The sequence below is a fragment of the Alosa alosa genome, chromosome 19 (assembly GCF_017589495.1).
Source record: "Alosa alosa isolate M-15738 ecotype Scorff River chromosome 19, AALO_Geno_1.1, whole genome shotgun sequence".
NCBI classification, from domain to species: Eukaryota; Metazoa; Chordata; class Actinopteri; order Clupeiformes; family Clupeidae; genus Alosa; species Alosa alosa.
Window position 1 is genome coordinate 30,172,943 of NC_063207.1, and position 114,321 is coordinate 30,287,263.

A 114,321-nucleotide genomic window follows, 5' to 3' on the forward strand; every position below is an offset into this window, starting at 1 on the left:
AAGTTGTATGGACTAGACTATGTTTTTTTTTTTTTTTTTTTAAAACGGCAACGAAATTGTGAATTTCCAGAGCGTGTTACTCCACACTCGGCAATTTTACATATGCTTTTTGTAGGTTTTACATTGTCTGACACGGTTATACACTTGGATGGCGAAATTCCTAAACCAAGAAATAATGGACAGAAAATTCTATTTTTTTTTTGTCTTTATTAGGCCCTTTAACAAAATGTAAATAATAATAATTTGCAAGTATGTTTTTTTGTTTGTATCATATTTGATACTTTGGGCATTACATACAATATTTGTTTGTATCATATTTGATACTTTGGGCATTACACACAATTTGGGCAAAAAAAGAACTTGCCATTTGTAAGATCTTTGGACATCCATAACATCCAAATATTTCTTTCTTTAAACAGCTGCCTTTTTCCATCATTTTCTTTCATTTTGCAAGGAGATAACCAGGCAGCACATGAAATTTGAAACAATAATAACAACTTCAAAAACTCTTTCTTTGTATAACATCTGCATCTTTGAACGTTGAAAACAACAGTCTCTTCTTTCTTTTACTTTGCCAAATGGTAAGCAAGGAAACAGTTCCTGTCCTTGTTTAGGCAGAGGTGGACATTGCATTGAGTTTCTTTGCAGTGCTTGCACCTTTGTCGTTCCCAGGTTGGGAAGTGGTCAACCCCATCTCTCCTCACATCAGGAGGAACACTGCATAGTGGCCTTCCCCGTGGTGGGGTATGTGTTTGTGATGGTGAGGAGTGTGGCGAAGGGGAATGTGATGGAGAGGACAGTGTCCTACCGAGCCTGACTTTGCCTTTTCCTGCTCTTATCAGACAAGAGCCAACTGAGGCCTGAAACCTTCTCAGGGGCATGGCGTCTCTCTCCTGGTCTTGTGCCCGCAGGTCTCTTCGGTACAGGATCCAGGCATTGATCAGTGCCATTGTGATACTATGCCACCAAATATACAAGTACCATCTTCTGGTTTTCAAGCTGTATTTGTACAGGGCAGAGAGCATGTTGAAAAGATCTACACCACCCATAAATTTGTTGTAGGTCTCCACAATGGCTGGTCTGGGAACCATAACGTATGTCTTGGTCTTCCGATCCCAGCGTTTCACCTGACCTTGGGGAGTGATGCCAACAAAAGAGGACACCAGGTGAACAGATTTGTTGTCATACCACCGGACAATTATCATGCCGTTTTGGTTCACTCTTCCCTGTTGGACCCTCTTCCCTGTTCCTTCAGGTCTTTTTCCTCCATCATCTGGCAGTTGTGTACCCTGTTCATTCTGATGGTACCAACATAGTGAATCCCTCTCTCCCGCAGGTGTTCCAGCAGTGGGACTGATGTGAAATAGTTGTCTGCGAACACCTTGTAGTTCTTTCCTGCAGGAAGGGATGATGTTAATTTGAGAACCACATCTCTCCACTCCATCAGACCTTTCCTTTTTTTGGATCTTTTGGCCCTTGACAGACGTACAAAGTCATACAGGAACCCACTTTGTCCTGCACGTCCCCACATTTTGAACCCCCATTTGTGGGGTTTTCCTTCTTTCTGCACACTATACAGGTTTGTTTGGTCTGCAACTAGCTGTAACATTTTATTTGTAACAAATTGCTTGAAGTACATATATGGTGTAAAATCAGACCTTTCTTCAATTGCTTCATCTACACTGTCATCAAATTGAACATCTGGAGATTCAAAGTCGGCCTTTCTCCATTTGTACTCCCTCTTCGTCTCTTTCTTTGCAGATTTCTTTGTACTTGTGGCATGTGTTGCTGTTGCACTCTCTTCTTCTGAGCTCGTCTTGTCAACACTTTCAGCTGTGTGTGTCTTTCTCCTCTTCTCTTCACTTTTTTCTGTGCCTCTTCCACACCTCTTTGTTGCCTGTCTAACTGTTGGAACCCCCTCTCCAGTTTCAAGTCTCTGGTCAACACTTTCATCTTCCTCATTGCTACTACTAGAACTTTCATCATCATGCTCTGCATTAGGAGTCCAATTCCTAACTTCCACTTCATTATCTGTCTCTACAAGGCCCTGTATGTCGCTCAAATTGCCATCAATAAAGTTCAGGACATCTTCAGTAGAGAACTGCCTTTTAGTCCTTTTCCTTTTAGCCTTTTCCCTTTTAGCCATCTATAAATTAGCCATAGCATAGGTATTTATGAATTATGAATAAGAATTATTAATTATTTGTTGTAAATATCACATTTCAATCTGTAAATTATGTAATTGATTCCTTAAAACACTGTATTATGGACTATCGAAGACATAATATACATATAAACAGATGAATAACATCCAGAAAAAAATAATCATGACCATTGAAGGATTTACCACTAAATACCTGCTGTATCAATTTTGATACAAACATTTTCTGCTCGATTTTACACCAAACTATATTTTGAAATTTTAAGTAATTTTAAGTTTTTTGAACAAAGTAATTTTTCATGTTAAAATATTGATAAATATGTAAAGGTTCTTACCATAAAATCATCAAATGACCAATATCCTTGACCTTTACCAAAGTCCTTTTAGGCAAGTCCCTCCACTCGGAGGCCATATGGCAACGCTTTTTGGGCACTTGTCGGGCATCCATTTCGGCAGAAATGCGCGTGCGCAAGGCTTCACGACACCAATCTTGCTCCAGAGGCGAGATCACAACACATGATTGGCATATGGCAAGCCGATTGAGCATTTATTCTGATATCTTGATATCAGGCATAATTGTCATGTACATGCAAGCCATTTCTGTCCACTAGTTAACTAGTGAGCCATTTCTGTGTGAACTAGTTAACTAGTGACAGCCAAAATGCTCACTAGTTAGGCCCAAATTCTCTCTAGTTAACTAGTTCATATGTTTCATATCTTACTAGTTAACTAGTAATGCTCAGCATGTTCACTAGTTAACTAGTGGACACTGAAATGTGCACTAGTTAACTAGTTTAAAGACTTCTATATTTTACTAGTCAACTAGTAAGACAAAAATGTTTACTAGCTGACTACTGAATGTCAAATTCCCACTTGTTAACTTCTATGTAATTGGCCAGCCGCTTGAGCATTTATTCTGATATCTTGATATCAGGCCAACATGCAAGCCATTTTTGTCAACTAGTTAACTAGTGAGCCATGTTTGTGCACACTAGTTAACTAGTGACAGCATAAATGCCCACTAGTTAAATAGTGAACACATATTAGCTTCACTAGTTAACTAGTGAGAGCCAGAAATGTCAACTAGTTAACTAGTAAAGGCCAAAATGCATACCAGTCAGCTAGTTGAAGGTTTTTGGGTCTCACTAGTTAACTAGTGACAGCCAAAAATGTGCACATGTTTACTAGTGAAGACAAAACTCCTCACTAGTTAACTAGTTGGAGTAGGTCAATGTCACTAGTTAACTAGTGAACCATAAATGGCTTACTAGCTAGCTAGGTGATGGCAGCAGGCTCACTAGTTAACTAGTTGATACATCCTTTGTCCAAACTAGTTAACTAGTGAGGTCATAAATGTATACTAGTAAACTAGTTGAAGCCTAAATTCACACTAGTCAGCTAGTGGCGCAGAATTAAAATTAGGAGGCGGAGAACTCTGGAAATTGAGGCTTTCTATTGGCTCCCTATGTCCAAATAGAACATGACAACCAATTTGCATGTGGTACACAAGTTTACATGCTGGCCAAAGGAACTTTAACTAGTAAACTAGTGGCTTTAATGTGACACTTACATGTAAACTAGAGAAGGCAGAACTGCTCACTAGTTAACTAGTGAAGACACAAATGCCCACTAGTTAACTAGTGAGGTCTAAAAAGTGTCACTAGTTTACTAGTGTGCACCAAAACACCCACTAGTGAACTAGTGATGGCAATTTCCATTCGACTAGTTAACTAGCGAGGTGCAAAAAGAGGATTTTTTGAGTGCTGTGTCTCCTCATTAGAAAGTCTCTGCCTTTACATAATGAGCAGGGTGCTAATGAGTTTCCGCCATTTTGAATCCTAACAAACCACATGCCAGAATTGTTGTAGTGCAAAAGGTATAAGTATAAGTATATATACTCTTTTGATCCCATGAGGGAAATTTGGTCTCTGCATTTATCCCAATCCGTGAATTAGTGAAACACACTCAGCACACAGTGAGGTGAAGCACACACTAATCCCGGCGCAGTGAGCTGCCTGCATCAACAGCGGCGCTCGGGTAGCAGTGAGGTGCCTTGCTTGCAGTTACAAGTCCGAAGTGCTAACCAGTAGGCCACAGCTGCCCAGGTATACACCAGAGGGCAGAAGACAAGTAACAGATACAACAGGGATTTATGCAAAGTTTATAACTCATGTTGACACAATGGGTCTCAGAAATGCATGTCTCAAATTTGATACGCACGGTAGCAACACCAAAGCACTTTTCCTGTCGCACGCACGCTATTTGTTTATCCAACACCAGCTTTGGAAATAACGATGTCCACAGACTATGTTGCATGATTTTATGAAAGTATGATGTATTGCGACATCAGAAGCAAGTCAATTTGTAGTTTCTTATGTCTCATTCCTTCGAACTACAGATCCGCTACCCGATCTGGCAAACTTCCATAGTGTGGTTATAGCCGATAGAGGGCCGCGAAGCGAATGCAGAAGTGCCGTTCACCCTGTTACGAGTTGATGAACCACTGAAACGATTTTGGAAACATTATTTTAAGGTACAAAAAAGCACAAGGTTGCACATATGCATAGTGTAGATCTTTGGCAAGTGTGATGGAGCATAACTTTATGCAGGTCAGATTTAGAAGCTTTGTTTATTTATCACCATTCCACAGTGGATTCCTGATTTATTGTCATCTCCCAAAGAAATTCCAGCAAAGACCTTGCTTGATATATGGGGACAAAAGGACACACCTCTGCCTTATCCAAAATCTGGATAAATATACATGCCATGAGCAATGGATGGGTCATGTTTGTCAGATGGGTTCTAAAAATGTAATGTTTGCCTGTGATGATCCCTTTTAGAAATCTGAAGAAATATACAATGTCTGAATGGACAAGAAGAGGTGTGTGTGTGTGTGTGTGTGTGTGTGTGTGTGTGTGGGGTGGGGGTGGTTTGGTGTTGGGTGGCAGAGTGTGTGTTTGTGTGTCTGTTAATATACTTTCAATTGAAAACTAGAGCAAAGGCTATTAGTAAAATTGGGCTATGTGAAAGTTAGGTTTGCAGTCTTGAAAATGTGCCTTTAACAGCTATAATGTCTATGATACATTGTCATTGACCACTAAAATCCATTTTAATGCTATTAGTTTAATGTGTATGCAAATAAAAACTGAAATGTACAGAAATGGTTTCATGTTTACATAATGTGCTTATGTGTATGCTGAATGTATACATACAGTATACCACTGTTGGTGGTGTTTAGTGAGGTTCCCTCTTCACTGTGAAGTGCTTTGAGTGTCTAGAAAAGTGCTATATAAATGTAATGTGTATATGCAACTGTATTCCATCGAAAAATGGAAAAGATAATATACTGGCTTTCCACCTCTTAGTTCTGAGTCATGTTTCACTTAAAAAAACACTATTGTCTTTTGCAAGACAATTCCATACAAACACAACTTTATCCGAAACCCAAACCAGATGCTGAAAGCACAGCAGCACAGCCCAGCACAGCCCAGCACAATGACAAGGATCAGGAACTATTCGGTTGGTGCTGGTCTACCCCTGTTTCAACGCATGTCGACACACAAAGCAGAGCATGAGACAAAGTATTCCACAAACAATAGTCAAATCACTGATGATTAATGTGTCTCAGATATCTCTGCACGCAAGTACCCGTAAGCCAGAGGGGGAAATGTTGCGTGTTCAGGCCTGCATCTGGTCAGCGACTCAGCTCTAGGTGCTTCTATGAAAAGGCAGCTTTTGATCAGGCTCCAAAAGCTTTCTTCATTAGTTTGTTCTAAAGAGATGTGGTAGGCTGCAGAGGCTGGGTGCTGAGATCAGCACACACACACACACACACACACACACACAGACAAAATTCACACATCAGTTCCCGTCAGGATCTGCATAACTCAGGGGTAATGACATGCATACACCCTCACACTCTATTTAAAGGAGAAATCCAGCCGATTTTTACATGGATCTTGATCGCTGGATGTCGCCGAGTACTGTCGATAGGGAAAAAAACGACCAAAATTGGTGCTACCGAACTGGAGTAGCTGCAGCTAATGGCCAGTGACCTACAATGCTAGGTCTAGGGGCATCATCTAAACATACTTTTTTGCCTCTTAACAGACTCATTAAATGTCATTATAAGTTCACATGAATAGGGCCCTTATGTGACAAAACGATGCATTTTCAACTCATTAACTGTCAAAAAAATAATTTGAATTCAAAGTTTGTACTGAAGCAAATAGACACTTTTTTTTTCAAACACCTCTGTTGAAACATTGAGACTCAGATCCAAATTTTCAGTTAAGCTTCTCAAGACTTAATTTATAGTTCAAAAAGAGTGGTTAAGTGTTCAGACTTCTTAAGTGTCAATTACTGGCCAAAGCATGGATTTCAATCAATTTCCATCCATCCAAATCCATGATTTATACTCAAGCTATATTGCTTTGTGCACTTGTTTTGTGATGACCACTGACAAAGAAAACCTTTAGTGTGGAACATGAACTGTTAAGGCTTCTCTCAAGACCCTTTTCATAACTGGTAAATAAAAGGTAAAGTTTTAATTTCATTCAAGTGAGTGAGAACTCAAGTGGGAACTGAAATCTCTTTAGCTGCGAGGACCACTGCAGATAAGGAAAAGAGTTCTCTCTCTCTCTCTCTCTCTCTGCTCTGCCTCTCTCTGTGGCTGTGTGCGACCCAGCTCGAGCTCATTAGACTGGAGCGTGGTTGACGTGGTGCTGACTGGCTCCTCAGACTGCTGTTTGGAAAGCCAATCTCGCTCTCACTCAACAGTGCTGTCTGAGGTGCTATTTTTGCAAGGCAGTTTGGAGCAGGAGGGTTGGGGGTGTGGGGTGGAGCGCTGGGGGGTGTAGCTCCGGGAACAGCAGAGGGTCTTTCCAACAGGGCTTCCCTGACGTGGATGGAGACAAGACAAGTGGGGGCCGGGGTGGGGGTAGGGGGGTCCTTACTTACTGACCATGTAAAACAGCTGGAGGCTAGAGGAGCCTCTTTCCAAAAGCTGTAGCCCGTAGTCTGCAGCCTTACCGTAAACACTGAGACAGAGCTGTGAGTTATTAGCACAGGAGACCTCATTTCGGACGATTGATAACAGAGGGACTGAAGAGACAGAGGAAGAGAGAGATGAAGAGAGAGAGACAGACAGACAGATTGAAATAGACAGAGATGGGAAGAGAAAGGGGGTGATTGGGAGGGATTCCCGTCAAATGGTGAAAATTAAATTTCATTGGCCCGGAGAGCAGAAGCCATTTCGTCAAGGGAACAACCGAAAACTATGGAACATTCCATAAATTCCTGTGTGTTCCAGTAAAACTCTCTGGAGGGGTCTAGCTTTTTAGCGTGTTTTAGCATGTTTTAGGGTGCCGATTCGCATGTTTGATTCCAGCAAATTTTGGGGGGCTAAACTTTTTTTCTTTTTCTTTTCTTTTTTCCGGTCTGTATGGTAGTGTACATAAATGTTTTTCAGACAGGCCTCCCCTCACATTACACTTTTAAAGACACAGATCCATGTGTACAACATATGCATGACCTTCCCGTAATCAGGCATCTATAGCCCACAGCCCACACTAAAGAGGCAAACATAACAAACTCATTTAACTTATGCAAATGTTTATTCTGCACTTTAACAAAGAAAAGACGAGGATAAATGACCTACAGTATCCCAGCCAATTAATCTACATGTTTGAATGGTGGTTGTCAATGAAGTGGCTTTTAAAGTCGCAGAGAGCTTGAAACAATCCTAAATAATCAGTAACAAACAATTATATTTATTTTTTTCATCAACTTCAACAACCCTTAGTAGATAAGGTTATGAAATGTATTATTTATTTTACCCAAACCCTGGCTGTGTATGGTAAATTTGTTAAAGATGTATTTCTATAAAGTGTGTCAAAACATGTCACAGTTATAAACTAGATGTACCGCATAGCGGTACAAAATATGACCGCCGCTCAGTCCTGTACATCCGTTCCGCGAAAATAAATCACACTAATCAATTTGTCTCCATCTTTTACTCCATCCCCCACTCTTGAAACTTTTGTGTATGCTTGTTTGGCATGCCTGTGTGTGTGTGCGGCTGCACAGAAAGTAGCCTACTGGCGCTGCAAAGGTGAATAGATTGTAGAATAGCCAAAAAAGTTTTGTTATAAAACCTTTAAAATCTCTAAACAATCACAAGTAGGGCAGTTCATCACAGTTCATCCATTGCAACTGGATTGATGAAAGGTCACTTACACCTGTAGGCTACATTATATTTGGGGAAAGCAGAAGGTATCAGCATATTGTTTATTATTTATTTCTTTATTTCTTTATTAATAAACAAAAACATCTCTGTCAGTTCCATGCAGTTTTCAACAGCTATCAAAAAGAAAGGTCATTTTTGGATGGATGGATTTTTTGTGAATGTTTCTTCTTCTACATAAGATTTTAGTCATATTTAGTTCATGTGATACTTTATTGTCAATGCACAAATTAAGTACTAGTAATCTGAAACGAAATGCAGTTTTACATCTAACCAGTGGTGCAAATAACTGACATGTCCCAATGGGCCTTCATGAAATGCGCCGCTAGACTATTCATAGCCTACACATTTTAACGGGCCAAGTTGAAGAGCTGTTGTCTGTTATTGTTTGTGCAAATATAGGCTGATTTATGTTCCCTTGCATTGTGTAACTGAGGTCCATGTCTAGTCTGGCTTTCACCAGACCAAGCTCAATCTTTTAAGAAATCAAAAAATAAATCGCCGGCAGATCTGGCTGGGTTCACCCAGCCTAGTCCAAGGTAGGCGCCCGATATTGTTTAATTTTCCGATTGACATATCCACGCTCTGGCTATTCTAAATGCAAAAATGCATCAGGGAGTTATGACAAAACCGTGACTGTTAACAAACTAGATCCTAATAGAAAGCTGTTAGCTTACCTAAGCTACAGGTATAAGGTAGCCTATTTACAACATAAATTGTCAATAGGCTATGCTGGCGACACAAATAAAAGCTCCTTTGGAAACCAATGGCTTACGCCTTACAGTATCAGTGGATTTAAGCTGCCACATCGTGGCGAAAAGTTTTAATAAAATTCACGCAGCACCGTAAATCACGGAAAGCGCGAATGAAGTAGCCACTTCTAAATGGGACCCACTGCAGAGTAGGTATAGGTCTGTGCTAAAGCAGCCATAATGAAAGCCATAATGAAGGTGTCATTGATACTTCACACACACGTGCTTTTTAATCTCACAGACTACAACCAAAGTCCTTTTAGGCAAGTCCCTCCACTCGGCGGCCATTTGACAACGCTTTTTGGGCACTCGTCAGGCATCCATTTCGGCAGAAATGCGGCGTCGCAGGCTTCCACGACACCAATCTTGCTCCAGCGGCGAGATCACAACACATGATTGGCACAATATCTTCACAACACACCATATGATTGGCTCAATGTATTCACATCACACCACATGATTGGCTCAATGTATTCACATGTCGACGTTTTTCCGAGGAAGGGGTGGGATATGTGTAGACAACGACCATATTGGCGCGACAAACTAGCCCCATGCATTTCTATGGAGTATTTTTTGAGTGCTGTGTCTCCACTTTAGAAAGTCTCTGCTACAACTACCAAGCTGGAATCAAAGCACATCGATTCCCCTCTCACACCCCGCACGCACTTAAAACAAATAAACAGGCGTCTCAGTCTCACGCATGTATAGCCATAGGCAAAACTGTATCGGACCGGTGTAACGTTGATGATTTTTGTAGCACGTGCAACAAATAATATTACGATTATGTGTACAGCCCTGCCTTGGATACATCTCTCAAAGTGTGCTCTAAAATATTTGGTTTAGATGTAGATCATCAGGGGTGCGTTCATTTTGAAAATAGAGTATTGAAGTAGCCTAGTGGGTGTTTGGGAATGAACGTTAGCTCAGATGCTTTTTGAGACTTTTGTGCAACAGTTTACAAAGCACTGACAGGGCCACCAAGGACTGTGACGAAATCAACAGCAGAAAAAAACCTATTTAGCAAGCAGAAATGTCCCAGGGAACGTTGCGGCTAACTTACTTAGCTTGTTAGTAGGCCAGAATGAGATGACAGTCGAAAGATACAATTACAGTGCTGCTATCAATTTGCTTGGTATAACCGCATTTATAGTTTTCTACAAATGCAATCAAATTGGCCTCCATCACTCAACCAATGCTAACGGTAACATTATTGTACCTAGGTCCTATTGATATTATAAGATTAACGTAGGCCTACCTGCAGTAAAAACCAAGCATGTCCGATAAACATTCTCAGATTTATTTCGGCTTCAAGAAGAAATGGGAATTACATTTCATGTGAAAATCGTCCTATCCTTATTAGACGTTCTCTGCGGTAAACTACAGTCCTTGTAGGAAGCGTCCATTGTTTTTCCAACCCACTTTAGAATAACTTCCAACAAAATTACGTCTCACTGCAACGATGCGCCATCTGGTGGACAAACGACTATACTGGAAATGCAGCTATGATGATGATGATGAATATTTGGTTTTCCTTTAATCCTACTGAATTTGTAATTATGTATTGGTTGTTCTAATTGCCGATACCGATAGTATGTGCGTGCCTGTGTGTGTGTGCGTGTGTATATGTGTGCACCGCCATCTACAGGCCAATGAGTACAGCCAATGTACAGTCACTAAATGTACACATAACTTAAATTTTTTTAGACCCCCCCCCATGGATGAAATTCTACGAAACTTGGCATACCCCCAGAGAATGCCAGGTTAATCATACACATACAATTTGGTGCAGTTCTGAACATCTTAACTGAAGATTGGGGCGATTAAAGCAGAATGATAATGCATTTTCATTTTTACCGGGGTACAAATCACAAATGAGTGATTATGGGCTCTTGATGTTGATGTTGATATAGGTTGATGTGGGCCCTTGAGACCAACATACCATAAAAAATTATTCATCCTCAGTGCCACGGTTCAGGTAGTTATTTAGGAAACTGCCCAGCACGTGGGGGGAGTGGCCCCCGGGGAGCAAACTAAATTTTTCCGTAAAAGTCTAGTGGGGCTACATACCCACCAAATTTCATGTGCCCCGGTGTTTCGGTGTCCCGGGTATTGTTGACCAAAAATTCAGGAAGTAGATGACAGGAAAAAAAAAGAAAAAAACTTTGACAATCCCTATATGACCGCTTCGCTAGCTTCACTAGCGGCGGTCATAATAAATGTGATAGCATTACCTTACATTGATTAGATTCCAATGCTTTGACCACATATTACAGAGACCAGATGATTAAAGAAAAACAGTACATTTTGTACTGCCTTACAATACTGTATATATAAAAGAACTACGTGTGAAAGCTTTAATCAACATTTGTTTCTCCTTTCCTCTTATCATGGGAGAGAGAGAGAGAGAGAGAGAGAGAGAGAGAGAGAGAGAGAGAGAGAGAGAGAGAGAGAGAGAGAGAATTGCACAGTTTTAGGCCTGTAAACATTCCTGCCGAGATTTTAATTAGAAATGCTGGCAAACTGTAAAGTTTATTTTTGAGAGCAATGAGGTTGCCTCGGCAATGGTGGGGTATTTACAGGACATTTTGCTTATAACAGTTGAATTATGAGACTCCATGGCATCATTTCGGTCCAGTCATTAAAAACAACTAGCCATGAGCAAAACTATATGTTTATACTGATAGGACTGCCACCATTCCCGTAATACTCTCACTCGGGTTTCACACACTCTAGACTCAAGCCAACCATGAGCTAGTCGATGACTGGAAGCCACGCTTGATCCCGAACCCAAGTTTTATGGTGACCTTTGTGTCTGTAAACAATAAATCATTGTACCAAAGGGGCCTGGCTAAATGTGTTCTCTTTAAGTGCAATAAGTGATTAAGTCTCTCCTTTGCACACAAGTCAGCAGCCATTTTTAGGACTGCTAAAACAAGCAACAATTAGTCATGAAACTTTTATCAGGTTTTGCAATTGGGTGGATTTTGTTGCTGTTCCCTGGCTATGTGTTGGAAAATGACTTTCTTACTTACAACGGGATTTGTCTGCATTTACAGTACATACAGTAAGAAGACTATTATTAGAGTGTATTAAATTGCATCAGAATCACAGACATATTAACAATGTATTTGGTTTAGATTTGGAAACAAGAAACAAAATCCTTAAAGGAACCATATGTAAGAAATGTATCTCAATTAATCATAAAATGGCCCTGATATGTCACTAGACATTAAGAAATCATGTTCATTTCAAATACTTATATCACTGACAACAGTAATCCGCCAGGATATTGTCATTTAAAAAGTGAAGTTGCAGCCCTCAACTGATGTTGATGTTGTGTTTTGTCATGTCATGTTGTGTTTTGGCCTGATGCGCCACCCTCCACCTATCTACTAATCACAAAGTCAGTAGTGTTTCGGAATCCGGGTTGGCAACCTCAAGTCAGGGGGGAGGGGATACACCTCTCTACAGTAATTTGAAAGTGATTGCAGCACCAGTTTTGACCACAATCTTACATATGGTTCCTTTAATGTTTCAATTCAATTTAATCCAGTGGAATTCAGAAAAGTTTGACTTTGCCATGTTTGAAAAAAAAAAACTGCAAAGGATTTTCTATGAACAACCACAAACATATGCAAAGCCACTTACTAGTATCATATATCGTGTAAGTCTAAAAGCTCCCTCAGAATTCAGCACTACCTGAAGACGTGTTAAACCATCAATGGCATATCTCAAGGGTTTTAGCAGCTATTTCTCTAAGTGCTTAATGGTGAAGGCTGTCAGCTATTTCAGGGTTTATGGACAGTTATTGCCTCATTGATCATAAGTATGGGGCATTAAACATGAATAGACACCAAAAGCAGAGGGTCAAAATCATCATCCTTAGTGTCCTTTATAATGACAGTATATCTCCTGTAAACCACACTAAAGCCAAAACAAACTTGCCTGTAGCTACCCACTGTCTCCATGGCTTTTAACACCTGTCTCTTCCCTTTATTGACTGAGACATAAAGGACAAGATGAGCTTTTGTCAGTGAAGAGTAACATGGGAGTGATGGGTCTTTTAGGTATGTACACTGCATGCCATTCAAAAGTTCGGGGTCACTTAGAAATTTCCATTCCACTCCATTATAGACATAATACCAGCTGAGATCAGTTGCATTGTTTTTTTTAATCAGGACAGCAGTTTTCAGATTACATTATGTGCTTACATACTTGTAATTGCAAAAGGGTTCTCCAATGTTTTCTCAGTTAGCCTTTTAAAATGATATCAGATTAGTAAACAGAATGTGTCTTTGAAACATTGGATGAATGGTTGCTGATAATGGCCAATCAGCCATTTCTTTCTACAACAGTCATTTACAATATTAATGATGAAAACAAGGACATTTCTAAGTGACTCCAAACTTTTGAACGGCAGTGTATGTGTATGCGCAACTCTACTAAACAACTCCGAAAACAACACATCCATTATGCTTAAGGTGATTTCCATTTAGAGGTAGTCATTGAGCCTCATTACTATCAGCATATGTTTTAGTTCCTATCAATGTCACACTTCTCAGATGAAAGATATTGTGAGACTATGGAAAAGTGAGTGACAATGCTAACCAGCTATTATGCCTCAAGCAGTGCTTTGGGCGATGTGTGTGTTTTTGCAGTATCACTATAGTATATTTTCTCTGTCTTTTCTTTCATGGACTTTTCCACTTGCAGTTGGTCTGTTTGTTCAAGAGGAGGGCCTTGCTTCAGTGAACGGCTGAGATTTAGGATTCTCTCGAACCCCATCACCCCCCCCCCCTCCCCCCGATTCTCTCGAACCCCCATCACCCCCCCCCCCCCCCCCCCCCCCCCACACACACAGGTCTGACCCAAGAGAGAGAGAGAGAAGAGAGAGAGAGAAGAGAGAGAGAGGCATATACACAGGACTGGTGAGCTGGGCGCTTTAATAGATTTTCAAGACGAGGTGAAAAGCATGAACACCAGTCAGCACTTCTCTCTCTAAGCACTCTTCAAGCTGTTAGCCTGGGGGCCTAGCCCACTCAGACAGGACTGCTGAAGGCAGGGCCAAGTTTGTTAACCCAGCTTCTGGATCATTCTCTGCAATTAGATTGTTCAGATTTGTTGTGTGAAATCACAGTGTTGTTGATACTGAATGGATAGTGCTCAGCATACACACAGCTTGTATCTGAAACAATACAACTCCAGTAAAGTATAGGAATACTGTAATAGTATGACTGATACAGGCCATATTATAATATGTGGGTGGTTTCCACTTCCAGCGTACCAGGAGGGTCCCTACATTAGCCAAACAGCCAGCCAACTTCAGCAAGATAAAGTAGACTGACTACCTTATCTCTGTTGAAATACAAAATATAAATATTCATGTGTTTATATTTGCCAGGCTTTTAGGAGTTATGGGAAGCAGATAAAACAGATTAAAGGTCCTAATGCTGCGGCTGAGGAAAGGGCATTCGAGTAGCTGGTAGAACTGCTGTCATTAATTTGTGCTTTTTACAACCAGTTTGTCAGATTCCGTTGATAAGGGTCCAGGAATGAATTCTTGGAAAGCTAAGCTGTGACTGTCTCCTAAGAACTCAGTGGCCACTTCTCAGCTTGTGCTAGCAACTTTAGAGAACTAATAAATCTGCTTAATTTCATTTGAGGCTTGGAGAGGATTCCACTCGGAAAGAAAATGTCATCTGCTGATACGCACACACACACAGGCAAAAAAATGTCAGGATGACATTGTGAATAAATGGAAGAGAGAAGGGATTTGGGTTGAATCAATGTGGGGCGCCGTCAGGCCATCTCAAACACTCAAGTCCCTGAATGCTACTGTACATATCATTGTGAACTCAGAGAGACACCTGTCACGACTGAGGAGAAAATATGTGAGCCACTCAGTATAACAGTGGTGAGGTTAATCTACTGGTCGTAAATCAGACGAGATGTACGTGGTAATTGTGGTCAGGCATATGCCAAGTCAATGCCCCTATACTGTGTGTGTTCAAACCACTTTGCACAAACCACTGAATTATACTACTAGCTCATTTGCCATGTATTGCAGTGAGGCAGCCGAGTCTCGACTATAAACTGGGTCAGTTTTTGGCCACAAATCACAGTAATCTTAGAATCCAACCTAACATCTCCTGGGTCGGCAACTATAGAGAGAACTGTTGGCATCATATTAGCATGGAGTCCCCTCAGAAGTCCTGACCCAAATATGAAAGAATGTGCCTGATGTACCAGTACTTGAACAATGTCTGTTCTCACTTTCCAATTACCTGTACATCTATAGACATTTGCTCACTGCTAGCGCACACGCAGTTCATTTGCGTTACTATACAGGGAAGCCCCATTTATGAACACATTCCAGGAATTGTGGCTTGAAACTCTCCAACGTGTCACCTACTGCATATGGACTGAGGAAAATGACACGATGCATGGCCAAACTGATCTCCTTTATGGATGATGGTGTGATCATTTTTTCAATGTCACAATGATTAAGTGAAAAAGAGCTTTTGAAAAACCATGACATGGTCTGTGGTAATTTATAATAGGTGTTGAAAAAATGGTATTGAAGTCATATGGTCCTATGATAAATGTCCAGATGGAAGTCAATGCAAGCATTAAAGGAGTTCAATATGAGTTAAGTAGTGATCCTTTTAATGTATAAACAATGGAAGAAGGGCTGTGATTGTTTTAGTGCCCTCACCTGGAGTAGAAAGGCTTTCCTTCAGCAGCAATAAGTGCAATCCGGGACATAAGTATGTTTTGAAAAGTGACTAGAACATTTCAACATGCATGTATGCAAGGATGCATACACACTCCCCAGAGAACCCCCCAATAATACTATCTAGTATCGGGGGGCCCAGAATTATTGTTTGCCATAGGGCCCAAATGTTTTAGCAGCACCCCTGCCGAGCATCATTCAATACCTCCATGGCCCAGCACCAATCTAGGCACTTACATTCCTGCTCTGTGCTCCTGCAGAAAAGGGCAAACTCACTCAGTCTGTTCAAATATAAAGCCTCTCAAACACACACACACACACACACACACACATAGCTCTCTGTCACAAACACAGACCCACAACATACATACACACACACACACACTCTCTCTCTCTCACACACACAAACACACACACACACACACACACACATACATAAACACACACTGGTCCTGCAGAGCCGAGTAAAAACAGAGTGGAAGTCTTTAAAGTCGCAGGAGCGTTGAGGAGTGAGGGCCCCAGAGGAGCAATCGGCGAAAGCATTAAGGACTTCTGACAGCAGCAGAGCTCCTGCATCAGCAGCGTGGCCCAGTGAGCTCATGGAAGCGATGCACAGCATGTTGGCATGCTGTGAAGCATCCGCTGGTGGAAGATTGGTGCTATAGGGTAAGAGTCTGGATGTAATTCATATACCATATGTAACACATATGACTCATTACTCATTTTGCTTTGCACATTGTTTGGAATTCTGAAACACACTTATTTTGAAACTCTACACACGGTTTCTTACATTAGACACTTGAATAGACACAAAAATGAAATCTCCTGTTATCATTGGGAAAACACTTCTATTCAAAATGCACATCTGGTAATTGGTAATACCTACACATATACCTGAAAACACTAACAGAGAAAACTGAACAGCAATCAGTCTGAGGCTTAGCACTACAAATAGTTATTGTGTACCTGTTACAATGTGTACTTTTACATTGAGTACCCGTTTTTGCCCCTTTACTCCTTATTTCTAAAACCTATCGAAGAATTATTTTCAATGGGCCAATGAAAAGTATTCTGTATAACCACCAGAGGCGGACAGAGTACACAGCTTCATTACTTGAGTAAAAGTACAGATACCCTTTGCTAAATTTTACTCAAGTACAAGTAAAAGTACAACAGTCAGATGTCTACTTAAGTAAAAGTACTGAAGTACTTGTTTTTAAAAGTACTTGAGTATCAAGAGTACAAGAGTAGCCTACATTTTCTAAATATTGCATTACTACTGCCACAGTTTACATTTACAGAAACGTCCTACATGGAGTTATGAAAATTGTTAATGTTAAAGGAGAATGTAAAAGAAATTGAAAGTAAAATCAAGTCATTTTCATCTTTTTACCATTTTGCCAGGGATGGGCAGTATTTCTAATACATGTATTTAAAATACGTATTTCAAATACAAAATACTATTTTGTAATTGAAACACTTGAAGCGAAAACTATCATTAACTTGTTCAGAAAATTGAAATACAGTAGTCTGGCGAGGTGTGGCCACAGGTTGGCACATTCCCGGGATGGACCTGCTGCGTCTTCATCCATTGTTTCGTCCATGGTTTCATCTCGTATCTAAATCTGACCATGGAGTTGACTTTGGCGGAAAGCTGAAAGGTGATTGCTGATAGGCTGTCCCAATCAGTGGCGCCTGCACAATCCAATCACGTTTGAGAGGGAAAAAACAAATTGAGGGTTTTCTTTTTCCCTTTTTTTTAGAAGAAGTAACGGGTACTCATGGTTATGGATAGAAATGTAGTGGAGTAAAGAGTACAATATTTGCCTCTCAAATGTACTTGAGTAAAGTCATGAGTACTCCCCAAAAATGATATTCGAGTAAAGTACATATCCCTCAAAATTGTGCTCAAGTACTGTACTCAAGTAAATGTACTCCGTTACTGTCCGGCTCTGATAACCACCAACCACATACCTGCATTCCTCTTTTGCAAGCAATGGAAGGAAGAGGCTTGCAGAGACATTGAGGTGGGGTCAGTTCAAGGGTGCATATGGCACACAAGGTGATATTTTCCCCATTGCCTAGCCCGAGTGGACATCATCTGTGACGTCGACGAGGATTTGTGGCCAGATCTGAACAGAGGGCAGGATCCATAAAGCCCCCACCTCACCCCCGCCACACACACACACACACAAACACACACACACACACACACACACACACACACACACACACACACACACACACACACACACACACACACACAAAAATATGGGTATTTTTTCAATAGGAATTTCACAGTAATTGTTTTACTTGCTTATGTGTTATTGTTTTGTTGCTACATTTTTTATTTGTTTAGAGTACATTCACTTACAGTATTGCATTGATAAGTGTGATTCTACTTTTCTTTATTTATGTAAGAATGTTTGGTTTTTTGTAAAAAAGAAAATGACAATAAAAATAGAAACACAAAGACTGCGGTAGTAAGAAATAGGCAAATAGGCAAAAACTGTAAAGTACTGTGCGAACATAATTATTGCCACCGCTCAGTTATTGTCTTAACCCAAAAGGACAGAGAAAAAGGAGAATCTGTGATTGTGTGTGTGTGTGTGTGTGTGTGTGTGTGTGTGTGTGTGTGTGTGTGTGTGTGTGTGTGTGTGCAGGTTTATTCTGACATCAGCAAACTGAAATGACACACTTGTTAGTTATGCTTCAATCGCAAACAGACGGAATCTCTGCAATATATAAAGAAAAAAAATCCTGTAAGAAGGTCAAAACAAATCCTACTAAGCATTAGCTCTTGCAATGGAAAACCAAACATCTTATGCAAATGTTCCAAGAAAATATTATGTCTGTCAACGCTGAAAATTCCACTGTGAAGCCATGAAGCCTCGTCATTTAGGGTCTGGAGCCCAATAGACCAATCAGATGAAAGAGGGGAAACTTCCTCTCCTTTGAGCCAAAACTTCCCACGGGATGTGACGCAAGCTTACATCAATGCACAGCGGTGTGAAATATGCGCTATGTTCTGTTACCGCCATTGCCCATAAATAGCAATGACATGAAAAAAAATGTATTATGGAATCAGGGAACTTGTACAATCACTACAATTTGCTGCTATTTTTCATAACACTAAAACACTTTCTTTGTGAAGTCATATTTTGATTTATATTACTCAGTGAGCTCTTTCACAATAAATAATCCACACACCAATTTTCTATCTCTCTTACGCACTCCTTTCTGGAGTTGGAGTATGCAGGATGTCTGTTTAAGCTGATGATTAATGACTTTTTTCAGCTAGTTTTGTTAGCGTGACAGTGATGCTCTCAGCCTGCCTGATAGCTTTCCTGACAGATACTACCTTAATGTGAGTCGGAATTTAGCAGGATCTCACAAGTCACCAATTATCCTCCTGTGTGGCTGTGCTGCTAATGTGTTGCTACGGTGAGGCTCGGCGCACTTTAGCGACGTACCTAAAAGCCCTTACTTTTAAGGTCGACATCCTGTGGAATGCTCGAAATGGAGCATACCTGGCATTCATGGGCGCGCTCAGGCTCTCTCGAGCGTTTCGCCGCCAACATCCATCTCTTCTTTACCTGCTTATGTGAGAAGCAGTCGTCTCAAAGAACCACTTGGCTCTGCTGTCGAGTCAGCTGTCAAGTGAGCTGTCATAAACCAAGCTGGATGTACCCCTGTTGGGGGTGTGTGTATGTGTGTGCCCAGAGTGTTGTGTCTGGCTAACAGTGGCGAGAGTGCCATGGATGACTTGGGTTCAGTGCACGATGTCCAGGTGGAGACAGGCCTCGTAAGGCAGGAGCAGAGCCGTCCAACATCATCAGACACTGACATCAGTTACCGGAATGGCCAGGAGTCAGCTGTCTCCGATTTGTCATCCCTTCTCAGGCATAGAGGCCCGTAGCTCAGTCGTGTCGCCGTGGCTCCGTGACGAGCCCAGCATGCTTTGCTTGGTACACAGAGATGCTTTGCTCCACTTATGGTGTTTAACTCTTTAAACTTAACTCTAAGTTAATCAGCGCAATGAGCAGTCAGAGTGGTTTAACCTTTTGTAACCAGTGTGTGTATGTATGTGTGTGTGTGCATTTGTGTGTGTGTGTGTGTGTATATTATAATCTATAATCTTATTCTTTTTTCTCTCTTCTGTGAATCACAGTGAAGGTTTGCTGCAGGAGGTGTACAGCATGTACTCAGCCCCATGCTATGGAACCTCTACGGTCTAATGGAAAGAGAGGTCACACTGGTCAGTCTGGTCTACACCTCCCTGCTTGTTCTTGCTTTTGCTCAACCATAGCAGAGAAGACAGCAACCAGCTGTTCCTATGCGTTCAGGTTGGCTCTTTGGCTGTGACTCACTAATGATCGGCCCTGTACCAGGACCAACAGTTCAAATCCATTATCTGCACATTGTGGAGATTTTTCGGGGAGGAACAGGGATATGAAGATTCCAGTTCCAGTAATAAAGCCCCAATAAATTAAATTGCTAAGCCATGATGGCTGGTGGTTTCCAAACTGTGAGATTTTTTGGAGGGATTTGAGTTGTATGAACAGTTTCCACATATGGGCTTTCAGAGTTTGTATTGCAATCTTTTCTTGCCGTCTGTGGGAGTGGGAGTATTAGTATGTCAGCATGTCTGTCTGTATGTATGAGAATGTCAGGGTGTCTGTGTGTGTACGAGAGAGAGAGAGAGAGAGGGAGTGTTCGCACAAGAATGTATGGAAGGACTGCAGGAAATGTTTCGCTTGATCCTCTTATTTATGTTCAGAGAACCTCCAAATGTAAGCACTCCTGTTTTTTCCAGGCCTGATCGCTGGAAGTATTTACTTAAAACATTTTTTCCCCTTGGGTCGTCCTGTGACAAGGTGTGTCGTCACGGCAGGCGTAGAAGCACTCTAAGTACAAAGCCATGGCTTTAAGCCCAGAAAGCCAACTCGAAAGAGGAAGCCATAAATTGCACAACCATTCATCAATACACTTTCCCTGTCCTGGGGTGCACATCTACGACAGATGAGCCTGGAGCTCGTCATTTGACTCATAACAGCTCAGAATATGCAAATGTATAGCTGCAGGGCAGCAGGGCACTGTGGCCAAAAAAGTGCTAATGTGCTGTTTACTGACTCATCACACACACACACACACACACACACACACACACTAGCAGTCAAACCTTTTTGAGCCTCAGGGGTAGAGAGTTAGAGTGAAAGAGAGAGGGAGACAGGTTGCCACCTGCTAACGTTCCAGTTCCAAGCTTCTTTATGAGATGCCCTATCAAATCAGTGTCACTCACTTGATGCAGTAAATTCAAGGGCCCTACCCAAACATTTCCCTACATCACTCTTTAGTCCTTGCATACTCACAGAGTAAAGCAAGCTAAGACTACCTACTGAAAGCAATAAATCACTGACTGAGTCAGAGCTGGAGGCCATGGGAGAGTTGTGCATTTAGAGTCATGGCCAACAAGTGACTCACTTTCAGCCCAACTGGATACCATCGTTTCCATCAAAGAAAGGCACATCCGGAGCCCAAAAATGGGTTCTGGGGGCACATTTTCCAAGATTCTATCAGAGGCGGATCCCTAAAGAAACGCATGCACCCACCCCATAAGGGTATCTAAATTATATTTGTACCAAAGATGGCACAGTGACTTGAAGAGCTGTAAACAGTGCTGTACCGCTTGGAGCTCCAGTGGAATTTTATTTTGCCTAACGTTTATTTGTTTCACTCTTGAGTTTTCTCCCCAAAGTTTTATTTATTTATTTATTTATTTATTTATTTATTTATTTATTTATTTATTTATGTTTATTTGACAGGGACAATGCTCAATATATACAGTAATTGGGCCAGGTTATAGCCACAAGGCTAATTTACATCTGTTGTCCCTGGAGTACAGAAGTTTTCTGTAGTTCTCTACTGATCTGAGCTAGTGAGCTGATTATCTAGTGAGGTAGGGGTCTCGGAAGAATAAAAAATGAGTCTGAATGTGGTTTCCAATTCACCACAACATTTTAATGTCCCTCATTGCACCTTGATGGGCCAAGTGAGTGGGCGGAACACACCAGCCCAGTACCAAACTAAGCACAGTAAACAAAATCGGGTATTTTAGGCAATAAATGCTCCAAATAAGATTTTGTTCAAATCTACACACTTCTTGCTACTGAAAAATTTAAGGTTCATCAATCAAATATTATTTATAAGTATTAAAAAATATCCATGTATGCGTATGGGGTCCTTTTGAGTCAAAAAAGCCATTTCTTCAATGAAGAAAGTAGTACCAGGAGTACCATTTCAATATGTCATGCTTTCAAGCCCATACAGATACTGTACATACATATACATATACATATACATATACATATACATATACATATACATATACATATACATATATGCCTATATCATACACATTCACATTAATAATATATGCATTCCTTTAATAACCATTATATTTGAATCAGAATTCAAGTAGTATAAATAAATTCACTTGTGGAGTACCTTGGCTAATCACCTTGTTTTTTGGTTTTAACTTTATGATTGGTCTTTGTTTATAAAAAGGCATATTGTCCTAGTTGGACAAGGTGGGTTTGGCAACCGGTAGAAAAGATCATGATGGGAGAATAACAGAGAAGTCAAATGAGTATCATGTGGGGACTTTTTCTTGTCTCTTTTTTGGTTCTCTTTCTTTTCTTTTTATGATGGACGAGAGGCACATGAACAAGCACTTCCCTGCCATCACAGCACTTCCCAGCCCAAAGACCCTCCTGAGAGGCACGTGTGGAGTCCAGATCTAGCAGAACGCTGTTTTTAAAACCTCCTGTCACAGGACGGTCCCAAGCCCATTTGTCTGACCTAGATGTGTCAAGATTCTAATTAATCAACATCCATGTGCACTCCCTTGGGGTGTTCAAGCCTTCAGGAGGAGTCCTCAAACACTGTCTGAACACACAGACCGGTATATATAAATATGCTGACTCCACATACACGCCTGACTGTTGTTCTCTCAGTAGGACACTTGGGTGAGGCAAACACTGAATTCAAACACTGCGTGAGTAATGCCAGTGGCAATGATTTGTCCACAAGATTAATCAGATAGCCATGGATTTAAGGGTGAAATAGAGAAACCTGCGAAGAGTCCTGTGAGTCTCCTCCCAAGCACTAGTGTACTGTGGTGGTATGGAGAAAATGTGAGGGGAATCTAGGATGATTGCAAGGCCCCTGCACTGACAGGGGGCCCTCATAGAACAGACGTTTAATTGTGAGGGGGTAGAGATTGATAGATAGATAGATAGATAGATAGATAGATAGATAGATAGATAGATAGATAGATAGATAGATAGGTTTCAGTAGCATACAGGCGGGTGCGGGTGGGATTCCATTCTGCATAGGGCCTTAGGAAAAGATTCAGAGTGAGGCACCTGACACTGATATGTCCTTATTCCTTTGGTGATTTGTTCTTTTCCCATGCACAAGATGGCTGAATTGTTCCTCAAAGGGCTACAATTACTGTTGAGATATATGACTAAATATGGTAGATGGAAACAAAGTTTTGAAAGAATGCCTGCCTGACCAAATCTAAAAATGTCAATATCAGAAGTGGCTATGTCAACATTGTGTCTTGTCATGAGTGTACAGTACTGGCTGTTCTTTGACTTGGGACAGTGACTCATGATACATCCTCTTTGACTTGACATTTGCCAGTGGATCATTTTTGGTGGTCACTCACTGCCTCCTGGCAAAGCAGGCTGTTTGGGGTCTTGCCTTCGCCATCCATACACAGCTGAGCAGTTGTGAAAATCCGACTATTTTTGGAACTCTGGTATGTCAGTGCAACATCTGGACTAGTAAAAGTAATTTTTCCGGGAAGACGAAAAAGGGGAGGGGAAAAATTCATAGAGAGAGGGAGCATCTGACCACGTCAGGACGACAGAGCGCAACATGTTTCCCAACATGGAAGTAACATCCATGAATGGCCCCAGGCTATGACTCATCCCAAACCCCCTTTCACCTGGTTACATATATCACACATCACTGCAGCTCAGACAAAGGTCAAAACATTTTTCCAACATTTATACAATTTACTATGCAACAAATGCAACAAAGCATGCAACAAAGTGGTGGTCCCAAATATTTTTTTTTACTATGGCACATTATTAAAAATCAATAAACAAATAAACAAAAAAATACACAGGACACAGGCCTATGTTTTAATGTGTAACTGGCGAAGGATTTCAGAAAGAATTCACAAGACTTATCCCTTTCACTTTAGCTCTTTTAATTAACTCAATTAGACGTTTTGCATATGTTTTGCAGAAGTTTATGCTACTTGAGAGTCTTAGTTCTTATTCAGCCGATCATCCTCATTCACCCAAAGTTATTTTTCAATTCAATCTTACACAAGCTCTGATATTTAAAAACGTTACTGCAATAAAATGAAAGCGAATTGCGACAGTGGGGATCAGACGTTACTTCATAGGCCTACTGAAGCAGAATAAAGAGCTGGGGACTCAAACGAGAAGACCAAACTCACAACGGCTCCCGGTGGACATTTCATGAATAGCAACACATTCCCGGGACATTATTCATTACTATTCACCTTCTGTTAAACAAACAAGAATAAAGACATGACTAAACTAAAAGTTTAGTTTTGACAAACTTACAGACATGCGTATTTCAGCAACTATGGAAACAGAAACATTTGTCAAACATTAAAATAGCTCCTAATTTGCATTTTATTTCATGTTATGTTACCATTGGCAACTTAACCAAATAGCCTACTCTTATTTGAAGTAACATAAATAATCTATAACATGTACAAGTTTCCCCTGATAACTATGGTCTGGTATGCGTGTGTCTATTAAATATTTCTCTGGTGATGGAAATTAATCTCTGGAATGCATTTTTTGTTCTCGGATATTACTCGACGCGCTGTGAGGTAAAAAGATAAGTTCGTCCCTTTCTTTTCCAAGCCTCTGATTGGTGGAGTCAGACTTTAGGAATGTTGTAAGATCGTTTAAATAGAGGGTTGTCCTCAGCATTGATAGTGAAGTTAGAACAGCTCAAAGCTGAAAACATCGAGAAGAACAATCAATAGCTGAATATTTATTATTTCTATATTATTTTGGTGAAGTAATTATATTTATTCGGAGATATCAGGAGAAGGACGGATACTGAAGAGAGCACTGCGCTAACATATTGAAGGATTTTATTTTCATTTCTTACATTTTGATCCGTTGTTTCCAAGTTTAAAGGATTTATCATTGAAGAGGTAAGTATAGCCTACGGGTTATTTTAAGGACATATTATTTAAACTATGTTGCTATGCAGTGGTTTTATGAAGATTTTTTATAAAGAGTTCATACATTGAAATAACTGTGATAATGTTGTTGATGCCCTCAGATCATAAAGGTGTAACGTCTCATAATGATGCTCAGCGCACTCTTTTTATTGTTGATGCTATGGAACTGCGAGGGCGTCAGGTTGCCAGCAGGTAAGAATTGTTTAAAGACATGTTTATTGATTTAGCCTGCCTTAACCTAAAGCAGTGATCCACTTGGTATTACATTACCAGTGTGCGACAGTCTTGATAAGAACGGCGCCTTTTTCCTTTGATTCACAGAAAATCGAGATGACAATAACATCTATGATTTGTTCGAACTTGCCCATGTGCCCAACAAACACCATGGAGTGAGCTTAGTGAAGGGCCCAGATCCAAACAGTCCTGCTTACAAGATTCTGAACCCAAACCTGATCCCCTCAGTTCCCGACATCTCCTTCAGGGACATAATTGATTCCATTCAGACAGAAAAGGGATTTCTTCTTTTGGCTACCTTCAAGCAAGCCAAGAAGACCAGAGGCAGTATATTGGTCGTGGAAAAGAAAGACGGCTCCGGACCCATTTTTGAGATAATCTCAAACGGCAAAGCAAACAGCCTGGATCTGGTATACACTACCATGAACAAGCAACAGGTGGTGTCCATCGACGATGCCTATCTGTCCACCGGGGGCTGGAAGAACATCACCCTTTTCGTGCAGGAAGACCGGGCGCAGTTGTTTGTGGGCTGCGAGGAGGTCAACACTGCGGAGCTGGATGCGTCCATCCACAGAATCCTCGCCCAGGAGATCATTGATATCGCCAGGATGAGAATCGGGAAGGGAGCAGTGAAAGACAGATTTATGGTAGGCTCATGCTCCTTTTTGTTCATTTACTTTCGGTTATTCACAACACACTTCTCATGTCATCCGTTCATTTCTGCCCAGTAAGTTAAGGATGTCATTTGTCACATTACAGGGCGTGCTCCAGAATGTGCGATTCGTTTTCAGAACCAGTCTTGACGCCATCCTGCGCAACATGGGATGCCAGAGTCAGAGTAAGTGTTCATGTGTTCAAGTGTTCATTAGCTCCTAGCTGATTATCACTGAATGATAATAACTGTGATGGAAGCATGTCTTAAACCCCACAGAAGCAAATCAGAGCATCATATTAATCCCAGTGATTCTCCCTGCAGGCACCTTGTCAGAGGTCATAACTTTGGACAATCCAGTGAATGGGTCAAGCCCAGCCATCCGCACTGACTACACTGGCCACAAAACCAAAGGTGAGTTTTCACGCTGCAGTTGCTCTCTTCAAACTAATTTCATTGTGCTTCAGATGGTCTGTAAAGACTTCTTGCAAAAGACTGCTCCTATATTTCCCCAGGATAAAGTACCTATCTATCTGATGAAATCTCTCTCTCTCTCTCACTGTAGAAGTCCAGGGTGTGTGTGGCTTCACTTGTGACGACCTGAACAGCATGTTTAATGAGCTAAAGGGACTCGGCTTGATGGTGAAGAAGCTGACCAATGAGCTCCATGAAGTGGTGAGTAAAGAAACCAACTGCCAGCCTGCATTTCTTTCCCCCACTCTTTTACTGTTCCTTTCTTTCCTCAACCCACCTCCAATCTGTCCCCTCTTACTCTTCCTCTCTCTCTCTCGCTGTCTGTGGTTGTTATAAATTTATGACAGCCCTTTGTCTTTCGATAAAAGGTTTTATGGTCTAATACCATCCACCAAAACTGTCAGCAAAACTCAGGGGAAGAAGAATGTGCTTGGGGTTCTGATGTTTGGCTCCTAGTCTCATTGAGCTATAAGTTAATGTGTCTTGTCCATCATTGTTTTCTCAGACTAAAGACAACGAGGTTATCATGAGCACAATGAAGATCCACAGCGGTGTCTGCCTGCACAACGGCATCGTCTATAATAACCGTGATGAGTGGACAGTGGACGCTTGCACCGAGTGCACGTGTCAGGTAAGCACATGTCCTTCTCTGCTCTCCAGCGCCTGACCGCAAACATCTTTTCTTGATGGCAGCCCATGCCAAACAACCTTTATGAGAAAACCAGTCACTATATTGACAGGCGAGACAGAGAAAGATGGAGAGAGAGAGAGTGAGAAAATGGAAGGAGGGAGGGAGGGAGAGAGAGAGAATGAGGGAGGGTGGGACAGAGGGAGGGCACTTCGGCCCTATGGAACACAAATACTGCAGCTGTAATGAAGTGCAAATGGGGTGGCACATTTAAGAAGCTTCTTGAAGCAACGCAGGGTAACCAAGAGAACCGAGAGTGGATCTGGCCATTCTTTAGCCATTCAGCTTTAATTAGCGGAAAGGCTGAGATTCGACAAAGCAGCAGGGCAGAAATGAGTCACCCAGGGGGAAAAATGGGGAGAGGTAGCTATTGTTTTTGGACGACAAAACACAGGCTTGCTTGTGCAGCGCGTTCTAAGAGACTGGTCTCTTTCTCTCTCTCCCTCTTTCTCATTCTATGCATGGGCTGGCCAGGTGTCAGGCATCTGGCTATTTGAAAGGAGTTTTTATAAGGGAGCCTGTGGTTTTCCGAAAATGTCCATTACCAGCATGACAGTGTGTGTGTGTTTGTGTGTATATGATTCCCACCCTGTCATTTCCTGCGGTATGTCTACTCTCTCTCCTATACGGCATGACCTCTTCTCTTATCTCTCTGGAACGCCCTTCCCTTAACCTGCTCGTCCTGACCTGACACCAGCGGGGTTTACCCTCCACAGTCAGACAGAACAATCAGAGTCTGTCGTCATGGCAATAGGGCACAACAAATTGTTCCAAAATCAGACTGAACAATCTCTCAGTCTCTTTCTGCGGCAATAAGTCATTACAATAGTTCCCAAACATGTCAGTTATGTATAGATTGAACTGCTCTCTGTTGTGTTAAGAATAATGAGTTCTCTCAGTGCTGCTAGTGATAGAGTCAGTTTGTAGCCAGAGATGTTTCCTCTCATACATCACATTCCTGTCTCCCGCCTCTGCAGAACTCTGCCACCTTATGCCGGAGGATCTCCTGTCCACTTGTGCCCTGCCAGAATGCCACCGTGCCCGAGGGACAGTGCTGCCCCCGCTGCGGAGAAAGTGAGCTCACACTTCCTTTCTTCCTTTCACAATCCAAAGCAAAAGTAATGACAGAGAGAAAAAAGTGAACTTAAAATGTGTGTGTAACCCAGCATTAATAGAAAAAACAAATGAGTCTCAATTGTTTATGAAAAAGAGCCAGTGAGAAAAAAGATTCAAACATACATAATGCATCTAATGAAGTGACTTAATACCTACTTGAGGTCACTGATTTGAATCTGTCTACATCTCATGATTAGATGAATTTTCAGGGGGTTTTCATGTGTTGCTGTCTTGTGTTGTTTCACCAGTCGATCATGAAGGAGCAGGCTGGTCCCCATGGTCCGAGTGGACCCAGTGTTCCGTCACCTGCGGAAGGGGCACCCAGACCCGTGGACGCTCCTGCGACCGCATCACCAACAGCTGTGAGGGCTCATCTGTGCAGACCCGTGACTGCTTCCTGCAGGAGTGCGACAAGCGCTGTGAGTAGCACCTCAAACCTCCTCTCCACACGTGTGCAATTCATTCCTTCTAGAGTGGGCATCTTACTGAATAATTCAATTAAAAAAAAAAAACTTTATTTATCCCCGAGGGGCAATTTTCTCTATGAGTAAGGCATGCTTTGTAATATCAATAGGATATCAATTTTGTTTAAAATGTACTTAATGTACAATTTACAGTCATAGTAACAGTAATAACAATGCATTAGTGCTACTAATATTAATTAACCCAGTATAATGCAGGAATAATAGCTATAACCAAGGCATAACTATATCATTATAACATTACGAGTGCCATTGGGGTTGATAGTAACAGCATTTGGTTTTGGTTTTACAGTCCGACAGGATGGGGGCTGGAGCCATTGGTCTCCTTGGTCGTCCTGCTCGGTCACCTGCGGAGAGGGCGTCATCACCCGCATCCGTCTCTGCAACTCCCCCACCCCGCAGATGGGAGGCAAGGAGTGCCAGGGAGAGGGCCGTGAGACCAAGCTCTGCAAGGAAGTGCAGTGTCCGAGTAAGTTATTCAAATATACTGTGTTCCGAAGTGACCTTCGGAAGACTAAGAGAACTTTACTAGAAGAATGGCTCCTACTTGGTATAAAGAAGTGTCTAAAGGTTTGTTTGGAAAGAGGATTAACCTTATCTATCTCTCTTTGTGTCTCTTCCAGTCAATGGAGGCTGGGGCCCCTGGTCCCCATGGGACACCTGCTCAGTCACCTGCGGTGGTGGATCCCAGACCAGACAGCGTCTCTGCACTGACCCTGCTCCCAAGTACGGTGGCAAGGACTGCGTGGGCACACCCAAGGAAGAACAGCTGTGCAACATTGAGCAATGCCCCATCGGTAAATACTTCAAGCCTTACTACATTACAATAATTGATCTGATCTTTTATGTAATAATAACTAATATAATCTTACTATTCCACAACATAACATAGTATAATCATTTTTATACTAGTATCTTCATCTATTGTAGGATAACATTAACTGATGCACTGATTTCTTTATGGTTGCACATAGATGGCTGTCTGTCCAGTCCCTGCTTTGCTGGAACTAAGTGCACCAGTTTTGCTGATGGAAGCTTCAAGTGTGGTGCATGCCCACCAGGCTACTCTGGAGATGGCAGTACCTGCAAGGATATTGATGAGGTACCCTTGGGCTCCAAATTTGTTAACATTATTATCAATCGTTTTCTCAATCATTTAGTGTTTCTGTGGGTTTCCCTTCCTGTTTCATGACCATCTGTCTGTTCCCCTGCAGTGTAAACTGGTTCCTGATGCCTGCTTTGTGCTCAATGGAGTGCACCGTTGTGAGAACACTGAGCCCGGGTACAACTGCCTCCCATGCCCCGCACGCTACTCTGGACCTCATCCCTATGGCAGGGGTGTGGAGGAGGCCACTATCAAGAAGCAGGTATGCGCTCTCCATCCAGACACACACGACCTGGAGCATTCCAGTTTAAACCAGCTATTGCTAGAAAACACGCTGATTCAAAACATTCAATCACAGACACTAATTCAGCATTGGGTAACAAAACAATGTGTTCGCCCAAACCAGCCAGAAGCCCCCTAACCTTTCCTCTGATTGCCTTGACAGGTGTGTCTACCACGCAACCCTTGCAAGGACGGAACCCACGACTGCAACAAGCATGCCAGCTGCATCTACCTGGGCATCTTCTCCGACGCCATGTACCGCTGCGAGTGCAAACCTGGCTATGCCGGCAATGGGCACATCTGCGGCGAGGACTCTGACCTGGATGGCTGGCCCAACCGTGACCTCCTTTGTGTTGCCAACGCCACCTATCATTGCAAAAAGGTAGCTACCACCCGCTTTGGTGTACGATTTCCACAGTGTCTTTTGTCTCATAGTGAGGTGGACGTTTGAGGCGGAGAGACCCATTGATCTAATCATGCCTTGTTTTTAGGACAACTGCCCCAATCTTCCCAACTCGGGCCAAGAAGACTACGACAAAGACGGGATTGGCGATGCTTGCGATGATGATGATGACAATGATGGGATCCCTGATGATAGGGTAAGACAGAAACATATACTTGACTGTGGATGTTCACAGAAAAACAGAAGCCCAAAATATCTCCACCCTCTGGGCTATGTGGGGTTTCCTGTCTACGCATGCTAAACTCTATGAAGATAGGATGAGAAAGAGGAAAACTAAGGGGAGAGAAAGAGAGAGTGAAGAAGGTGTCTGAATGAGCCAGTAGCAGAAACATAACTGTCTTGTTATGAGCACCAGAGGCAATGGGGTTTGGGTTTGTGGTTGTACCTCCATAATTCTTTTGACATGTTGGAAAATTTCTGAAGAAAACACTAAGGCATGCAAGCTCCCACTAGCCCAGAGCCAGATTGTGCATTCCAGTTCAGTGGTAGAAGCTTCATGATTCTGAAACCAGGGGTGAATTTAGAGCTGCATCTGATGTGAGGGAATAGTTTTTCCTACATAAACAGTTCCAGAATGGAAGATGTTGGTGCCAAAAAGATCAAAAGTGCATGTTGTGCCTTACTGGTTATGGTAACCAAATACATATTAACACTAAACAAAACCTCTCTGGATTACAGGACAACTGCCAGTTTGTCTTCAACCCAACACAGTACGATGATGACCGAGATGATGTTGGTAACCTCTGCGACAACTGCCCATATGAACCCAACACAGATCAAATTGACACTGACAACAACGGAGAGGGAGATGCTTGTGCTATTGACATTGATGGCGATGGTGAGATACTACATCAGCTAATACCACACCATTAGGTAGTGAATCTTAGATGGATTAACAAGCACTGGTCAGTTGGTAACAGCTTGCTCATGCTGATATGCAGGTATCCTGAACGAGAAGGACAACTGCCCCTACGTGTACAATGTTGACCAGAGGGACACTGACAGAGATGGTGTTGGTGACCATTGTGACAACTGCCCTCTTGAACACAACCCTGACCAGGTAAGTGTCCTCCATTACCATTGTAAACAAAGAGAATCTAAGACCAAAAGTGTAAGACCAAGCAATTTTGGTGTAATTTTTAGTCATGGGAAAACAATCTCATCATGAATACAGTACAGACAGTGAATGAAAAAAATCTGTGGTAGCCGGAAAGAGTGGGTAGCTCTGAAGCCTTATTGTCATCCTCTGAGAAAACATTGAGTTTCATTCATTTCCCTCCTCCTCCCACAGACTGACTCTGATTCAGACCGTGTTGGGGATAAATGTGACAGCAATGAAGACATTGATGAGGACGGTCACCAGAACAACTTGGACAACTGCCCCTACATTCCCAATGCCAACCAGGCCGACCATGACAAAGATGGCAAGGGAGACGCGTGTGACCATGATGACGACAATGACGGCATTCCAGATGAGAAGGACAACTGCAGACTAGCATTCAACCCTGACCAGATTGATTCTGATGGTGAGTTGACATTTTATTTTTCTCCATAGTTACTTAATATCTCTATTATATTGACATGCTTGTAGAAGTTGTAGAAATCAACCTGTCAAAATAAACTCACGTTATTTCCCTGTGCTTTAAAAACTAGGTGATGGTCGTGGAGATGTTTGTAAGGATGACTTTGACCAAGACAATGTGCTCGACATTGACGATGTGTGCCCTGAGAACTTCGCCATCAGTGAGACAGATTTCCGTAGGTTCCAGATGGTTCCACTGGACCCCACGGGCACCTCTCAGATCGACCCCAACTGGGTGGTTCGCCACCAGGGCAAAGAGCTGGTGCAGACAGTCAATTGTGATCCTGGCATTGCAGTTGGTGAGTGACATATCTATACAGCCTTTCTCCTAAAAGATGAATATATCAATCAACATATAAACATCATTAGTTACCCTCAAAGAGCAACATATTTGAGTATCACACTGTGTTGTAATCAGTCATTTTATTTATCATGTTCTAGGATTTGATGAGTTCAATGCTGTGGACTTCAGTGGCACCTTTTTCATCAACACCGACCGTGATGATGACTATGCCGGCTTCGTCTTCGGCTACCAGTCCAGCTCGCGCTTCTACGTGGTGATGTGGAAACAGATTACGCAGACCTACTGGTCCCACCATCCGACCAAAGCACAGGGATATTCCGGCCTGTCCATCAAGGTGGTCAATTCCACCACTGGACCAGGAGAGCACCTGAGGAACGCCCTGTGGCACACCGGAGACACACCTGGACAGGTGAGTGACTCTTACGAGAAGATGAAACCCCTGCATGAGTCTCTGAAATGACATAGGCCTGAACAAACAGCATATTGGTATGAGGGTTTGGTTCTAATGCTATTTTTGTCTAATGTCTAATGTGCAGGTGCGCACACTGTGGCACGACCCCAAGAACATCGGCTGGAAGGACTACACTGCCTACAGATGGCATCTGACCCACAGACCCAAGACCGGACACATCAGGTATACAGATATAATATGCTTATTTTACCATGATTTTTAGTCTCTCCATATATCCTATATCACGATCCTATTGTGTGCTAGTGGGATAATGTCATACCTTATCTTCTTTATCTTCTCAGAGTGGTCATGTATGAAGGCAAGAAGATCATGGCTGATTCTGGATTCATCAATGACAAGACATATGCTGGTGGAAGACTAGGTCTTTTTGTCTTCTCTCAGGAGATGGTTTACTTCTCAGACCTCAAATACGAATGCAGAGGTAAGCCATTTTGAAATGGTAGAACACACGTATACTGTACTTTCATAAACTGAGATTGAAAATACACTTTGCCTGTACTGAAGAATGTATCACTAAACTCTTTTCCTATATTTTCAGATTCATAATTCAACCAAGATGGCCGCCTCCACATGAATGTGCCTTTATGTACAAATCTAAACATGTAATGTATGTTTTGGACCATATATCTATCACTCCTCCCTTTGGACCAAGAGAGGGGTGAGTGGCTTTGAAGTTACTTGATTAAGAGATGTCTGACGGTTGACTGCTGGATGAAGATACTGAAACCCCTGCATCTTGGCAGGTAGTGCCTTGGGAGGCACAAACTCCCCCCCTCTACTGGAGGGGGTCTTTTTAACCCTGCATTGCACAGAAGGGGGTTCTAAAACATGTCTTTGAACTTCTTTGAACTAGCCAGCCTCCCTCTCCAACCAACCGATACCAAAGGGATGTGTTTTTATTTTGTTTAGGTTATCCTCAGATCTGCTGTGGACTATTTTCAAAAAGACTAACTTGACCCCACCAAACTGAACATATCTACCACAATCAATTGGACTGCTCTAGTCAAATTCCCTCTTTTTAGAGTATTGTAATACATATGAGAGTGAACCAAAACACTTTTTGGCAAGAACAATTAAATTGCAAACCAGAACAAGGATCCTTTCTTAGTTTTACCCTACATGTTGTAGAACCCAAGTACTATCTCAAGGCCACTAAAAACTGAAAAGTGAGTCATGCTAAGATTAGCAAATTGAAAGATTTCTGCAGATAGACCTTGAAAGTGTGTAGCACACACACACACACACACTAACAGAGCAGGAGAGAACGCCCGGAGAGTCTGTGATTCAGATTCGGCCCAAAACAGGGCTTTTCATTTCTAAATGACTTGCTGTCTGGGCATTTTGAATAGAGATAGAGGAGGAAGGAAGAAGACTTAAAGGGAGAAGAGAAGTACAAGTTGAACCTTTCTGCATTTTGTATGTGTAAGAAAAAGGACCACATTTTGTAACGGTGTATATAATTACATATTTATTGTATATGTTGATTGCTGATGTAAAAGGGTTCAGATGTTTTTTGTCATCTAGTATCCTTACTCATCTCATTGTCCTTTGTCAAAGAGGTTAACAAGATGGCATTAACTTTGAAGTTAAACTGGAAAACAGTAGGGAAATCCACCAATCTGCTCAATTAGAATTCAGTATTATCTCCTTCCAATTGCAATAAGGTAATATAATGTGTCTTCTTGTTTTTGCTTACAACAACCATTCTACAGTTTTATACTCATAACTAGTGTGTTTGAGTATGCTCTGCATTTGAGTGAACACCATGTACAAATATTACCTCAGTGATGTATAATTGAAACCAAAAACATATCTTGGAGCTGCAATATATACAGTGGTTGGCTTTGTAATTGCTACTGTAGTAGTCATATTTTTAGCCTGTATATAATACAAAGTATTTTTTGTAGCAGACAGTTTCCAACATAAGAATTGACTAGTTTTTATAAATATATTGTGCTTTATATGTCGGATGATGCCTTTTCTAAAGTAAATAAGTTATTGTAATGAATTATTTTGAGAAGTTATTTGATGTGTGTAGATATATGCTATTTAAATAATTTATCAAGAAACGTTACCTGATGTGGAAGTGTTTCTGTCTGTATAAACTGTTTGCACACTGACATGAGGTTGTTTTTGTTTTGTGTTTTTTTTATGTTTTTTTTCTTCTTTTTGTACTATTAGTGATGCTTATATTTAATTTGTACCAGTTTTACCCACAAAAAAAGATTGATTTGACTCATACCATGTAATTTGTAATGTCAACGGAACAATAAACAACTCCAAGAAAGAAATTCATAACTGTTGTTTTGCTGTCGTTTATATTCAGTTATTCCACAAGACAATGCACACTCAGATGAACTCAGACAATACACTAGGAATATATAATTGGGAACAAAATTTCTCTATGAAAGCTTTACATTACAAACCAAACAAGGGGTTATATCTCATCATAAATCATAATTATGCCTGTGTAAATCACAAGCCTCCATTACAGGGCAGTGCCCTCTGGAACCTATAACTTAAGGGGAAAAAAAAACTAAAATAGGAACATGGAATTAAGCTCAACAAGGACATGGTTCTTTTCCTCTCAATCTCAAAAATATGCACTCATAGCATCTCTGTTGAAACAAAAGAAATGGTCACACAAAACCCTCACCCACAGTCACAAAAATCATAAGAGCTATTATAGGTGAGCCCTGAAAGCTCCCTACCTCTCTTGCCCACCTCCAAATTCACAGTGTTATTCCATTTTCTGTGGGAAGTTTGGGATTAAAACATGGAAAAGTTTCGGGAGCCCTGGATCATTCCACCTTCCTAAGACATTCCTCCCCCACGCAGGCTTTCTCTTTGCACACAGCAAGCCATCACTTAGACATGTTCACAGCGCAAAAGAGACAGAAAAAGAGAGAGAGGCCCCTCTGTTTGAAATAAAAATCATGCCGCTGATTTCTGTTATTCTACAGACCTCCACTTCTTTGCCCAATGAGAGTGCACAACGGAAGAATGTGCCATGTGCAATGGCTCAGTGCACCCTCGCCTCAAAGTTTTGACTTCCGTTCGGGTGAAGCAGTGTCACTGCGTGCTGAGGACTTGGACAACACAACACACATTTCATAAACCAGAGATTCTGCAGGGAATCACAGCACACTGCACCAGACACTGAGAGTGTTGCTCTTACTGACCCTTCATATCTTTTTCAGGAACACAGCTAAAGTATACAATCAATGTATTTTATTATGTATTATTCACAAAGAAGCAATAAACATTTGGTTATATATGTACATGGTCACACATTACTTGAATAATCCATATACAGAAACTTTACAGATGGTATGTTGAAATTCAACAAATACAATTAGGCATACCGAACATCACCTTAACCAATCCCACCCCAACTCTTACTTTAAGCAAATTGGTTAACCAAACCAAATTTGGTTTGTAAATTGTAAAACATTTAATAGTTTGTTTACAATCTGAGCATCTGTAGAATCCATCTACATAAAGTGAGGCCTGAAAGGGTAGGACTAATGCAGTGGTTCTCAAGTGTGTGGCAGGCCCCACTAGTGGGGAATAGAGACATGACAGGTGGGTTTTTTTGTGCCTGTGTTAATTAATGCCTTTCTTTTTTGACAAGGTTATCAAAGATACATTTAACAAAATAGTCACACACAAACATAGGAGTTATAAACAGACCTACATGAATTAAAACATCAGATTCTGCAGACCGACATGGGAAATGTAACATGAAACCAAAATGCGAACATACCATTTTCCTGGGGTGATGGGGTCAGGTGGGGCTTGAAAATCCCCCACCTCCAAAGTGGAGAATGACAGAAAAAGTTTGCGAACCACTGGCCTAATACATGCCACTTTTCTTGGTATAACAATAATGTACATATGTTACTAGTTTGCTTCAGTAGGTTGGGAAGCAGTGTTGCAACTGTAGCTTGCTAAAGTATAAGTGTTCATGAAGTGTTGTTTTGGCCTGCACGGCGCCCTGCAGAGGGGTTGACGGTGGGACTCCACCTCAGCTTGGCCTGAGAGATGTGCAGTTAGACCATTGACTCATCAGTCAAACATCTGCACGAGAAGCTGCTCCACATCAACACAACAGCCCAGTGCAGTATAGACTGCTACTGCTGCCCACCATGAGAGCAACCATCTTTTGAGACAACGTTTTGTGAACAATGGATATGAATGTTAAACGTTTTGTTAAATGTTTGGTGAACAATGGATATGAATGGCTTGGATATGAAACTATTTTGGATAATATTTGCTTTAAAATTATAATTTTATGTACATATTTTTTCAATCCTCACAAATCATTTACCAAACAGAACTGTTTCAAGTGCACCAAGCATGACTGAGTATACTAATAAAACAATCTTGGGAGTAAAAGGAGAATGTCTAACAATCATCTTGGGAGTACTTCAGATCATAATTTAATGCACTTTGATTTCCTGTTTCATTCCTTAACTTATCTTTATGAGTCGTTCAGCTGCAAGACAAATGGTTACAGCTACAAAAAACCAACAGGCTGAGGTCATACTAAATCAGATTTAATGCTGGGTAGAAACATAGACGGTGGTTTCAGTCTAGAGGAGGGAAAAGCCTTTAAACCATTGTCCTATAAAAAGGCCTCAGAAAAGAGAGTGCATTGGAGCAGACCACCCACCACATAATACTCGAGTCGTTATGTGTGTCACAGTTTTAAGTTTCCTTTCAAGTGCAGGAGTCAGCTGACGGGAGCACTACTTAGACAGCCAGACCATAAAGAGGTGTTGAAAATACTTTTTGCTCTTTTTTTGGTTTTGTCTTTAAACATCTAAGATTTAATCTTGTACTAAGCATCTTGTGAGAACAAAGAGTCAAAGAAATAATTTGAGTTTTTACAAAATCATTTTTAATCTAAAAATGACACATTTTTAATCTAAAAGTGACACATTGGAAAGATAAGAAAAAATGACACTAAAACTTGACTTATAATTTAATGGGCTATGGCCGATTTCAGCCGTGCCTTTGGGGCAATGGAACCTGTGGAATGCTCTTTTTCAACAACTGACTCCCTGCTGCAGCTAAGTGTTTCAGCTAGGCCCCCAGATCCCATCACCCTATGCTTGAAGATGTATTCCCTGGAATGTCTCCATCAGTTGCTAATAGTTCCCGATACCATATTTGTAAGGTGTGTAAATATTTGGGTAGCTAAAATCGGATCTTTAAACCTGACCTTAGACATGTTTCTGCAAGAGGTGACAGGTCTGCAGAACACAGTAGCTCAAATGGTGATGTTTTGAAAGTAGTGAATGGTCCACAGAATGTCAATTTGATTTCTGAACGCGTGTATGAAGTTTGTAGGGTCTATCACTTCTCTGTACTTTGTTCTAGTATATTAGTCTTGGTGCATTTTAAACATGCTTTCTTTTCTTCTTCTTTACAGAACTAGTTAAAAGATTTAAGTGTAACATTCGTTCTAACATATCCCAGGCACATTCCAGGGAGCGTCACACACACTGGCTCTCATCTTCCTTCTTCCTCTTCGGTGAGCATAGTGGTGTCCACGGGGGTGTCTGACGCCGAGGTGACCCCAAACTCCCTGAGCAGCTCCGACAGGGCGGCGCTAGAGAGTCGGGGTGTGCAAGGAAGCGAGGGCAACCAGTCACCCACCACCTCCGAGGCGGCGCCGGACGATCCCCGGGACGACGGACGGTGTGTACCCAGACTCTGCGTCCTGCTCAGGGCCAGCTCACATTCCAGCAACAGGCTGTGCAGCTGTTCCTCCGCCAGCCTGGGCAGCTCCATCTGTAAATCAGGCAGAGACCAGCAGAGAAATTCAATAAATCACTTACAATGTACAACATGTAGTCTATCACTTCTGTGGCGTGCATGTGCTAAAATATAAAATGTGGGTCAATTTGTATTTATTTGAATAAGTCTATCACTTCTCTATGTGAACTTTTGGTATCCATTAGCTAGGTAGATTTGGAATTACTGTCGATATGTGGATACATAAATATTTGGTTAGTAACCATTTATGGTCTATGAAACTTAATACAAGTGTGGGGCATCCATCGCCTACTGGTAAGGGAATCGGACTTGTGACCAAAGTGTGGCCGGTTCGATCCCTAACTGGTAGGAAAAATGGGGGTGGGACAAGTGATTGAACAGCGCTCTCCCACATCCACGGATGCTTGAGAAAGGCACCTAACCCCCAACTGCTGGATTAAAGACTGCCCACTGCTGTGTGTGTGTGTTTGTGTACACTACCCCGGATGGGTAAAATGCAGAGTAGAAATTTCCTACAGGATTATTAAAAAAAAAAAAAAAAAAAACTTAACTTAGAACATTCATCACAAAACACGTGGGTCAATGCAGTAATTGAATTCATCATGCTGTGAAGATGTATATCAGCACGTGAGAGATGTGAAAGTTTGGGCTTCTTTAGAAAACTGATGCTGTTTGCTTTGTCCTGTTTACTCGATAGCGGCATACACACTTCTCGCTTGGCAGCGGTACCGCAGCATTCATCACATCAATCTCATTTAGAGTCCCGCTGCTGATGTTTTGTTCCGTGACGCGCTCACCAAACGCAGATGTTCGCTTCAAGAAACAGCCAAGAAACAGCAGGCTGAGCAAACACACACACACACACACACACACAGGGTCTGAAGCAACATTCATTTGTCTAACTTCCCCTTCTAAATGCACTTTGATAAGGCACTCCTTGACCTGAATACCACTGGACAATGAAGAGGTTTATTTTTTCATGTGTTTGTATGGAATTTCCAAATGATGAATCCGGCTGTCATCAAAGTCCCCTCTGCTACTCATGCTGGGCTGCGTCCCACAAGAGACTGATCTGCTGCAGCCAAAAAACAAGTCCTGTTGCTTCCAGTTGGACGGCACTTTGTTTTCTTAACATTCCCAGTCAAAGAGCATCTTGATATCTTGTTTGCAGGGTGGACAGGGAGTAGCGTCAGGCCGAGGGCTCAGCTCGTGGATGGGCCGAGCCCATTTGTCCCGCAGCGCTTCCAGCGCCATGTCCAGTTAATCTGTCTTACCTGTCCACTCTCCGCTGGCCGTTTCTCCTTAAAGACTTACAAGACGATTTATACAGACAGTATCTTCACGAAGTTTAGCGTTTGCAGCCATCTTGAATTTAGTCATCAGTTGCTGCTACAGGAAGAAACTGGAATCCATGCATTTCCACTGAATTATTTTTGGAATCTGATCCCTTATCATACCTGTTCATTCTTACTCGTTGCTCGACTTATCGTGACTAAATTCAAGATGGCTGCAAACGCTAAACTTCGTGAAGATACTGTCTGTATAAATCGTCTTGTAAGTAAACTACCAGTGCTTTTTCAAAGTTCTCAATGTCTCGCTTTTAAATGTCAGGGCCCCTCGAAGTCTACCAATGAAGTGTGGAGATACATTGAGCCTCGTAAAATGGGTGTAAAACAGTGATTTATTTGCATGGCTAGCCCGATGCCGAAGCACCACTATTGAAAAAGCTGTTGGTAGCATCGGCTAACTAGCGCCAGATTTTGGAGTGCAGGGGACAAGCCGAGATGGGCTATGAGACATACGTTCACACTCGGTATCATGTTTCAATACACTTTAGGTCAATATCACACCGGAATTCTCCTTTAATGATGGCAGATGCTGCAGCGTGCTGTACAGGCACCCTGTCGTGAGTCAAAAGTTCAAGTATGTACAGACCCATACATCACTTCCTGAGTCTGCCTTCCTGAGTCTGACCCCAACCTCAGTCCAAGATAAAATACCAGCCATGGCCTAAATGCATGTGACACATATTTTTCTTTCTCATTCCCAAGACTATTTCCTGGCCTGACCTTAGAATCTGGACAGGGTAATTGGTGAGACTTAGCATATGGCAAGGTGTAAATGAGAATGAGCTTCTATGGTTCCATTATGGTTACTTGTACTGAACCTTCATTCAGATAAAAAAATAAATGATTTCAATACAAAGCCTGAAGCTGGATTAATGCTATATAATAATATAATAATAATAATAATAATAATAATAATAATAATAATAAGCTGTAAAAGCTGTTAAAGATGTTTACAGAATTTGCCTGTTTGATGTACAGAGGCAGGGTCCATAGCTTCGGTGCAACGGATAAAAGCAGCTTCTCCGCTTTGTGAAGCATTAGATTAACATTGGAAGATCAGGTTCCTTTGTGGTTGATAAGATATATGAAGGTGCTATGCCATTCAAAGCTTTAAGTAATTAACAGAACCTTAAAATCAATTATATAGGAAGCAGGGAGTCAGTGCAGTTCAGCTAAAATAGGGGTGATGTGCGCTCTTTTCTTGGTCTTAGATAAAACAACACCAAAGAACTTTTTGTTTTTATTTGTTTATCCACCTCCGGCTTTGCAAATAACGATGTCCACAGACAAGGTAGAATATGTTGCATGATTTTATGAAAGTATGATGTATTGCGACATCGTGCAAGTCAAATTTGTAGTTTCTTATGTCTCATTCCATCGAACTACAGATCCGCTACCCGATCTGGCAAACTTAAATAGTGCGGTTATAGCCGATAGAGGGCCGCAAAGCGGAAGTGCCGTTCACCCTGTTACGAGTTGATGAACCACTGAAACAATTTTGGAAACATTATTTTAAGGTACAAAAAACTCTTTAGTGTTGCTTTAAAAGTCTAGCAGCAGAATTCTATATGAGTTCCAATTTCTTTATATGCTTCTTTGGAAGACCAGTAAAAAGTGCATTGCAGTAGTCTAACCTACTAGTGATAAAGGCATGGATTAGTTTCTCTGTATCTGGTTGAGTTAAAAAAAAGGCTTGAAAGGGCTTGAATCTTAATTCTGTATCTAAGATGACACCTAGGCTTGTTACATTTGATTACCAAGAACGGTGTCTCACTTCGATTTTGGTCCAACCAAAAGTAGCAATAATAACTAAGTCACAAGCACAGCTCACAGCTAGGTGGGTGATGTCTGTTTCCCTTCACCCCACCTAGGTCACTGTGGGCCACTGATCACCAGGGTCTTTGTTAAGGCTACTGCAACTTCCCAGCATTCAACATACATGTTTGATACATGTCAGAGGTTTTATACTGTTTATTAAAGTGGAATAGTAAAAGTAAAAGCTATAAGTTAAAAGTATTATTTGTAGTTGAATGTAATATAAAATGTATAATAATAATAATGTATAATAATAATAATGCTGTATTAATTGTTACAGCACACACACACACACAAACACACACACACACACACACACACACACACACACACACACACACACACACACACACACACACACACACACACACCATACCCATATCACCAACACATAGCCCATACCTACACTACATCCATAGAGACCAATCAGGAATTGCTGAAATGCAAGCTCAACTGTCAGAAGTGCCAGTGACTGCAATACAAGCAGAGAGGAGTGGGGAACAGACCCATCCGTCAAGGTGGAGTCCAGGAAATTAGAGCTAATGGATGGGGCGGTGAGAAGTCATTGGGGTGTAGACCTTAAGATGTAATGCAGACCAGAGCAGACAGAGCAGCAGCCTGACAGGTTAGGTTAGAGCTGGGGAGAAAAGGCTGTGGTGATCAGGACACAGCCCCTGGTGCTGAGTGAAATTTAATGGGCTTGACAAAGTGCTTTGACCTTACAAACGGTTTTAACCCCGGCACTGACACACACACACACACACAAAATACACACACACACACAACCGCCCCCACACAGAGAAAAACACGACCCTGGCAAACCCAAGTACACAGACAAAGCTACACTCATACACACACACCTCCCCCTCAAGTCTGGCGGCTGAAGTCTGTCGCCAAGTGATGGATGTGTGTTCCGTCCTGACTGTCTGCCTAGTTACACTGTGCATTTCTACTGGGACTCTGGCTACCTTTTCACCAGGATTCATTAAAAACTACACTGCATATTGCCTTCAGTTCCAATCAGTTAAGGTAAGGTACAGGTGCTTTTCCAGCACAATGGCTACTCAAAGTGCTTCATATAAACACAGACAAAGACAACATGAATGATAAGTCCAGTTTACTGTACAAATACACTACATTTCCCCAACAGGAAAGGATGTTGGACCAAAGCGCAAAGGCCAAGATCAAGTCTGTCTCTTCTGAATGGGAACATGATGCTCCTGAGAAAGTCAAACAGATCTTGGGCTAAAACTGGAGCTATGATTAAAAAAAAATTGTTCTTGCATTGGGTCCTTATTCCTTTGCTCCCTCTAGACGTGTTGCCTGCAGACAAGACTGTGGTTGACTCCCTGACAGCAATATAACATCCTCAAGCACATGGGAAATACAGGAGTTTGGTGTGAAGTCCACAGATCCCCTCTCCATGCTGTCCATGACATAATTAATATAGTTTCCATAGATACAGCATATACTGGTTGTGATTGACTGAATGGCAAGTTATCAAATATGCAACAATTGCACATTTTGCACTGAACAAAGAAAACATCTGCAAGGGTAAAAAAACAAGAAGGTTAGCTAAATAACTAATTTCCCTCCCAACTTCAATGACAGCAAAGTGCAATTTGTTCTTACAACTAAATCATTTCAAATCCGGAGCAGCAACATCCTAATCCTGTAAGTAAGACATTGAGTAAATAAACCTTGACTTACATATTCACTACGTGGGGATCCAAAGTAACATGACTGTGTTAACTCAGGGCTGTGAACAGGAGCGTTTGTTTGGCAGATGCATACCACAGTCCCGAATCATCAGTCAGCACTGCGAGAACAGACTTTCAAAGCACTCTCTTCACAGACTAAAGGCTGCTACATGGATACGCTCAACTCTGATCATAGACTGTAAAAAATAGACTCTGCTTGAAATAGCTTCTGATACAGATTTTCACGTCCAATCAAACAATGACTTTGATACATGTAAGGAGTTCATTTTGGGAATTTGTCATGAGAAAGGGCAATAGAAAGATCCACTCAAATGTCTCCAATAAGGAGTGCATGTGTGTGTGTGTGTGTGTGTGTGTGTGTGTGTGTGTGTGTGTGTGTGTGTGTGAGAGAGAGAGAGAGAGAGAGGGGGAGATTATGTGTGTGTATGTGTGGATTATGCGTGTAACGTATGTGTACGTTTCTGCACGTACACAGAGTACTGAGGCTCCTGGGAAGTAAACAGACCCAGACATTCGGCCCAGCAGCAGCACCAGTAGTGATGGCGCCGTTGTGCACCCAGCGCACGTGACCCCCACACCAACAGCACCTCAACACCCACACACTGCCCTCTGCTCTGTCCCGTACTGAGGTTCCGGCTCTCTGAGGTCATCCCCTCCATCCCCCACCCCACCCCACCCCCTACAGGCACCCAGGTCTCAGTGTCAAGGGCTACTTTACCCTGGAGCATTGCTGCTCGTGTTACAAAGGTCACATAGTTATGTTCTTTTCTTATTATTATTCTCTTTCACTCTTTTCTCTCGATTTGTTCAGCCAGAGTAACCTGGGGGCCACTGGTCGTCGTAATAAAAGCAGGAATCCTTTTGAGCTCCGAGCGCAGATATGCATTTCACAAGGTGGGGGTTGGGTGTGCGTGTTCTGCAAGATGTCAAATAATGCCCCTGTTGACAAGTTGATGTCCTCATGTCAGATTGTCCGCATGTTTTGAAGATGTTGGAAGGGAAAAATGGAGGAAGAAAACCAAACATTCTACCTTATGATCAAACCTATCACTATAGCCTCCTTGTGCTCCATTGTGGCCATTAGGTCATGCGTTAGGGCATGCTCCTCAAGTTCAAGGGTGTGGCAACACTGCTTGCAATGAGATAGGGCAAAAAAAAGAACTTAACATGAGTTACAGACTTACACATGATCTTCCATGCATCCTGTAAAGTTTTTTATGGACTGACAGACATAACGTTTGGTTGACCGTGCTTTCTCAGCGCCATGTCCCGTGTGCCCTACAGTCATGCCCCATAAAGCATGAGGTTAAGTCTGACACACCAGTGTTGCCATTGGCCAGAGTCCACATTCTGGGCAGCCACCAATCAAGCCATCAAAGCTGCAAGGTTGCATGGGTTTCCTTAACTCCCGAAGCCCAAACATCGCCGACTTAAGTGATCCTGCATGACACTACTCTGTCTGTCGCGATTTCCAAAATAATCAGAGCCTCATAAAACCAACATGAGAGAAATTTTAGATTTAATTGTGGTCTGATGTTGTGTATAAAAAGAAATGATGTCAATTTCCCGGGGTTGTGGCTTGCTATATCGGCATCACACTTACAGACTAATAACATATATCAGCTTTGGGTTGAGGCCGGGGAGCTTGTCAGAAATAGTACACACTCTTGTTTTGGGTTTCTTTGGTCATATTGAGATGTGCTGAATGCCATTACGAAGGGGCTTTCATCTTGATTGAGGTGCCAGTCGGCTGGGCGGTCACCAATCTCATGGCAGAACTGAGGCCCAAACTGCCCTCAGAGAGAGAAACAGACAGATGGACAGAAAGAGAGAGAGAGAGAGAGATGGAAAGAGAGTGAGATAGACAGACTGAGACAGTGAGGAAGAGTAACAGAGAGACAGAGAGAGATAGTGAGAGTGAGATGGAGAGAGAGATGGAGTGAGAAAGTTAGAGAGAGTAACAGAGAGAGATGGAGATAGTGAGAGTGAGGGAGAGATGGAGTGAGAGAGTAGGGAGAGTAACAGAGAGAGATGGAGATAGTGAGAATGAGGGAGAGGGAGAGAGTTACACTGAGACAGACAGAGAGGGAGAGAGAGGAAGAAAGACAGAGAGCTCTGTGCTAGACATTTATCAGAGCCATGTGTGCTGCCTGCTTGCCAGCCTGCCTGCCTGTCCTCCATTGGATTCCAGTGCGAGTGGCTGCCTCTGTGTATGAGTGGAAAAAAGGCAACCTAGTGTGAACTCTGGCTATCACATGAAGAATCTGTTATGAAATCACGAGGGCAGGTTGGCAGAGGGTAAAACATACACAGTCATACACACACACACACAAACTCAAAATCTGAATGTGTTATGTGGCTATACGAAAGACCACACACTAACTGAACACACACAAATATTCCCCAAATCCACATACATAACATATGCATATACTCGCAGCACCAACATTCCTCCACAGTCATACATGCATGCATCCACACACCTGCACAGTACACAGTCCATAGCTGCCAACATTGAGCTGTGAAAATACAGGAGATGTCCTGTGTGTCTCACCCAAAATACAGGAACATTTCAACATTCATCCTTCTGTTGCTCTCCCTCTGCTAACAGCAGGAATTCAGACTACAAAACTGCTGCACTAACTAAACGAGGTGTGGAGTTAGGTCTAACGTGATTTTGCTTACAGATTTGCATCAAAATCATGCTCTCACAACAACCATCTTAAAATAGCGTAATATCATTCTCAGGTCGCCTTCAAGCAAGGAAAACAACGCTTTAATAACATCTGTTTTGCTGGAAGGGAAGGGGGTAGAAACAGGACAACAGTACAGACACGGACAGGTCCAGTGGCAGGGCTAATGTTATGAGATTGTTAAAATACAGGATATTTTACAGGAAAATCTAAAAAACGGGAAGACAGTGGGAAAAAAGTTAAAATATGTGAGAAACCCAGAAAAAACGGGACAAGCATGACACAGCCACACACTATGCTCCCTTGCTCTTTCCTTTATACCTCATGCAAACACACACACACACACACATATCACAATGGGCTCCTTATTGCATTACATGCACAGGAGCGGAGTCTCCCCTCTGGTACCAAACTCACTGCTGCATTACCCAAATCTGCTTTCTCATCTGAGAACTCCATTGACAGACTTATGTTTCACTGACAAACAGGAGGTCCTTGCCAAATTCTCTGGATTCTGGGATGTGATGACTTCTCACACACACACACACACACACACACACACACACACACACACACACACACACACACACACACACACACACACACGCACACGCACTCACACAACCACTGTATGAGATTAAAAGATACAGGTTCATGCCTTCTTCCTGGGCCTTAGCTAGCCCCTGTGATATCCATAAAGGTAGAAAAGCATTTTCCAGAGAGAGAGAAAGAGAGCCCTCCAACAGGCAAACCTGTGACAGACCGCAAGAGTAATAGCCTCCTGCCATCAATCTTTGCTTTAGATCAACAGTTTGTTCACAAAACCTTTTAACGTTTTTCCCCACTGAAAATCTGTTGACAGGACTCAGACTAAACAATTCTTGTGGCATGTCTTGAGGCAAGGAAACATTTTCTTATAAACCTATCCATTCTTTTCATTCCTTTGAAAAAGAAAAAAACAGCATAAAAGTGCATAATGCTACATTCTTAGACAATATAAATGGGAATCAGGAATCTCGATGTAAAGAAAGGCCAAAAACCTTTAGCATTAAAGTGCACAATGCAAATGGGAAATATACTTCATATTGGAAACATCTATGAATAGTCTGTGTTAAAACATCTATGAACAGTCTGTGTTAAAACATCTATGAACAGTCTGTGTTAATGTGTTACTGTACAGAGAGCCATAGCGAAAGAGAGGGCTGAACAGAACTGAGTCAGTTAGAGAGACTCGCAGTGGGCTCCGCTGTGGCCTGTGACTCGCTCTGAGACAGTCGTGAGGCATCGACCCACACCTCCAGCAAGGTCAACTCAACCCTCAGCATCCAGACCACATGCGGAAAAAAGTACTGTTACACAATCTCAAACTAATCGCTCACAACACCCCGGACGTGTCTGTGTGTCTTTGTGTGTGTATGTATGTATGTGTGTGTGTGTGTGTGTGTGTGTGGGGGGGGGTTGTGCTTTGTCACCAGAACAATATTTTGGATTGGATGTCTTGCTGATGGCTAAGATTAATCTATCAGTATTGGTAGCTGTTTTTTTGTCTTCAGTAGTCTTTCTTATTGATGGCTTGGTTGTTGTTGTTCTGTCATCCGTTGGTTAACAGTGCTGAGCCAGCGCTAGCACATGGCTCTCCTCTCCTCATAACTCATGGCTGGCTTTTTTGAGGCAGGATATATTGGATTGACCCGGCACACTGCAAAAAGCCCTCTGCCACCCAGGGGTGGGGCAGCGGAGGGTTCTGCCTGGGATGCAGCCCGTCTGAGGTTTCTGAGCCTAGCATTATGGCCTCATTCACTACTAGCCACAGGGGTACAGTCCAGGACTCCCTGTAGTTAAAGCGCTTCGGCGGTCAGACAGTAAAACTAAATTTAACCCCCCGTGTCACTGTGAAGATTTTCGGGAGTTTTTGAAAAAAGCTCAGGCCTCGGCACACACACATACACACAGATACACATGCAGACACACACACACGACATGAGCCGTTTCCATTCATGGAGCAGCGACCCAAAAACCTCGGCGACGGCAGATCCGGCGTCCGCCTTGACAGCCAATGAAAACAAATCCTCCGGGCTCTTCTCGATGCGAATACCTTCACGCGATGACATTGTTCCGTGCAGACGTGTGTTCTGAGGTTGGAAGCGTGCTTTGCATATTCGATTACAAATGATGGGTGCTGCACGGAGAGCCACAGTGGTTTCCACTGCAGTGTTTCATAACTGACAGACACACATTGGGACCAGAGACCAGAAGTCCTCTGGGGCAAAGCAACAGGAAGCCGCGTGTGGAACCGGAGACGGCTGATTGGTCAATGTGTTTTACAATTTAAATTTATGTTATTTGTCTGCTTTAAGAAGGTTAGTGCATGCTGCCAAATAATGAATGGAGGTCAGAACTATCCCAAAGGGTTAATCTTTCAAAGTGGCTGGTGCAGAGCTAAAACACACAATACCACACACCAATAGACACAAACACACACAACTTACATTAACATATATCCATCTAAATAAAAGTCAAAAAAAGGCAAAACTTTTTCGAATCAATCACTATAAGTGACAAGAGACCTTTACTCTCCGTTTCTCCTCTCTCACACTCTCTTTCTGTACAGAGCCCTGGCAGATGCCTGCTGTTTTAATCAGTGGAGAAAGCTGAAGCCATCGATAACAACATCCTTAATCTCCTTGGATGCCCTCCTTTAAGGTGAGACGAGACAAGCCTCACTTTGGGGTTGCAGGGGAACTCTTGGGCCAGAAAGGCCAGTTGTGCAACACCACTCCCCCTTAATCAGTCACCCTCCACCCTGTCAGCGTCCAATATTTGTGCTGCAACGCCATCAGCATTCATAATGCTTCACAGATAAGTAGGCCATGCAACACCAGTCATTTGCCAAAAAAATAAAAATATGAGTACAGATATTATAAGCCACAGTTGATACATGAACACTGTGGTCTATTCGGCTGAAAGGCAGAACAATATTCTACAATGCCATAGTGACTCATATTCACCAGATTGACAACAAGTGCTTTTTGGAAGAGTGAGATGAACTCTTCTTCATCTTTAATGGCAGAGCTTGGCATCACCATCGTCCTGTGCTTGCCACTATCTTAGACATGCAAATCAAACAACAACAGGATGCAGTGGGGATGAGGAATGCTGCCAGAGCTGATTGGCTACCACAGGGCTTCCCATGTCCAGATGGCCAGCAGAGCACCAAGGCCGACAGACACACATCATCTGGAGTCTCTGGGATGCTCAGATCCAGGTCAGTGTCATATGGTAGTGATGTTAGGCTTCTACAGCCAGTTCTCTTCACATACTTCAGTGATTTATGCATGTCCCTCCTTACCACTTTAGTTGTATAAATAGGCATTTTCTGCAAACAACAACCAATAGTCATCTTGCTTTTTTGCTTTTTAAATTCTGCTTTTCGAATTCTTATTCACAAAGTTAAGCTCTATTGAGGTCATACAAGGTCACATCAGAGGACTCCATCAATTCCCCGTCAACTCTGTTTAATAATGTAATACTTAATACTAATGTACTTGCTGTTGGTCAATTCAGATGTTTAAGTACAAGTGTCTGGGGAATATCAATAAAAAAAAGCAAAAATGTGCATTGATGAACTGAACTGAAAAGAATGGGACAATGGTATGTTTTTCTCAAAGGCAGCAAACATTATAGAAAAAGCACACGTGATCATAATCAGTGAGTGTGCACCCTGAGAAATTAACCTTGTGCTCTGCTAACCCAACTCCACCAGCGTGGCTGCAGGAACAGAGAGATTCTCTCAAAATAATGTTACTGTAAAAGTGTTCCCATTACGGCACGCTGAAATAGGTTCACTGAGGTCCACGGGAAGCTTCTTAAATGAGAAGTTGTTGGTGACAGTGCTGAAAATAGTGTTGGATTAAATTAAATTACCCTACTTTTACTGGACAATGTTTCATCGTTATCAGCTTCATATGTGACATCTTTTTCAGTTGGGTTGTCTAGACTTAAATTGAGGCTTTATTTGTGAGTGTGTTGGCTTTATTTGTGTGTGTGTTGGCAACCTCTTTGTTTGTATCAGTGCTGTGGTCTTCATGGTGATCTCAACAACAATATCCCTGCTGAATGAGCATGACTTTATGCTTTAGGGTTGTTAAGAAGACAAGCCAACCTGCAGAGAGAACAGGGATGAACTGTGCATTGTGTCTGAGCTAAGGGAGAGTGAGACTGGAAAACAAAGCCTTTACAACATTTGCAAAATAGAAATGCTGATAAAGAATGCCCATCTTCCCTCCCCAGTGAAAATGTTTTTGTTACAACTGCAAGGGTCTGCAAGGAGACTACACCAGAAATGGCTTCATGGTATAATCAGAGGCTTGACTCTTTTTTGTTTTTTTGAAAGTTGTGGGAGCCACATCTAAAATAAAAATAATGTTCCTTAATGGTCTGCTAAAGAAAGCAGAGAAAATATAGCTTTTTAAATGGGCCTATGCATGATGAAATGGCCCATGGTGTCTGAATGCTTTTGTGTTAGACACTTGGCAACAGGGCTTTCTGTGAGGGTGTAGGCCTACTGATGTCTGCCTTAGTTCCCTTCAGCTGCTTGCGGTCACTGGGTTTGATAGGGCTTAACAGCTGAAGTTCCCAACCTCTACCTCCAGTGTACACACTACATGAGTCCAAAGCAATGCCATTTGGCATGTTATGAAATCAATTCAGCTTTATAGTCCATCCTTGGCATTAAAGGAGAATTCCGGTGTGATATTGACCTAAAGTGTATTGAAACATGATACTGAGTGTGAACGTATGTCTCATAGCCCATCTCGGCTTGTCCCCTGCACTCCAAAATCTGGCGCTAGTTAGCCGATGCTACCAACAGCTTTTTCAATAGTGGTGCTTCGGCATCGGGCTAGCCATGCAAATAAATCACTGTTTTGCACCCATTGGCAGCCGTGGCCCACTGGTTAGCACTCTGGACTTGCAACCGGAGGGTTGCCGGTTCGAGCCCCGACCAGTGGGCCGCGGCTGAAGTGCCCTTGAGCAAGGCACCTAACCCCTCACTGCTCCCCAAGCGCCGCCATTGTAGCAGGCAGCTCACTGCGCCGGGATTAGTGTGTGCTTCACCTCACTGTGTGTTCACTGTGTGCTGTGTTTCACTAATTCACGATTGGGTTAAATGCAGAGACCAAATTTCCCTCACGGGATCAAAAAAGTATATATACTTATACTTACTTATACTTTACGAGGCTCAATGTATCTCCACACTTCATTGGTAGACTTCCGAGGGCCCTGACATTTAAAACGAGACATTGAGAACTTTGAAAAAGCACTGGTAGTTTACTTACAAGACGATTTATACAGACAGTATCTTCACGAAGTTTAGCGTTTGCAGCCATCTTGAATTTAGTCACGATAATGCATTGATTCCAGTTTCTTCCAGTAGCAGCAACTGGAATCCATGCATTTCCACTGAATTATTTTTGGAATCTGATCACTTATCATAGCTGTTCATTCTTACTCGTCGCTCGACTTATCGTGACTAAATTCAAGATGGCTGCAAACGCTAAACTTCGTGAAGATACTGTCTGTATAAATCGTCTTGTAAGTAAACTACCAGTGCTTTTTCAAAGTTCTCAATGTCTCGTTTTAAATGTCAGGGCCCTCGGAAGTCTACCAATGAAGTGTGGAGATACATTTAGCCTCGTAAATGGGTGTAAAACAGTGATTTATTTGCATGGCTAGCCCCGATGCGAAGCACCACTATTGAAAAAGCTGTTGGTAGCATCGGCTAACTAGCGCCAGATTTTGGAGTGCAGGGGACAAGCCGAGATGGGCTATGAGACATACGTTCACACTCGGTATCATGTTTTAATACACTTTAGGTCAATATCACACCGGAATTCTCCTTTAAGCTGACTTTGTGCTCACCAGACATCACACATGCACAACAACATGCAATGTCTAAACAAAATTATATATGAACCCTTAACAAATGCATGTCTGCAATACATGCAGGTCATACACAAACATGGACTTTTCTTTGTATTTTAGTCAGTTTGTGTGTATCTATGCTTGTGTGTGTGTGTGTGTGTGTGTGTGTGTGTGTGTGTGTGTGTGTGGGCTCCACGTGCTGTATATGGCTCCCTTTGGATTACTCGCTCAAGTTCTGGCTCTAGCTGTGGCCCTAGCTAGGTTCCATGCTGACAGCCCAAAACTACACCATAATATATCACAGGATGAGAACAAACGGCACAGAGTTGAACTGCTTTAGGAGGTCATCCAAAAGCGGCCTTTCCAAATACTAGTACTTTTGAAAAGTTCAAAATAGACCCTTTTCAGATCAATTTTCACACATCATTGACCACAGTAGCTTTCCTTCAAGACCCTCTTAGCTACCCAACATAGTCCCCCACTACACACACACACACACACACACACACACACACACACACACACACACACAGACAAACTTGTTCTATGCTTGCATGTTTGATAATTCACATGCTGCGTTTTCATGTGTCTAATGTGACTTGGACAGACCAAGCACTTGACCAAGCTGCCTTTCCAACCAAGCATTGTTATTCATTTTCAGTGTGGAACGATGTCTTAAATGACGTTTAATTAAAATTTGTTTAATTCGTCCCGGTTCTCCCCACTATATGTTTCATAATTTCAGGAGTGTGGACAATCTCTAAGCCACATCATAGCCTCTCATCAGTCTCATACATCCATCCATAAAGGGGGAAGAAATCGAGGATTAAATTATTAAAATCAAAGTTTAAAAGTACCTTGTTCGTCTATCAGCTTCGATCACTTCCACTATCATGTAGTCAAGTTGTTAACGCTAGTATAACATTACTTTACAGCCTATGAAGGTAAACAACTCTTGATTAAAATGGGTCAAAGTATTTATCGGTCTCGTAAGTAGGGCTGGGCGATATGGACCAAAACTGATATCCCAATATTTTGGGGCTGATTGGCGATATACGATATCGATACGATATTGATATTTCAAACAGAAAAAGCGAAGTGCTTCATATATTCACTCAACACAACAATTATGATAACACAGCCGGTTTTAATTATATTCATTTCAGACTGCTCTAACAGAGCTGTGCAAAAAGGTGTAAACAATAACATATACCAATAGGCATACAGTTGCTCTGAGGGCTGTGCAAATAACAATATTCAGTCGACCCTGATTGGCAACACAGGCCTACAGCTTTACAATAAAGGTAACACAAAACATAGGCTACCGTTAAAAGCCAATATAATAAACCAATTGGCATACAGATAGAGCTGTGCAAATAAGAAAAAAGTATGCTACACAGCACATACCTGTTTGTAAATATTTAACTGCACAAGGACTAAGTAGGGCTGGGCGATATGGACCAAAACTGATATCCCAATATATTTTGGAGCTGATTGGCGATATATGATATATATATCGATATTTTAAACAGAAAGAGCTAAGTGTTTCGTATTCACTCAACCAGCTTTAATTATAATGATTTCAGACTGCTCTAACACAGCTGTGCAAAAAAGTGTAAACAATAACATAGGCCTACAATAGGCATAGGCTACAGTTGCTCTGATAAAGCTGTGCAAATAACAAAAGACCAAAAGTTGACCCTGACTGACAACGCAGGCCTACATTGTACTGCACAATGCAATATTTTGGGCACAAAAATATTGAAAAACCTGCAGTTTTGTCACACAATGCAGTTTTTTTACCCGTGAGGGTTTGATAGGGCCTAGATGACAAGCAAATGTAGCCTATGATGGCCTAGACATGTTGCTATCAACAACAAAAATAGTTTTAAACAATTAGGCTACTTAAACAACGTAACTGAGTCACTCATCAAGAGTGTGATAGACGCTACCATCGTTTTGTATGCGTTCATTTTTGCATGTTCCGGTAAGAAAAATCCCTATGCACGATTGAATGGGGTTTCAGGAATCATAAAAAATGATGCCCCTAACTGCTCGCGAGTCGCCATGTGCATATCCTCTTAATAAAATCAGCGTGTAGGTTGTCTCCCTGAGGACTTTAGATCTGCTACTGTATATCGCTAAACTCAAGCATTCATCAGTGTATTTAAATTAGCTAGGCTATGTACCAAACATGACATTTTACCTTGAGTCGAAGAGCTGTAAACAGTGTTAAATCTGCGTGTAAAAAACCGTTTGGAGCTCCAGTGGAATTTTGATTTCACAACGAGAATTCTCGGTCTAGCCGTTGATGTGCCGACGGAATAGGCATCAGCACCAACCTCTGATCAAGGTAAACAAAATCTGACTCAGTGTCCGTCATGTTTGAAAGTTTGTAGTGCTGCAAGGGAGAACGTGCATACGCAGGAGCACATTTGAGCAGAGCTGCGGCTATCTGAATGGTCTGAACACAGAAGAGCAAGTGGCTTTGATAAAATGGCCCATTATTTGACATAATACCGGTATTACGATATTGTCTCAACTACATATCGTTTTCAAAAATATATCGGTCGTAGTCGTAGTAGGGCCCAGCCCTACTCGTAAGGTAAACTAATCCACTCCTCCATTCTCTCGCGTCCCATTCTCCCCCCACCTCGCCTACGCCACTTCTCACGCTCACGTCTGGATGTACGAAGACTGACTTGAACGTGAGAATGTGCGGTCCTCCACGCAAACTTCATGTCTGGCGTACGCACATTTCCAATGTGTATCGTCAGTTGGCGACACTTAGAGGCAATGCAGCGCAACAACATTAGGTGATCGCGAGTCTAGGCCTTTTATTGAGGAGCATCTCGCTGAAGGCGGGGCTTGACATCAAGCCCAGCCCACATCCAAGTCAGCCATGTTTTTTTGTATTACGTCACGCAGTTTAAAACGGGGAGGGAGCCAGGGAGGCAGTCAGCACTCAGCAGAGAGAGAGCCAGGACTCGCAACAAGACTGAGCGAGCTGCTACATTCTACAAACCAGCAACTTACTGCAAAACACGTTTTATTGTGTAATTCAACACGTAAACTGTGGATTCAAACCAGTGCAACAACTCGCAACAGCACCAACAGTTTCCATAAGAACGCCGTTGTCACACTACTTGTTCGTCAGATAGGAACTAGCTAGCTGGCTAGCTAGCCAGCAAAGTTAACCACCCAGATGGCAAGAGGCTGGCGGCGGCCCACCGGTTTCGCTGGCGCCGGCGGACCGCTGAGTTTTTCCACATCGGTTCTACAGCGGTCCGCTGGGCAAACGAGCCGCAGCTTTGACAACCTTTTCTTTATTAATTTATACGGCAGACTGCCGGTGGCCTAACGTTACCATCGCGGGTTGCCGACAAGTAGCTATCTACCGGTGGTCCGATATCTGCTTGCTATCTGGGCAGTAGGCTAGCCATATTTGAGATGAGGATATGTCTACCTTGATCTATCCGGTTAACGTTACACAATACATGCTTCTGGTTCACCTGACCAGCAAAATCGCCCCTTTGTAGGCTACATTTGGTTGTAATGGAGAATTCTTGCTGTTCAGCCGATAGTCCATGATAATGAAACAACACACCATTATACTTTTGCGGGCTAAATTAAATCAAATATGTCTCGTTTTCCATTTGAACACATTCTCATCAATATTTAAAATGACCAATTACAGAAATCAAATGAAGTACACGAACCCAATTACAGTAACTAGCCTAGGCTACATGAAAAATTCACTGTTGTTGCATGAAATGTAATTTGTGCTTAGCCTAAATCATCAGTTTCTATCATCTAATATGAAACAATATACTATATAATTCGCTACCGGGCTGTCGGTAGTAAACAGCCAAAGCGTATGGGGAGTGACGTAGGCAAAGAAAACATGGCTGAGTTGGATGTGGGCGGGGCTTGATGTCAACATTTGTAAAACCGAAAATTTCATTTGTGAAATGTGATTCTGTGGATCACCAGCACACGCATTCTTCGCTTTCCAAAGTTAAGTGTTTTTGAGACGTTCTTCGCATGAAAGTCGCACAAATCCACACGTGAAAAAAATCATATTTGTAACTTGTAAATTTGTTTTCACAATTGTAGATGTGTATTTGTAAATTGTAAAACTGAAAATTGCCTTTGTGAAATCTAATTTTGCATTTGTGGATCACCAGCACACGCAGTTTTCGTTTTCGCATTTGTGGATCAGCACACATGTTTTTGAGACAATCTTTGCGGCAGAGAAGCCACCCAGATCCACAAGTAGCCTGCTGACACTTTCTAATCCAGTAGATGGCAGTGTTGTTCTATGGGACTCATAACACACAGAGCTAGCGAACCTAGTTCTTAAATCTAACAAGTTATGCCTTTTACAACAAGCTTTTTGATGGAAAAGTGGTGTTTAATTTCCATAATCTTTGTTTAGTGAACGCATAAAACCGTCAGTTTGTAAGCGAAATCAAGAATTACGATCTTTGAGTTTTTTGATCTTTGAGAAGTGGCCTTCTAGTTAGCATATTAAAATGAGTGTGACTGAGGGAGGAGAGAGGGTGGAGTGTAATGCTCGTGCATGTACGCTTCATTTCACGTTAATTGGGATGTACAAAGAAAAGCTGCGTGGAATGCTGCCGCTACTTTTCAGGTTTGCACGTACGCAATGTTTTAGAATGAAATCCACACAAGTCTTTGTACATGAGGCCCCTGATGCTTTCACTTTTTGCATGGAATTTTGGAATGATATTATATACATTGTACAATGGAGATTTAGTCCACAATGTACACAAGCTGTATGTATGTATGTATGTATGTAGGTACAGTTATATAATAACACATGCACATAAACTGTGTGCCTCTGTAAAGTCCCGTGTGTGTATGTGTATGTGTGTGTGTGTTGTAGTGTTTCCCATGCTGGGTGACTGCAGACTCACACTCTCAGTCTGGCTGCGCTCCATGGCGTCCAGCTGTTGCTGGATGTCCCTCAGACGCGCCTCCTGCTCTCTGGTCTCCCTCATGGCCCGCAGGGCCCTCTCCCCGAGAGGAGTTTCCTCCGCCGCCAACGACAGCCCCACCTCCATGACCTGACATGGACAAGAGCACTGTGTGTGTGTCAGGAATTCACACAGCTCACACACATACTCACGTGCACACACATAGACACAGCTAACATAAAGAATACACTAAGATATACTGCATACACTTGTACCAATACACACACAGAAAAGCCAACACCACTTTTAAACACACACACACATCCAGACGCAGCCAGACAAAGCAAGCATAAAGCTCACTCAGATACATCCTATACATCCTCTCCAATATTCACAATTACATTTACATTTATTCCTTTAGCATATACGCTTCTATCCAAAGCGACAATTATATTACAAGGGCCATTGTCCCCAGAGCAACTTGGAGTTAAGTGCCTTGCTCAAGGACTCCATCATATGTAAAGAAGCCCTGCATGGTGTAATTATGCCAATTGAATGATGCGAATCCAAACCCCCCCCCCCCCACACACACACACCAATGAAAACAGTCATTAAAGCATCTGCTGACAGCTCCAGCGTCTCTCATCTCATCTGTGTCCCACACATGCCTTGCCGCTGCTCCGTCACATCCTCCCGTTTGGCCTGGTGTGTGTGTGTGTGGGGGGGCACGAGGGGCCTAAAAGCACAGACTCAAGCTGGGCCTCAGATAAATAAGAACTTTATGGTATCCGCATGTACTGTAATGGAGGATGACCTCTGGAAGATGTACCGAGTGGTATGTGTGTGTGTGTGTGTGCACGTGTAGGGGCTGACGTAGTGTCACATAGACTGAGAGAACTGGCCAGTGGCCAGTATCCAAGCCAAATGTTCTGGTGTATGTGGGTCAGGGGGAGAGAGGTGAATCATGTCTGAAGGCACAACTTTCTTACTCTTTTCCAGTATCTTCTGTTTCTTTCTCTCTCACTCACTTTGTTTCCCTCCTTGCTTTCTCCTCTACTGTGTATGTTCTTCTCACTCTCTTGGTCACTCCTATTTTTATCCTCTCTACTCTCTCTCTTAATCCCTACTCACCCTCACTTTTTCACTCCCATCTCTCCCTCCATCTCTCAAGTAGCCCAAAGCCAAAGACAGGAGCCTCTCCTAATTCCATGTAGATCAAAGCCCCAGTCAGACTCTTTGTCTGCTCACCTTCATTTTCTCCCCTCATAACCTGTTTCCACACAAGCCTGGAGGCTACTGATGCTGCAGGCTATGGCAGACAGAGGGAGAGAATGAGTGGGAATGGGAGAGAACGAGAGAGCTTTGTTTTGCCTTCTTTTCATGTGCTTGTTGGCTGACCCCTGTCCATCCAGGTTGTGTGTTTGTCTGTGCTGGAGCCGTGGTGGCCGAAACTGCTCTCTGTTCTTGGCCTAACGCTTTGTGTCGTTTTTTCTTTTTTTTTTTTTAAAGGATTTGCTCATTTTCTGGCAATTCTCCAATAAGGATAAACAGTGTTTTTTTCCTCTTTTTTTGATGTGAGGAGATTGCAGGCTTGCAGGTTGTGGTCTGGATGGCAAATTTATGTTAATGTTCAACCAGTGTCTTGAGTGAGTGGATGATAAAAAAGTTTGGTTGGTTGCTGTCTTAAAACTGCATGCTAACAAACACACACACACACACACAGTCTAAAACAGGTAAAACAATCACTCTGACAACCCAACATAAATGTGAATACACAGAAATCTATGTTCCCTCACCACTGTGCCACCTTGCCCATAAAAGCATTCACATGGCCAGAGGCAGTGTTGACAAGCTACATTTAAAACTTCATTTCAAGTCATGTCAGTCAAGGCCAGATTTCAGTTGCAGTCCAACTTTCCAAAGTCTCACGTAAGATCGTGTTGCAGCGGTTTACTTAAGGGAGAAAGCACAGTGTTAAAAAGAGAGAAAAATAAATGCAGCAGTCTCACTTTACTACCATCTTCACACCACTAATTACATGTCTTTGAAAAATGATAATATTTTTCATATTGAGACTACAGTCCGTTTTAGCTCCTGGTTACAACTTAATTCTGTGGCAGAGTGGAAGACGGTAAACAAACAATCGCTTTCTCATATCATGTCTTCATAACTAAAATGACCTTCACAATGCATCTGTTAAGCATTACCAGGTTGTTCTATGCAGCAGTTCTATTAGTGTGGTTCATGCATTGTCCTAGTTCTTTGAGTGTGAGGATGGCACTTTCATGCTGTTATCTCATACTCTGTGCTGAAATTCTTTGTAGTAGAAGGAGGAAAAGAGATGTCAGGCCTTGAACTAAATAGATTGCAAACCAAGTGATCTCTATTACTCGCTCTACCCCACGGATCCATGGCCTGGTATCTGATTTTTATTAAGTTAGAATTTGAAAGTGTGATAACTGAAACATAAGAGCACTTCAAAATGTGCGGCAAAGGGGGTCTGCCACTCCTGATTGTCTGAACATGAGCCAGCAAACCACTGAATTGCGCCTTCACTCAGCACGCAGTCAAACTCTTTAAAATCATTTCAATACGCAAAAAAGTAGGTCAGCTGATCCAGGAGAGCCAAGACCAACACCAATAACTTTGTTTGAGATGTCAAACGTCAAAACATATTAGTCTCTCTTACACGGGGTACAAAAACACCGGCAAAGATGATCTTGGTACAAACCAGGGCAGCTTCTAAGTGATGTCACAGACACAAATTCTTGGCCTTCTGTTTCCGACACATTTGATGTGCTTTAACGGAGGACTCCCTACCAAGGACAGGCCAATATCCAATCATACAAATCCTTACAACTAGAGCATTTACGTGAAATGCAATTCTGAGCCATTTAACAAGCAGATGTAATGTAATCTTGAAACACCTTTGGGAAACCAGGCAACAAGTTTTTCACCATACAGATGGAATATAATATGAGGTATCGACTGACCATTCCTCTCTTAACATGCAGCTTGTCCAAAAACACCTTTTTCAATTACTTGTACACAGTCTGGTCGGACACTTACCTCACAAGAAATTAGGTTCAGAGTAGGCCTTTAGGTTAACAGCATTCTCTGCTTTGTGCTTTCAGAGTTTTCAGGGTTGGGAATTGCAGTAAGGTTTTTTTTTATTTAATCAAAGAAAAAGAGCGGAAGAAGAAAAATGGACTGATCCAATGTGGGTCCCAGCTGTCTCTCTCTTTGCCAGAAACAACAGCCGGGTCTTTATTGCCTCAGTCACAGCAGCAAATACATTCACCGGACCGAACCAAAAAAAAAAAAGAAAAAACATAATTAGGTCAAATTTGTGCTAGCTCTACTTCATCCTGTCTTCTGAATGCTCTGTCTCATGAAGAGTGCTAGTCTCAAGATAGTCATGATGTAGCAAACTTTTGGTATGCGCTCAGATTTACAAGGCTTCTTCAGCTAGAGGGCTAGCCAGGGGGTACTCAGAATCAGGTTAAAATAACAGTTTACAAGACAAAAAAGAATGGCATCGCACCATACAGCCCCGGTGAAAGTATTACTGAGGACAAATGTTCAGTTTACTGCTGGTCCTCTGTGGGATTTCGCATTGATCACTTCATCAGCTTGCCAGTCGATGACAAGCTAACAGCTAAAACCACACAGCACCAATTTAGGTCAGCCAAAAACTTTCATTAGAATTGAACAGGACACACACACACACACACACACACACACACACACACACACACACACACACACACACACACACACACACACACACACACACACACACGGCAAACTTAGACACAGTATCCCTCTGCATGCTAACACTGTGTAGCCTGGCTTTGCTGTCTACGTACTTTCGTTCAATTTATTTTCGCTTCAGTACTGACGGTGTGTTCATGCGCATGGGAAAAACATTTTTCCCAGAAATAATGTTATCGTTCATTTCACTTCACTTCATGTGGAAATAATAGTGCCTTCATGCCGGCCGTAAACTCGGAGGACCCGACCTCCAAAAAAAGTATGCGTCAGCATAACAATGACATTGAAATCTGTATTTTTTTTAAGATGGTGCTGAGGGGGAGTAATGGAGCATACACTGAAAATAAAAGAGGGCCTAAAATTTAACCTTGGGGGACACCACACTTAATAAGAGCAGAGGATGAAAGTTCTGTCACTCAAATAGGATGAGAACCACTTTAACATTGGGCCCTACAAAGCAACTTCATCATCTTTTTAAAAGGATGACGTGATCGAAGGGGGAGGCAAAGATAATACACACTGCTGAGTATTATTTTTAAAGGTGCTTATTTGTTCTAAAAAGCCTTTCAAAAATGTCAATGACGTCATTCATTAGCAGAATGCTAGCGTGTTATGGGCAACTACGACCCAACCTGCAAGAAATCGAAAAGGACATAAGTACTCGTTCATTCAACTTTCGACCTATAATCCATATTGAACTTGCAGAAACAACAATAAAATCTGCCATTTTTCAACAACAATCAGGTGAAAGAGACAAATTTAGCTGTCTAGCTCCACAGACAGCTAATAGACATTGGGGCAGCCGTGGCCTACTGGTTAGCGCTTCGGACCTGGAACCGGAGGGTTGCCGGTTCCAACCCCGACCAGTAGGCACGGCTGAAGTGCCCTTGAGCAAGGCACCTAACCCCTCACTGCTCCCCGAGCGCCGCTGTTGTTGCAGGCAGCTCACTGCGCCGGGATTAGTGTGTGCTTCACCTCACTGTGTGTTCACTGTGTGCTGAGTGTGTTTCACTAAGTCACGGATTGGGATAAATGCAGAGACCAAATTTCCCTCACGGGATCAAAAGAGTATATATACTTTTACTAGACTTCCATTCATTTTGCTCTCGTCACCCACGATCATCCCTAGTGGAACTCATGCAACCAAAGTGGAATGCAACCAAATTTGCTACAATGGGGCTTAATAGGGAATGAACAGGTTCTCTGTAGACAGGCTCTGATGCTAGCTTGCTTGGTGGTGCAGAGAAACTTCTCTGTATGACGAAAGGCCTGTTGTTAGTGAACTCACTAACTCGGTTCAAAGGAACTCCAATGATTTTAAACTTCAAACAAGTGTCCATCCACCAGGAAGAAGAAGTTTGCCAATGAAGCCAGGCCAGATTCTTTGCCGAAGAGGAGCTTATTCAAGAGTATGGTTTACGAGGCTAAACACTCTGTATATGTATCTGTATTATGAAGTCAAGAAGAGGCTAGTACTCAACCAATGTCCAACATGAGTGTATGTTGCCCACCACCGTGTTCTCACTCACACACGGGTATGTTTGCATGTCTGTTTGTCAATCAGTCCATTTTCTTCCAGGATTCCTGGAGAGCACTTGCATTGGATTTGAAATGTTCTGATAGACTTCAATGAGGATATGCATTGGTATCCAAATACATACAGTGTCCCACACAGAAGTAGATTATCTAGGCTATCTTTAGCAAAGGGGAAATCCGTGGCTAGAGAGCAGAAGAAACACTACATTTATGCATCTATTCTACATTTCCAGTCTGTGGCAGTGCCGTGCATAACCGTAGGAGCCATTACTTGTTTCTGCTTTAAAGTGGTCAACGTCAGGCTAAACATAGAGGGTGTTGGTTTTGTCGGAAAGTCACTGAGCACAACAGGGAAAATTTAGATGCAGTATAGATGTTGGACTACATACAGCTATACTGATGCACGTGCAAGAGTGGCCCTTTTTACCGCTGGGTCCTGGCTAAAGAAGACAGAGAAAGAGAGACTTTGATTTTAAGCATTTTAGGTTTGGTTTATTGGAACAAATCCTACTCCAATCCAATCCAGTTCAAAATCTAGCTCTGGGCAATTCCACGCAAAACTGTCACGTCCATAATGGCAACTAAAAGCCATGGTATTTGTATAATAATAATGAAAAAATAAGAGCAGCAAAATTTTGTTGAAATTGTTGTTGTCAATAATTATGTGAAAAGTTTTTCATGTAAGTTATACAACCAAGAAGAGTGAATGCTCAGATTTCAAGTAATCATCATTCACATCATACCATACCATGGTATTGTGTTGGCGTTATGGAAGTGACAGTTTTGGTGGAATTGCCCTTGAAATATTTGAAGTTACTGGTTTACCAAACACAAACATTTAGACATGCCTAAAAACAAGACATACTGTACAAGCAAAATGAAAAGTGAGAGAGAAAGAAAGAGAGAGAGAGAGAGAGAGAGAGCTGAGTGAGTCAGCCTATAAGTGAGCCAGTCCATCCGTCATTAAGCTTCCCTGCAACCTTCTTCCAGCTCTCTATCTTTCTCTCTCTATCTTTCTCTCTCACTTTCTCTTCTCTTTATTTTCTCTCCTGCTCTCTCTCGGTTAGTGCCACGTGGACCGTGGACCTTGGCCAGGCCCTCTCCACAAGCAGCCCCACAGCTCGCGGTGCTATTAAAGCTCTGTGGTGGACCGCACTGCAGCACCGGAGTTCAGGATCTCTCGCTCTCTCTGCAGTCCTCTGGCTCATAGCCCAGCAGGCTAACGCCCTCCCAGGCCGGAGCTCGAGCTCAGTCCCCAGGCCCACAGCCCTGGCTCACGGGCCAACCTGCGGCCTGCTCTGAGCCTTTCACAGCTTCTAAAAGAAGAGTGTGAGAACCATTCCTTGGCTTTCTCAAATCAACACCTGCATGAGCCTATTCCCCCTAACACCTAAATGGTCACCGGGCAGCATAAGCTATAAGATAATACCCCATCAAGGTCAGCAAACCTTAATTCACTGCAGTCGTTTCTGAGGCGAAACTCAGAGTAGACATCACAAACTGTCCAGATGTTTCTGAGAAAACTGTGGGGTGGGATGATCAGAGCACAACAGAAACCTATTGGTTCTGTTTCTTTTGGTTTTCTCTATATTTTTTTCCTTTTTGTTCTCACAGAACACAAAAGTTAATATTTTACAAGGCCAGGTTGGATCACTCACAGATGATGTCCTGATTGCAGCACATTCTTGAGGTATTAGAAGATAAACTCATGGGTCATCTGGACCTTGTAGTCCCGTTCCTGGGACTGAGGGTGGTCTGGATCAGCATGTCTGTTCTTTTACAGATCTAAACCGTATGGTGGAGATACTACCCAAAATATATCACACACACACACACACACACTATTGTTTCCATGGCTGTTGATAAGGTTACCATCTGCTCATAAAATGTGACAATTTATAGTTGCCAAGGAATGATTGTATTCTTAACTGCTTTAAAAAATTGTCTCTAGCAGAGACTGCTAAATGTGCCACTGCACTGTGAGTTTGATAATCGGACTCGTCTTGGTTTGTGAAATTGAGCACTGTTTCAAGTGTGCACACATAAAGTCATGAGTATACTGCTCATGCAGGTAAAACCCTACAGCCTCTATAAGGCTGGACCCCCTGTTCACCTCTAGTGCATTCACCCATATACACCCTCTCTAGGCTCTTTGCCAAAGACTGATGCATCAAACACAACATTAGCGACTATAACAACCTTTCTACTTAATACTTATCAAAAGCATTTGGGACTGAAAACGCACTAGTATGGCCCATTGATTCTTCCCAACTCTACCCCTTGAAATCTATACAAGTGGCACCATGGTCAAAACTAGCCATGCGTGTGTGACCTACATTGTCCAGCTGTTAGCAATCTCTGATGGTGACGTTAGGTTCTTTTTTTATTGATTAGATACAGCTTGTAAAGGAGATATGGACGGGAAGCAGTGGCCGTGGCCATAGCTGTGGCGTGCTGGAGGCACCAGCCAAGCTGTTTTTGGTGCCAGAGCTCAAAGAGGCACCAGGGGGATGCGATCACTTCCTGTCCAGCTCCGTCACAGTGTGGAGGATGGCCTAACAATGTAAATCACCCCAAGTCAACAACGTGACAGACATAGATCATGGTGCACAGGAAAGAGAAACTCCAGCGACTTGGAAAAAATATTTTTGACCTAATTTTCTTCCTTTTTTTGAGTGGAGTGGGTTCTCTCCCCTTTGCATGCTGTTTTGATAAAATAACTATATATATGAGAGACACATGTGTGTGTTGAACTAATTCAAGTATACATCCACAAACAGTTTTAATTCAGATAAAATCAGCCCCTCCTCTGTAAAATAAAGTAGAAAAAGCAAATAATGAATGCATGCCAAAGCTCTTTCTTCACCTCTGCTGAAACTTGGACGCTTCATGATGCTCCCTGGTGACACAAGTGCGGACAAGTAAAGCTCACAAATCAATAACCACAAGCTACTTCCTGCAATTCCACTGTCTTTGTGTACACATATTGTAGCAAAGCCGATTCCACACCTGGGTAAAAGATTTACAAACTAATAATCTCCCCTGTTTAATAGGACATAAAAAGGGAAAGCTACAAAACCACCCACTGTGATCGATGGGAACAGAAACTGAGATCTGTCATTGTTTTGGGAGGTAAAGTCATTGGCCATTTGAGAACAAAAGCACTGTTAATTGCTTCATTTTGCCCAAAAGAGAAACAGAAACAGTGCACACTGTACAACTTTTTGTAAACACCTCCTCTGTGAAATTGGTATGTTTGCTTGCTCTAAATGCAGCCAAAGCCAATTGTTAAATGGCACTGAGACCAGCATTACCCTTGTAATCTCTGTGCTTGGTGCAAATTCAACCATTTAACATGGAGTCAGCTCTTTAAATAATAGGCTTAAATGTATAGTCTAGATTTTATAGATTATGCTTATTACCTGTCTGCGTTTTACACTACTACCTGACATTAAACATGCCCCCCCCCATGTTCAGGCCAAGAGAGAAGCTGTAAATCAGAGCCCTTCTGTCTCGAGTATATTCCCTCAGGGATTACAGGCTTACCAGGAGTTCCAATACTTTTGGTGGTTGACCCCTCCACTAATTGTGACGAGTTTCTTTTACAGTGTTTTTGCAATCAGCACATGGCATGGCGCTAGGACCATTTGTTTCTATTTTAATATATTTCATTTGTGTATGACTGGTTTTCTAATGCAACGAGAAAGGTTTTATTGCAGATCACGTTGACAAGAGTGGTGGAGTGGGCAATTATTCCTAAAAGGGCTTTTATAATGTGAGATGTGTTGCACAAGGAACCAGAATGGAAAGATAGGGCTCGCTGTGATCTGGCAGTCTTCGTTTTTGATGAGATACGCAGTCCATGTTTGGGGTGATGACACTATGTTTCCATCATAACAAAAAAGGAAAAATGTGATACGTGTCTTAGGCCTTCATGCACGTCTGCTCAAGGTAGAAATGCATTTACTCACAATCCGAAGAAGCAACAAAAGTGTCTCTTACTGCAGTGTAATAGTAAAAGATAAACAAATAACAATGACACACAACTAGAAAGACCACATTGGAATGAGCAGCGAAGAACTTCAGTAGGCACTACACTTTGGGAAAACATAAACCACTAAGCCTTCTTAGTTCCATATGTGATCATGCAGAGCTACTAAAATCCCAAACAAAACAATCCTGGAAGGTCAGCGTGGTGGTGTTGAGCTGAGCAGGGTTGCAGTCAAACCCTAAATTCAGTAAGGCCACAACAGAACAGGCGGCTGGCTCCAATGTGCAACACTACGTAAGGGATAATGGACGACACGGTGGTCTGTTCACAGAAGTTAATGCACGGTCGAGGTTGTAAAACGGCCCCGACACGAAGCGGTGAACAGACCACCGTGGAGTCCATTATTGGGGGCCAAGCAGCGAAGCTGCGATGCAACCTATAGTGATTCTATGTGTTCTTCTTATTATTATTATAACAAAACGCTCATTTGCCATTGAACCATACTGTAAAAAGTTGGGAAATTTGGCACATTGATTCGGTATAGTCATATGATTAATTTAACTAAGTTTCATGTCAAGTGCTCTAGCGCCCCCAATGAGTCAGATTTTGCATTACATCTATGCGCTTAAAGTTTCAACCATACAAATTGAGGTATACTTGGAATCCTTGGATGAGGCCGAACTCAACGCACCCCATGACGTCAATTTCCGCCATATTGGATCTTCCGCCATATTGGATTTAATCAAAACACTTAAAAGGAATCAAAGGTCATAAAGTTTGTCCGATTTTGACGAAACTTGTCGCAGTGATCGTAAGTTCATCCGATTTTCATGAAACTTAGCACAGATGATCTTTAGACCATGACTCACAAATGCATTGCTTTTTGGAGCCATATTGATAACCCGTCGCCCGTGGTAACCAATCAAATTTGGCGGCGAAGCCGCAAAACAGGAAGTGAAGTGATATCTCAGCAAAGCTTTCTCGTATCAACACCAAACTCAGTACATGGTCTCAGGACCCAATTAGGAAGAAGCTCAATAAATTTGATGACCTTTGACCACTATGTGGCGCTATTATCACAGGGAGTGGGCTCATATTTCAGGAATGCTTTCACGTATTGAAACCAAACTTAGTATATGGACTTGGGACCTTATACTGAGGACACAAAATAAATTTGGTGACCTTCAACCTCTAGGGCGGCGCTAGAGTAACACAAGATTAGGTCATATCTCAGCAATGCTTTGACGTATCAAAACCAAACTTGGTTCATGGACTTGTGACCACATCCTGAGGATGCACAATCAATTTTGCGACCTTTGACCACTAGGGGTGCTATAATTTGCAAAACTTTCTCATATCGACACCAAATTTGGTACATTGACTCGGGACCACATCCTGAAGATGCTCAATATATTTAGTGACCTTTGAACACTAGGGGTGCTATAATTATCAACACTTTCTCGTATTGACACCAATGTTTGAGGTATGCGCATGTATATACATGGAGGTTTATCTGTGTATATGTGTGTGGTGAGTCGGATGGGAGGTTAATTGGGTGTGTGTATAATGTAGCAACATTGTGTTGCCATGACAACTCCTGCTCAACTGCTTGGCCCCCTCATTGCTGCTTGCAACTATATTCCCGCTTATTCCACTGTTGCCACTTGCGTTGTGTTCATTTTTAACGTTTTAATCGCTAAAACTGTCTTGTTTGTAGAACTAATTTCTTCCGACACATATATCAACTAATTTCTCAACTTGCAGGACAAACTGCCGTTACTAGTTCTAAATGGATGGTTGCTACGGCCAAAGGCCAGTCGTTCTCTCTCCCGTTGTCAAGCGGGCGTATCCCAAGATTCTGATGAACTTTAGTTTTGAAACATCGCTATTTTACTTAGCCTGCTGTCATCCATCTAGCTAAAAGCCACCATCATATGCTACAATGTTGCCATGTTCTGAATGTCTGTATTTTACAGCTCGGAAGCAACGTGACTGTTCATTTCAACTTAACAACGAGTTCGGCAAATTAATATACAAATATAGCCGACGGCCAAAAAAATGGATCTACTTCATAGGTGTGCAAATAACATAGGCCTACGGTTAATGGTCGTTCTAAATTACGTAGGACAATGGGAAATTCAACCAAGCAGTGGAATAATGTAAAATATCAAACATGTTTAGTTTGCAGAGATTTGCCCATGTGGTCAGCACATTGGGAAGGTCAGCAGGGCGTTCCCAGGACTGGTCTGTGACTCACACCATTGAAGGCAAAGAGGCAACAAGCTGGTCTTCAACAGGCAGCGGTTCTGAAGTGTTTCCCATAGCTCAGGCAAAAGAGTGGCAAAGTGACCTCATGGCATCAAAGTAAATAAAGAAACCGCAAAACAGTACACAAGAATAATATGGCAGAAGTGGTGAGACTATTAAAATCACACTCTCACACACAACTAGTCATTAGGACACATGTAGTTCTTGCAGGACTTCTGCGCATGCAAAACACCTCTAAATAAAATCAAACATGTATTATGCTATACTGCATTTTATTACGGTCTATGACATTTTCCATTTACAAAAGAGGAATAAACGTAGCTTGAAGAGATTTTCAGCAAGAGCCTCTGAAGTCAATTTAACCACACCAAACATAAGAAAATTTGAGATTCCTCTCAAAGGTAACCTAGTTAATGTTGTACCACTAATGTATCGGTGCATCGTGCTAAAAGCCACATGACAAACACACATGTACATACACACACATAAAAAAGGAAGTTGAGGGCTTATATTGGTCCACTTAAAAACAAATCTGCCCATCAGAGGAGCCCTAGCACCCCCACCCCTCCACACCCCTAAACTCCCCCTAGACAGCTCTTTGTAATTGTGTGTGGTAATAAATGCCCCACCCTGGACCAGATGGCATGGATAGCTACCCCTGGTGATGGCTCCACCTTGGGGCTTAACTGTTGGGCGGTGTGTGGAAACTGAGCTGGCACTGCCATGCAAGCGTGAACACAGGGCCACAAAACAGGGCCTGGTGCAAGACATGTGGCACAGGGGAACTGTAGGAGACATACCACATTTAAATATACCAGAGAGATATACCACATTTAAATGTTTCTTGTCATGAATGGGTTGGAGGTTGTTTGTTTGTTTTTTTTTCCTTGCTAAGTGTTTGTTATTTTCTGTACCACATAACACTCCTGTAACCTACCCGAGGATCAATTCCTCTTATATATTTAATTTCACGGAAAAACTGTTTATGTGGTCCATGTTGATGTCTTAAAAGCTTCCTTTCCAATCCATGGACAAAGCACTAAGACTAGAGTGGTAAAGGAGTATGATATATCTTTAGTTAGGATGAAATTTGTAAAATGCAGCATTCCAGGATTTTCCAATATTCTTGAAAAGTGAAGTTTGTCTGATGGATTCTGTTTGGCAAATATTCCCATTTGAACGCAAGCTTCTTTGATAAGAAGATTTAATGCTAGTCATATGCGTTTCTTAGAATGAAATGGAAAGAATTTCAACACAGAAATAGAAACAAAAAACAGCCTGTTATATAAGCTTCACACCTTCAAGATGTGTTCACCATAAAATGAATATCTTGACAGAGTGCTGCATCACGTCGGAGTGAGTAAAAGACCAGACGAGTTTATAACCCCTTTTTACGATGATAAGACCGTTTTGAGATTCCAAGTACATTCACTTAAACATAACCACATCAGTTTTGGGGGAAACATTCTGGTAGCCTATTGTACCATAAAACTACAAAAGACTACTTCAAAGTAAATATACTGACTTTGGAAATCCTGTGAGAACCAGCACTAAATAATCCCCCATTTGCAAAAGCTGTAGTGGGATTTTTAAAGACCAACATAAGCCACACTCATTGTTTCATATTGCTTTCAAATTCAGAGCCCCCATTAAATGTATGGCATATGACATAGGGCATGGAAATGCCTGGTGTTAAGGTGCTATTTCATGAAGGAACAGTGTTTGCTCTTATCTGCATGCGCACTGGTTTACTATGGAAGCCTTTGAAATGACTATATTTGGGGATACGGGTAGTGACTGGTTGAGGAATATAAGTCATTGTTTTTACAAGAATGTGTGGACAATCATGCCAATAAGATGTGTTTTGACCGCTCATAAATTGTGCAAGAGTTAAGACTGGTCTTTGACATGGATTGTGAACACACACACGCCAAAGTGGCATAAACAAATTGTCAGGCAGGATTAACACTCATCTATGTTTGGATATTAAATTCTAAACAATTCAAGGACACTTTAATTCCAACAAATGCTGAGTATTTTTTGAGAGTGTTTCAACCAAAAGGGGTAAAACACCACTCCCAGACCCTCTCCACACAGCTTCTTTTCATTTTGGCTTTCTTGAAAGACCTCAATGCAAGTGCTTGGCCTCTCCTGAAATTAAAGGCGACCAGGTCAGCCATTTATGGCACTGGCACCCACCCATCTATCCACAGCAAACCTTTTAATTATGTTCTGGGTCAGCTCGCCGAAGACGGCTGCAAGAACCTGGGCAATGTATCCACAAGAGCGAATCAATTACTCCCTCGAGGAAGAGAATATTGGGTTTTTACGTCATCGTTTTCAAATGTTTGTGGATTAACTGTCCACACAAATATGCAAAGTGTGTATTTTTCAAATGAATACAGGGCAGACAGCGTTGTTTTCAAATGGTTCCATCTCAGGAGTTCCGGAGCTCTGAAACGCTGGAGTAGTGTGGATGGCACAAGCGCTAGAGTAGTGTGGATGACACAAACGCTGGAGTAGTGTGGATGACACAAACGCTGGAGTAGTGTGGATGACACAAACGCTGAAGTAGTGTGGATGGCACAAACGCTGGAGTAGTGTGGATGGCACAAACGCTGGAGTAGTGTGGATGGCACAAAGGTCTGTGGAACTGAAAGGAAAGCAGAATAGTGTGGATGCAGCCCTAGAGCTCCTTCCCCCAAATGGTTTCAATTAGATGTGTGAGCAGCATACACTACTGGAGAGAGTAAATCAGAGCCCTGTCTCCTACCACACACACACACACACACACACACACACACACACACACACACACACACACTCTCTCTCTCTCTCTCTCTCTCAAGAGAAAAACCTGTATAGATTTTTTTCTTTTCACAACAAAACCGTAAAATGAGACTGATTTATTGAAAATGTCTGGCATCGCTGCCCTTTGCACTGCCACTGAAACTACTAAATGACATCCTGTGGTCAAAAGCAAGCTTACCATACATCACAATCAAATGATAATTTATTATCTTCTGCACAGGACAACACGGTCATTGTCCTGTCTTGTATACTACAAAAATCCCCCTCTTTCTCTGCCATGACCCTTTGCCATGAACATACCATGGTACAGGACCTGCCTGCAGCCCGACATGAGGGCTGCCTCAGTTGTACACCATGTTTTAAACTACCACTGCAGCGAGCCAGTCCTCTGACAGGAATACTCGGAGGAGCGAGAACACCGCCTGGAGTGAGGACAGCCGAGAATAAACCTTCATCCATCTCAGTCTCATTCCTCAATGCCTCATTGGATGAGTCAAGATGGACAGCTACTATGTCCAACTGTCTTTCCAACATTAAGGTTTAAAGTTCATCCCGTGCCTAAGCAGAGATCCAGAAAGTAGCTGTTTTTTTGCACAATAGTTCTCATGATTCACGGAAACCTCTCACTTTTATTGTTTGTTGACCTCCTTATCCCAAGGCATTGTCTCATTAAATCATAGGGTTGAGAAGGCTTCCATTTGGCCAAAGTTGGACAAAGGGTCTTGAACCTTGCACCGTCAATGGTACTTGCACTAAAAACATACTGATATTTCTGCCTGAAAAAGGCAAATGATTGTTTTTTATTGTTTTGGGCAACTTAGAATGCCCATTATCCAACAATGGAGTAGCAGACAGTAAGGAGACACGCTCACAGCTGGACAGCCCAGGTTGATCTGGGTCAGAGTTGCCTTGGATTTAAATACTTCTGAGCAGGCCTCACCATTTACTAACAACTTTAACAATTGTTACAAACAAACCATATTGTTGCTTAAGGTTCACAGGAGATACAAACAATGAATTCTATCAGAGATTTAAAAACAAACCATTGAAATCTGACTTCCAAGTTTCACATGGTTTCAATGATCAAATCCATGTCTGGGTTGCCTCAGCACGGCATGTTCAAACAGAGCATAGAGCTGAGGCACATTTGCACTCAGTCAACACAGCGACAGACAAAATGCCCCTGATCAAACACAAATGCTATATTTGTGCTATTCTATACTTATTCCTTTCAGCTCTTTGTGCTAAAGAGTGAACAACTATCTCAGAGGGAAATGTGTCAAAACTCACTCACACCAAATATTGTTTCAAAAATAATGACCCACAAAGACACAACAAGAGGCATTCTGGCCCACACTGCAGCCCACCAATAACAGGGCATCTGAAATAAACACTACTAGTACCCTCACAAGGTCTAACACATAATAAAAAGCAGCATCCTGCTCCCCATACTCCAAATGCTTTGAAATCAGACGACAGTTTATCTTAACATAGGCCAGCTATGTAGGTACTGTAACTGAATGGTGGTGCCATCGCTCAGTTAACTGTAACCACACTGTCACCATGATTAAAACAATAAAACACCTCACAAAATACTTTCATACACAGACAAGTTTTAAAAGCATAAGGCCTCGTTCACACACATCTTCTCACATTTCCAAACAATGATGAAGTCATGGTCTGTAAAATCACAGAGGCTGCAGACAACCTGATGTCTGGATGGAAACAGTAACATGCCTGCAATACATAGCTGGTGTGTGTGTGTGCGTGTGTGTTTGTGTGGTTTGGGGGCTATGTCTTTTACAGTTGTAAGGTAAACAGACAATGGGCCTCCTTTGAGACTCTTATGCTAAGTCATGATGCTTTAATAGGAGCCTGATGAGGCCGCCTGCTGTGCGGGCTACTGTAATGAGCCTTAATGACTCCATCTCACCACCACTTTAAATTGCGCTACCAGTAGTTAATGGGACCTTGGTGAACCCAGGGCCTGGGAAGTCAGCAATGGCTGAACTGTACAGAACGTACCTGGGGCAAGTTGTGGTCAGGGTAGGGGCTTCGCACAGACAGGAAGTCTTCGCGAGGGAGCAAGGTGTGCAGTCTGGAATCAATTTGGACGAGCTGATCCAGTTCAGAAGGTTCCGGAGTGTAGCCCTCGCCCAGTCGGATTGACATGGTACACATAGATGCCGTCCCCTGGTAAAACATGGTTACACCAGACCATAGGCTAAAGGTTAATGGCACATAACAGTCTGTGTGTGTGTGTGTGTGTGTGTGTGTGTGTGTGTGTATGTGCGAGAGAGAGTGTGTGTGTGTGTGTGTGTGTGTGTGTGTGTGTGTGTGTGTGTGTGTGTGTGTGAGAGAGAGAGAGAGAGAGTATAGAAGAGACATGACATAACAATTAACCATTGTTCAATCAATTAACCACCAAGCACAATTTAGTTTACAAGAACATAGTAGGACAGTAATAGTCCATTTGCAATCATTACACATAATTTAAGTTAACACTTAACAAGAACATGCTACAACAAAAGTCTAATTGTAGTCTGACCCCAGACGGTGAAAGGAAACCATTTCTTGAAGGTCCCTGTAGTCCCCCTTTAATGTGAAACAGTTTCTGGATTCACAGTAAACTGGGGCTCATGAAAATCTGTTGAAAGGTAAGACACATTTAAAGAAACTCAAGGAAAGTAGCTAAATGTCAGTTCCAGGGATTGATTGTCTAAAAACCAGGACAGTGCATGAGCAAGCCACATCTAAAAGTTGAAACTTGGACCCACTTGGAGTAACAGTTGAACTGCACCTAGAGACAGGAGTGACATGTTTGTTGTCAGAGGGCCTTGTGAAAACCACTCTGGTATTTTTGTTGTGTTTTTTGGAGGGGGAAACAGGGGATCTTGATTGCTCCACTCAATTCCACCCTCTTCCATTCTGCTCCCCTCCACTTTCTCCGTTGGCCGTTTCCTTGCCAAGACGCCCCAACGGAGGCCAAATATCTGAGTAGTGACTAATCTCTGCCTCTGTTTTAGCGATGAGCAAAGCTCCTGCCGGAGCTCAAAGGCTTTCGAGGCGGCAGCCAGGGGTGGGCAGTGAGGTCATCGCCACTTCTGGGTGAGGTAACTTCTTGTCCCACTGCCCATGCTTGTGCTGGAGCCCACCTCCCCAGCTCCTTCAGTAGAGCCCCCAACATAAGCAACATAATGTGTCCTGCGAGGAGAGCTGATATCAGCTTAATAGATGACATCAGTGTCTGGGATATGACCATGGTGCACTAGAGATAGTGGCAAAATGGTGTATTAGATACGGTGAAGATACTATGTTGAACAAATAAGTTAACATGAGGGACTACAACTACTTTCTAGTGAAGCATACTGGGACATAATGGCAAGACTCAATAAGCTCTATAAAAACATTTTAAACTACACAGTTCAAGTGGGCCTAAAAGTCTGAAAGCAATTTGGTGTAGAATAAAATAACGGAAATTACACCAATTGTAACCATGATGGCTTGGCAAACTGTTTCAAAGTGCCATCCTTCCAATTTTTCTGAGCTATGGCTGTGAAACTGACCTCTCACACATACAATAAAATGGTTAAATTTGACACAATACAAGTGTTTCAGATTCCACTTAACCTAGATAAGGATATAAAGTAAAATAGAAGCTAAAAGCTTAAACAAATCAGGAATGTATTTAAAATTAATCTCTCTCTCCCTTGCTCTTTGTCCTTCACCCTGTGATGTACTTTGTGTGTGAATGAATGTTCTAACAGGTACAGGGAGGTGGCAAAACTCCTGAGCTATCCAGGGTCCTGAAGAAAACCCCTAGCATTGGGACAACTGCAAATGCAAGCAATACTCATCTTATCAGCAGTGGATAACCCAAACATAAATATAAAAAATACAATTGCATTATTATAGCTAATAATACATAATGAATGAAAGTGAATAAATAATAGTGAATAAAATTGAGTGAGTCCTCAGGGCCAGACAGTGTCCTATTCATCTTTGTCAAAATCTGAGGAAGAGGGGAGGGGGGCAGATCTTATCAATCAATCAGAGTAGTGAGGAAAGGCCACTGGCTATATTTTACACCTTAGTCTAAGACATCCAGCATCGACAGGAAAGACGAGTGTTAAATTGATTATAAAGCTCTGTTTGGTTCTGGTAGACATGGCCTCACACACACACACACACACACACACACACACACACACACACACACACACACACACACACACACACACACACACACACACACACACACACACATCCACTCACTTACTCTCAGGATTCCATCAAAACCAGCTCACTCTGTTCTGCACTGTCCAGAACAGCAGGGACACACAATAACAGGAAGTCAACATCTAACCTGTAAAAAGCTCAGAGCTAATATACTCCTCCACTGTCTGATACCCACTAATAACATACACAAAATGCTTCCTCAAGTAATCTACGATAAACAAAAGAGTGCTTTTTGGCAGAATACAACAACTGAAGCCTAAACACTTCCATGTGTCCCACCTTCATGACTCACAACAATTACAACCATTTCAGAGAGGCACACTGCACAATCGCAAAGTTCACCATTCTTGTGTTCAAAAAACCATGCAGCAACTAACAGCAAATGTCTGACACGTCATAAGGACCTCTCATTAATATGCCATTGTGTACACAAGACTGCAGCACTGATTGATGACAGCTGGGGTAGAACGGCCTTTTTCAAATCCAGTAATCTACATCAACTCATTCTTGTGCACTGATTAAGGCTTGAAGTAAATAGCTAGGAGAGGCAGGCTGGCTGTTGGCAGTTTGTAAGCCACCACAGCATGCTGTTAAATGGCTGAAGCCTTCAGAAACCAGACAGGCTGTCAAAAAACAATAGGGCTGTTAGCACTCACTTGTCCCAGAATTCAATCAGACAAATAGAATTAAACCAAAATTCGGCACCACATAAATTAAATTTAGAGTAATTTGATAGAGTGAATTTAGCCCCTTCTCAACCCAACCTCCCCTTCTATGTGAAATCTGACTGTTTGACCTGTTACTCTGCGAACAGCACCCAGTATGTTTAATCACACTGCAAGAATAGCTTTGAAGTGATGTGGATGGATTAGCCATGACAGTTCCTTATGGCATGCCACCCTCCTCACTGACAGATTCAACAAAGCGCGGAGGGTGTCATGACGGTCGAGGCTGTCTCTGAGATGTGACTGATGACTGGAAATCTGTGGGGTGATCGCTACGACGTGAGTAATGGCCGGCCTGCCTCGGTTCTCACCTGTTCTATGCAACTCTGGATGTGACAGGTATGGAAGCATATGTGTATCTTAATTCAAATGAGAATGCAATCTGCAATATGCAATTCAAAAAGACATTACATTATGCAATTGCCAATTTATTATGTAATTTAATATTGCAATTTGCAATAATTTCCAACAAATTGTATTTTAATCTGCAAAGTGACAATGCAATCCTAAAAGTAAGTACTAAAAGTAAGTACTTTTACACCTTAAAAATACTTTAAATATACTATAATAAACTAAAACAGGTGCTGTAAGTGTATAACTAGGAGAGATGCTAACAGTCTAATCTGATTCAATGAGCTGGAGCTAAAAGTGCTACTGTTAGACTCAGAGAACGGCTGGATGAACTGGTGAAAGGTAAAACTCAATTGGAGGTGAAAAATGAGTGTATTACCCCAAATGGTGGAATATCCCTTTAAGTTTAATTGATAAAATACATTTTAAGTATAACTTTTTTTTGGTAAGGGTACATAAAGAAGGATTTAACCTCACAGATTAAACGTGTAGAACCATTAACTAATCACCCTGAAACCTTACAAAACATATCACATTTGATATACTTAATGAATCATAATGCTAATGTTCATTTAGGATGTTCATCTGGGATTTGGGAGGTTACTCTGAGATCCTAAACACATGCTCTGAGTCTGCTTAGTAGTAATGTGAGTGTATGGGTAGAGTGCTTCTGCAGCCAAACGCAGCTCTGGCGGACCCCTGAATCCAGCTATTTCTAGTTATCAGGCCTGGCTGACTGCTAACCTCGTGGTCGGCAACAGTGCTGCAGTGGTCTTCGCTCTCGTTGTCGATGTCCTGGAGCAGTTCACAGAGCCTCTGCTTCTCGTCCAGTGTCATGGGCACGTGGTGGCCAGAGCTTGCCAGCTGTCACGTTCCACAGGGAGTGAGTGGAGAGGCATCATGTGAGCAAGTTTTGAAAACATTAAATTTAATTCAGCCACCACACACACACACACACACACACACACACACACACACACACACACACACAGTTACATTTCCCCAAGCTTCAGGCACATCTCTGATCTCTCTTTCAAAGGCAACCCCAGAGGGAAAAAAACACATGGACCAGGGATTCACTCATGAAATTGACTGCCATATGACTGACCTCGCATGACTTCTGACTTACCTCAATGTTTTTTGTCACAAAGTTCTGTGCCTGCTTGCCTGTGGCGTCCCCCGTCTGTCTGCTGCTGTCTGCTTTGCCCTCTTTGTCCTGCTCCTCATCCACTTCAGATGGCTCTGTTGCTGAGTCACTCTTCTTACACTCACCTGTACAGATAAACAGGAGACGACGAGTGCTTTCAGACAATAACTAAATTAATCAGACTATACATTTCCTCTGCATAGCTGAAGTATGTCAAACCAAATAATTCAATTTAGTGGATGGCAATCATAAAGAATAAAGCTTAAAACGATGTGCTCCTTTTTATCACATATATGTATAGGGATGTTATTTTCCTACTGTCATACAGTTCAGTTCATAACTAGTACATACAAAACTAAACAGTGATCTTATTTATGTATTTCAAGAATTGTCCCAGTCTCTAAACAGGGTCCTCTCCTTTAGTGTTGTACAAGTGATTTACTCATGCAGATACTGCCATCTAGTGGCTACAAATCAGAAGTGCTTTTTTGCTAAGGAGCATGCTTACAATGTCACCTCCCAAAGGAAAAGAATAAGAATGAAACAAAAGTGGCAAAATGTATTAAGCAGCATACCTTCCACACATTTCTGACTGGGATACTCTTTTTCAGGAATCTGAGTCCTAAAGACGGGAACAACGTCCAGCTCAACATTGGATTCATTGGCTTGAAAATGTGGGGGCGGAGGGGTTGTGTGAGCTTTTTATATTGTTCTATAGATAATAAATATCATTCCATAATAAATATGACTTAAGAAGCAACTGTTATGGTGTACTCACATGTAGAGGATGTCAGGGCCAAAAATAACTTTGTGTTTTCAATAACATCCTTGCGCCCACCTTTTGTTGGGAGTTCCTTTAAATTAAATGTGATTAAACAGATGAAAGATGAACAGATGTCACTCTATCTTCCAATATGGTTTGGTAAAGTTGCTATGGTAAAGTTCACATTCAATGCACAGGTTGCTAAAGCTTTTTTAAGAGGTAAGAGGTGACTTCCAGTCGAAAGATTTTGGTGGTTATGTCCATCATCTTAAAAGGATCATTTAGCTCAACCACAGGGGACCACTGCAAATGTTCTGCATTGAAACTGCAGTAGCAGCATCACATTTCTTGCCATACCTGCAGCTCCCGCCATAGTTTTTGAGAAAGCTCTCGCCCTTTCTTTTTCACTTCCTTTTCTTTGGAGACCTTCTGGGCTAGGATTTTGTCCAGTCTCTTCATCTTCTTAATAGCCTTCTGCAACTCTGGATCATCATTCTCTTCATCCGAACCGTCTGTCTGAGACGTCTCTGCAACATTCAAAATATGTTCTATAAATCTGGGTTTTTTTGTTTTGTTTTTTCCAGGACATAGGCTACTGAGAAGATATATATCCTAAGGTACCCTGGAAAATCCAGAGTTCTCGCAAGAGCACAATTTAAATTGTCTCTGCAAGACACTCTGTCAGTGAGTAATGATGCACGTTACTTTTGCCACTTGTATCACTGGGAGCCAATCACATCGGTGTACCTGACATAGGCGGGCCAGAGGCGAGCTAAACAGATGACAGTCGTAGTGTTATCCAATTGCATCAAAGTCCGGAATCAGTCAGTAAACATTGGTTGTATTGTGTTATCCAATTGCGTGCAGTGAGATTTTCAAATGCACGTTTGGTGCCGCCCCTCGAGTTGGACCATTACATTATTCGTGGCCAGACCCTTAACTAGATTACCAGGGTCTGGAATCTCCAGGCAAATCCTAAAGTGGATATGCAACAAATCACTTTGGCCTGGTTATATTCTAGCCTGTTAGTCTCAGATTTAATTTACTCTTACCTGAAGGGAGAAGGTCACCTGGGGCATCTTCATCAGAAATGTTTTCTGCAAAGCTTTTAGCTTCAAAGACCATTGTGTGAACCTTCAAAAAGCAGAGGTGTCAGGTCAAGAAATGGCATAGGTCTACAGTCTGCTCAGCTCCATTTGCAAGTGCAGTAAGTGCACTTGCACATTCAGTAAGACCGATGGGACATCTCTGTTGTCTAAAAAAAAATATTATTTGTCTGTCACAGATCTTTTAGGCTTGGACGTTCAAATGATATTTCCTTGCTCCTGAAACCATTACATAAAAACATATCATAAACGTTGGAAAACTATTAAACTACTGTACTAAATTGTATTAAAGTATTATACTATTGTAGCCTATTGTGATTGATATTGGCCTAGGTGGCCTAGGCCAGGGGTTTTCAACCAGTGGTCCGTGAGGACATGGTCCCTGACCATGGATTCAGTAATGTAGATTGGGAATCAGTATTTTTATTCAGTGTTGGTACTAGCATTACGTAATTAGTCAGCATGGTGGTCCCTGGTTCACAATCAGTTGAAAACCCCTGGCCTAGGCCTATATATTTTGTAAAAAAACGGACTTCGATTTCACCTGTTCTTCTATGGTATAAGAACTAAGTACTTCCAGGGACGTGGGACTTGCACGGATAATTCTGCCACCTTCGCCTAAAGATGCTGTTGATACACGACTTCCAATACGGGTACGATCACTCGAGGCAGGACGGGAAATATCTTCCAAGCTGCCCCTCGTTATATCCATCTGATGACAAAGAGGTAGCTACTGAAACATAAGTAGTATTATTATGTGCTAGCACTATATGAACTTCAACTGTTCCAGTTTGTGAGATAATATAACCATAGCATGCTGCATGAACGCACCCGACAAGTGAAGACATTGAAAACATACTAGCAGCTAATTAAAAAAAAAGATAAGTAGCCGAACGTCTGTGTAAGTGACAGCTGCTGAGATAACATTAAGGTTAAAATAGTTAATAAAACTTCTCAAAAAGAGGCTAGCTCGCTAGCAATAGCTTCTAGGCTTTCAGAAGCTGGAACAAACCTTTCAATGCTCTTGGGTGAGTTAGCATTCTATACTAAAAAAAAGAGAAGAACTCCATCTTCGGCAGTCTATTTATGGCGAAAGTACTTTCCCACCAAAATACATCACTTGATCAATTAGGATTCACATTTCATCAATGAAGTAGCCTAACTGTAACGTTAGTTTGTTTTTGTTTGTTTCAACTGCAACACGGTAACCAAGAACGCCACTGATATCCCGGATGTCGTTACCATGCAGGCGCTGTCCAGCTTTCATTCACTGCTCATGAGCACCATGATGAGCACTGCCAGCCAGAAAATAACGGGCTCTGGCACTGCCTTTATGAAAAGACTGGAATTTATACTATAGCATTTTGGGACAGAATCGTATAGTAGGAATCTAATAGTATTTTGGGACATAGCCTAGGCTACTATAAAAGAAATAGGGAGGTTCCTCTGCTCAGACACACACCCACTCAGTCTCACAACCTGTGGTCTGTACAGGTTAGGTAATCAATATGAAGGCCTACTAACCCAGCTTATATTCATTTGCACAGGAGGGATATTACTCCATAACTATTTTCCAGCTCGTTCCTTGCCGTTCCTTGCCTTTGTGTACTTTTTGCGTGTTCAACACTTTTTCCCTGTGCCAATTCCACTTTTTTTACTTATAACTCTACTTATGGACATTAATAAAAAAATTTTAATGTGTGGATAAAGTTAATACTAATGTCTGATGAAAATGTCATGTGAATAGCCTCACTGCTACCAGTGTAAAAGTGATGCTGAAGTTAAGTAAAGTCTTTAAAGAAATATCCGTCTTCATTTGATCCAAGAATAGGCCTACAACAAATGGGTAATATAGAATTACTCATTTGAAGTCATGTCTTATCAAATTTTAGAAAATCTAAAAAACAAAACAATCTGTGACGTGTTAATAAGAAAAAGACAACTATCAACTATGCCTAATTACTGTTTAATAGAAGTAGCTCAAATTAAAAAGGTTATCAGCTCTCCAGATTATAGCAGGTTCTTCTTGTCATTTTTGTCCTGAGAAAGAGACTCAAAGCTGCTGCAGCAAGAGGGCAGAGAGTCACTGTACATTCTCCTGTTCTGTCTGCGCAGAACAATTTTCCCTCTGGTTCTTCTCCTCTTCTCCTGAATGACCTGCAGCTTCTGCTGTAGTGTCAGGAGCCTTCTCTCCACATCCTCCAGCCCAGAAATGATAGCTTCTTTCAGGGCCAGACCCTTCGTTTTCCAGTCTGCCAAGCTGGTTGCGGTGTTCATAATCTCAGACTTCAGCTACAGGGAGACAAGACAATGTCAAACTACTCTGTGATTAAATGTTTCCAGTCGTTGATTTGTTTATTTATATATATATATATATATATATATATATATATATATATATATATATATATATACACACAATATGACATATATATATATAAGACATGACTGAACTCACCTCTGATCTCCTCTTTAGCTTTTTCATGTAGACTTTGCACAACGAAATTACCACAGCTGCAAGTAGGACCACTGATAGGTACGGGTAAATGGCATCCACTGCGAAGAGGATCACATTCTTTCCCTCAGATGCCCTGGAAGAGAGTATGGAACCAAACTCTTCTGGGGTCATGTCCAGTCCCACCGTTGCCCATGCTGGAAGACTGGAGAAAATGGGAATATTCTCCTCCTTAGGTAGCGAAGTGTAAAATGGCCATATGTCTGGGAACATCTTCACTGGTTGTCACACAGGCAGAATAGAAGAATTTATCACTAAACCTTCACAGGCCTGACACTGATAGAATGTTAAAATGTGGTCTACTAACTCTCCATAGGGACAGAAACCTAGTTATTATTACATCATACAACAATGAACATGATGGAATTTCAGGTGTGAACATTCCAATACAGCAAGAATAGGAAAATCAGAAGATGTGCATTCAAAAATGAATTAAGTCTTTGAACTTCTAATAGTTTTAGCACATGCATTTTGCTCTAAAAACCATTTGCTAGAGCTATGTTTATTTTGATAACATTTTAAACTTACTTTACACCCAAGCATCTTTAAGAAATCACTATTCCAATATATGCAAACCAGGGATTAGAAATGGTTAAAAGAACGAAAACCGGAAACAAACCATTTTTTTGGATGAACGTAACTGAAAAACCAGAATAAAACCAACTTCACTTGGTGAAGTAAAAACGCTATTTTAAATTTCAGATAACCGGTTAATAACATTTTTATCGCTCCAATTACCATTTCTTTAAATATTATTAAAAAGTCCATATGTTTGAAAAGTCACCTACACACAGTGTACCCCATACCCCTTATAGGATGACTTCAGTCAGAGTTTATGAATCTGTGTCTCCCCTGTACAGTTGTATAATAGGCTTGGCCTATATGAGTTGATAAAATGGATTTTTATATCCAACACTATACCACCTTTTTCCAAGTAGTTTAAATTAGGCTTCTGAAACATATCAGAGACATTACTAAAGTATCTTTAGTGTCATACTGTTGGTAGTAGGCTACCACACATAGGTTAGGCTATTAGAGGGCTTAAAGCAAGGACATTTTCTGTGCCTGAAGTTAGGCTATCAGACATGTTTAAAAATTGCATACTTTCAAATCTCGCCCTACACCTCAGGCACAGTGTATTTAACAGCCTTGATATCTAATCTGTTATGCAGAAAAAATGTTATGCTATTGTGCTACGTGCCATAAATCAATTTGTAAAGACAATGTCATTTTTAAAGGAACATTATTAACCGTTCTTCTTTAACGCTCTAATGAGTGGCCTTGGAACACTGGAACGGGAATGCAAAAATATTGTTTTGCTCAGAACGAACCAAAATGAAAATCCTTCTGTTTTCAGTCCCTGATGCAAACAAATCAATAAGAAAGTTTACAAATTTGACATTTTATTCATAGTGTCAAATGAGAACATACACCCAAAAAATGTACCCTGAGATATACCCTGAGAAATAATATCTACAATAAATATGATACAGGTTTACAAAGTCACATTAGATTTTTCTCCAGGAAAAAAAAAAAAAAAAACAGTTCTTGAGGAGTAGCTTAAAATCCATGGTTTCTTTCCTTCTGTGATGGCATTCACTACTGAGATCAGTTCTTCAAGCCAGTGGCATTAAACTACCCACAGCTTTGATATTTCAGATGTGGATTACATATCATGTACTGGAATAAAAGTAGGCTAGTTTTCACCATAATTCATTTGTAAATTCTGTAAACATCTGATAATTCTCCAAAAATGAAGGAATGCTAAAGTCAAACTTTCCCAGAAGCTAAAAAAATACCAATAAAAAAAAATCTAACCCACATCGATCTCGCATAATTTCACACCAGCTGGGATCTTAGAGGTCAGGTCACTCAACTGGAGAATGTGTACTGATGTGCCATTTTTCACTGGGCTGATTAAGAGTCCTCATCATCAAATCTGTACTTGGCATAGGCAATGAGCATGACCAGTGACATGATGATGCAGAGAGAACCAATCACCAGGTAGGCAATGCCCAAGAACTGGTTCTTGCCACCCATCCAGGAAACGTTGCTGAAGAACACCTTCTTACGGCCACCAAAGTCACGTACAGGGTAATCTGTGAAGAAGTCAAGTTAAGGACCAACATGGATTCTAATTCATATAACACTAAATTATTTAAGTTTCAATGTTCATGCTGTGTCCAGTAACCAGATACAATTCTATTCCTTCAGTTTTATTCTAGTCTTTCACCTTATAATTCACTTTAAAATGGCTATGAGTGTTCTTTCTTATTGACCTTTCACTGTTTTTCTTTTCAATCATATAAATCTGCCAGATCATGTTTGCATAAGCACATAGAGCCAACAAGGTGAAGTTGTGTCATCTGACATTCAGGGCGGACCTTCAATCACTCTGCCTTTAAAACAGAGTAGTCACACCCTCCTGGCCAAACCAGTTCGTCTGGTTGGCACTAGAAAAGAGGCGCCCACATGGACGTTTCCTGAGGAGTGAAAACATGAAACTGATGTAACTGTCTGGATTTATACTGCATATAATGACAAAAGTCCTTGTGTTGTTATTAAGGATCACATTATTTCAGACCGTTACCAGAATCCATATCCCATAATTTTATCTATAATTATGTATCCATTTATATATTTATGCTATATCTAACACTTTTTCCCACCAAACAATGTAAAGGATACTGTAGTTGATCTCTAGTGAGTAGTTCCCAGAGGGCAGTCCATCAGCATAGTCCCCCTCAGTTATTCTACGGTACAGCTTTCTAAAATCAGGCAAGGCTGCTCTTCTCATCCATACAAGGAAGTCCTGGTTCAAGAAGCCATTGTTGGATGGGTCGGAGGTGTCCAGCTCATAGACTGGTCTGGGCCAGTTCAGCGGTTGTACGGTACCTACACAGTGTAATGGCTAGGTAATTTGTTTACTCAAAGGTAATTCAAATTGCTTTTACATAACCACTTGTATAAACAAAGATAAGGCATTATTAGGAAATAATTGACAATGACACTAGTGATGCAGCAAATGTATGCATTACATTAATAGCTCTTCTTTGGGTATTGGGGGAAGCCAGTATAGCCAGGATAAATAAACGTTTACACCATTATTCACATGCATGCATACATGCAAACAAACACACACACTGTAATTCCTTTTCAAAACTGAGTTAAGTACTTTAATATCAACGAGTCTAATGATGTCCTTAAGAGCACATATACAGCAGCACTGACAGATAAGCCTATGGAATTCTTCAAAATAAAGAGTAAATTACCAATGAAAGCATTTGCCAGAGAACCATTCACTTTGGAGGGGTTTTTGTATTTGAGGTTGTAATCAGTCCACCATGCGATGCCTTTCCCGTCAAATGGAACTTGTTTTTTCTGCCCTCCCACTAACTGATAGAGGCTGAATGTGTCTATAAAAAGGGCCAGAGTTAACATTGATTAAATTTCACAGGGCATAGAAAGTTGTGAGTTTAAAAAAAGTAGGTAAAACCATGAAAACAAAGTTGTTTTTTAAACTTTTAAATTATACCGTTGAACATGCTGTTGGCTACCGATCCACATGGGACAATCGGCCTGTTTCTGGAATCATACTTATATGGGGAACAAGTATCATCAGGGCTCTTGGTTTCCATGGGAATGAAGAGAAGACCAATTAGATTACACCTTGAACAGTAACCTCTTAAATTAATGGTCAAATGCTCTCCAAATGAAAAGGAGCTCAGAAAAATTCAGAGGACAGAAAAGAAAAATCTACAACCAGAACTTACAGTGAAGTAAAATGTATCCCCAAAAAGTTGGTGGTCATCTCTGGAGACGCCATATTTACGATGGTTTTGGAAGAAATTTGATAAACCATAATAGAAGAACACAGGCCCCTACAGACGGTAATATATTTCAGTTAAGTTAGCACAAAAATAAGTAGAATTTAAACCCTTTTAAATACCATACAGCTACCTTACCTCAAACTGCTTTGAGAGTGTGAAATTAAGAGCACATATGCAATTTTTTACATCCAGACACTGAAAGCAGTTGTGTTCTGAGCTTTGGTCAACGCCAGTGTAGTCCCTCTGTGCAGTAAACAAATCACACACAATAAAATTTAATCTGCAGCCATGAAGCGAACACACAGGCAGTCAGTTTCACGGGACCATAATGTGATACTTTCAAAAACACATGCAAACCATGATGGGAATCCATAAGATCAGTTGTCCTTACAACTCAGTTGCAATGGTATCCATCAAAGTAGCATCAGTGGCATGATTACAAGATTACTAAACACTTCCACTAGATCTTAATGTGCTTGGAGGTTCAAATGTCCATGTTACATATAGGCTACAGCATTGTTCTAAGTCCAAAATGAGGTGGGTGGGAAGGAGGAAACAAATTGAGGGGAGAAGGAAGACAGAGACTATATAGAAATGGATGACAAACAAGATAATAGACAAGGGTGAGAAGGGGAGAAATTAGACATCTTACCTCCAGTGTTTGGATGTTCTGTGATGTAACAAACAGAGCCACTCCAACACCAATGAAGGCCAGACCAATAACCACAAAGCCAGGGATGACAATACCAGCCGACAGCATAGGCTGCCATGCCGGAAGCCTTTGCTGGGTAAAAGCTGTGTTGTCCGGCCTGTTCAGTGTCTCCCCTCCCTTCTTCATCCTGAGACTTGGGACAAGTGAACAAGGTTACTATCCATTACTTCTAGAAATAGTAGCCTATCACAGTAGCACACTGTCAAAATAAACATGACAGACTTTTTTTGTCCAGTGAAACCACAGAAGAAATCTTTAAGGGATGGAGTTACTAATGTTGACACAAACAAACAAGACCTTTCTTCACACCAAAAAAAAAAGAGCAATGCAGGAAGTATGATGACTCTTCTCCACAGAAAACACATTCTCTTTTTTGTTTATCTTTTAAAATATGCTTGTCTTTTGCATTATTATTCAGACAAGACTACGCTGTTTTCTTTGGAAATGTTCGAGCTCTTGATTAACAAGCGGTGGTAGTGTAGTGGTTAAGGAGCTGGGCTAGTGTGCAGTAGCCTGAAAGTTGTCGGTTCTCGGGGGACAATGTGATCCCTTGTATTATAGCTGACATATGTAAGTCATTTTGGTCAAGAAGTGTCTGCTAAATGTAATGTAACACCAAACATTTCATTCTAGCCTTGGAATTTTGTTTCAGACTTTTCTCGAAATAGTTGTTGAAAGTTCAGAACATTATTAAGTAACTAATACTACCAAGTAAACTCACCTTCGACCAAATAAACTCACCTCTAGAAGTATCTTTGTCTCCGTTTAGCGATGTGGCTCGATTCAAAGCGACTGCCGATTTACAACAAGGAGGGTGTAGCTCTCACCTTCCTGCCTTACCTGTCGAGTGTCTCTTGTTACTGATCTTCACTTCCTGATAGATCGTGTTCGTGTTGACGTCAAAAGTGATTAGATAGGCTATTTTCTGTGGTGTTTAACAGTTACACACCATCCTGCGCTGAGAAGACAGAGCAACATGGTTGGCTAAATTGATTAATGAAATAACGAACAAACTCGTGAATTCATTTGCACGGTTCTGGGACATTTCTGTGTAGGTAGGCTATTGCATAGACCATATTTCTATGTGACCATTCACGACACACACTAATGACTGGCTTATAAAACGTGTGGGTCATTACAATAAGCTGTTACAATGTTATCAAACTCATCCTCCTTACACAATTTTGGCAATGTGTTGACGGACGACAATGTGAGCCAATAGAGTTCTTCCCTGAATTTACAACCGCCCTATCTCCCAAAGAATAGTCACATTTCATTGGTTAATCCATCCTTGTAGAATCAGTGGTTGTTTCCTTTGTGCAGATCGGTGCGGACCACCAAGAGGTAAATACATAGCGTTATTTTGAACAAAATACTGCGGAATATCGAAATCAGTTTGTGTAGAAACCCTGTGTGTGTTTGTACGTGATGCCTATATTCCATTGTTTGTTGGATAATATGTTATTCGAATAACTGTTAGGTAACGATCGCTAACAGTTAGCCAATCCACAACAAAGCATGCCGGGGACCTTTGCGCATCTCTAATACTGGCTAGCTTTAGCTATCGACCGTCCACAAAACAACATTGGTATGCTATGCTATACTAAGGGTAGCTAACGTTAGGTAACGTTATGTTTCTTCGTACGCTTTGTGGTCCAACACTCCTGACTGCATACCAAAGTGTGTTTTAGAATGTGCTATTCAAATTATATTAGGGTCTCATTCATTTTTGTTCTCAGCGTATGAGTTATAGAGTCAGCTAAGTATCTAAGTATAGCTAGTAATAAACAACACAGCAAGGTGTCCAGCTAGCTAGCATTAGCCTGCTAATTGAGTCAGACATGTTGTCTTCTGAAAGCAATGATCCCAGCCTTGTCTACAGGATGGATTGTGAAGATTTTCTTTGTCAATTTACGCTGCATCCGATATAAATTGACTGTCCGACAATAAATGAAGAGTAGAGACTAGCCAATTGGCAGTAATGAGTCATAAAATGTAGTCAATGTAGTGACCTAACTTGGCGTACCCTGGCGTGCAACTCCGGTGTCTGACTTAACGGTGACTGTCGTTAAGACATGTAAAAGTGAACTTCCCTTACCTGCTGTCACCCCTCACCGGGTCTGTGTTTTGTTCTCATTACCATGTTTGTGATTCTGTCTTTATTTCTTAGTGATTGAATGGATATTACCAGGTGCACGGACAAATGGGTAACGCATGACATGGCTATTGTACTGTGCAGCTGTCATCAGTTTGTCATCATTGCACATTTTCCAACGCATCCGCATCCTTGAAAGGTTGCGGGCTAGCAAGTTTTGCTAGATGACGGAATTTGGACTGTTTATGCTGCCATAAACTATTTAATATAGGCCTGTTTTTGAATTTGGCGACGCAGTTCAACATCAAATAATGACCGCTAAAAGGCTTACGTTTCAAAACTTGCTATACTCGTTGTTATGGAGCACAGCCAACAGCTGAAGGCAGTGTCAAAAGCGCTAGCTTTTCACATACATTCATCCTGATCACATTTGTTTAAAATATGTTAAAAATGAATATAACAGACGGAAAACACCGTGTTCATGCTCATGATTGTCATTTTGATGACTGAAAATGTAAATATATAGATTGGCTGATTTTCAAAGTCCAGTAATTAACAACAAACTAAGTTATACATAATGTAACTCAGCTATAATAACACTCATAGGTCACCATGGAAGTGAAGTGCCCCTCTTCACTGAAGAATCATTTACCAGTTTGAGCACTGTATAGGCCTAGGGTCATACAGCATATATTTATGATTTTTTGAAATTATTTTTCTCAGGAGAGGCCTGCATCGTCCTCCATGATGCTGTCCAGTAAGAAGTCTGACCCGGGCTCGTCTGCGTCTGCCTCCAGCATGGCGGCAGGAGGTGAGGGGGCTTCCGAGACACCAGGTGGCCCTCAGACAGGGGCTGTAGCCTCTGCCACACCGGGCCTCTCAGATGTTAAGAAGAAGGAGCGGGCTTCCCCCAGTGGTGAGCCTGGTGGGCCCCCCATGCCTCATCCGGCCAGTGCAGGGGCCCAGGATCAGGAGAACAGGAGGACCAGCCGACGCAAGAAAGCGAAAGTAGCCATCTCATATCTCCTGCTTGCACTTACACAGAGGGAGAATCTTCCTGTCTCTTTTTCAGACACAGACTTCCAGCATAGAAAAAAAAAAGATCAAATCACTCCTTGTTATATATCAAAACATCTCTCTTGCGCGCATGCTCGCACATAAAGAGAGATGGTGGTAGAATCTTCCTGTGCTCACAGACACTGACATAGATCTAAAGTAGAAGTAAAACTCCATCATTGACTGTTTCCATAAACTCCATATTCCGATTAAGGTCCATATTCTGGTTATGTCAATATTCAGAATAAGATGTTTTCATGTGCATCAGAAAATAGAATCTTACCATTTACATGTTAATGGGCATATTCTGAATAAAGCAGTAACCTGCTGTAGAAGTAGGCTAGTATCTGCATCATGACATCTTAATGGTCTCTGCCCCTGAATTTCATTCATGATCACAAAATAGGTGAATTTGGCCTGATTAAAGCTGCGATTGTTTTGCAGTGAATAGAGTCTGGTCACTCATGATTGGGATTATTTTACTAGCCAGCATGGTGATGGGTGTAGAACTTTGAAATCATTGGTCCAGCTTAACCAACATTGATCAGATTCTTAACGTTACTTCCTACTTCGCCTAAACTTTACGAACTGACAATAAACAGCATCGTCAGTCAGGAAACGATATATCTGGGCATACCTTTGCTGTAAACAAATTAGTGGACAGTTTGCAGGCGTTGCTTCTACTGTTTACCCCTGTTTAGCCCTTTCGGTTTCGAATCTATAGCTCATGCCCTCTTGTTGCTTGGGCAGGTAGTCTGCCGACCGGGGGTAACACTAGTGAACTATCGTGTCCAGACTAGTATCTCCCTGAAAGGAGATCTAATGGCCATGGGCATGGAATATCAGGGAATTTTGTTGTAACAGTTTAAAATGTACTTGCCAAAATACATTAATACAAATATTTACATGCAGAATTGGTGTACATTTGGTTATTAGCTTTACTGCTTAATTGAGTAGCCCAGCTTTCTTTATTCATTGCCCATTTATTCACATTATTTATATAGTAAGTCATGGAAATTATTTTTTTTGTTTGGGAAAGTACATTTGACTTAGACTAGGAACCCTGTACAGCCTACTTTCACCCATTTATACATTCCATCAGGATATTTCAACTTTCAGGTTCCAACTAATGTGTTTACATGCCACAATTCCAGTTAAAAGAGGCATATGCTAGGGGTGTTATTCCGGTTTTAGTATTCAGAATATGAGCTTAATCGGGTTATGGCAGCTGGAATAAGGTGTATACATGACTCAGTCGGAATATTGTCATTATTCCAAATAAATCCGGAAACGTAGTCAATGTGGTTGTCATGAAGGATATAGGTCTTTTACACACTAAAGGACCATGCATACTGTGGATCATTGCCTTGAGTTCATACATAGGTTTGTATCACAAAGGCAATATTGACATGTGATTTCCTTTTTTCAAGTTTTGTTTTTCGCAATTCCACTTTTCCATCAGATCCGTGTGTATTCTGCTGCCAGAATAGATCTCTGTCACTCTAGTCAATGTATGTTATTCCAAAAGTGTAGCGTTGTGCTTGGTCTGTTTTTTTTTACAGGTGGCGCTTCTGTAAGCTGTGTCACTGTCAGATCATCCTTGTCGCAGAAGATGTACTGAGATATGAACACGATATGTAAACATTAAACAGCATATCATATGTCAACTAGAATGCACAACTACTTAACCTCTTCTTTTTTGCCGCTAACAGGGGCTCAAACAAAGGACAGGGAGATCCTCTCTGCTGATTAGTGTCTCCTATCAGCTGGGCCAGAGTATCGTTTTAATGGTGCTTTCATTGTGCCCCCTGTTGCAGGTGGAATATCGCGAGATGGACGAAAGCCTCGCCAACCTCTCGGAGGACGAGTACTACTCAGAGGAGGAGAGGAATGCCAAGGCAGAGAAGGAGCGCAAGCAGGTCATCCCTCCCCCAGCTCCTCCTGTGGAGGAGGAGAACGACAGCGAGCCTGAGGAGCCGTCAGGTGAGGAGAGGAGAAGAGAACCTCCTATCGGTCGTCTCCACACTCATTGGTGGAGCCAGCAGATTTCCTTCGGTCCTGAAACTGCAAACTTCTCTCAGTGTGACATCATAAGTCAGTCTGCTTTGGTAGTTCTGTTGTGTTTACTGCTGTGACAACCTGTTCCGTTCTGTTCTGTTCTCTTATTTGCAATTGGCTGTTGCTGTTAGTGCTATGTCAGAACCCTGTGCATAGAAGTCTGTCTTTATCCGCAAACGATATACTTAGTCCTGTTTATGCAGTGTGACTGGATTCCCATATGTGTAATCATGGCCGGGTCTAGAATGGGATTGGCGGGGCCCAAATGTGTCTTCTGCCCCACCTAATACGTATGTGGCCGACTGACTGAAATTGCGTCCAAATTCACACCCCTCCTTCTCGGTTGTATTGCTTGTGGAGACTCGTCACACGTATATCCCACGCATATCATGTGAACTAGCAGAACCAGGGCGTTCCAATGATTTTAGCGGCAAGTTGCTGTAAGGACGGTTCGCGAGGAACTTAACGTTGAATTTACATGAAATTAAATCATATTTGCATTCTGCACACCCATTACTCTCGGTGAAATATCTCATGAACTCTTCGCTTCACACACAAAATAAACAGCAGACCTTACCGGATATGAAGCATGCAGGTATACAATAGGTAGTGTATGAATTGTAAGTATAAGAATAAGTAGTGTACTAGGAATTCGGTTTTGAAATGGCGGCATTCTACATGGTTTCCAACTTTGGGCTAAAATTCTAATGTAAACTATTTATGTCAGTACATGCATTTTTGTAAATTGCTTAGCCATAGAGTATCCTACCAGCATGATTCATATTGCCAGATTCCAGATCATCCCTACCTAAAGGCTGACATAAGGCATATGAATCATACTTTCCCAGCTATGGGTAGTCCAGACTGTCTTGAGAAAATATATAATATATATGTATAGATGGGTAATAAAAAATGCTGGAAATTATTAGGGCCGATATTTAGCATTTTTATAATAATTTGTATCGGTCATTTTTTCCACCGATAAGCCGATATGGAAATGGATAAAGAATGAAACGCGCTACTTTGTCTGTAAAGCGTCTCTCACTCCCTGAATTTGCTACTCTGTGGTCAAGAGCATTGTCCCGCCCACTACACCGTCTGATTTGTTAGTTAGCACGAATGCAGCCAATCAGGATCGAAGACTGAACACAGACAAAGTTTAGGATTCTCACTGAGGCAGACTGGGCTTCAGCTGTAGCCTACGGAGATATTTTTCGAAGGTAAGGAAGGTAGCCTACTTTGCTGAAGTTGCAGTGAATCACAATCATCTACACTGAAGTTACAAAAACACCACTTTTTAAGCTATTGTCTATTTGATCCGGATCAATTAGTAAAGCACCCACTTCCTTCATTTAGCTTAATTCCCATTGATGCACGCTACTGATTCTGTTTACTAGTTATCCCACAAACTTGGGTGCTGCGCTGTCGAGTTCTCTGCCTCCGCCTCGCTTCGTTAATTGTGAATAACGGGACACCTCGGGCGGACATAGTACAGACAAGTCCTAAATTATGCGATAGCTTAACGCCAAAAGCCTAATTGCTCCTTTTTTTGAAACTGACTGTCAGAAAGACTACATGCACCCAGGGCCAACCGTAATTTATTCCGACCTGAACAAAATCGCGTCCTGAGCTGGCTATTAACGTGCCTTTTAGGCTCTCAAAAGTGTAGCTTATAGCCTACACATGGACACAAATTGCATGCTTAAATAGCCTAAGAACTATTTTAAAACTGTTTTGTTAAACTATTCAACCGTAACACTTGCCATCACGCATGCACCTCTTCCTCTCCCTCTCCCTCTCGTGCACTCACACACACGATGGCAAAGCATCCTCTTTGTGACAGGTCCCTTAACAAGCACATAGCTCATTGTGCAGGCCTACTCTATGAAAATAATTGCTATCACTGACAATTGTGTATCAAAAGAAGAAAGAAAAGTTTGCATAATTAAATGATTTTGAATTAAACTTTTGCAGCATATAGCCTTTACTATCTACCCCCCTTTTTGACAACTGACATATCGGTTTTACATATCGGTTATCGGCCTCCTGTTTTGGTAATAATTGATATCGGTATCGGCCCTGAAAAAACCATATCGGTCGATCCCTAATACAGGGCCAAAAGACTAGAAAATGGTTCAGTTGTTTCCCTGCGTCAAAAGGGTATAATTAATGACCAAAGTAAACAAAAAAATTAGAAAATATTGGTATCAACAGCATTTATTGGCCAAATTGTTATTTTAAACATCGGTTTACACACAGATATTCGCATCCCTGCTCTTATTCTGTCACAATGTTCCATCTCCACCGCTTCTCATCTCTCCCGCTTGTCTCTGACTGTCCTACAGGTTTGGAGGGTGCAGCGTTTCAGAGTCGCCTCCCGCACGACCGCATGACCTCCCAGGAGGCCGCCTGCTTCCCAGACATCATCAGTGGGCCGCAGCAGACGCAGAAGGTCTTCCTCTATATCCGCAACCGCACGGTACGCCTCCAACCTCACAACGCCCTGGCCTGCCCAAGGTTTTTTCCCATGGTCACATAACGGGAGTTTTCCCAAGGTCACATAAGCTGTTGTGGGTCACGTAACGTAAGGTCACGTAACCTTGTGTTAATATGAATAAGTTTAAGAGTAATTTCATTTTTTATACATGCTGCCACCGTATAGTTATGAGCAGTGTTGAGGGATAACGAGTAATGCGTTACTGTAATTTAATTGTTTTATTGGGTAAATTGGGTTAGGTAACGCATTACAATTCAAATTTCAGTAATTAGTGACCGTTACTGAGTTAATAATTGACTTTCCATAGCAGTGGAGTAAGTAATTTTATCTTAATTTAAGAGAAGATTAAAGATTTAAGACAATTTAAGGTAAATTTACTTACTCCACTGGCAGATAAATGTAGGCCTACTTGTTTTTATGTCTTAATTATGACCGCCGCGCAGCGAAGCGGTCATATAGGTTTAGTCAGATTTTTTTTTTTTTTCTTCTCTTTTTTGCATGTCCAAATTTCCGTCAAGGATTCCCGGGACACTGAAAGACCGGGGTACACGAAACTTGGTGGGCATGTAACCCCATATGGATAGCATGGAACCATCGTTTTTCGTTTTGATCTGTAGCCCCCCCGCTGGACTGCACCCCCCGAAAGGAGGGTAGGGCAGACACAGTTTTCTGTGAATATCTCAAGAACTGTAGGGTTTAGGAGGACCATTTTTTTTTTGTATGTTGATCTCAAAGGGCCATGTCAACCCATTCCATAACCACTCATAGCGCCACCTAGTTAAACACAAAAAAGTAAAAATGAGGTGTTGTAATCGCAGGTATCTGTGACCTAACATAGTCAAAACTGCACGAAATTGGAAGTGTAGGATCATTATGACACCCTCTGAATGCATGCCAAGTTTCGTGGAATTCTCATGGGGGGCCACACAATAAATTAATTTATGTTACTATACACCAACTGGCCTGTAGGTGGCCGGAGACAGTTTTCTGTGAATATCTTGAGAACCGTAGGGCCTAGGAGGTCCACCTTTTTTTTGTATGTTGGTCTTAAGGGGGCATGTCAACCAATCCCATTACCACTTATTTCATGTATAGCGCCACCTAGTTAAAAATTAAAAGCAAAAAATTAGGTGTTTTATCACAATATCTCTGGCTGACATGGTCAAAACTGCACGAAATTGAAAGTGTAGGATCATTATGACACCCTCCTAATGCATGCCAAGTTTTGTGAACTTTTCGTTCATGGGGGGCCTTACAATAAAATAATTTATGTGTACATTTAGTGACCGTACACCAACAAGGATTCCCTGGACACTGAAAGACCGGGGTACACGAAACTTGGTGGGCATGTAACCCCAAATGGATAGCATGGAACCATCGTTTTTCGTTTTGATCTGTAGCCCCCCCGCTGTATTGGACCCCCCCGAAAGGAGGGTAGGGCAGACAGTTTTCTGTGAATATCTTGAGAACCGTAGGGCCTAGGATGACCAATTTTTTCCGTATGTTTGCCTCCAGGGGTCATGTTAACCCATTCCATGTGCACACATGTGCATAAACAGATACGCACACACATACATTCACAGTAATCATACGGATGACACATACTCACACAGTAGACATATGTACGCATGCATGCACATGCACAAACACACATACACACATACGCAGGCAAACACACAAGCACGCACACACACACACACACACACACACATAAACATAAACATAAACATAAACGTGTACACGGCCTTTCAGCGTGATTTATTTTTGTGGAAATAATGTGCTGGACTGGGCGGCGGTCATATTTTGTATCGCTCTGCGGTACATCTAGTTTAATAAGATTTTGACTTATTTTAAGAAAGCTCAAAGTAAGTATCTTTATACTAAAAACAATACTAACTAGTTTTTTTTAACACTTAAGATATAATTTTTTGCAGTGATGGTGTAGCCTGCACAACTTTGTTCATAATTGAAGAAGTACCTAGTAACTTCTAACTAATAACTTTTTTTGAGTAACGATCCCAACACTGGTTATGCGTTCCACCTGTTTCTGTTAAATTGTTTGTTTGTCAAGCTCAGCCTGAAGGTTAGTGATAGTTAGCTCCTCTACTTCTGAGAGTGAGGTGGCTTCTTAAAAGCACTTGTGAGAGTATTTGTGGGTCTCCTTGGTGCTTTTGGACTGTGTGTGTGTGTCTGATGTGTCTGTCTGTCTGTCTGTCTCCTCGGTGCAGCTCCAGCTGTGGCTGGACAACCCCAAAATCCAGCTGACTTTCGAGGCCACTGCTCAGCAGCTGGAGGCTCCCTACAACAGTGAGTGGCCATGATTGCTTTTGCAGCTTGTCTCTCTGCTAGCACTATGATGTCTCTTGTGTTGAGGGGGTTTCCATATCTCATCTATGCTATATCCCCGTTTTCTTCTGGACTCAGGTGACACCGTCCTGGTCCATAGGATTCACAGTTATCTGGAGAGGCAAGGTCTCATCAACTTTGGCATCTACAAGCGAGTCAAGCCCCTGCCAAGTGAGTTGTATATAGAATGTTTGTGAGCATAAGAATCCTTAGAAATTAAAAACTTTTGAACCATTGTTACCGTGGTAAATGAAGTCTCAGGGTTTTTGCTGATGTTGCCTATCTATATTTATTTGTGTGTAAGGAAGCTTGTAAATTTGCAATAGTGCATTATGACATGGAGAGAGTTTATTGGTAGCAGTGGTATTATGCCTGTAAAAGGCAGTAAAAGCCTGATCTTGTCTAACGGCCTGCATCCCTGCACAGCTAAGAAGACGGGTAAGGTGATCATCATTGGTGGAGGGGTGTCGGGACTTGCAGCTGCTCGCCAACTGCAGAGCTTTGGCATGGATGTGACAGTGCTGGAGGCCAGGGTGGGTAGAGGTCACACATGACATAGCTTCTTATGATTGTATAACTATGTGGCTTGGCTTTATTATTGCCATTATTTTTTATCATTTATACATTTGAGCCAACACATGCTGATAGTTTGTGGTCATCATTTCAGTTTGTAAAGGTTTTAAGATTATTATTATTAAAGTTATTATGGGTTGTCATTAGTTTTTCAATTGGTCGGTAGAAATGGTCTTGTGACCAGACCAGTGTCCTGTTTTTGTTCTGTGGGAATAATGATGGGGAAAAAAATACAAATAAAGTTGGGTTTTTCTGACTAAGTTGGAGACTAATTTTGCTACCTGCTTTTTCTCTGGTAGGACCGTGTTGGAGGGAGGGTTGCCACGTTCCGTAAGGGGAATTATGTGGCAGACCTCGGTGCCATGGTGGTGACTGGGCTTGGTAAGACAACATGATGATGCAGTCCTTGTAGCGGTCACAGGCTAACAAGGAGTTAGTTTTTAGTCAGAGTTTTTTTCTTCCATATTTTTTTTTCTTAAGTAATTTTGTGTCGGATGATTCCCGGGACACTGAAAGACCGGGTTGTATGACTGTTGACTGTACCCCCCCTGAAAGGAGGGTAGGGCGGACACAGTTTTCTGTGAATATCCCGAGAGCCGTAGTGCCTAGAAGCATTTTTGTGTATGTTGGTCTCAATGGGCATCAACCCATCCCATAAATGTATAGTTAAAAAGGAAAAAGCAAAAACGAGGCGTTTTAATCGCAGGTATCTTTGGCTGACACACATACACACACAGTAGACATGCAGGCATGCACACACACAGGCACGCACGCATGCACAGACTCACATGTATGCACACGCACACAGGCAAGCACACGCGTGTACACACACACACAAACACATACACGCACGCATGCACAGACACACACACACATGCAAGCAGGCACATGCACACACACACATAAACACATACTCACACACTCACACACACACCTCCCACTACCCACACACACACTCACAAGCGAAAACACGCACTGACAGAAGCACACAATACACAAAAGCAAACGCACAAATGCACACACTCATTTACATACACAAAAGTTGCAGGAGATTGAGTAGGAGATGGAGACAAATTGACAAGCGTGGTTTATTTTTGCGGAGAGAATGTTCAGGATTGAGCGGCGCTCATATTTTGTACCGCTTTGCGGTACATCTGGTTTAAGAAATTTTGCTTGCTACTGTATAAGTTCCCCACCAGATGGTGCTCTACACCACATAGACGGTGCTGTTCCTGCAGTCAGCCCTGTTGGTCTAGCATTGGCCTTTACTTACATTCTTCTCTCCCTGGCACAGGTGGAAACCCAATGGCTGTGGTCAGCAAGCAGGTCAACATGGAGCTGGCCAAGATCAAACAGAAGTGTCCACTCTACGAGGCTAATGGTCAAGCTGTGAGTACAGTATGGCTGCATCTGTGTGTGTTTGTTCTTGAATTGTCATCCTCTTGGCCTGTGCAAGTTGTTGAAGGTTCTGCTGGCTGATTGCAGCTGTTTAAGTCTTCTTTTCTCTCTCATTCAATTTATCTCGTTGAATATTGAATGGTGAAAGTTTAGCATTTAGTGACTTCCAAATTTAAAGGATGTTTCATTTTAAGACTTTGTTGTTTGCACGGTCCAGTCCTTACATCCACAACCACCATAGTGCTTGCTTGATATTGTCAGTAAAGAATGTGAGTGTGTGTTCGGTGCGGTCCGACGATGCATCTCAGTATTAGGATCTACTGATGACCCTTTTCCTAGTTTCCTGTTTCAAATGGAGGTGTTCACATCCTCCTTCCATCTATGCAGCCCAGTAGCATGGGGAAGCCTGAATAGACATTTTTAACTTTTGACCTTTGAAGCCCTGTCATGTGACTATCAGTGTTGTAATTCTCTCACTCTGTCTCTTTTTCAAGGGGGAACGCTGCACCAGTGTAAGTACTCATTTACTGAATAAATCAACTACTACTGCGTTCTCTTCAGAAGAACAGACACACACACCATTAAAGAATAATGTGGGCCCATCCTTTTCCTGAGATACGTCATTGCTTTTGATGCTCATTATTACTCCTACTACTACTACTAGTACTACTATTACTACTCATGTGTATGGGATCTTGTGTATGTGCTCCTATCCCTGTTACTTTGAGGGACTGTCTGAATGAGGGTTAGTGCAGTGTAGGAAGAAACATGGTTGGGGGTATAGAGGCTTCCGGAAGTGCTTGTATGTGGTATGTGTCTGTCAATTAACAGAAGATTGCCAATCAATGTAACAACTGCTGTAAAAACCTTGGTTGTTAATGAAGCCCAAATCTAACCTCTGGAGGTTTTGCCTGACTTTGAATGTTTGGTATTTGAGATGACAACACTGTAGGTTTTTGAGAAGGACTTCAACCTGGAAGTAGGAAAGCCTGATGGAAGGTTCTAGAGTGTAGACCAATAATTAAAATTGCATTCAGCTCTACACATGTATGGTTTCTCTTTCTTTCTTTGTTTTTTACCTTTGTATTTGGCCCCAGGTGCCCAAGGAGAAGGATGAGATGGTGGAGCAGGAGTTCAACCGGCTGCTGGAGGCCACTTCCTACCTCAGCCATCAGCTGGACTTCAACTTCCTCAACAACAAGCCTGTGTCCCTGGGCCAGGCCCTGGAGGTGGTCATCCAGTGAGTGGGAGGCCCATAGGAGCCTTTTTCAACGCACTTTCACCTTAATTCCTGTCACTCTGCCATATTCTATTACCTCCATTTCTCTTTCTCCTTAACTCTTGTCACTCTAGCCTGTTCTATTCTGTTCTGCATTCCATTCCATTTCCATTCCACTCCATTATAGACAGAATACCAGCTGAGATCATTTGGGTTGATTGTTTTTTTAATCAGGCAGCATATTTTATTAGATTACATTATGTGCTTACATAATTGCAAAAGGATTCTCCAATGTTTTCTCAGTTAACCTTTTAAAATGATATCAGATTAGTAAACAGAATGTGCCTTTGAAACATTGGATGAATGGTTGCTGATAATGGGCAATGTAGATATTGCATTAAAGATCAGCCATTTCTTTCTACAACAGTCATTTACAACATTAATAATGAAAACAAGGACATTTCTAAGTGACCCCATACTTTTGAACAGTAGTGTATATTTCACCGTGAAGGCCTTGCACGATGCACACAGGCACTGACATGAGTGCGGCACACTCTGCTTTTGATGTTGGGTTGTATGGAAAACAATGGAATATAATGGAATACAACCCACCACACCACGGCAGAACCCTTTCACCACCGCTGCTGCTGTGCACTGATCAATTCTGATCAACTCTATTTAACTTTATGCCGTTCTTTAACCCATTTCTATTTCACATCAGCACCTGTACTCATTTCTATTTTATTCACCTCATTCAGCTCCTTTTTTTTTCTCCTCAGCTCCAAACTTTGTATGCCGTTATTGTATGGAAATGGTTTGGGCATTTGTCTTTTGACATGTGGTTCATTCTTTATAGCTTGACTTGAGAGGTGCCTGCTCTTCTTGTTAGGGTTTTTAGTGATGAGACCCCCTGCTGACCGCATGGAATTCTTTGAAATAGATGGACCTAATGCACACTGATTGTGATCGGTTGACTTGTTAGATTGATTGCTTGAATATCTGCACCTGCTGTCTGACACTCACATGATACCCTGTATACCCTGACTCACCACACACCTGATTAACTTCCTGAAGAAGGCTAGACGCTAAAACGCGGTGAAGGACTATGGTCTATAAACATGTAGATTTTCCCATTAAACCTTTTAGCCTATAGACAAGTGCCTTGGATTTTGGAAGATTTTTGCTGAATTGCTCATGCTCCTCCACCAAGGAGCACCGTCTTGGCCACAATACCATTAGTTCCAAGAAACTCTCCAGATCTACTGCTTTCCACACTGTATTCTATTTTTGCACACTCTCTATTCTACTCATTTCTATTCCTTCAATGCAATTCTCTAGTCATCTCCCCTAACTTCCACTCCACTGCCTGTTGAGTTCCTTTCCCAAAACTTCATTGCTCTCCTTATCTGCAAGCTCTGGTCTGATGTTGCTGGGCGCCTGTGTGCAGGTTACAGGAGAAGCATGTGAAGGATGAACAGATCGAACACTGGAAGAAAATCGTGAAAACTCAAGAAGAGCTCAAGGAACTCCTCAACAAGGTACCTGAACTGTTCTTACACTACCTTCACTTTCTTTTGTTTAACTATGGTGCCTAAGAGTATTGCCATGACTTCGCAACGGGCTGGGGCACCTGCACCATACGCTGGTGACCCGGGTTCGATTCCCGCCCTGTGGTCCTTTCCGGACCCCACCCCGAGACTCTCTCCCACTCGTTTCCTGTCATTCTCTCCACTGTCCTATCAAATTAAAGGCATAACCCCCCCCCACCCCCCCCAAAAAAAAAAAAAAAAGTATTGCCTTGACCTTAATTCACAACATTTCACAACTAGGTATAGTATTTGTAAGGGTCCAGATGAGCAGAGACTAGGGACTTTTTATGGAATGTTGATGACTTATATTGGTGCTCCTTTTCTTATCTCCATCCCTCCATTTTCTCTCCATTCCTCGCTCTCTCCCTCTTCTACCTCTCTGTCCATCTGTCTCAGATGTTTGCCACTAAGGAGCGGGTGAAGGAGCTCCATCAGCAGTATAAGGAGGCCAGTGAGGTGAAGCCTCCCAGAGACATCACAGCTGAGTTCCTGGTCAAGAGCAAACACCGCGACCTCACCGCCCTCTGCAAGGTGAGACACAAGCTGCCACAGCCCAATTAGTCCCTTATCGTTAAGTCAAGGTGGCAAAGTCTAGTTATGATTTTTGTAATTCTCCATGTGTGACTGTATTTATCCAATAATTGTGGCACCTGTCTTTTATAAAAAAAAAAAAGACATTTCTGTTTCACTTCAAGGTTGGATTTTTTCCTCATTGTTTTCATTGTGAGATTACAATACCAATAGATTATTTTTTAATGCCTGTTTTTCATCAGCTTTACCAGGGGTGCCAATAATTCCAGGGGGCAATGTATATTGTAACATTTGTTTTAAATTCAATTCAGTCCCAAGTATGCTCACTACTTCTACAGGTATGTTATCCAGGCAGTGTGGCAGTTTAACAAAAGCAGCCAAAAGTCTTTGAATGAAACCTAGCCAGCCATGAAGAAGAGTCTTTGGTCTAAAATTGATCAGAAGTGTTTGAATTCGGCCTGGCCAGCAATGAAGAAGACCCTTTAGTCCAACGTGATCAGACAGCCTGCTGAATTACCAGGCCCTTTATCTAAATGTGTAGTGCCATACCAGAGTGCTTTAGGGACATTTTATCCATTCCTCAGTCTCGCACACAAACAAAAACACACTTTTTTGCACCCTTCTTTCTATGAGAAGGGCTTCTGCACCTCTGTCAGAGTTGTTTACGTTTGAGTGTTTTTTTTTTTCATAGCTCTGCCTCCAAGTGGAACCATAATTATTAATGGAGCACTGAGCCATGTTAACGTGCCACGCAACTATTTATACCTGCACTCCGCATGGTCCATTTCCCGCAAACTAATCTCTCCCTGGTCTTCAGGAATGTGCACGTCAGAACAGCAGGAAAAGGGGATTGGTATAAAAATTGAGGACTAGTGCAAGAAATAAAAGGGGGGAGGGGGCCAATTTGTCAACATTCCATCTCCCACACAGTCCCTCCAGCTGTGTTTGAGATCCATTAAAAGCACTTATGTTGTTAGGCAGATAATTGGAAGTGATTAAATAAAGGCATTCTTTGTCACAAATTCCCCTCTTCAGCCTTATTTTACAATGGCGATTATGGAGGAATCCCTGTCTGTCTGTGCATGGCTCTTGGAACTATTAGTGCAGTCAGTCAGAGGCCTGCCTCTTTGGATTTCTAGTCCATGAGCCCTTGTTGAACTGTTGTCCTTAGTTTTACTGTTGCAGATCATTTTAGACACATAGCATACTATAGTTCATTTCAATGAAGGATGTAAAGATTGAACACCTCTCTCTCTCTCTCTCCCCCCCCTCTCTCTCTCTCTCTCCCCCCTCTCCCACTCACATCTCTGGGACCTTCTCTACACACCTCTGGAGTCACATCTCTGGCACCATCTCTCTCTACACACACACACGCGCTCACATTCTCTGAAGAGTGATGGGATATATGATGGGATATATTACATTGCACAAATATGTTGTTTTTCAGTGTGTGTGTGTGTGTGTGAAACATGTTCACCATAGTGTGCAGTAACTGAAACCAGAAGGCCTCTGCATCAACTTTGTCTGAACAGGGCGTGCAAGAGAGCTCAGGGCAGCCCTGTGTCAAATGAGTGGTTGTTAAGAATGTGTACTAGTGAATCTTTCCTCTGTGCTCTGTGGGCTGTCTGCACTCTGACTACGCTCTGACTCCATGTGTGGGTTCTCGCCCCAGGAATATGATGAGCTGACAGAGATGCAGGTGAAGCTGGAGGAGAGACTTCAGGAGCTGGAGGCAAATCCCCCAAGGTGTGAACCACACACACACACACACACACACACACACACACACACACACACACACACACACACACACACACAGAAGCTAAGAAGCGTTGTGCCTGAGCTGTTCTAAAATCCCTGGAACCCACGGCCTCTTGGGGCTTATTGCTCAAGTCTAGGACATGACATTACGAGTCTTAATGTGTTTGTTTGTAATGTGTTGTTGATTTGTTCCTGCAGTGATGTGTACCTGTCATCCCGTGACCGGCAGATCCTCGACTGGCACTTTGCCAACCTGGAGTTTGCCAACGCCACCCCACTCTCCACCCTGTCCCTCAAACACTGGGACCAGGTACTGCCCTGCACTTCTTCCCTAGGGCACAGTTCACACACTCTGGGTGGAGCACTTTCAGCCCGTGTTCTTTGATGAGCCCGTGTCAAACTGTTGCTGTTGCTAATGACTTTGTCACGCATCAAGGATGTGTATTTGGATAAAGGCTGGAAAAGTCATATGTGTGTCTCTCTCTCTGTCTCTCCCCAACTCTCAGGATGATGACTTTGAGTTTACAGGGAGTCACCTGACGGTGCGTAACGGTTACTCATGTGTCCCTGTGGCTCTGGCTGAAGGGCTGGACATCAAACTCAACACGGCCGTGCGGCAAGTCCGCTACACTGCCTCTGGTGAGTTCAGGTCCCATATTACTCAGCTTCATGGTCTGTGTGTGTGTGTACGTGAGACAGGGCATACAAACTGCTATTTTGAGGGTGCATTATCAACAGCATAAGGTGAATAGCTTATTGTCTTTCTGGTACTGTGTGCTTAGCAACGAGTCTCTAGCAACACAATGCAAATACAGTCATTCATTAGACTGTAAATTTGGTGGTGTCCCTTTTATTTCTGTACATCGTGTAGGCTACACTCTCATACATTACATAAACAGAAAAAAGAAAACCCCAAAAAACTCTTAGATCCACTGTTTATTTTGATTGCACAGAACTTATCTGTGGGGGGGGTGTGGTGGTGTGTGTTATGTTATGTGTTATATGTGATATGCTGTATGAGGCTGTGTATGTCCTGCATACATTAACATCAGATGCTGCTGTCTTTGTTTGGAATGTAATGATGTGTGTGAAAAAGAATATCCTTATAGGACAATAAAAGACTCTATGCTAAGCACAACTTACATGACTCTGTACAGTTTAAAATAACCGAATAGGGATATAAATGTTTGTGTACTAGTATATTTCGAACGGTTAACCAATTATTTGACCATCCCTACATATACCCCTAATACTAAGTGTTCATCATACATGGCCCATGGAAAAGTTTCTCACAAAATGTGCACACACACAAACTTACACACAGTGAGGGAGAGGGACTACTGACTGATCTAAATTCCCTTGCTCCTTATCTTGTTATTTATGACCTGTGTGTAGGTTGTGAGGTGATAGCGGTGAACACACGCTCCACCACTCAGACGTTCATCTACAAGTGTGACGCGGTGCTGTGCACGCTCCCACTGGGTGTGCTCAAGCAACAGCCGCCTGCTGTGCAGTTTGTGCCCCCACTGCCCGAGTGGAAGACTGCCGCCATCCAGAGGATGGGCTTCGGAAACCTCAACAAGGTACATACGACACACACACATTCACACACATGCACAGGGTACATATTACACACACTTTTTACAGCCACATACTGCACACACAAAGGAACACAGCACAGAAACTCTCTCTCTCACACTCTCTTACACACACACACACACACACACACACACACACACACACACACACACACAGACACACACACGGTATATGAGGCACATATTACAGACACTCATTATGAACACCTAAGCTGCATACGATCAGTTAACCAAATCACACAGGTAACCACTTGTTTTGTTTTGACCATTTCCAACTGTTAACCATGCTTTTTGAGTGTGATCTTTTTGTGGTGTCATCACCATTCATAGGCCTACTAAAAGGCTACCCACCAGTGTGTTTATTATTATTTAAACCACCAAAATCTCCATAAATATAACTATAAATAAACCAATCTGGTACCAAACTGATGGATTTAATTTTACCATACACAACATTTTCTTGAACCCCTTCTAGACGGTTCAAGCAAGGTCTCCACCCCATAGTCTTCAAAACCATGTGTGAAACACTATACTTATGTTCTAACCACACACATATATATACAAGGTAACATATCTAAACACACACTACTGCTGTGTTGCTGCGAGATGCACCCTTAAGCTGATGATCTCAGGATGTGCCATGCTGTGATGAAGTAGTTCCTTCCCTTCCTGGCACCCTATTTAATGCAGAACCAAGACAGCCGTGAAAGTTAACAACCCCATGAATGCAAAACACACAGCAAAAAGAGCAGTTGAAACTCATACTGTGTCAACGTCACTAACACCCGCAAACCAGCCACACACGCCGAGAGCCCCTCCCAGTAGTTCTATGCCTCTGATTGGTTGTTGGTCAAGTACGTACTGTAGCTTTCTGACGTGGGTTGAAGGAACACTGATCTGTTGGCTGAATGAGTAGAAGTTACAGCATCATTTGGGACAAGGTCACCTGTGGACCAAACTTACAAGCCCTCTCCACTAAGAGTCAGCTGACCTGATGTAATAGCGTGTGTGTGTGTGTGTGTGTCTGTCATTTTAGCAGGGTCGGATTTGAGCCCTCCACACACACACACAGACATACACTCCAGAGCATCATCAGGGGGAGTGCATCACCCTCTGCGGTTCCTCATCGCTCTAATTCGGATGCAGCAGAAAAATGCTGCAGTATTATGCAACCCTGCAACCCTCCTGGGCTTTGACCAGCAGATGGCGCTCAGCATCAGACATGAGCCTGGCTGTGTCGCCACTAGCTGCTCTTCAGTATTGAAAGCAGCTGGACTAGGTCTGCCATGGCTATTAAGATGCTAAGTAGAGTGTTTTAAAATAGATTAAGTGGATAGATAAAAATTATAGTAACATATTTCACGTCACCTCAGGGTGAGCTCTGAATTTGTTTTCCGTAGATGATAAACTCTTGTTCAAATTCAAATATTTAACACAAACAAATTTGTTCTCATGAGTCAGTTTTTTAACTCTTGTCTATTTGTAAACAGTTTGAGGGAGAAGGATGTGTGCAGTTTCCAGGTTAAGTTAAGTTAAGGTGGGTGTATGTGTCTTCCATTCCTGTAGGTGGTGTTGTGCTTTGACCGTGTGTTCTGGGACCCCAGTGTGAACCTGTTTGGCCACGTGGGAAGCACCACGGCCAGTCGAGGCGAGCTCTTCCTCTTCTGGAACCTCTACAAGGGTGAGCTTCACTTCTGGAGACTGACACGTTGTTGGAATGCATGGTGGGGGGGTTTGTCTGCCTCTGTGTGCAGTCACCACAACTCTGTCCCCTATTTTTGTCCCTTCCCAGCTCCCATCCTGTTGGCATTGATGGCGGGAGAAGCGGCGGGCATCATGGAGAACATCAGTGACGATGTGATCGTCGGCCGCTGCCTCGCCATCCTCAAAGGCATCTTTGGCAGCAGTGCTGTCCCACAGGTGAGTCAGCATGAGTGGGCTGAAAGTCTGACATTGAGCTGACTGATTTAAACTGATGCTCTTCCTGAAGGATCGAAGAACCTTTTTCCAGGTTTAGAAGAACTAGTGCAGTACCCATTCAAACATGCTATTTTTGTAGAAAACCCGTAGCCCAATTATATGCCTCCAGGTAGGCCTGCTTTAAAAAGATGATGGGGGAAAAACATCATTCCAGCTAAGCTTCAATAATGAATACTGAATTTTTATATTATAATACACAAAATTTAAGCATGGCTGCATGACATTTCAAAATGATGTAAGCCTAACATAACAGCTGTTTAGAGTTAAGGCTATATGTTTAGCCTATTGAAAAACTTGATGATGGAGAAGACAAACCATTTTGTCAACCATCATCATATATGAAATTTACAACGATGTGACTCAAAAACATTCTCTGGTAGCCATTAACCATTACGCTCGTTTAAATTTGGGACCCTCCAGAATTATTGGCACCTTGGGTAAAGTTGACTAAAAACAGGTATAAAAAATAATCTTTTGATGATTCATTATACTCTCACAATGAAAACAATGAGGAAAATTCCACCCTTGAAGGGAAGAAAATTTATTGAGAAAAAGGAAAATCTCATAAAAAAATATATATTTTTAACGAAAACACGTTGTTCACAATTATTGGCACCCCTAGAAAAATCTTATATACAAAACCTATTTTCTTTTCTAATTTCAACTTATTTAAGTTAATCAGAGTGTCTGTGAGCTCTCAGAAGTAGTTCTAAGTAGTAGTTTAGCCTCTAAGTAGGCTAAATCCTCTAGTCATTTTTCAACATCAGAAAGACAAGAGAATACACTAAATTTAAATAAAAAGAAAGTGTGTTGACATTTGTAAGTCAGGGAATGTCTATACAAACTAGGTACTTTGTTGAAAATGCCTATATTTATAGTTAAAACAATGATTACATGGTTCTAATCAACTGGAAATGTGACAAACATGCTTGGACAAAGACCCAAAGTTATTTTGACACCACGTACAGTATGGAGGATGGTAAAATAGGCAAAAAATTCCATAGGAACCACTATTGGAGAGTTACAGACAAAGATGTCATCTTGGGGTCACCAAGTCCCTCAAAACATCTTCAAAAGTGACCTCATTGCTAATAGCTTATTTAGATGGCATGCTAGGGAACAGCCTGTCCAGTCACTTAATTACTAATGTAAACGGCATTGTTATAAACAATGTAATTACCAATGTAAACAAGTTACTAAATGGTACAGTGAATTTGTCTGGAAGTGTGGTCTATTGTCAGATGAAATGAAAATTGCAACACGTTTGGTGTGTTTGCCATATATATAAGAATGACTATACTGAAAAGAATCCCATACCTAATGAGAATTCTGGTGGATGAGCTGTACTATTGTGGGGCTGTTTTTATTCCCAAAGGCCTTGGGAATCTAATTAAGGTGCATGGCATCCTGAACAACAAGAAAAACCTGAACATTTTCAAAGGAAATCTGTCCATCTCTAGCAAGACACTAAAAGTTGGTCATGATTGGATCATTCATCATGTCAATGAACCAAAACAATTGTCCAGATCAAAACAAATATGGTTTACTGAAGACAAAATCAAGCATTGTCCATTGCCATCTCAGTTCCCTGATCTAAACTCAATAGAAAAAAAAGTGGGGTGAGTCAAAGAGGAGAATGCACAAGTGTGGACCTACTAATCTGGACGATCTGGGGAGATTTTTTAAAGACGAAATTAAATGTCTTGCTTTGTATTCTCAAACTTTATGGGGTGTCATGGGTTAATATTACAAGCTGTTTTATTGGCAAAGGGAGGCTAAAGAAGGTATTAAAAGTAGGGGTGCAATTGTGAGCAATGTGTTTTCGTTAAAAAAATATTTATTTCTTTGAGATTTTCCTTTTTCTCAAAATAAATTTGCTTCCCTTTTTTTTTGTGAGATTACAATAAATCACCAACAGATTATTTTTTTATACCCGTTTTTTTAATCAACTTTAGCAGAGGTGCCAATAATTCTGGAGGGTACTGTAGATTATACTCCATGTAGGTCACTGCCACTGTGCGTGTGTCTGTGTGTGTCTGTGTCCTTGAAATAACTCGTTGCTGTGCCCTGTTGTCCCTGCAGCCTAAAGAGACGGTGGTGACACGCTGGCGTGCTGACCCCTGGGCCCGCGGCTCCTACTCGTATGTGGCAGCCGGTTCCTCCGGCAACGATTATGACCTCATGGCACAGCCAATAACACCTGGGCCGGCAATCCCAGGAGCATCACAGGTACATGCAGTGAGACCTGAGCCAGCACTTGGCTGTGATAAGGAAGTTTTCAAGTACATTACAAACACTATTATTCTAGTCAATTACAGTTGAGTATTGGGCTATATATATAGGCCTATCATGAACTGGATATGTCCACTCCAGTGGGATGATGGGATGATGACCTGGTTTATTAACTATGGTGGGTGCAGACGTTCTCACCATTGGAGATTGGCTGATGGTTGGCTTTGGGTTTTTTTTTTTTCTCTCAACTTGATTACATGAGGATTTTGTTTTTACTGTACTGCAAATGCAACTGTCTCTGTCTGAGTCTGCAGCCAATGATCCCACGACAACCCATTATTGGGCTTGGCTCCTCATCACACCAGCTTATTAAAGCACCCCCCCTCCCAAATCTGCCGCTCCAGACCACACAAACATGCAGAGGAGCCACCACCATGACATGGTTTTAATTTCAGGGGTGGGGGGCGAGGTGGAGTCCTAATGAACAGGGCTCAGCTTATTTATGTGTGTGCTGTGCTGAAGAGTGGGGACACTGCTGGCGTAGAGCTGTCCCTCCGAGTTTATTTGTTCATTAGTGCCGACTGTAAATCAATCATGAATAAGCAAGGAAGCATGTATTTAGTCTGGGAGCTATAAGATGGTGTTTTTTGTTACAGGATAGGTACATGCATGCATCGGGGATTGGTACTAGTGTATTGTGCATTATCATCCTCCTGCTTTATAGAGATCTTCTACATCTTATACCTTTAACTTAGAAAAATGGCATTGGTGTTTTGTCTGTTTGTCGGCCCATGTGGAAAGTTCATGTATGTCCTAAAACATTCTCTCTCTCTCTCTCTCTCTCTCTCTCTCTCTCTCTCTCTCTCTCTCTCTCTCTCTCTCTCTCTCTCTCTCTCTCTCTCTCTCTCTCTCTCTAGCCTGTTCCACGCCTCTTCTTTGCAGGCGAGCACACCATCAGGAACTACCCAGCCACAGTGCACGGTGCCCTGCTGAGCGGCCTGCGGGAGGCCGGACGCATCGCTGACCAGTTCCTGGGCGCCATGTACACCATGCCACGACAGGCCACACCCACAGCCAACCCACAGCCTGCCTCTAGCATCTAAACCACTCCCACAGTCATGTCTGAATGTCATCATAGGATTACTAGTCAGATGTATGTGTGTGTGCCCGCCTGCTGTACAGTGTGTACAGTGTGTGTGTGTGAAGGAGGGCCGGCGCGTGTGTGTGTGTGTGTGTGTGTGTGTGTGTGTATAAACACTTGCCTTCTATGATCGCCAATAACTGATGGCTGGTCTGCCAGCTGAAGAGGTCAAGAGGAACTCAAAGGCAGTCTGCTGACCTTTTTTCACTATTCTTCAGATGCCCTGGTCTGTCTGTCTGTCTGTGTCTGTATGTCTGTCGTTCTGTCTAAGAAGGAGAGGTGACTTGACCTCTCTAAACTGAGCCGTCTACCATGTTCATTACAGCATTAACACACACAAACACACACACACACACACACACACACACACACACACACACACACACACACACACACACAAACAACCATTTCCCACAGCAAACAGAAGAGGGACTGAACTCTCTGCTCTCCAAACTGGAAGCTGCACTCACTTCATGGACATGTTCTTTATTTTTGTACTGAGATTATGTTTAGTTGCTCCACGGTGATCAATAGTGTATGTTCCAAAAGGATGTCTTCTGAAGTGAAAGCTTCTACAAAACGCTTCTGTTGCAGAGCTAGATGTAGTGTCAAGATAAAATAACTAGGTAATGTTTGTAGTCCATGCAGATAGTTTTACTTTGTGAAAATATATTGAAGTCTAAAGCATAGATTTGTGTTGCCTGCTCTGTTTGCAAGCTGCTTGTTTTTTTTTTTTTCTGTTGTTTTTTATTATAGTTATTGTCATTGTGAACCTTTTTTTATATTATGGAAAGAATTTGTTAATTAAAAGATCTAATAAACAAGCTGTGTCTGTGTGTGTTTCGCCGTGAGGCGTTGGTCAATAAGACAGAGCCCAGGAGGTTATGGCATAGCAGACGTGATTGCCTCAGATGCCTCCTTTCTTTTCATTGCATTCATGCATGTTGCAGATGCCTTTTCTCCAAAATTACAAAGGAGGCCATAAACAGCTCAAATAAACACACTTAGAGAACATTCCTTCAACATGACTAACTGAGATTTTATCAGGTGTCTAACTACTAGTGAAGCAAAGAAGTCACACCAATTAACAGATTAGACTGGCATGGAAAGTCACCAATGAAGAACCCAATGGCATGGTGCCCTACTGTGTGAGGTGGGGTGGTGGTCTACGGTGGTGGTCTGTAAAGGACTGTCAGAGGGCTGTAAGTGAAGTGCAGAGTCGCTTCCTCTTCCAGCTCCCCGGGGGCTTCTGTCTGATGCACGGAGCTGCCCTTGCAAAGGCCTCGGCCCTCTCATGTTTGACCTCCCCATGATCCTACTGGCCTGCTCCCCAGGCCCTGCGGCCACCCCTGGCAGCGGCAAAGCACAGTGGGAGTCGGATTGACCGCTGGTGAAATTAGACCCGGCAGCTCGGTTTGCGAATGCAGTCCATCACCCCCATGTGCACTCTCCCCTTTTTCAGTCGTCTGTTTGCACATTTATTTTTTTTATTTACTGAGCTTATTCCGTCTGACTGGAACATGGTGCCCGATCTCACTGAGTGTGGAATTAAGCAAAGGAGACAGTTGTTTGGAACGGAGAGAGAACAACAGAAAGGGAAAAAGCATGATGGAGGGCTGGGAAGGAAACAAGGAAAAGACGGTGAAAGAGTGAATCATTGAACGCTGATTTGTCCCCATTCGTTGCTCTTTTGATCACTACAGATTGTGTAATGGGTGGCAGGTGTTGTGTTGCACACACACACACACACACACACACACACACACCCAGAGCTCGTGCGGCGCGCCAATACACACATGCTCCGACACGCCTAGGCCCATCTGCTGAAGGGCGTCTTGTCTCACACTGTACACAGCGTACATCCACTGCCACAGGGCATACACACACACCTCGAGTTCATACACCACCACTGGGCACACACACACTGCCAGACACCAACTCATACACAGCTCCTGGGAAGACACACATCAATCCACACACACAAACACACACATACCCTCTATTCATCTCTAAACTAAGACTAAAGAATAAATTCATCTTTGCTGTTTTCTGGGGCTTCAGGAAGCACTTGTGTTGAAGACACTAGTCAAGAAGCTTCGTCTTGCATTCCTGATCATTAATAATGTTCTGGCCTACAGGGGGTGGAACAGGTGAGACAGAGGGAATGTTACACACTCTGTCACACACACACACACAATGTCTGTACTGCATCAGCTCTGGTGGTGTGGTTTGGCTTTTTGTTGGAGCCGGCAGCCAACAATACCTCTTTTTACAAGGGTAAATATGTCATCAGGTGGCTGTTTTCAACTCTCAGTGGAGGCTGACAAGCAACAGGCATACACATGCTGTGTAAGTCATTTACATGCTTGACTGGATGCATGGGAAGCCAATCAGGTTAAGCAGGACCGTACCAAGCTCACGGCCTCTCACAGCTAAATCTCTGCCTAGGACAGGAAGCAAGTACAGCCTACCTTTCACACACACACACACACACTCAATTAGTATTCCCAACCTCCAAATCACTTAATCCCAGACCTGCCGCACATATATCTGTACCAAACCTGGGCCTGGTCAGTCTGAGTTGGGCATTATCTTAGTTGACCTTTGCCATTTCTTGCCTGACAAAAGAGGGCGCTGTGAGAATATTTTTTAGTCCTGCTTACATTTCCTCAACACAAGTAATTGCCTCATTTGTTTGACCATTTGCTTATCATGCTGTGGTGTTGAAGTGGATCTCTAAGGCCGGGTGATGCTGGGAAGCGCATTTCAGCGCTATGTGCTGAGAGAGGAGCGTAGCCAGACTGGCTTGGCCCCACGCCACCCCAGACTCTCCTCCAGGCTGCCATTTTGGATCTGCTGTGGTCGCGCCCACAAATCAAGTCTGCAATATACTGGGAAGCACATCCATTTCATGAAAATAACCACTACATTTGAAATGTACCAGATAAAACAAGCCTCCCCTTTTTTCAGAATGTGCTGGTCAAATGGGCCTTACAATTCATTTCTGGATCGCCTTCTGTTCCTTCCCCCTTCATTTCCACAGGATAGAAAATCAAAAATGTTTGAGTTTATGTAAACAAGCCAAAATACACAAAAATTAACAACATCTGAGGCAGGTCTGTTACAAATAGGTTGCTTTTTATTGAACTGGAATACATAGTCTCCTGTACAGCGGGGGAGCTTAGAGTCCTACATGCAGCTCAT

The 114,321-nt window shown here is 42.1% G+C and overlaps 4 protein-coding genes across 10 annotated transcripts; 2 read left to right on the plus strand and 2 right to left on the minus strand.

The window, feature by feature from the left end:
- Window positions 1-24,958: 24,958 nt before the first annotated feature.
- On the plus strand, window positions 24,959-33,833 carry LOC125283822 (thrombospondin-1-like). The gene is made up of 23 exons (XM_048227255.1): window positions 24,959-25,167; window positions 25,299-25,389; window positions 25,519-26,078; window positions 26,191-26,269; window positions 26,408-26,497; window positions 26,649-26,758; window positions 27,063-27,188; window positions 28,223-28,319; window positions 28,610-28,780; window positions 29,136-29,312; window positions 29,467-29,640; window positions 29,818-29,945; window positions 30,058-30,210; window positions 30,394-30,612; window positions 30,722-30,829; window positions 31,372-31,531; window positions 31,635-31,753; window positions 31,985-32,219; window positions 32,347-32,574; window positions 32,717-32,988; window positions 33,116-33,213; window positions 33,333-33,472; window positions 33,590-33,833. The coding sequence occupies exons 2-23, from the start codon at window positions 25,323-25,325 to the stop codon at window positions 33,595-33,597; spliced, it is 3,519 nt and encodes a 1,172-aa protein (XP_048083212.1). The 5' UTR covers window positions 24,959-25,167; window positions 25,299-25,322; the 3' UTR covers window positions 33,598-33,833.
- Window positions 33,834-37,931: 4,098 nt separating this feature from the next.
- Window positions 37,932-81,201, minus strand: fsip1 (fibrous sheath interacting protein 1). Of its 3 annotated transcripts, none has more exons than XM_048227257.1 (11): window positions 80,999-81,201; window positions 80,531-80,698; window positions 79,933-80,014; window positions 79,238-79,407; window positions 78,896-78,971; window positions 78,693-78,782; window positions 78,100-78,242; window positions 77,715-77,834; window positions 73,681-73,848; window positions 57,276-57,425; window positions 37,932-38,850 (listed from the first exon to the last, which is right to left on the minus strand). In XM_048227257.1, exons 2-11 carry the CDS (start codon window positions 80,696-80,698, stop codon window positions 38,569-38,571), a joined length of 1,449 nt encoding a protein of 482 aa, XP_048083214.1. In that variant the 5' UTR covers window positions 80,999-81,201; the 3' UTR covers window positions 37,932-38,568. The 3 variants fall into 3 exon arrangements, with proteins under 3 accessions (XP_048083214.1, XP_048083215.1, XP_048083216.1); XM_048227258.1 differs by having other exon boundaries at window positions 80,531-80,716; XM_048227259.1 differs by lacking the exon at window positions 37,932-38,850 and adding an exon at window positions 43,096-43,545.
- A 2,682-nt stretch (window positions 81,202-83,883) lies between these two features.
- On the minus strand, window positions 83,884-88,169 carry tmem30b (transmembrane protein 30B). Its single transcript, XM_048227405.1, has 8 exons — window positions 87,785-88,169; window positions 86,984-87,176; window positions 86,467-86,574; window positions 86,275-86,382; window positions 86,037-86,127; window positions 85,774-85,917; window positions 85,190-85,396; window positions 83,884-84,600 (listed from the first exon to the last, which is right to left on the minus strand). The coding sequence occupies exons 2-8, from the start codon at window positions 87,167-87,169 to the stop codon at window positions 84,419-84,421; spliced, it is 1,026 nt and encodes a 341-aa protein (XP_048083362.1). The 5' UTR covers window positions 87,170-87,176; window positions 87,785-88,169; the 3' UTR covers window positions 83,884-84,418.
- Window positions 88,170-88,317: 148 nt separating this feature from the next.
- On the plus strand, window positions 88,318-111,941 carry kdm1a (lysine (K)-specific demethylase 1a). Of its 5 annotated transcripts, none has more exons than XM_048227400.1 (22): window positions 88,320-88,387; window positions 89,214-89,250; window positions 89,862-90,146; window positions 92,009-92,177; window positions 94,598-94,731; window positions 96,978-97,056; window positions 97,174-97,266; window positions 97,522-97,628; window positions 97,968-98,049; window positions 98,963-99,057; window positions 99,561-99,578; window positions 100,164-100,306; window positions 101,733-101,823; window positions 102,271-102,405; window positions 104,078-104,151; window positions 104,365-104,476; window positions 104,673-104,805; window positions 105,562-105,749; window positions 107,331-107,445; window positions 107,557-107,684; window positions 109,827-109,973; window positions 110,894-111,941. In XM_048227400.1, exons 2-22 carry the CDS (start codon window positions 89,221-89,223, stop codon window positions 111,077-111,079), a joined length of 2,544 nt encoding a protein of 847 aa, XP_048083357.1. In that variant the 5' UTR covers window positions 88,320-88,387; window positions 89,214-89,220; the 3' UTR covers window positions 111,080-111,941. The 5 variants fall into 5 exon arrangements, with proteins under 5 accessions (XP_048083360.1, XP_048083357.1, XP_048083359.1 ...); XM_048227402.1 differs by having other exon boundaries at window positions 92,012-92,177; XM_048227403.1 differs by lacking the exon at window positions 89,214-89,250 and having other exon boundaries at window positions 88,318-88,387.
- Window positions 111,942-114,321: the final 2,380 nt, after the last annotated feature.

What these genes read in the sequence shown, in the direction of transcription:
- LOC125283822 (XM_048227255.1), top strand. Translation starts at nt 25,323, where the DNA reads ATGATGCTCAGCGCACTCTTTTTATTGTTGATGCTATGGAACTGCGAG. An exon ending in CAGTGAAAGACAGATTTATG is followed by an intron (nt 26,079 to 26,190) that starts GTAGGCTCATGC and finishes GTCACATTACAG; the next exon opens with GGCGTGCTCCAGAATGTGCG. An exon ending in GCAGGAGTGCGACAAGCGCT is followed by an intron (nt 28,781 to 29,135) that starts GTGAGTAGCACC and finishes TTGGTTTTACAG; the next exon opens with TCCGACAGGATGGGGGCTGG.
- fsip1 (XM_048227257.1), bottom strand. Translation starts at nt 80,698, where the DNA reads ATGGATATAACGAGGGGCAGCTTGGAAGATATTTCCCGTCCTGCCTCG. An exon ending in CTTATACCATAGAAGAACAG is followed by an intron (nt 80,015 to 80,530) that starts GTGAAATCGAAG and finishes TGCTTTTTGAAG; the next exon opens with GTTCACACAATGGTCTTTGA. An exon ending in CAGTCAGAAATGTGTGGAAG is followed by an intron (nt 78,243 to 78,692) that starts GTATGCTGCTTA and finishes TTATCTGTACAG; the next exon opens with GTGAGTGTAAGAAGAGTGAC.
- tmem30b (XM_048227405.1), bottom strand. Translation starts at nt 87,169, where the DNA reads ATGAAGAAGGGAGGGGAGACACTGAACAGGCCGGACAACACAGCTTTT. An exon ending in AGAACATCCAAACACTGGAG is followed by an intron (nt 86,575 to 86,983) that starts GTAAGATGTCTA and finishes TTTACTGCACAG; the next exon opens with AGGGACTACACTGGCGTTGA. An exon ending in GGGATACATTTTACTTCACT is followed by an intron (nt 86,128 to 86,274) that starts GTAAGTTCTGGT and finishes ATGGAAACCAAG; the next exon opens with AGCCCTGATGATACTTGTTC.
- kdm1a (XM_048227400.1), top strand. Translation starts at nt 89,221, where the DNA reads ATGGATATTACCAGGTGCACGGACAAATGG. An exon ending in GCCCTGGAGGTGGTCATCCA is followed by an intron (nt 100,307 to 101,732) that starts GTGAGTGGGAGG and finishes GCCTGTGTGCAG; the next exon opens with GTTACAGGAGAAGCATGTGA. An exon ending in CTTCTGGAACCTCTACAAGG is followed by an intron (nt 107,446 to 107,556) that starts GTGAGCTTCACT and finishes GTCCCTTCCCAG; the next exon opens with CTCCCATCCTGTTGGCATTG.